This window comes from Melitaea cinxia, chromosome 5, assembly GCF_905220565.1.
Source record: "Melitaea cinxia chromosome 5, ilMelCinx1.1, whole genome shotgun sequence".
Classification (NCBI taxonomy): Eukaryota; Metazoa; Arthropoda; class Insecta; order Lepidoptera; family Nymphalidae; genus Melitaea; species Melitaea cinxia.
The window spans coordinates 3,040,244-3,184,422 of NC_059398.1; the positions used below are offsets into that span (position 1 = coordinate 3,040,244).

At 33.0% G+C, this 144,179-nt stretch overlaps 6 protein-coding genes, 3 long non-coding RNA genes and 1 pseudogene across 13 annotated transcripts; 4 read left to right on the forward strand and 6 right to left on the reverse strand.

Moving 5' to 3' along the window:
- Window positions 1-21,839: 21,839 nt before the first annotated feature.
- LOC123653949 lies at window positions 21,840-24,202 on the reverse strand. 2 transcript variants are annotated; one of them, XR_006743161.1, is made up of 3 exons: window positions 24,158-24,190; window positions 23,564-23,647; window positions 22,362-22,373 (listed from the first exon to the last, which is right to left on the reverse strand). It is a non-coding gene; the product is annotated as an uncharacterized LOC123653949 (long non-coding RNA). The 2 variants fall into 2 exon arrangements; XR_006743162.1 differs by lacking the exon at window positions 23,564-23,647 and having other exon boundaries at window positions 21,840-22,373; window positions 24,158-24,202.
- A 1,587-nt stretch (window positions 24,203-25,789) lies between these two features.
- LOC123653950 lies at window positions 25,790-26,666 on the reverse strand. Its single transcript, XR_006743163.1, has 3 exons — window positions 26,378-26,666; window positions 26,101-26,214; window positions 25,790-25,858 (listed from the first exon to the last, which is right to left on the reverse strand). It is a non-coding gene; the product is annotated as an uncharacterized LOC123653950 (long non-coding RNA).
- Window positions 26,667-29,219: 2,553 nt separating this feature from the next.
- Window positions 29,220-34,009, reverse strand: LOC123653400 (annotated as a pseudogene).
- A 2,472-nt stretch (window positions 34,010-36,481) lies between these two features.
- On the reverse strand, window positions 36,482-42,464 carry LOC123653401 (DNA-directed RNA polymerase III subunit RPC9). 4 transcript variants are annotated; one of them, XM_045589388.1, is made up of 5 exons: window positions 42,356-42,457; window positions 41,961-42,061; window positions 40,975-41,095; window positions 37,302-37,454; window positions 36,482-36,727 (listed from the first exon to the last, which is right to left on the reverse strand). In XM_045589388.1, exons 2-5 carry the CDS (start codon window positions 41,966-41,968, stop codon window positions 36,638-36,640), a joined length of 372 nt encoding a protein of 123 aa, XP_045445344.1. In that variant the 5' UTR covers window positions 41,969-42,061; window positions 42,356-42,457; the 3' UTR covers window positions 36,482-36,637. The 4 variants fall into 4 exon arrangements, with proteins under 4 accessions (XP_045445344.1, XP_045445343.1, XP_045445342.1 ...); XM_045589387.1 differs by having other exon boundaries at window positions 41,961-42,097; window positions 42,356-42,448; XM_045589386.1 differs by having other exon boundaries at window positions 41,961-42,464.
- A 666-nt stretch (window positions 42,465-43,130) lies between these two features.
- LOC123653693 (glutamine synthetase nodule isozyme-like) lies at window positions 43,131-44,318 on the forward strand. The gene has a single exon (XM_045589685.1). It carries the CDS (start codon window positions 43,131-43,133, stop codon window positions 44,316-44,318), a length of 1,188 nt encoding a protein of 395 aa, XP_045445641.1.
- A 249-nt stretch (window positions 44,319-44,567) lies between these two features.
- On the forward strand, window positions 44,568-45,773 carry LOC123653399 (glutamine synthetase 1, mitochondrial-like). The gene has a single exon (XM_045589385.1). It carries the CDS (start codon window positions 44,568-44,570, stop codon window positions 45,771-45,773), a length of 1,206 nt encoding a protein of 401 aa, XP_045445341.1.
- A 370-nt stretch (window positions 45,774-46,143) lies between these two features.
- On the forward strand, window positions 46,144-48,101 carry LOC123653403 (plasminogen activator inhibitor 1 RNA-binding protein-like). Its single transcript, XM_045589390.1, has one exon. It carries the CDS (start codon window positions 46,350-46,352, stop codon window positions 47,505-47,507), a length of 1,158 nt encoding a protein of 385 aa, XP_045445346.1. The 5' UTR covers window positions 46,144-46,349; the 3' UTR covers window positions 47,508-48,101.
- A 319-nt stretch (window positions 48,102-48,420) lies between these two features.
- Window positions 48,421-61,134, reverse strand: LOC123653404 (E3 ubiquitin-protein ligase HECW2). Its single transcript, XM_045589391.1, has 6 exons — window positions 60,956-61,134; window positions 60,199-60,465; window positions 55,847-56,012; window positions 54,022-54,234; window positions 53,315-53,481; window positions 48,421-49,899 (listed from the first exon to the last, which is right to left on the reverse strand). Exons 1-6 carry the CDS (start codon window positions 61,132-61,134, stop codon window positions 49,641-49,643), a joined length of 1,251 nt encoding a protein of 416 aa, XP_045445347.1. The 3' UTR covers window positions 48,421-49,640.
- Window positions 61,135-101,136: 40,002 nt separating this feature from the next.
- LOC123653405 lies at window positions 101,137-101,678 on the forward strand. Its single transcript, XR_006743091.1, has 2 exons — window positions 101,137-101,241; window positions 101,405-101,678. It is a non-coding gene; the product is annotated as an uncharacterized LOC123653405 (long non-coding RNA).
- Window positions 101,679-114,778: 13,100 nt separating this feature from the next.
- LOC123653699 lies at window positions 114,779-120,211 on the reverse strand. Its single transcript, XM_045589691.1, has 3 exons — window positions 120,163-120,211; window positions 117,191-117,292; window positions 114,779-117,078 (listed from the first exon to the last, which is right to left on the reverse strand). The coding sequence occupies exons 1-3, from the start codon at window positions 120,209-120,211 to the stop codon at window positions 114,920-114,922; spliced, it is 2,310 nt and encodes a 769-aa protein (XP_045445647.1). The 3' UTR covers window positions 114,779-114,919.
- Between the last annotated feature and the right edge of the window lie 23,968 nt (window positions 120,212-144,179).

A 144,179-nucleotide genomic window follows, 5' to 3' on the forward strand; every position in this document is an offset into this window, starting at 1 on the left:
CATCTGGGACCTAGCAGTTGCTTTTCTACAGCTTATTAGTTATTTAAAATACGAGTTTAATTATAAAAAAGATTTTAATTTACAATTAGTATGCCATGAAATTAAATCCCAATTCATGTTACGTATTTAATCAAGAACATGACCGAATTTCGTCCACTTCAGAAAAACCCAAAACTTACGTACGTAGTTATATCAGTTATGACATTGTGATTCATATCCAATTTGCGATACCGATTCTGTCATCAAACTCCGGGTCAGCTACTAATTATACAAGACTTGTTTTAATAAAAGAATAATTTTGTTTATCTGTAATAGTAGCTTTGCAGTTAAACGTATTCTTTAAATACTTCATAGACGACAAGTAAAGTTTCATTAACTTTGTGACTTTTGCTCGGATGCAAAGCGTAATATTTTATAACCAAAGAAAAATTAAATAAAATAAGAACATGCTTTTTAATTTTGATAGCAGATATAATGCATTCATAGAAATAAAGAGTCTTTAAACTACATATTTCTTTAATAATATTTTACAAAACTAAACGAATCATTTTGAATTAAAGATATCAAGTACGTATTATTATTTATATAAACTTTAATATGCTGTGAGATAAGTGATATCTTATATCAAAATGAAGAAATATATTTTAGCAAACGAAACTTAAAATATTATTTACACATGATACGATCGCGGTCAATAACTCAACACTGGTTCGGACAAGTGATAAAATCTCGCAAGAGCATACTTTGAAATTCAAGATATACGCTTATATAACGATAGATGCGATCACAACTAAGAGCAGATTTATACCTGAGTAAACACCTTAATCATATTTTACGGCAGTTCAAACATTACCAGTAATTTCTCGTTCGAAACAGAATTAAGTGTTCCATGAGGTATCTATTACCACCCATATCTAGGCGCCGAAGGTCGGCTAGACTTTCGCTACGGAGCTCGCTGTACCTACATTATGCGAGTGGCCCAACCCGCGACGGAAAATCTCGTCGGTCGCCTACGCGAACGAGACGCGAATAAGCGATGCAAGCGACCGTCGTATTATCATAGAGACAATCAAAAGTCAACACAGGAGCCATGTTGACATTGGCCTGCTGTTACACTCGGTTTTGTAACAGTATCAGAAGCCCGCATTCCGATGATCGTTAGACGAGGTGCGATTGTTCTCGATCAAGCCATCGCCCACGTGTCTCCGTCGCGACGGTTGCACAACTCGCCCTCATTTTCGCATTTTAATGCAGGTGAACATTCGCCCAACGAGTGGCCTTGGAAGCGAAGGGCACGACCGTCGTCCGATCAGGATACCCGCGGCGCGGAACGACTCCATTGAAAAAACACCGCCCTCAATATGTTATACAAAATGTAACCATAAATTAGATAACATCGCATAGTCAATCCTATCAAGTGGAGGCTGAGACTTAATGGAAAGGGCTTTTTCGAATCTTGTGTTTAATTTTAGCTTTTTTAAAACACATGTGTGAATGTAAAAGTTTTTGTTGTCGATTGTGGGATATTCAAAGTAAAAGAAATACTCGGACGCGTTGGCCTCGCTCGTGTTGCTACATACGTACGTATCGGGTTTCGTTCCGCAAAGTCGAGATAACTGCAGGCCAAGACCCGCTACATACTTGCACACTGACTTTGAAACTCGCCTAGCCTTATTGTGTCCTCTTTTAGCCGTCAACTTATTTAAATAGGAAATGCGAGGTCGGATATAGAACCGAAATGACGTGGAAGTTTCCTCATGCCGTTACGATTAGTCATCCGGCCAGGATTCTCGCGGGCCGGCGATCGGTGAGACTAAAAGCGGCGTTCTAATAATCGACATTATCTAAAATAGCCTCGTGACAAACGAAACCGAAAGTGATGCGTGATGCAACGTTCCCGAATTTAGCTGGTGCAGGCCAGGGCGGTGCATCGGCCGCGAGGCACGCTGGCCGGCGACGCGGCTGCCAAACCGCTGACATTTCGCACTAATGACACGAATAAGATATTAGCGCGGATAGTTGCCGCGGAATTCATCTTAGGTATTCGGGGCGCGAGGCGAATCAATATAAGCCACCGAGTTTACTATACGACGATAACTGACGCTCGAATAACCCAAAGACATTAGATGTGCTGCGGTGAGATTCAGCGTGACGACCGTAATGACAACTTCGACCATTATGATATATAGATACATCACATAGTGGCCATATTACGTATGCAAAGAATATAAAACGTAATTCTCCTTCCTAATATAGACGATATAAATAAATCTGCAATTTCCTCTACATTAAATGTATAGGCTTGAAGTGAAGGTTAAGTTTGGGGGATGTCGAGAGTGTGAAGGGCGCCGGTGACACGACAGACACGGGTCGGAGGTCCAGCCGCATTCCGCCGCCGCATGAAAGTGAAACCGCTCCGACTGACCAGCTATAGAAAGTCACCGATTACATCTGAGCAGTGGCGAGCAAAATCTGTTATCGATTCCCGGGAAAATAAACAGCTATGGGCGTTATTTATTGCTTTACTATCATTTAACTAATCTTTCAAAAATACAATTGAACTCCGCCTGTCTTGGCTATAAGTAGCGCTCTGCCAATCTATAAATTACACTATTATGAGACTAATCTATTTTGAGATCGTTGCCCAATATACTACTTCACTGATTACTGCACAATTGTTGTAAAGAATAGTTAACTTATAACGCCTACTCATTAAGCGCTTCCATTAAAACAAACACAACACACGCATTATATTTTAAAATGATATAATTAAAGGGAAACGTTTAAAAAAGTCCAATGACACTCGGCCTCATTAAAAAACAATTATGACGAAGATAAGCAGCGGACAGCGCTTATGAAAACAATACCGTACTTGACGCGTTACCTAGTCACTAATTGCTATCAGAGCAAAGATTTCCTGAAACGTCATCCGTGTTTACAATCTTAACGAGGTTAAATTTGAGTGATTTTTTACGTTACTCGCGACTACGAACCTTATATTTGGTTATTAATCACGATTTACTTAAACATTAACTTAAAATTTTGCGCTTCAGTCACACCATTTTAAGTCACCCACACAAAATAAACGTTGGGAAACACTCAGCAATTAATTTCAATCCGTTCGTGTGGAAACACGACAATTTAATATAAAATTTAATTAAAATATATTTAACAGAATAACGGAGCCGTGTCTCTACATAAAATATGTTTCGATTTCGTCGTGGGAAGCATTAGTATCAAATTATCGATAAACATATCGAAACAAGTTTTAAATTTAAGTGGAAACTAATGAATGAATTTTAATGAAACGACGTGGCGATTACTTTGATTTAGGGTCAAGTTTAGAACGGCTTTATCCTGAAAAAAGAAAGACGAGACATAACCACTATATAACATACAGGCGAAAATTGTTTTTTACACAAAGAAATACGCGTCGTTATGATAGACAATACAAAAACTTCAAGGAATTCCTGTATATAAGAACTTAATTAGTAAACTCATAAACGAATAAAAAAACAATATTTTCTACATAATCTAATCTTCTCTAAGAAAAGCAGATTTTATTTGATCGAACATTATTCTTTGAAATTCAAACCGATGAAAAAATAATCTTCACCAGATTAGCTGCATATTAAATTAGGTTATTAAAAATATTGTTTTGAATCATAGGAAAAGCAATTGTAAAATATAAGTAATTGCAACGCAGATGAAACCGCAGGGGAATGTTGTATAGCATAAATAGAAAACATATTACAAATTATGATTTAAAATAATACAATCACCTAATTTGATATCGCGTAATGACAAACAAACATGTCAATTACGTTGATTATAATTTGTCCCAAATTAGCTACTAATGATTCTATTGTTTGGTGTTTGGGACTGTTTACATGAATCACCTGTGTATTTAAGCATAATAAGTGGATAGACTTGACTAGCTTGACTAAGTTCTTAAGCGATAATAAAAATATATCTAAACACTAGCTGACCCGACAAACGATGTTTTGCCATATATGTTATTTAACCCCCTCAATCCCCCCCCCCTTATAACTTAGAGGTATGAGAAAAAGATGTTGGCCAATTCTCAGACCTATACCCAATATGCACATGAAATTTCATAAAAATCGGTCCAGTCGAACACGAGAATTATATACCTATATATAAGATAAGTATAATCAAAATCCCGCGTGTTGCTAATTAACAAACAAGAAATAAATTTGAAGATGACCGTGAATTTGGCATATTATTTACGTATGTAATATAGTAAAATAATAAAATAAAATCAAATAATTATATAGTAATATAAAATAAAATATTTTATTATTTTTTATTATAATCTATAATACACGCAGACTTGGGTCATGAATCGAACCGAAAAATCGAAATAGAAAGCATGGTTATCGCCAATTTATGCCGCCAACGGGTTCACATTAATTATAATATTATTTGATAACAAATTTAGATTACAATACGTCAATATATAGGTATTATACTAGTAGTATCAACAACACAATCGTAGTCAGATGTCGGTACGAGAGATAACATTGCTCGTCCTAATAACGGCCGGCCAACTAATCAATCTATCTAATACGTATCTCCGCTTACTACACTTTTGACACAATTCATATGGAGTTTACGTCACAATTCTATCTCTAGTAAACAAAATTAGCGATAGATAGATTAGTGAGGCCGGCCGTAATTCGAGTAAATCTATCCGGTTGAAAGAAATCTATTTGGGTCGTTGCATTACGTGATACTTTTGATATGTTTAAACTTTGTTTTTAGTGTTATTAAATCATTACATGAAAAGTAGAATAGTCTTAAAGATATATTCATAACTAGTATTATGTGAGTAAAAAATTAATAGGTAACGTACCACTTGGACCATAAAATTCGTCTTATGTAAATTGTGTATCAGCATGTAAATACTAAAAAAATATATTCAAATTTCATTCTAAGTTACCCAGCTATATAGGTTATCTTCATAATAGAAGCACATTTCCGATTTAGTTAGAACCAGGTCATTTGCGATTTATCGCGTAAACACATTCCTGCTCGGAGAAAAATTATCGAACATTATAAAATTCGTGTAAGTCTTAACTGGGGCGGGTTCCTAATTTATTGCTTCTCATTAAAGCTATATCACACTTTTACTATTGGTATTAATTTTAATTTAATTTAATTTACTCTTTATTGTACACATAAAAAAGGTTACAATTTACAAAACGATTCACAAAAAGAAATGTACAACAGGCGGTCTTATCGCTAAACAGCGATCTCTTCCAGACAACCAGCTTGGAGGAGATAATGTGAAAAAAAGCGGAAAGGGTGTACAGAATTAAAATTAATAGAACAGGAAGAAAACCAAATATACACACATACATGCATACATATACATACATACACATATTAAAAATATATTAACTATACAAAAAAAAAATACAGAACACATTACATAATAATATGTACACACACTACGCATATAAATACATGTCAACATAAGCACATATATACACACACATACATACATAATATTATACATAACTAAGTATTATTAAGTAACAGTCGTAGAACAAATAAGAATATATAAATATATACAAATATCAGTGACTAATGACGAACTGGACGACAGTATTTCAAAGTCTTAAGTAGTGTTTTTTAACCATCTTTTTAAAGGAATCCAGTGATGTAGCACGTCTAATATGCAATGGCAAAGCATTCCATAGTCGTGCAGCCTCAATGCTAAAAGACTTGCTGTAGAAGGCAGTAGAGTGATTACAGATCTTCAGAGTTAGATTTTCACTAGAACGAAGTGATCTATTGTGTGAGTCACAGAGAAATTCAAAGCGTTCTTTCAAATAAGAAGGAAGGAAGGGATTAAATAATATAGAATATAGGAGAGATAATATATGAGTATTCCTGCGCAAACGTATAGGAAGCCATTTGAGCTTCGCACGGAACTCAGAGACACGGTCATACTTGCGAAGACCAAATATGAACCGAATACAGAGGTTTTGGAGTCGCTCAAGTTTATTTAGTTGATCCTCCCTTAGGTCTAGATAGCAAGTGTCAGCGTAATCAAGGATAGGATGAAGAAGAGATTGGGCAAGAACAATTTTAGTAGGAGTAGGAAGAAAATTACGCAACCTTCTTAATGAACCGACAGACGCAAACATTTTTTTGCTAACTTCACAGATCTGTGGATCCCACGACATAAGTTTGTCAAACATTATACCCAGGTTTTTTACTTTTTCACTGAAAGGAATTACCACACCGGCAAAAGTTATTTGTGTCAAATTCGGCCAATCAATTCGTGAAATAAGCTGTTGGCTTCCGATAATTATAGCCTGCGATTTTGATGGGTTAACCTTCAGACCAAAGTCTTTGCTCCAGCCATTGATACGTTCGAGTTCCTGATTTAAAGCGTTAATCGTATTAGGTAGGTCTGTTAAGCTTGTGTGTAAGTAAATTTGGAGATCGTCAGCATACAGGTGGTAGGGAGAAAAAATATATTGAGTAATAGCATTTATGAAGATTGAAAAGAGGAGTGGAGACATCACGCCACCTTGCGGTACACCGGCATTGATATTAGCCCAGTCAGAAAAAGTGTCGTTAAGTCGCACACGTTGCCGGCGCCCATGCAAGTAAGAGTGAAACCAGTCAATCGCTATAGGAGATATGTTAAGAGAATTCAATATGGCAAGCAAAATGTCGAAGTCTACACTATTGAAAGCATTACTAAAATCAAGCAATGTCAAAACAGTGAGCTTTCGGTTATCTTTTGCCATGCGAATATCATCAGTGATTTTAACTAATGCAGTAGTCGTACTGTGGCCTGCGCGGAATCCTGATTGAAATGGGTTTAAAAGGTTGTATCTGCAGAGGAAAAGGTTAAATTGATTATAAGTAAGGCGCTCGAGAACTTTAGAAAGGAACGGTAGGATAGAAATAGGGCGAAGATCGGAGAAAGAGGTAGAATTGGGTTTTTTAGGCAATGGGATGATTATAGCATCTTTCCAATAAGATGGAAATGTACCGCTACTAATAGAAAAATTGAAAATATTTGTTATTATAGGAACTAAATAATCTATAATAGGAATTACCATTTGACGACTAATGCAATCAGAACCAACACTGTTAGATGATACCGCTAAAATATTCTTCTTAACATCACTATTCGTGAATTGACTAAATTGAAAAAAGGGAGTATCACGAGTTGGAGAAGCTGAAATTTGAGAAATTGTATTTAATTTTGTTATGTTATCAAATGTAACAGAAGATGAGAAATGCTGATTAAGTGAATTTAAATTTAAGTTCTGGGAGTTAATATCTCGTTGCTGCTTGCCAACTCCTAGTGATTTGAGGAAAATCCAAACTCGGGCTGAGTCATCTTCCTCTATGACAGACTTAAAGATGTAGCGTCGATGTTCATCCCTACACAACCTGTTACAGCGATTCCGAGCTTTCCTGTACTTCTCACGATTTGTTTCGTTGGGATCGACTCTGTATTTAGCTTTGGCTATATTCCTTATCTTTTGTAGGCGTTTAACTTCGTCAGTCAACCATGGGGCCGGTAGATGTTTTAATCGCACTGGTCGAATAGGGGCATGCTTGTCATAAAGTTGTGTTATAAGGGAATTAAAATAATTTAACTTCTCATCAATTGAAGAAGCATTAAGCACTCCGGACCAGTCAATCTTAGATACATCCTCGGCTAGACTATCAAAGTCAATTCCACTAAAATTGCGCCTCATAAGAATTTTTCGTTTAGCTTTAGGAGGTCTTAGTTTATAAGATAAGAAGAGAAGGTCGTGATAGGAAAAGGCAGTAGCTACACATTGACCAAATTTTTCGACATGAGTAGTAGAAGAGACAAGAATTAAATCGAGAAGAGAAGGTGAGCAGTTAGGAAATGCGTGAGTCGCAGATAATGGCAATATATTCAAATTAGCTGCCTTTACTATAGATGTAAAGCGTGAAGTTCGAGAGTCATTTTTAAGAAGGCAAGTATTAAAGTCACCCATAATAATTGTGTGTGAAAACAAAGGAGTAAACTTTTCAAGAAGATCTTCAAAAGACATAAAATAGTCAATGGTGAGGCTAGGATTATAAAAAACACCAAGAAGGAGCTTAGTGTTGAAGAATAGGACTTCGATAATAAATAATAATTGTGTTTGCTCGCAAACGAAAAAAAAACCGACTTCAATTACATCGACGAGTAATACAACGTAGATCGACGCAAAAATAGTCAAATAACTACGCGTTATCAAAGATTACTCAAAAAGTAGTTATCAGATCTCGATAAAATTTATATGTGACCACATGATAAACATCAGCTTTCGATTAAATCAAAAATTATCAAAATCGGTATACCCAGTAAAAAGTTATTGCGGATTTTCGAGAGTTTCCCTCGATTTCTCTGGGATCCCATCATCAGATCCTGGTTTCCTTATCATGGTACCAAACTAGGGATATCATCTTTCCAACAAAAAAAGAATTATCAAAATCGGTACATCTAGTAGAAAGTTATGCGGTATAATACAACGTAGGTCGACGAAAAAAGCGTCAAGTAAAAACGCATTATTAGATATAACTCGAAAAGTAGTTGTTAGATCTCAAATAAATTTAAATGGGACCAATTGGCACACACCACCTTTCGATTAAAACATAATTTGTCGAAATCGGTCCACCCGGTCAAAAGTTCTGATGTAACATACATAAAAAAAAAAAAAAAAAAAAAAAAAATACAGTCGAATTGAGAACCTCCTCCTTTTTTGGAAGTCGGTTAAAAAGGTATTCTGCTCCAGGACTATTATGTTGTTGCGAAAATTCTATAACAGTAAAAGGAATATGAGATCGTAAATAAATGGCAACACCTCCGCCAGGTCGTCCTAAACGGTCATTTCGAATCAAGTGAAAACCTGGTAAGCAGAATGATGACGAAGGGAGACATGGTTTCAACCAGGATTCTGAGACTAAAATAGCATGTAAGTTTTTATTTTGAAAGGAGGCCAACATGTCAGGAAAATGAGCGGGTATACTCTGGGCATTGATGTGAACCAGGTTAAAATGCCCTGACGCGTCACAAAAATGTGCATCTAAGTCATCACTGAGTGAGGGTATACTGAGAAAACTGTCATCGCTATCCGTTTCATTAGAAGATGAAATAGAATAAAAGGTGTCAGATGGATCGTCCTTGTTATGAATCATAGTCATCTAAAGATATTACAAAAATAAAATATATATATATATATATATATATATATACAATAAGATAATATATATAGTTACGATATATATATTTAAAAAAATATTTATAACAACAAAAATACTATGTAATAAAAAGAAATACAAATACTATTAAGCTCAATTCACATACTCACCAGCTACAGAAGGAGTTGTATTACGGCAACTAAGGCTTACAATGGAATAGTAGATAAGCAACAATAAAAAGAAAGAAAAAAAAAAAAACGTAAAAATAAAAGACAAAAATTCAAAACAATAATAACAGGCAAGAGAACATTTGCAAAATGAAATAATTTTAGTTACTTTTTATCTTTTAACTAGAGTTAAATTATTAAAATTAAACAATTAATAAATACCAATAGGCAAAAAAAAAGATTTTACTTCTAAGCCTACGAAAACGAATTATGATTAAAATTAATATTTTACAAAGTCTTAAAAGCCTTCCGTTCACAACAACAATTTGTTACAACATAGTTTATTATTATCTATATGTTAAGATAGTCTGTGGTAAAAAATGTTTTGTTATGGTTTTGTCATTCGCTTACACATTGAAACAGGGACAAAAAGAACAACAATAATAAATAAAAAAATATAAAAGTAAAGTTATAAAGTAACTACAACTAGATTTGTTTATTTGTATGAAATATAAAGTGAATATAAAAAACTATCAACACATTATAAGCTATATGTAGTATCTAATAAAGTGTGAGTTCTAAAAATACCCAATTATGATTATATATTAAATTAAAAATTTACTCAAATTAAAAGTGAACAACTACTTTTTAGCCACTCTTTTAGATCTTAGAGGTGGGGCCTTACTGTCCGACGTCTTACTGGTGGCTGCAACACTTTGAACTGGCGATTTTGTGTTCGATGACGCGATAATGTTGTCGAGATCCAACATTCTTTCGATCTTATGTCGTGATCCATCCGGAGCAATAACATGAATAACTCCATCACGCGTCCAGCATTTGTCAACTCCGAAATGCTGTCTCGCCGCTATAAACACACTGTGTCGGGATTTGGTCAAGAACTCGGACTGCGTAATGCCGGTACCTTTGAACTTGGTTTTTGCGAACCACACCCTATTCCGCACAAGAACATCTGCGAATTTCACAACAATCGGGCGAGGTTTCTTTTCAGTTCTACGACCCAGTCGATAAGATGTTTTGATAGCGGTTGTGGAAAACTGATCAATGTCGAGATGTTCCGCGACAAGGCTGGTTACTCGCGCCGAGGTGTCTTCCGATTTTTCTTCAGGCACACCATGAAGCAGCAACATCTTTCTACGAGAACGCAGTTCGAGTCGGTCAAATTCACAGGTAAATAGTTCTACCTGACGTTGGAGAGCATTTAAAGCTGTGATGACGAAGCTTTTAAAAGCAGCGAAGTCTGTAGCAATAGAGGACGCAGTGACCGGTGAATTCGCCTTTTGTAAATCTTGTTGGAAGTCCCTCATTGTCGTGTTAAATTGCTCAGACATAGAGGCCAGTAAATCTTTTATTGACTCCATTTCGAAAAGGGCCACAGAAGAAAAGAAAAGTTTCGAAAGTATTAGATGCCTGTTATGTTGTAAATTAACACAGGATAATATTTGCTGGGAAGTATTGTGAACTGTCAGTACATAATATTTACTTTTTGGGCACTGTAACTTATTTAATTAAATAAAAAATACTATTTCAAAACGGAGATGAAGTTATCGCTTTTCACACCTACCCGCCAAAAAAGGTATTACTGGATACTCGACTGATTAAAAAAATAATGCACTTGATTCTGACCTAGTTTATTGAGGTCGTTGCAAGTCATACTTTTTTAAACAATACAATAGCTTTTATTAGCTCGTTGACGTAGTTTGTAGTGGTTCCGCTTTCTGCTCCGCGGGTTGCGGGTTCGATTCCTGCCTGAGTCAGGGTGTAATATTTGTATATATAATAGACGACCGTGTGTGTATAAGTTTTTACCTTTTACATAATTAATAATAATTTGTTTATAGGGTAGACGAGCATTATTCCCTGTAAAGGGATATTTCCGTAATATTAATGATCTATGTTTGAGTTATAAACAACTATGTTTTTTCAATTTCGTTCATTACGCCCATCGCCTCACCATTTTATCCTACCCATGGACCCCAACCCAGTTTAATCCTTGCTCCCAGCAGACCTCACGACCTTGCGTGCCGACCGGCTATACCGTGAATATATCCGGCGATCCATCAAGACGCTTATCGACACTTATAAACCGACATCAGGTTTTAAGAAATTCTTCCATTAATTCTAAACATGTCAATGTCGAATTTCGCAAAGGTTCGCATCGATTCAAACGATTTATGTTACAATAAAAATATCAATTAAGTTCCACGCAATCGTTTTAATTGGTACCTTGTGTTGCCTTTGTTTATATAATTTTATATACTTAACAGATTGATAATCACTTTCACGAAGTCTTATTTGGTTACATTGTTACACTTATAATAGTATTAATATTTGTTGTATATATAAGTTTAAAAACGATCTGCGTGTTACACGCAAGTAAAACTATAAAAACTTTTATTATATTAAAAATTATTGCATCAGATAGGTAAAGATAATATCGTGATAAAACGTTTTATGTGTTAGTAACAATATAAATTATATGTTGCTAATAATTTGAATGGTAAATAATTTGAATTATTTACCATTTAGGTATTTAATATAACCAGACGTATCGACTTAAGATGAAAACAGTAAACAATAAAACCTAAGTAACATCCAAGTCTAATTTACCAAAAACGTTTATCAAAATATCGATTAAAAATACAACGCACTGGATCGTTATCGAGTTGTCTGATAATGTTATTAACCTGTAAATTTAATCCTTTTAAAAATATATTTCAGTAAAATAAACATTATACGTTTAACTAGTATTTTATTATAATTATGAAACGTTAATGATCACTAACAATAGAATTATAAATGTGCCGATATTTTGGCACTGTTGCAAGACCCATAATCACGATAAGAATCTTAGAGTGAAAAATATGGTAAATATTTGTATCGTTTTGGGTCTTAGCAATATTGGTAGATTTTTTTTTGCTTCGTGTACCTTGGTCTGTGTCATGGTATCAACAGTTCCCATATAAATGGGAGAATCCCTAAAAAAATATTATTAGTGATAAGATTATTTTTATATTTTTAATGTTATTAATGTGCAAAATAAGTATTAAATACTAATTTATTTATTTATTTATGTAAATAAATACTTTATTATTATTATATTAATAAAGGAAAGCCACATTTATTGGCATCAAGCAGAACAGTTCTAGAAACTGGATATTATTGTTTCCTATTGGATAGATCTACAATCGATTATTCGATATAATCGAGCAACGGCTCTATTTCAAGATTTATCATTCGGTTTCACTTTCGCTTCGTACAAAAGTATTCGTATAAATCAACCAGATTCAATTAAAACCTCAGTGTATTAGCACTCTCGTTCAGAAGCCTCGACGATTCTATCGACTTATCAACTTCAGTAAGATTTTAATTCACACTTACAGTTACTTCTAAAGATAATTAACGTCATAAAAACAATAATAATTTAATTATTAATAGTATTTATTTTTTTTCTTTAAGTTTTATTATATGTATTTATTTTGTAGAATAGTTAACTAAACGAATAATTTTACTTTACATCTAAAGAAATCAAATTCCGGTGTGTACATAATAATGTAATAAATCTAGTTCTTCTCTGCAGTCACGCACGCAAATAACAACTTCTTTACCAATGATTCACGAAACATCCTATAATATTAAAAACATCTTTAAAATATAATAAGAAGAAAACGTTTCCTTTAATTATTTGTTCGTTTAAAATCGATTGCATAAAGTCATTGGCATCTGACCTTAGCGTCGCACTAGGAGCAATCGAGAAATACGTATATAATCAGACTAACGCTGATTAATCATACATTGTTGTAGGTTCAAACAAGTCCATTGGAAATAAACACTCACACTACACGGTAACTTATCAACTAGAAATATATCTCACTATTATATTGTATATATGTGTGTAAAAATATATCTATACAAGCATTTTTTTAATGTTTACGATAAACGGCTTCGTCTATAATCTTAAAATAATTCATATAAAGTTCCAGGACAAAAAAAGTCTTAAAACTTCGCAAAAAAGTCAACTAATTACGTAAATATTCATCAAAGTGTTATAATTGTTAAGCAGATTTTGAATTAATCGTTTCCTTAAATTATTATTCGTTAAATGTAAAATAATAAACTAAATTTCATTCAAACATTATATTAATATAATATGACAAACGATTTTTTTAAAGAATATTTCAATATCTGTTAAACAAAATATCCGCGTACGAACGAACACAAGCAATAATTACGTAAATTATGTGCCGTATCACTTACAAACATTAAAACTTGTTCAGCGAACATACTTTTCACAAATAATGTCCTATCCTAAGTTCACGGTTATAGACTATAGAGCAATATTTGGTAAACTTTTCGTAACAAAATCGGCCGTGCTAGGGGGAAGAGCGGATAAAAGCGGCGCGAAAGTTAGCCCTCTTCTGAATATCAGTTCCTTGTATATTTTTTTTAGCTCTTTCGCGATACTTAGCGATTTATTTCGTGACCCAGCCTACGAAACGACATACGATGTCCGACGCTGTTCATACGTAGCTTATTATATTAGTACGGGTATATAGATTTATATACCGCATCGTAAGTTCAGCATTGAGGGGAAAAGTAGTTAGACATGTCTCCGTCAAGTACGCGTCACACACACACGGCGAATACCGGCATACTTTTGCGTATCATACACAATAACCTATATTTGAATGTAATAAATAATTCTGTGCCTGTTGTGAAAATTGATACAAGTCCAAAATCATCATTTTACAAGAGAGCAAAAACAAGGTTCTTGTTCGTAAGCTAAGTCCAAAATCATCATTTTACAAGAGAGCAAAAACAAGGTTCTTGTTCGTAAGCTAAGTGGGCTAGTTTAAATTGGTGTATCTTATAAAACATCCTCTTTCAATATACAATTTAAGTTTTTTTTTTGTAAATATTTAATTTATGTATTTTTTTTTTTCACTATTATTAAGCATTGTAGCAAGTGATACTTATACGGTTAAATCACTACACCTATAAATTTGCTTAATTAACTAGATTTTTTACAGATTACGAAAGTTTTAGGTTCAAAAGGATATAACTCTAGATATCTCTACAAAAAATGTACTGAAAATTAATTGCTAAATTCAATAGAATCGCAATGAAATCAAAGCACAAAAAATAGTGTCAAATACTTTCAGTAATTCATTGACAAAGGGCTATAACTTGACAAATATTTATTATCATGAATATTCTTAAGTTATATCATCTTCATCACTCATCATCACTACAGCCTATTGCAGTCCACAGCTGGACATAAGCTTCCACAAGCTCACGCCAAAAATGGCGTGTACTCATGTGTGTTGCCCATAGTCACCATGCTGGGCAGGCGGGTTGGTGACCCCAGTGCCTGGCTTTGTCGCACCGAAGACGTTGCTGCCCGTCTTCGGCCTGTGTATTTCAAAGTCAGCAGTTGGATGGCTATCCCGCCATCGGTCAGCCTTATAAGTTCCAAGGTGATAGTGGAACTGTGTTATCCCTTAGTCGCCTCATATGACACCCACGGGAAGAGAGGGGGTGGCTATATTCTTTAATTCCATAGCCACACAGCTATATATCATCTTAGAATCAAAAATTATCATACTTTAGCAGATAGAAGAATGTGAATTAGACCAAAACGTTCGTTATTTTTTTCTCTGATAATAACTCGACTTACATCACTCTTCACAGGAGCAGAAAATTTTTTAATATACAAAATATAACATAAGACGAAATTAAAAAATAAATTCATTAATGTTACTGATGTACAAATATATAAGAAGGAAAAAAAAACAATGTCATAAAAATAAAGGCCAGTAAATATAATGAAAAATAACAACAAAACATATCTTCAAGTAATTATCTTACTAAGCATCTATTAAAAAAATAATCGATAAAAAAACAAATTATAAAAAGATAGCATATAAAAGATAATCAATTTTATTTTATTTGTTTATTAAGTGAGACAACAATATAAATTATTAAATGTTGAATGTTGATAGATTTTTACTACACAAGTAGAGCTATGTAAACTACTATACAAAATAGAAGTAGTTTAGAATTATCAATACCTAAAACATCAAATTTAAAAAAAAAAAAAAAAAAAAAAAAAAACTGGCAGATAAATCTTGAAAGAAATTACTTTTACTTACTACTTTTGAAATATTTTTTCCCTAGTAAGTAAAAATTATATATAATTATGACAGATACTAGTAAATATAGCAAAACACAAAGTTACAATATCAAATTTTCAAGAAAACAGATTTATTTTTAAATGTTACAATAATACAAGAATTTTAAACTGCTAATATGTAATTTAAAATTATAATCAAACTGGATTATACCAAATTACGTATTATTACTAAGATTAAGTTTTTTCAATTATAAAAAATTATAGCATCTCGATTTTGTATATATTACACGCTTCAAGTATTTCACCAAGTCTTTAGACTGTGGCAAATATAGGTGTTATCTCGTATTATCAAGGTAGTCAGCACTCATCAGTCATTTTTATCAGGAATGCAGAGATAAACATTATGGCGAGTTTATTTCACAATGACATTGTAAATTATACTTAAAACAATCACATATCTATCATGTTTATGTGTGAAGTGCTAACACACACACACTGATAGGCGACAGATTATGTTCTATCAGCGTTGGCCATGAATTGTGTCATAGTCTACGGAGGTATTTTAATTTTTTGAGTGTTTATTAATGTATGTACCCTTAAAATAAATCTACAAATTGAAACAAATCAAATAAAAAAATTAGATTTATCAGATAAAGGCCATAAGCAAACGACTACTATAATTAAAAACTTCATTCAGAAGAGCTATTAGAGACAGAAGTAAGAATTTAGTTTATAATAATTTAATATTTAGTATGTTTACCTAAAATTGACAAAAGTTCTACACGTTACTCAAACTTACCTTGCGAACGGTGTCTGCTCGACGTGGTAGATGTCCGTGATGGGCTCCGTCCGCATGATGCTACGGATATGCTCTTCAGAGAGCTCCAGTAGTCCATCACTGGCAGTTTTGAAGTCAGACTTGGTTAAAGCACTCAAAACACTCATTTTAACGTGTTGCGACTAACGACGCTTCAGCAACGAAAATATGCTCCCAAGTGTCACAAAACGAAACACAGTAGTACTTATACTCAATTAATACACTTATACGTTATAAAAGCATCAATTAGACCATAAGAAACATTTTTAATGCCTCCGATTTCTCAAAAGGTAACTGAATGCTCTCCCTTGTCATTGCGAGAAACGGTTACTATATCGAAGGCTCCAGCTCCACTATTCGACACGCTAAATAAACAAACGTTTGTTTCACTTCATTTTCAATACGAAAAGTAATAAGACAATTTGTTTGTTTACACACGCGTTTCGAGAAAAACTTAAATTTGACAAACGCGGCAAGACAGCTGCGTATCGACGAGTCGACCGCACTTCGCCGTACACGTTTCTGTTACTAGTGCTCGCTGCGGACTCTCGGCTCTCAGCGGCCGATACTATTCAAATTCCGCTTCTAGCGAATGTCACTATTCCGTGGTTTCAAGTTCGAAAGTTGCACATTGTACGTCATCTAGGGTCATAAAGTTTCACAGACTATTGCTAGATGTCACTAGTGCTAAATACAATATATTGCCATAAGCAAAAATTAAATGTCATTGTAAAATTTATTATTGAGAGAAAAAAAACGAATTTTTATTAAACAATACTTTTACACCCAGTTATTTAGTCTGAAAGATTTTATTTTGATTATCGCATTGTTTTATGCGCCATCTCTTGACATACCAGACCAGGCCGTGCGTCAAAAAGTTCGTGTCATTCCCCATCTCTTTGTTTCCCATTCTTGCGATAGATGGCACTTTGTACTATTAACTATATGCTTTTTTCTTTTTTTTAAGAGCTGTAATTCAATCACTATAATACGTTTATTATTATATTCTTTGTCAACCACGGACTTTTACATAATTATATATGACTGTGAATTCATTTTATTATGAACTATGTGGATTTTTAAAACTCTCAGGCATGTGGCTTGCCAAAGGCTGCCGAAACAGATTTACAGTCATTATATATTGTATTACAGCATGGAGTGCTGCTTCGAAAAGTCATTAAATTGTGTTGGAGAGAACATAACGAGCACTTTTGAAGGTTATTTTTTTTTAAATAACGCCAATATTCGACTACTAGCCTTTACACAACATCGGAGGTATTATCAGTCAGAAAACTTTACATTTAGCATACAGTTATAAGAAAGCATACTTCCTCAGATTACAATATAGTACATTTTAAGAAGGGAAGAAAGGATAATGTTTTTAGCACTAAACGTACTCACTCACAATTCGCCCAGTGTTAGGATATATGTCTTCATTTTTATATATGTAATAATATCAATAAAGGAGGCGGGCGAACGTCCATAGAAAGTTGGGCCTGAACGTTACATTGATGATTTTAGTGTTATTCTATAGAAACTATAGTCCTTTATCAAATACAGAACATTTTGCATAAATCCTTCATGGGAGAAAAAAGTTACAAGATGACTTTGTTTAGTAAAAAAATAACCTCAAATCGTTATATTCACTCAGTACTTGTGTTATTTAAAGTACAATTACACGATTTTGGACACCTACGGTTCAATGATAAAGCATGTTTATTACAATTGAATCTATGTGTTTGTTATTTTTCATTTGTCAATAATAAAGGGATAGTTAAATAAAAAATGGTTAATTATTTTAACATTTATTTATTCATCATCATAAATTATTAGAACGTTATCAAAAAATTGTGCAGGTGGTATCAGATTTTCTTGATGTCTTGCCCAGCCTAGATACCATATTACGGACATTAATGGCAACAGCAACCTACTGTTCGTCTACCTAAGACACAATTACAATAATAAACTCGGATGGCGTTCCTTCCTCTTCGAGCATTGTCAACTAATATGTAAAAAACGTCGTTGTGTGTTGTTGTTGTGCTGTTGTTTTTAAACGTAGCGAAAGTCGTGAAAGAAAACCAAAAGATCAAACGAAATGCACAAAACACAAAAATATTCACTGCCGCAAGCTGAGAACAAAACGAGTGAATGGCTTTGACAAAGAGTATATAAGTAAAGAGGTGTCACTCCATAGACACAGTCGAGCTCCGGGTTCAAGGTTTTGCTATACTTCAAGTACCAACTTTGTGGTTGAGCTCTATTTTTTTCGTTAAATTGGTAATAATGAAGCATAGTGTTGTTAGTTATCCTACCGGAAATCGATAATAGTGTGAAAAAAGGTCGATAAATTAGTCGATAAAATTATCGATACTTTTTGAGCACAGGGTTCTTAATTTTATAAATTTTATTTAAAATAAAAGGTTTTTTGTATATATATAATGTATATTTAAAACTTCTTGGTATTTACTACATTACTACTAAATTTCTTGGTACTACTACACTTAACCAGCGAAAAAAAATCTACATTTTAAACAAAAATGAAGGTAATTGTTACAATTAAACATTACAAACATAATTATTATTTTGCCCTGATCACTAGTGTCTCGGTAGACATCACCTATCTATTATGTCATTGGCTTTATAAAATAAATATTACAACAAATTATTTAACCTAATGTTCCTAGTGTAGGCCGAGAGGAAAAAAAGCCGGACAAAACTCTCGGTAGTCTTTTCAAATTAAAAGTTGTTATACAAAAAAGTTACATTATTGAAGGCATGTCGATCACAACAGCTAACAAACAAATTTTATATTTTCGTAAACATACTGCAATACATCCCACAGCTCTCAGCACATTCTAGGCCTCTTTCTTCAAGTAGGAGAAGGATCAGAGCTTAATCCACCATTACAAAACAAATTAAATAGTAATTATCAAACAATAACAAACACTTTTACAAAAGAAATTAAATAATAACAACTATTAATTATCAAACAATAACAAACAAAATGATTTAAAACATAAAAAACTTGTTAACAAAACAAATTCTTAATTATTAAGATATTAATTAATATTTAATTATAACATAGATGATTTACAAACATAACATAATAGTAGTTTATGCAACTGTCATATAATGAAGGGTATTAAAACACGAGTGTGAGTTTATGAAACGAGCGCAGCGAGTTTCATAATAGTAACGAGTGTTTTAATACCCGTGTTATATGCAGTTGCATACACTACTTTATCTCCACTAATGCAATTAATCAAACAACAAGAGTAAAAGCTGACAATAGTTTATTTATAATAATTGTTCAAATTTTGGATGGTACAATTTTGAAAGTTAATGTTAATTATTGATCCAGCAGCTGTAGCGGTCGCGAGGCAAGCAGTAGAGCTCGTAGACGGAGTCGGAATAAGTTATTATATTCTTTTTCATATAATTTTCTAGATTTTTCTGGCAAAAGATTGTGAGTTAATTTTGTTGCCAATTCTAGAATATCCGGAGGCGTACAAATATCATCGTCGCTATCCATTTTTAACTTTTAATTTATTAAATTAAATTTACGCGTACGTGTATTGTCACAGTGATTTTGCCGCCATTAAAATCTAACCAATGAGAGTGCAGCTGCGCGCATGCGCGCGATGTTATAATGAGATTTTACGATATCGATGTGGATATTATACCATCATGTGAAATTGCTTAAATTGAGTGTTTTGTTGTCTGCGCTATAACAGTAGTAATTATAAGTCAAGTATTGGAAACATAAGTAGAATGTTACAACATTAGTGTAGATAAACTTCTTTATAAATCAAATTAAAATAAATAAATATAAATATCTTATAACATAGATGATTTACAAGCATAAACTTATTTACAAAACAAATTAAAATAAATAAATATAATATCTTATAACATAGATGATTTACAAGCATAACATAAACTTATTTATAAAACAAATTAAAATCAATAAATATAATATCTTATAACATAGATGATTTACAAGCATAAACTTATTTACAAAACAAATTAAAATAAATAAATATAATATCTTATAACATAGATGATTTACAAGCATAACATAAACTTATTTATAAAACAAATTAAAATCAATAAATATGAATAAATATAATATAAATCTTATAACATAGATGATTTACAAACATAACATAAACTTCTTTATAAAACAAATTAAAATAAATAAATATATATATTTTTTTTCTTTTTCTTTGATATGTATTATTTCTGTTTTTGGTGTACAATAAAGTGTATTATTATTATTATTATCTTATAACATACACACAGTCATATATTCCTATGTTAAGCAACTTAATGCTTGTGTTACAGGTAACAACTGACTGTACATTTTTTGAAATAAATAAACAGAAATAATATATATATATATAAATACACGTAGTACATTCAATCTCAGGCGGGAATCGAACCTGCAACCCGTGGAACAGTAAGTAACAATAACAAAAAAGATGATTTAAAAGCATAACAAACATTTACAAAACAAATTAAATAGTTTCTAATAGTAATTGTCAGCCAATAACAAAAAAGATGATTTTAAAGCATAAAAAAAAATATTAACAAAACAACTTAAATAGTAACAAATAGTAATTATCAAAAATTAACAAACAACATGATTTAACACTTAACGTAGCATAGTCACAAAAAAATCAACTCTTAAAAAGTGATACAAATGAAATGATCTCGCAAAACAGTAATTATCAATCAATAACAACCAAGACGATGAATTTGACCCATAACATATTCACAAAAATCTAAAATTTTTAAACGTTACATATGTAACGATCCGATATACAGTAAATAACAAACAAACATAACATATATATATACAGATATTATCTAGGTAAAAACAATTCTGAAAAGCGTTATATAATGATCCTAGGCATACAGATAAAAAACATAATGATTTACAAACATAATAAGAACATATTTAGAGTAATCTTCTAAATTCTTATTTTTGTATTATTAAATGTTTGTAGTAGGTAATTCCATAAAGTACTACCGATTTTAAAAATTCTTTCACGGGATGCTACAATTCCATGTACGCCATTTAATGGTATGTGGATAAACGAACAGCGGATTATGGGAGAAAACGAAATAGCGAAAATCGCGTAATCTATGTGGGCGAAGCCACAGCGGAAATTTTTTTTTTTTTGTTTCTAAGCTAAAATATACACATTTAAAAACTTGGAAAACAAAAAACATTGCAAAGACATTAGATGTCAAGAAGAACTGCCAATATGTATGTTTTCTACAAACATTGTTTTATAGTACTGACAATATAAATATAAATATTCAACAAGAATCTTAAAAATTGTTATCTAAGCTTTGTCTTGATCACATTATTCTAATTGTATATTTTCGTCTTTACATGATTTTCTAATGAATAATAAACAAAGATTATGAATTAATTGATTTGTTTTTTTCTATAAAATGCTCATCATTTAATTGCAAACTAGTCTACTGCTTTATATTTTTAATTTGTAAGTCCTGAGATATAATAGCTTTGAAATGAATTTGGCTCTTGTTTACAAAATGACATAAAGGTTTAGAAGGAAAGCACAATGAGCTCGAATCTTTCCACCATTCTTTAAAACTAATATAATTGTTTAAGTTGTCTACTGGTTTATCAACTTTTAACGAATCTTTACATTTCTGACATTTCATTCTATCTAATAATTTTGCAGCTAAATAACCACTAACATATACTACTGGCTGCTCCAAAAAGTTACATAAATCATTTTCATATAAAAAGAAATCGATTTCATTGGGCAAAGACAAAACAGGATAAACTATCTCATCAACAACTTGAATGTCATCATTATTATTTCTATTAGGCATGTCAGTGCGGACCCTGCTAATATCGTTATAAGCTACAAACAATTTATTTGTGTCTTCCTCACAGTTCGCATTTCGACTGCCAAACGCTTTAAGCTTAATTTAGTTTGAGTCAAATGACTCAGCAGGATCTTCTCACGTTCAGTTAATGTAGAATCTGAAATTAAAAAAAAATCCTGCTATTATATATACATTTTTTTGTTGAAAGTATACAATATTATGTATAATGTGATCTATTCCTTTAATTTCATAAATTTTTACTTAAATATAATATTATAAAATAATTTATTGCTTTTATTATATTAAGATACATTTATTATTTTTATTTCAATATTAAACAACGCTAATATTGATATATTTTATTAGTGATCGTTACAGTTTAATATGTATTTAGTTTTGCTTTAAATAATAACACAAGTATACGACAAAGGAATGCCCATTGCATGGTACAATTGGAATCATTGAATGTAATTATTATTTTTTTCCCTTTTTCTTCAATTTACTTGAAATATTATAACAATAATATATACATATTTGATTACTAAGGAAAGAGCTATATCTAAATAAATTATTTTGTCATTCTATTTTTTAAAATATACTATACTTTAATAGTATTATATCGAATATATATAAATGTATAAAATATAGATAAATGAAACTATGTTAAACATTAATGTTAATGCATATTTAACAAAACTAAGCAAACTTTAAATTTATAAAATGTAAATTATTGAAGCAGTATAATTAAAAATTGATTTGACTCTCATATGCTTGATATTAGTCAAATGTGTACCGGGCTATTCATAGGTATAATGAAATAAATAATTTTCCCATAGAAAGAGTGTGTGCTTCTATTAATAACTGGCCTCAACTTTTAAGTGTATTGCAGCCAATGGAGACCACTTCGGATTAGCTTTATTTTCATAGAATTATATTAATGTATTAATACATTTAATACTAACACACTGTAATAGTAATAAATGTTATGTGCAACAGAATAAATGTTTTTTTTTTCTTTATAACAATATTCAGGACATATATACATATATATTGGCATTATATATTGGCCTGCAGTGTATATATATATATATATATATATATATATATATATATATATATATATATATATATATATATATATATTATGGATAGATACTAACTACTACTATTTACATAGTCTACCACATAACTACATTAATAACTACCACAACTTAATCCCTTGTAGTTGAAGTTGTAAATTATGATTTGAAAATAATTTCAATAAAAATAATTTAAAAAGGAGTAGGCTACAAAGAACTATACTGAATTACGTCCTTTGCTACATTAAAAGATTGTTGAAAATTATACTTCTATTTCTATTAGGTTTTCCCACAATTCTTTCATAGTTGCGAACAGGAACTTTAACATTTTCTACTGATTCATTCTGGGAAACTGTAATTACATTGATAAAAGTGAACAATAATAAATAAATATCTTTAACACATACACACGGTTGTCTTTTCCTAAGGTAAGCAACTTAACACTTGTTTTATAGACAACAACCAACATGCATATATATGTATATATATATTATATATATAAATTATAACATAATTATGTATAGTAATACACCCAGACTCAGGCAGGAATCGAACCTACAACCCCCGGAGCAGAAAATAGAACCAGCACAACTGGAATAACAGGCTACTTATCTAAATGTATAAAATTCAATTTTGAGACAAATAAACATTTAAAAAAAAATTAATACATAAAAATGTTTTAGTTGCTTATAATTATCTATGTAGTAACATAATTATTATACAGTTAGAGAAATATTTTATATAATAAAGTGAACTTGTGTCATAAAATTAAATGCTAATTAGCTATATGCTTATAGTAGACATGTTACTTGTTAATGTTTTATGTAATCAAAAATGTGAAATTTTCATTTGTTATTCTTACCTAGTGTTTTTTCAAAAGTAAGTCCTTGTGGTGGCTGCGAAGTAAAGGGCAAAGGGAGAAAGCTGTATTCAGCATCTGAAAAATAGTAGTACAATATCTAAATATATCTAGTATCTATTACTTGTTAATTTTTTTTTTACATTTTCCATTATTTACTCACACTTAAATTATCTGAATTTTATTTTCTACTAGCTTCTACCCGCAACTTTGTCCACGTGGAATAGTTACTTTGGGCTAGCTGGGGAAGGTCTCAGAAGGAAAAAATCCGATTTTGAAACATTCTTCATTGGTGGTCCACTCTTATTGGTCTTTGCGTGATAATATATAGCCTATAGCCCTAGCCTTCCTTGATAAATGGGCTATCAAATACTGAAAAAAAATTCAAATTGGTCCAGTAAGTCCAGAGATTAGCGCGTTCAAGAAAACAAACTCTTCAGCTTTATACTAATAGTATAGATTTAATATGAAATTATTTTTATTTTAAAATTAAAGTTAATGATTACTTATCTTGTTATATAGAAGATGAAAATGATTATTTTCCGAAGGTGTTATTCATAATCATTTTATAGAAAAATAAGACTAAAAATCTTATACTGCATTGGATCATTTGTATCATATGTTGTGAATCGTTGCATATATGTGTTAAAAGATATTAAAGATTCTCAGAAAGTGTTTTACATATATCTCTCATTTTATCAGCGATATGTATATCAATCAGCCTTAGATATCTGATATCTAAGGGCCAATATTATCTAGGTAAATGTATAAATAATAAATTAAATATATGTCAGATGATTTTTTAGAACATTGACTAACAATAATCTATTATATGATATTTATTACAACTGAGATTGTACTGCCATTATTAGTACAAAATATATTTAAAAATTATCTTTTTCTATACAGTACAATTGTGAACATTTGTACGACTTTTATATAATTTCATCTTTATTTTTTTTTTTAATTTCCAGTACATACTTAGTAAGACAGAGTTTTTGAAACAACAAGACATTGTTTTCAAGAAAACTTTTTGTCACTTATTAAAAATGTATAAGACTTGCAACAGCAAGTTATTAAAATTATAAGTAAGTTCATTTAATTAACAATAAAAATCTTAATTTTATCCATCATTAAAAATATATTACATAACCAAACATGAACTAACAAGATGCTGTACCTCTTAAAAACACTTGTTACTTCTAACAACATAACATAAATAAATATAATATAATAAAGTAGTTTACTCACTTTTAGATAAAATATTTTCATTCCATTGCACATTCTCTGAATTTGTTATATCTTGAAAACTAGAAAATAAAAAAGAATTTATCATAAACATCAATTAGCATATTATGAACCAGAAATAAGGCTAGACAAATAGCTAAACAAGAACACCGAGAAAATATAATTGTAATGTAATTTATAATTATCATAAACATATAAAAAAAAATTTGCACCTTTCAAGACTTGAGATTTTTCTTTTTCTTCACCATATAAAGGAAAATGTACCAAAAGACTAGAAGACATCCAATGGTTGTGGCAAATTTAATGTTGGAATAGCATTTTTAATTAATCTATTGTCCTTTGTATTAAAATACTTTTTTTCAAAGTGATATCCACACAAATATTTAATTTCATGCAATTTTTTAACGGGTATGTAAGCAGTCTTCATTCCCAACTGCTTTGACCCAAGAATGACACCTGAGAGTAGAATTTTAATCGTCAATTTAAATTAAGTTTAAATTTTACATAGTCTACAACTAGTTTTCTAGTAAGTTCTATAAGTATCTAAGTATAAGTTTCTATAAGTATGTATAATACTTTAATTTTACTTTATTACTACAGTTAGCTATTTACTGTTATAAAGATTTTAAGTAGAATTTATTTAAATATTGTATTGTTCTATTGTTAACACCACAGAGGATAGTAATATTTACACTAACCGATCTGGATCAAGTGGAAACTTCTTCAAAAATACATTGGCTCCAGTCCAGGGGTCCTCTTTAGACCACAAATAGTACATTTTTGATATCTCACATTACGTTTCACTGTATTTTCTAAAGGAATGAAAACAGAAAAATATAGTATAAGTAATAAAAATATAGGTATAACTATAAAATACTATTATTTTCTGTTGATATAGATATTAAGAACTTATTTTCAAAAGCAAAATTACTTCGTTCGACCAAAAAGACCAATGATTCAGGTTCAAATACAAACCCATAGTAAATCCCGAGAAGCGACGAATAATATTCTCACAATAAAGTATTAGGGCTCAGAAAATATATATGCAGAAAAAACTAAAAATCCAAAATTCCGGGCGTGGTTACTCGGTGGTTGCAATATAATATGGCGGTTAGGAAATAATTGTTCGAGTCAAAATTTGACAATTACGACGTTTCCGACGTTTAAATTTTTTCATTTTGACGTACAATTTTGCCAATTTATATAAAAATTCAAGTTTGGTATACAAAGTATAGCAAAAAAAGTGTCGCCCTACTGGGCTTTGACACTTGACTTACACCTGACTTAATGTTTTTACACCTTTGATTGCCACCTTAAAAAATAAAGGTAGTCGTTTTTTATACTAATCTCTTTTTTTAGATAAAACCATTATAACCATTGCAAATCACGATAGCATTGCATACTCTTATTATGCAACATAAGTACATAATAAAAAACCTTAAAAATTAAGACAAATGAAACGAATCAGCAATCCAATAATTCGTTTTTCTCAGCTAGCAACATTTGAAGTGTCTCTATAGAACAGAAAAATATACTAGGACACAGGAAAACAAAAGTGTTTCAATTTATTAATCAATTTACTATCCCATGGTAAAATAACGAATCGTTTCGCCATTGGTAATGAAAAAACTTGAAACGAATATTGATAAATATTTCAATGATGTAAAGGACAGTAAAGTTTAGGCCCATTTTCGCCCGTGGCCTTTCTGGATAATCATCCGTTGATACTTCGTAAATGAAGACATAATTTATCGACTTGGCTTAAAACCTTAGATTACTTTATACGATTATTAATTAGGCTGAACCATTTACACGCACACGCATACCGTCAATTACGCGCACGCACACGCACGACCGCCCGCCCGCCCGACCGCCCGCACGCTCGTACGTACACACGCACGCACGCACACGTTTATTTATGTATGAATATTTAAGAACTTTTTTTAAGTGCTTTCTGCACCTAATTGAGGGAGTCAATCACAATGTGTACAATAACTCGATGGTACTGAAATAAATATATATTTTTTTTCATTTTCATTTATCTTTACATAAATTTACTTTATTTTTATACAACTAGGTTGGCAAACAATCATACGTACAAAAGCATCACCAGTGCGTTGCCGAACTTACCCCAATCTCCTCAAAAGCTCTGGTCACCTTACTCATCACAGGAATACAACACTGCTTGAGAGCAGTATTATTGTTGTGATCTAATGTAAGGTCGAGGTACTTCCCCAGTCGGGCTGCTCCAGATTTTGTGCCGGATATTTCTTACTGTGTCCTACCTCAGTTGAAATAGTTTCTTTTTATCTCGAATTTCCTGTGTATATTCTGATTATTGTTCAAACTTCAATATAAAACTATCTTTTATTTATGAGGCACTAAGTTAATAAAAATAATAATTAAAAAAGAAAACAAAAAACCCGCCTGCGTGAAGAACAACTAATAGAAAATCAACTGAAAAAGCTGGAACAAGATAAAAACTCAATATGCACACAAAGTTAGCGAAATAAATAGAAACAATATCAAACATTTTGTGCTGTACATTTAAAATATATTAATACGGTAGTCCTTCGGAACTTTATGCAACGTCGTACATAACATGCAGTCGGAGACATGCACAAAGAGAGAATGATTTGACTTATCCTTCAATTTCATGCCTCCGACTGCATATTATCTACGACGTTGCATAAAGTTTCGAAGGACTACCGTATTAATATATTTTAAATGTACAGCACAAAATGTTTGATATTGTTTCTATTTATTTCGCTGACTTTGTGTGCATATTGAGTTTTTATCTTGTTCCAGCTTTTTCAGTTGATTTTCTATTAGTTGTTCTTCACGCAGGCGGGTTTTTAGTTTTCTTTTTTAATTATTATTTTATTTATGTCTCTTTAGTCAGACAAATTACGTAATCGGTTCAATTCATTATAACAGTTTACATCATGTGGTTGATTAAGTAATTTTTAGGGTCAAGAGAACTGATAGCAAGCCCGGAGAAAGATTTCACTCTGCTCAAAGCAACGTAAGCCTGACCTTTAGCAAATAGGTGACTGCTTAAGTCAACAACTATTAGTTTTAATATAATGAAATTATTATTAAAATTATTTGTTTGTATTTGGTATTATGTATTTGTTATTGTTTTTATTAATGTAATTGTAAATTGGTGTGACATTTATTAATTTTTATTTGTAATTTTAATTGTATGTTTTTTTTTAAACATTGTATTTTATTAGAAAGGCTACACCCCGAAGTTGATCGTCGCCTAGGAGGTGAGTTTGGCATGGCATAGGCGTGGGAAAGAGCAAAGTCCACATTTTTTAAACTTTAATATTGTATTTCTTTATTAGTATTACGATTATAATAATCATAATATACCTTTTTAAAATCCTTTTATTGTGCCCTTTAATTTGATACCCATATTGTAGTATTCGAAAAAAAATTTTTTTTTTCATTAACTACAATGGCTTCGCGCAGCAGCCATGTTTGATTTTTTTTTAATGTCACCTATCTAAGAACACTTGGGCAGCTAAGACGAACCTAACGATACCTCAATTGTGTAAATCCGTTCAGTAGTTCTGGAAATATGAGGTAGTAAAGAATATTACATACAAATATACATACATACATACAAGATACGCGCGAAAAACATAACCCTTCCTTGGCAGTCGGGTAATAAAAAAATATTACATATTGGAATTCTACTATTGTGACGATAGAAAGGTTCTTTTGTAATTTTTTATACATTCATTTTAGACAAAAAATAAAACAATTATTATATTTTTATTATTTTTTTATTTAGGTAAAAACAATTTTGTTTTACAACATAAACCCTTAAGGCTATAAATAAATGAAAAATTACACTGAAAAAAAGCGGGAAATTATACAAAGCTTCATGTGGTTTCTGAATTATTGCTGTGCCTACTAAAAACTGTAGAAGTGGGTAGTTATTATACCAATATGTCATGTTTAATATTTTTTTTCTTAAATTTAGTCATACAACTAGTGGTTTTTCTTCTTTGAGCTACTAATTCTCAATATTATTTATTAAAAATTCATTTGAATTAAGTAGTACTTTAATATTAATGTGCGCTGTAACAGATTCTTTAATTGACCCTCGTGTTATTGATCTAACCTTGCCATGTTAAAATTTTCGTATATATATATCAGAAGCAGGTATCGTGTGTAAAATTCACCTTGTCAATTCTTTTTATACTTCTCCCAGAACATATGCAACAATTTGGTAAATTTTGCAACACCTGGGGTGTTAATTTTCTGGAAAAATTCTTCGCTTTTAAGTAATGCTAACCATTCTATGCATCTTGGATATCTGTAAATAGAAGATAACATTATAATATACTTTGTTTTTGTTTTACAACTACTGTGAATAAAAATATTATAAATAAGATTTATGCTCTCTGTAATGTCAACAAAACAAGTCTTTGACGAAATTGAAATTATAAGGAAGTTTAGGCTTCTCCTATTCTTTAAAAAAAAAATAAGGTGCTACATTAAAAAAAATATATAACCAAAAGCTAAATAAATGTTCAATAATCATACTAAATTACTGACAAGTCACATTTAGTGTCTTCTATGCTTTTAAAAAATAACTTCATTCTAAAATTCGTTTTGTTTAAAAATTACAGTAAGTACTTTAGCAGGTAGACTGAAATTTTCATTGCTGCATCATCCACCTCACTTGTTCTATAACTTCAGATCACAAATTTATAAAATTTTAGTTCCTTAACAAACTAAATAGAAACAATATCCTAGCATTTAAAAATATGAAAACTGCATCCAGCCAAAATACAGTTTATAAGTGATTCTCAAAAATTCTATTTCATTTCTAAAACAGTAATTAAAACAACATCTATTTTATTTAATTTTTTGTTTATTTACATACAACATACTGGCTATATTATTTTAGGTTTATTTTGATCACTTTGTTCGTTTTTTTTTTTTTTTTTTCATATGAAATCTTTTAATAAAAATTACCTTTTTTCATCCATCTTGTGTACAACTTGCATAGCAGTAGTGGTCGTTCCTAGCGATAGGTCAGCAATCGTCAAGTGGTTGGTAGCTATGTACTTGTTATTCTGTAAGTACGCCTCTAAGACTGAATAGGCTTCATCGATGTCGTCGAGTTGTGCTTGCGTTGGTTTGTCGAAACCGCCTATTAATGTTGGCAACTGGAATTATAATAATAAACATTTTCTACTTTAAATTAATTTTTAATGCCTAATTTTTCTACATATTGAATTGTTCATTGTACCAATATGCTTATTTCTCTTACAGATCTCATAGCACTTATAAAAGGAAGGTACTCACATTTTTTTCGTGTTTGTGTTATTTACACATACGATCATCCTACTGAGAGCCATTGGAAGTAAAACATTATTGATTAAAAAAAATATAATAGAAAAATAAAGAGATTTTAGCATGCAGCCATATAAAAACTCTCATATGTTATAAAAGTACAATATCAAGAGATGCATAGTACCCACCGCGACGACCCTCAGCCGGTTGAAGTACACGCCCGCGCGTAGAACAGGCACTGGTCCACGATCGCTCGCTGGCGCACGTCGCGCGGGTACAGGCGCTCGTGGCTCTCGTCCCCGTACTTGCCCAGCAAGTACTTCATTATTGCGTGGCTTGAATAGATATTTTCGAAATATAGAATACAATATATAATAATGATGATTTTCTAATTATGTGATATTTATAATAATTGTGTTTGCTCGCAAACGAAAAAAAAACCGACTTCAATTACATCGACGAGTAATACAACGTAGATCGACGAAAAATTGTCAAGTAACAACGCCTTATCAAAGATTACTCAAAAAGTAGTTATCAGATCTCGATGAAATTTAAATGTGACCACATGATAAACTTCGACTTTCGATTAAATTAAAAATCATTTAAATCGGTACACCTAATAAAAAGTTATTGCGGATTTTCAAGAAGTTCCCTCGATTTCTCTGGGATCTTATCATCAGATCCTGGTTTCCCTATCATGGTACTAAACTAGGGATATCTTCTTTCCAACAAAAAAAGAATTATCAAAATCGGTACACCTAGTAAAAAGTTATTGCGAAATTTCAAGAGTTTCCCTCGATTTCTCTAGGATCCCATCATCAGATCCTGGTTTCCTTATCATGGTACTAAACTAGGGATATCCCCTTTCCAACAAAAAAAGAATTATCAAAATCCGTACATCCAGTAGAAGGTTATGCGGTATAATACAACGTAGGTCGACGAAAAAAGCGTCAAGTAAAAACGCATTATTAGATATAGCTCGAAAAGTAGTTGTTAGATCTCAAATAAATTTAAATGGGACCAATTGGCACACACCACCTTTCGATTAAAAGAAAATTTGTCGAAATCGCTCCACCGAGTCAAAAGTTCTGATGTAACATACATAAAAAAAAAAAAAATACAGTTGAATTGAGAACCTCCTCCTTTTTTGGAAGTCGGTTAAAAAATATTATATAGGTACTGTTTGTTTCCATGAAAATAAATAAATAAAATAAAAATAAATATACAATTACATTATTCCAGCAGGATATAATAAAAAATGAATAAATAATGTAATTAAAGTAATTAATAATGTTTATTATTACTGTGTGATTGCTTTTTAACTTATTTTCAATATTGGCTTCTGATTAAATAGTTTGATATGTTATACCTTTCAGAAACAATGAAATCTCCATCTTGAAGCACTGGTATTGTTCCCATTGGATTAATCTGTAATTTAAATATTTATTGTTATACAAGAAAAAAAATCTTTGTATACCACATGAATGATTATAACTTTTTTATAAATCATTATTATCAATATAACATATACCTAATAAAGATTCTTTATAATAATAATGTAAGTAACTAATTAACTATATGAATATTACTTTGATTTCATTATTATTTTTAGAACACAAGTTGGACACATTCTTAAATTTTGATTTTTAAACAGTTTTAATACATATCAATTTCTGTTAACCTTTTTAAATTCTGGTGATTTGTGTTCGAGTTTAAGAAGGGCCGGCTCTTTGTAGTCGAACTTGAGCCCAATTATTTCTCCGAGCATAATAACAGCATTTGATGGAGGGCTGGCAGTCTGCTTGTACAACAACAGACGAGGCAGCTTCAAAGCTTTAAGAAGAATATCGATAATAATTGCATTAGTTTTTTAGAAATCAATTATCAACTTTGTAAAAAAAAATCCAAATAAAAAAATTATGTCTTTAAAAAAGTATAAAAGAAGTATTTATAAACATAGACTATTTTATTTTCTTGTTTCAGTAAGTATAAGATCAATGAAACATTTTGTTGAAAAGTTATATTACTCAAAAAAAAAAAAAGTTAGGTACCTTCTTTAGCCATTGCAGATTAAAGTTTGTTGTTTACTTTTCTGAAGATATTCTGGGACCACTTTAATCACTGAAATGAAAAAATTTAAGACTAATATCTTATTACGAGAGTTAAATTTTTTTTTTCTCATCTAATATATAAAATTCTCGTGTCACAGTTTTCGTTGCCATACTCCTCCGAAACGGCTTGACCGATTTTGATGAAATTTTTTGTGCTTATCCGGTATCTATGAGAATCGGCCAACATCTATTTTTCATCCCCCTAAATGTTAGCGGTAGTCCGAACCTATTTTTTTTTTTTTTAGACAAAATTTTTAATTTCTATTTTTTTATGATACAACATTAAAAAATACATACAACCCTAAATTTTCACCCTTCTACCACCAACCCCTATTTTAAAATAGCGTTTAGCGGCAAGACAACGTTTGCCGGGTCAGCTAGTTTTTAATAAAATTGTTAACTATAATCATCTGTAGTAATTAAAAAAAAGAGGGATTTGTCGTTTGTAGGATAAAATTAGATAGCTACATTGCATAGGTAGTATATTTTATATTAGTACTTATGTTACTTACACCATATCTTACTGATTGTTGTCAAATTTTAAATTATTTTTTAAATTATATTATGAGCTTACTCCTGACCCCAGTCTAGCTCTAGAGCAGAGACAAGGTCGAAGTGGAGCGAGCTTGCCCAGAAGAAGCCTGTTCACTAGCGCTTTTAATCATTTAAAAATAACATAAAACAATCCACCTTTAGTATCACTTACATAATTTAACATAATATTCTACTATAAGTTTTATTCTACTATTAATTTACAAATAATTAAATAGTTGACAAACTTATACACCTTCAACCTTACAATTGGAACAGAATTGTATAACGAAACATTGCCTCGTTTTATATTAGTCCTTATCACAATCTATTTATAAAGTTATATGTATCTTTACATAGATAATTGTAACACTATGCTTTTATCAAAAAAGATAAGCGCTCAATTGTTATATAACTATTATAATTAATATATTTAAAAAACTGTTTCTTTCAAAATATTACAATGACAATGTTAATTTTATTTCAGTATGAAAATTTGTTTATAACCAACATTGATTTATAAAAAACCCTAGATGCACAGTCTCATACAAAATACAACTGTCGCCAAATATGCTCCAAATAAACATAAGGGCTTATGGTCATGATAATTATAGACTTACTTTTTTAGAAATTCAACCTCACGCACGCAACTTATACGCACGTTGTATTTACAAAGCAGTGTACAAAAAGCAACATGACCGAAGTTTGGCGATAGGACAAGGCATGAAGTGGAGTCGAATATATTTTTACTATATCTTTTAACTAAATTCGTTGTTACCATTAGCAATCGTTCTATGAAGAGTTCCGGTGCCTATGTATCGATACTATAATAAATACAAAAATGAACAAAACCGAATAAACATATTCAACTTTTAATGTTTTCTGTCTGCTTCTCATTGGACGGTTATGCAGAAGTACCTTGCCAGAGTAGCTCGTATATTAAGACAGTAAAATTTAAAAAAGAGCTAGTTAGGAGTAATCGCCAAAATCTATGTTTGTACGCGCATAACTTCCAAAGTACTGCACACAATTCGATATTTCTTTTTAACCGACTTCCAAAAAAGGAGGAGGTTCTCAATTCGACTGTATTTTTTTTTTGTATGTTACATCAGAACTTTTGACTGGGTGGAGCGATTTCGACAAATTTTCTTTTAATCGAAAGGTGGTGTGTGCCAATTGGTCCCATTTAAATTTATTTGAGATCTAACAACTACTTTTCGAGCTATATCTAATAATGCGTTTTTACTTGACGCTTTTTTCGTCGACCTACGTTGTATTATACCGCATAACTTTCTACTAGATGTACCGATTTTGATAATTACTTTTTTGTTGGAAAGGAGATATCCAAAGTTTAGTACCATGATAAGGAATCCAGGATCTGATGATGGGATCCCAGAGAAATTGATGGAAATTCTTGAAAATCCGCAATAACTTTTTACTGGGTGTACCGATTTTGATAATTTTTAATTTAATCAAAAGCTGATGTTTCTCATGTGGTCACATATAATTTTATTGAGATCTGATAACTACTTTTTGAGTAATCCTTGATAACGCGTAGTTACTTGACTATTTTTTCGTCGATCTACGTTGTATTACTCGTCGATGTAATTGAAGTCTGTTTTTTTTTCGTTTGCGAGCAAACACAATTATTTTTCTGTTTGTCATTCTGAGCAGAGTTTGTGTAAAATAAGAAATTGTTATATTCACTAATAACAATTATGGTGGTATAATTTTGTACCGCCGAGTTTGGAATATATTTCATAAATATTTTATATCATTGAGTATCTTCAACAGTTGCTATGAATTTATTGGCATGTGATATAATTTTCATTTAGCACTTGTTATGTGAAGGCTGGATGAGGATTGCAGAAAACCAGGATGTCTGAACTGGGGAAGACCTATGCCAGCTGTGGACTGTAATAGGCTGAACTCATGAGTAACTGACTGACTGCCTTATTATTTCTATTAGTGGGTAAGGATATTGGTCAAATTCATTATTAGCAAAATTTTACTACACACACACACACACACACTTCAGCCTATCGCAGTCCACTGCTGGACATAGGCCTCCCCAATTTCGCGCCAGACATCCCGGTCTTCCGCAATCCTCATCGAGCCTACACCGGCAATCTTACGTAGATCGTCGGTCCAACGGGCCGGAGGACGTCCCACACTGCGTTTGCCAAGACGCGGTCTCCACTCCAGGACCCGTCTACTCCAACGGCCATCGGTCTTGCGACACAGATGACCAGCCCACTGCCACTTCAACTTGCTAATTCGTTTGGTAGACTCCGTCGAGTCTTCACTTCGAAGATTCCGCAATGCTTGAAGACAAAAGTTTTCGAGCAATGCGTCCTGCCTGTGTTAACATACGGAGCCGAGACGTGGACACTGACCAAGGGACTGGTCCACAAGTTTAAAGTCGCTCAACGTGCAATGGAACGGGCTATGCTTGGGGTCTCTCTCAAAGATATGATTAGAAATTTTACTAATCATTAAATTAATAACATGTCTTTTTATCATATCACATTCAAAGTTTTAAAATTACATTCCCACAATTATTTACATACAATAAAAAAATCATAGAAGTTTTTTTTTTCTTAGTTACACTCAGGACAAGGTTTTAATAAATGAAAGTTCAAAGTTTGGCATGACAGCTAGTTTGGTATAGAATCTATTTCGCAAATCTACAGCAAATCTCAGAGCTATGACATTACATAATTTGCAACAGCTGGAAATATCCTGCTCAAAATCCGATGTAGCCCGACTGGGGAAGTAACGCAACATTACAGAATATCTCAGCTAAATAATGCTACTTTTAAAGTAGTGTTGTATCCCTGTGGCGAGTAAGGAGACACAGAGCTCTAGGAGGGATTAGGGCTAGAGTCGGAAACGCGCTTGCGATGCTTTCGGTGTTGCAGACGTCTATAAACTATGGTAATTGCTTGCCATCAGATGAGCCATACGCTTGTTTGTTGAATTAAAAAAAAACTGTCCATAATGTATGGTGGGTATAAATTAGTCAAATACGTATCTGCAAACTCAGATGTCTGTGAGGGTAAACGGCAACTGTAGTAAAATAGACAAAACCATAGCCACAGGTAAAGTAACTCAACGGTTGTAACATTAGATAAATATATATTTTTGAATTGTCTTAAAGTGTAGATGTCTTTACCATTACATAATACTTTTCTTAATAAAAGAAATATTCTGTTAAATAAGGTCTTATATTGTTTTTAATCTAATTATAATTATATAAAAATGTAACGGAATACAATCACGAAGAAGGCGGAAAAAAAATATTTGAAATGTCAATGATTTTGTTGACATCTTCTTCAGACAATCTTTCTTCACTTTCTTGAACAATCTGAAAACAGACATAACTGTTTTAACATACTACCTATATCTACACTAATATTACAGAGCTGGTGAATTTGTTTGGTTGAACCCAGTTATCTTAGAAACTTCTGGTTTTATTTGAAAAACTCTAGTGTCAGTTATCCTATTCATTGAGGAAGGCTGTGTAACATCAGACTTAAAAAAAAAAATGAGTACAGCAGCACTGTTTGCCACTAGAAAACACTAGATGAAGGAAAAACGCTGTATAAACACATTTCTAGTAATAAAAATACATACACAATAGACAATTATCAGTAATTAAGTAGCTCACAAACAATACAAAACTGTATGGGATGCTCTGGGCATGAAACTCAAAAAATTATACAAGTAGGTTATTTAAATGCAATCAAATTGTAAGATGAACTAGTATGATTACAATTGGTCTTCACTAAAAAGTCTAAAAAAAAATATTACAGGTGTAAAAAGTGTAGCTAAAATACATAGCAGGAGAAAGCATGATGGCTACTGGTCTGATAGGTATGAAAACTCGTTGTGGGTAAAGCCAAGTGTGCTATCTATCTAGTTCAATATAAAATTCTTACCAATTGTATATCCAGCTCAGCTCTAGGCGGTGTGTTTACCATCATTAACTTCTCAGCTTTTGTCAATTTGAAACATTTCATAGCTTCTAAAAACTTTTGTATAGTTTCTGCACTTTGATTTTTACATTCTGTATCTTGCAAATAATGTACAGTCTGTGAAAAAATTAAATAATCTGCTTAATTACTATAACATTATTTTATCAATTTATACGATACTAGTTTTCTGGAGTTATTTTTTATTATGACCATTTTGTTTTTTCCCATTAAAATGGGACTTATGTCAGTGGAAGTAATTTACAAAATAGGTCCAGTAGTTTTGGGATGATCCATTACAGGTAAACAAAAAATCTAATCTTTCCTCTTATTATATAGATAAGTCAAAAAGTCCTGATGCCTGAGTCTTGCTGGGAGCCTGAACAGGACTAACAAAACTATAAAAGTAATATTATAAGATATCTATTATATTCTAGTACTAGCTGCTGCCCGCGACGTCGTCTGCGTGAACGCTATACAACACCAAAAATACCTACGATTATACCTTTTAAAATAGTATTCATTTACCCGTTTCTTCTTTACATTTCATATCTACAGAAAAATCTCATAGATGACGATGGCGCTGCTTTAAAATTGTCTTGTCTACTTATATTCATTTAATTATGTTTATCGGCTTAGTTACTTATATTGCGTGATTTTTATAGTGTGAAGCTAGCTTATATAGCATGGTTATTAACATAATAACAACAACATTCAAATATGCGTCGTTAGATTACACGTTGTTACAGAATGCGTTGAGGAAATAAAGGTTCACTGCTCGTTCCCGGTAGGTGATAGCGTGATAATATGTAGGCTATATGTTGACCCGACTTCTTAATAATATTCGTGCCAAATTTGAAGTAAATCGATGCGGTACTTTTTGAATTTATCCCGGACATACATACAAACGAACAGACAAAAATTCTAAAAACTATATTTTTTGGCATCGGTATTGACTGTAGATCACACCCCAAGTATTCTTTTAAAAAAATATTCAATGTACAGTTTTGACTTTCCTACCATTTTATTATTTTTATTATTAAATAAGGTAATATAAAGTTATTTTAATTAAATCATAGCAACATTGCATAATCGTATATATTTTTGTGGGTTTATCATATTTTCAAAATAATATAATGAAATGTATAACACTGTGATGTTGTAAGTTCAATGTATTCACAAATATCCCATGGAACAAGTACGACATATTAACCTTTCTTTATAGACACTTTTTTTTTGATATCGCAGGGTAACCCATTTACGGGTGATATCCAGGATGCCCGGGTAGGCATTCCTAGACCGTATGTCGGCTTAGCACTTGGGGGTGCACTACCGACCAAAACCCCTGCGGGAGCCTTCAGCCGCTTTAATTGGAGGGTCCCGGATCTGCAGGCAACAGGATCCCTCCAGCGACAGGCTGGCCTCGGCGAAAAGACCAGACTTCTCCTCCATGGGACTGTCCGGCTCACCTCTGAACAATCCCGACGACACCATGTCTAGCAGGACCGGGTTCCCATCCCGACCCGACATGGGCACAGGGGCGTTACTAGAAACGCATTAAGTAGCGCCTCCTACGCACCCCCGTTCGTCGCCTGCGGACGGAGGCCTCGTCGGCGGCCCCCTCTCTCATCCGCTCGTCGTTCTCCTTCTGGGACATTACTGACTCGCAGAAGGAGACCATCGCCTTCCAGGACTCGTCGTCACCGAGCATCGCGGTGATAACGCACGGCAGTGACAAGTCCCTTCCGAGGACTGTCGTCAGATCGCGACGTAGCGCCGCCCATCTCGGGCACACCTCGAGGGTGTGCTGGGCAGAGTCCACCGCCGCGCCACAATCGTGACATTCAGTCGTCGGCTTCCTTTGGGCCGTCCGAAACAAGTATTCACCAAAGCAGCCGTGCCCGGTGAGAACCTGCGTCAGACGGAAGGTGAGGGGTTTGCGCTTACGGCGCATCCACCGCTCAAGGACCGGGCGCAAGGCAGCCGTTACGCGTGTGCCATACGGCTGCTCCGTCAGGTCCTCCCCCACCTCCGCATTAATGCTTCTTGCCCCATCAGGCGCACCCGTAGGATCCCGTCCAACGTGGGGTTCTCACCGAGAGCCCTCCTACCCGAGACGTATGAGTAGGTCCCGGCAAGGACCTCCGCCACGAGCTCCCACGGGGGGTCGCCAGCAAGAGCAGTAGCTGCAGCCCACGATACCGTACGATACCCCCGAATCACCCTCACCGCTATGATCTTCTGCGCCGACCGCAGTGCGGCCTTATTCCTCGCAGTGAGGCGATCCGCCCAAACCGGGGCACCGTACGTCGCCATACTCCGGCAGACTCCGGAATATAGCTGCCTGCAGGCGGCGCTGGGTCCTCCGAGGTTCGGGAGGAGTCTGCCCAGTGCACTCGCCACCTTCACGACCTTCGGTCCCACCATAGTTCTTTATAGACACACATCAGCCTATCGCAGTCCACTGCTGGACATTGGCCACCACAAGTTCGCACCAAAAATACTGCGAACTCATATGTTTTATTTATTTATCTAATAAATAAATAAATAAATAAATAAATAGTCACCACGCTGGGCAGGCGTGTTGGCGACCGCAGGCCTGGCTTTGTCGCACCGAAGACGCTGCTGCCCGTCTTCGGTCTGTGTATTTCAAAGCCAGCAGTTGGATGGTTATCCCGCCATCGGTCGGCTTCTTAAGTTCCAAGGTGGTAGTGGAACTTTGTTATCCCTTAGTCATCTCTTACGACACCCACGGGAAGAGAGGGGGTGGCTATATTCTTTGCTGCCGTAACCACACAGCCTAGCCTTTTCTCTATAGAACAAGTACATTATTGTAATGTACTACATACAAATTAAGATCAGAAGTTTTTTTAAAGTTCAGTCATTAATTCAGATTAATAGCTTCCAACAGTGCCAAGTATCACAGATGATTTCAAAGTTACACATTCAGTAGTATGATTGATACCAATAACTATATACTACAGTTTAAAAATGAAGTAAAACAATATTGCAATTACAAACTGTTATATTAAACCTACTTGTCAATGTAACAAAAATAAATAAATACAAAGTATTTTTGAAACCAAAATTAGGTTTATGTTACTAAGCTGAATGATAAATTTTACATGTGGCATAACCTTAAATTAGCAAAGCACCTGCGATTTTTGCGAAAATTTGTCGTCCCTACCAATTAATTTTATTTTGTCAAATTCCATTATGTTCGTTAACCAACTTCAATAAAGGAGGTCAATCTTAATTTTACTGTATTTTTTATATGTGTTACATTGCGGACATGATTTGGATTTATTTTTTTGTCAATGAAAATTTTGCCCTTTGCCACATTATAAACATACATAGTCCCTGTGAAACTGAACATTACTGTAGTAAAATTAGATATAGCAAACTTTGGCCTTTAGTACAAAAATATAGGCAGTTGAAAAAACTATTGTTCTCACAGGAGACCATAACAAGCTCTATTTTTGGCTTCCAAAAGTCCATATGGAATTGAGAGTACTGAGATTAACTAAAGTGACATGAGTGACATAATATTCATATCTGTTATAAATAAATACATACACAAATAATACTAGCTCAATTGTGTAGAAAATATTTAATTATTTATTAAAACAAAGTTGCGTACCTCATATGTAACAGTAGCCAATGATCCTTCCCGTTTCTGCTGCTTGTGTGTGTTATCTTTCAACTGCTGTAAAACCTGCATAACTTCATAATTGGTTAAAAACGCGGCATACGGCTTTATACTGAAAAATTTAAAGAATATTATTTATAAAATATGTTTACATTAGTTTTATAAGTCTTGAAACAGAACTGTATTTAAATTTAGAACTGATAGTTACTAATAATTTGACAAAACAACTGATTTGAAGTATAATGTATATAAAAAATTGTGCTGTGTGGCTACGGCACTAAAGCCTAATAATAATAACTAAAGCCAATTTAGCCACCCCCTCTCTTCCCGTGGGTGTCGTAAGAGGCGACTAAGGGATAACAAGGTTCCACAACCACCTTGGAACTTAAGAAGCCGACCGATGGCGGGATAACCATCCAACTGCTGGCTTTGAAATACACAGGCCGAAGACGGGCAGCAGCGTCTTCGGTGCGACAAAACCAGTACTGCGGTCACCAACCCGCCTGCCCAGCGTGGTGACTATGGGCAAAATACACGAGTTCACGTTATTTTTGGCGTAAACTTGTGGAGGCCTATGTCCAGCAGTGGACTGTATAGGCTGTAATGATGTATATTAAAAACTATGAGTACATTTACATTTTATAAATACATGTTTGATTAGCTTATGCGTAAAAATATATATTCTTTATTTCACCTAAAAGTACATACAAAAATACTAGTATAATGGCAGTTGGCAAGGGCGAACTTATCTCTAAAAGAGATCTCTACCGATTTATCCATAAATATACTAAATATACTTAATTTTTAATACAAAAAATATATTTTCTCTTGTTATATGACGCTCATTATTATATTAATATTAATAAATTATAAATTGGTATAAATAATTAAATATTAATAATTAAATGGTATATTAATAACATTGCTACAGTATTATATATATTCAATATATTATTTTATAAATAGAATTAACTTACGTTTCCATTTTTATTGTTTTCCTTATAAATAACCAATAACGTCAAATCTTTTGCTATTGGTGCTGTTTCTTTGTTTGTACTTCGTTTACTACTACGACTATCTATTTATAAAAAGTATACATTATGACAGTAAAAACCTGGTAAAAATTAATAATAACAACGTCAATTTGATTAATTATTCCATCACTTAGTAACTTTTAGGTTTTTTATTAATGTACGATACCATACGTGCACTATGTATTATACTTTTTTAATGTCACGTGGAAAACAGATTTTTAATTTCGGATTCCGAATATTTTATTAGTACTTCTTCTTCTTTTACTTTGGCTCTCTGAAGGATTTGCCAATATCTTATTTTATTAGTAAATAGAAATTGACATTGACTTATTATATACCTAAAAAGTCAACATTGAGGTGAGAAATGAAGTAGGTAAACTTATCGACATAAACAATGAACAAGACGGCTAAAACAAAGAACAATACTTTCCTGTCAATAGACAAGAAGATTTGATTTAAGCCATTCACGGATATGTCAGTTTGAAAAATTATAGTATTTACTATATAGCAATTACTATTTAACTGTGCTCGCGACGTCGTCCGCGTGGAATAGTGACTACATGCTCAACGTGATTTTTTAATTAGCATAACTTTTTTATTTATGAACCGATTGACATAAAACAAATACTAAATGTTAACCTAAGATTGCCACAATATATTAATAAAGACCACATCTAAATCGGATAAGCCGTTTCTGTGATTAGAGTGCACAAACGCACAGACAAACAAACAAAAATTCTGAAAATCATTGTTTTAGGTGCTATTAGCGTTTATAATGGTCGAAATTATTTTTTTTCGTATATATCTTAAATGTACAAACAGCGACCCGTTACATTTTTATTATATGTATACATTGATTAAAATGACGTCAGTCCTTTTAAAATAAGACGTTATAAATATCGCCTAGTAAACTCAGACAAATTATTAGCTTTAAATCAAAGAGTATAAGATGTAAGTGGTTTAGGATGACAATTGACAATGGATAAATATTCAAGTTTAGTAAAAAAATTAGCTAAAGTTCTATGCTAATGTTACTAGATCTTTAATAACATTGCCAACTAGATTATATTTTCGAGAAATTTAATTTTGATGTAAAATAAATTTTATAGAAAAATGTCGATTGCGAAATTCGTTTTAGGTAACAGAAAAATTCTAAAAGCTTTTTCTGTAATTCGAACGCAACTACGTAATATTGCCCACGAACATTTTACATCAGGAGTATCAAAATTAAAAAGTCCTCTAGACGCATATTATAGCCATTTTATTAATTTGCCTTTACCAAGAGACAAAGTGTTCGCAACATATATCTGGATCGATGGAACTGGTATAAATTTGCGTTCAAAAGATCGTATTATTGATAAAGTACCATGTGACCTGCAAATGGTGCCAAAATGGTCTTATGATGGAAGTTCAACTGGACAAGCTAAAATAAAAGACTCGGACACTATTTTAGTGCCTTGTGGTATATATAGAGACCCTTTTCGTTCGAGCCCACATATTTTAGTTCTTTGTGAGACATTTCACGGCGATGGGACGCCAACAGCGACAAATCACAGGGTACATTGTGCAAAATTACTTAGTGAAATGTCAGAGCAGGAACCTTTATTTGGTATAGAACAAGAATATACAATTTTTGATTCAGATCTATGGCCTTTGGGATGGCCAAAATGTCGTGGTTTTCCTGTTGTTAAAACAAAATTATCATATTGTGGAAATGGAGAACATGTTGCCGGTAGAGAAATTGTAGAATGTCATGCCAGGGCATGTGTTTATTCTGGCATGGATTATAAAGGTAATAACGCAGAGGTAATGAAAGGATCTTGGGAATTCCAAGTAGGAACAACTCTTGGCATTAAGGCTGCAGATGATTTATGGATTGGGCGATATTTATTAGTGAGAATAGCAGAAATTTTTGGTAACATTATTAGTTACCACCCCAAGCCGATGGGTAAAGATCAACCGGGTATAGGTTGTCATCATAACTTTAGTACTAAGAAAATGAGAGAAAATGGTGGAATTACCGAAATTGAAAGAATATGTAAAGTTTTATGTGATAAACATGATACATATGTAAAAAATTATGGCCTTGGAGATGGAGATGAAAATCGAAAAAGGTTAACTGGAAAACATGAAACCGCTCCATTTGATACTTGTAAATGGGCTGTTGCAGACAGAGGAGCCTCTATCAGAATACAAAAGAGCGTTAAATCCAAAGGAAAAGGATTTCTGGAAGACAGAAGGCCGGCTGGTGATTGCGACCCTTACAGAGTTTGTAAACTTCTAGCGCAAAGTTGCCTTTAATGTTTTGATTTTGATTTTTGTTCCTGTCATCATCAAGAAGTTTACTTAAGTTTCTTTACTGGCTGACAATATTGGCTGAAAATATTTGTTCTTTTGTAGTAAATATAATATTATTTCAATTGTGTCATTTCATTTTAAAATAAGTATGTTTGATGATAGAATATCAGCATAATTTTTTTTTTCAAGAAAAAAATATTCTTTTATATTGTAAATTTATAGTTTTTAAAATAATCTTAAAGTACTATAAAAATGGAAAGTCTACTCAAGTGTTTGTCTTTGCTACAAAAGCATACTAATTTGATTTCCATACCGAAGAGATATATGCTTAAGGAATCCATTAACCATATATTGAATAAAAAGGTTATGGATAGATATATAAGATTACCTGTTCCGTGTAACAAAGTTTTGGCCACTTACTGTTGGATTGATGGATCAGGTATAAATATGAGATGTAAAGATAGAATACTGAATTGTACTCCTCATAGTGCTGATGCAGCTCCCGGCTGGGCATTTGATGGTAGTTCTACAGGTCAAGCTACTACTGCTAACTCTGATACTTCTTTGAAGCCTTGTGCAGTGTATAAAGATCCATTTAGACTAGAACCTCACGTTCTTGTTCTATGTGAAGTATATATGGGAGATGGCTCACCAGCTGCTACGAATCACAGAAAATTCTGCAATGATCTTTGTGAATTTCATAGAGCAGAAGAACCATGGTTTGGTCTAGAACAGGAGTATACTATGTTAGATGTTGACGGTTGGGGCCTGGGGTGGCCGAAAGGTGGAGGTTTTCCAGCTGTTAATTATGAATTTTCCTACTGCGGTATAGGAGCAAAGTATATTGCGGGGAGGGATATTTGCGAAGCTCATACCAAATGTTGCTTATACGCTGGATGTGACTTTGAGGGTACGAACGCTGAGGTTATGTTTGCTTGCTGGGAATGGCAAATAGGAACAACAATCGGTATTAAAGCTCCAGACGATATGTGGATGTCACGATATATAATGTCTCGAGTTTCTGAAGATTATGGAGTCGTAGTAACATACCACCCTAAACCCATGGGACCAAAACATCCAGGAGTAGGCATGCATCACAATTTCAGTACAAAGAGAATGCGTTCAGATGGTGGTTATAAGTTTATTGAAGAGTGTATTAAAAGACTAGAAAAAAATCACATGAAACATATGAAGAATTACGGTAATGACGAACAAACCAACAGAATGCGTTTGTCTGGAAAATTTGAAACTGCCCCATTTGACAAATTCTCATGGGGTATTGCTAACAGAAAATCCTCTATTCGTCTACAAAGAAATATTAAAGAAAAAGGCAAAGGTTTCATGGAAGACAGACGACCAGCTGGAGACTGCGACCCTTATCTTGTTTGTGGTTTATTAATGGATACGTGCTTAGGTTCAGCTGGCGGAAGTAGTGGTAGAGGCGGTAAATGCAAATGAGCAAGCCTAGCGTCGAATGTGATTGAAATTTTAAAAACTTGTTTTAAAAATGCATGTGTATAAATCATATTTAAAATTTTCGTGTAAATTATTAATATTTTCAACTTTTTTATCTAATTTTTTAAATAATATTTGTAATGATTTTGTATTGTTATTAAAGTCTTCTGAAATAATTAACTGTGTTGTCTATTAGAAGAGAATAAATAAAAAATAAAAAATGCGCTCCTCAACAATGTAGTTATAGCATTTATATTGAAAAACGAAGTTATTATTATTATATTTTATTACAGCTTTATGATATATATATAATTTATTATTAGTAACTATCAAAAATCATTATATATTTTTTGTTAAAAAAAAAGATAGGTTTATGGTATGATACCATAGACATTAAAACTTAGATTGCGGCCATTTTCATTCTTTTCTCTATTCTTGTCATATGGCTTATTGCTTTGATCAGGTTGACGCCATATTAAAATAATCAATAAAATAAGACAAAATGTCTCCTTACTAAGTGAGTAAAGTTAATCCATTAACATCTAGTTTTTGTGTGATTATAACATCAAGAGGGTTACAATGGAGAATTCCTACGGTGTGGGAATTGATAATAGATACGCTCTTTTCTTGGACGATGAGTCCGATCCTCTTGATGCGTTAAAAGCTCGAGAGCAAGCTAAAGAGCTAAAAAAAAAAACCAAAGAGGCAGAGAAAGAGAATAAAGGTAGTAAGCCTGAAGCCAAACCTAAAGGCACCAGTGTTGTCACGCGTAAGGGTATAAAGGAGACCCAAAATGTCAAGTCTCACGAAAACAAAAATGGTGAACAACCGAAACCCAAGGGTCCACCTCGGACCAACGATAGAAATGGTGATAGGCCCCCGCCGAGACGTCGCGAGGAGCGCCCACAAAATGGAGCTGTCGAAGGCAAGGAGGGCGCTCGCCCCCCTCGCCGCGATGTCGGTGAACGAAGGCCTAATTTCGAGCGTCGTAACTTCAGTGATAATCCAGAAGGTGGCGAACGTCGTGGACCTCGGCCCCCACGTGAACCACGTGACGGGCAACGTGGGCCGAGACCGGGCTACGACGGCCGCGGAAAACGTGAGTTTGACAGGAGATCCGGTTCGGACAAAACGGGCGTGAAACCCGTCGACAAACGTGAAGGGGCAGGACCCCATAACTGGGGCACGATCAAGGACGACCTCGACGAATTAAACAAGACCGGATCCGAGGGCGAAGTCGCCGAGGAGAAGCCGGCGGACGCGGCGGCCGCTGGGGACGGGCAGCAGCCCGAACCGGAGCGTGCGCCACCCGCCGAGGAAGAGCCCCGTGAGCTCACCCTTGACGAGTACAAAGCGCTGCGCAACGCACAGCGTACCGCGCCGCAGTACAACCTGCGCAAGGCCGGCGAGGGCGAAGACTTGAGCCAGTGGAAGAACCTCGTCATGCTCGAGAAGAAGAAAGAGGGCGGGGAAGACGATGAGACAGATGAGGAGTATGACATCGCAGATTACCCTCAGCGTGTGGGGCGGCAGAAGCGCGTGTTGGGCATCGAGTTTACATTCAATGACAACTCGCGGCGCGGAGGCACGGGCGGGCGCGGGCGCGGGCGAGGCCGCGGGCGCGGAGGCCGAGTGCCGCGCGAGGAGCCCCCGCCGGTCGAGGAGCGCCCGGCGCCGCGCGGCCAGGTCGCGCCCCCTAAGGTGGACGATAGCAAGGATTTCCCCTCTCTAAGTTAGACTCGCAGTGAGTCACCGTTCTTCTCCTCTTTCGAAAGTATAGAGATACATAATAAAATTGTATGTACCGTTATTTTTGAAGTAAATATACAAAATATTTACAGAGATGTGTATTATATTGCATTGAGTTTTAGTCATTTTTGACGTACAGTTGTAGAGCCTGCCTGTGGTGTGCAGAGTTTTAACAGTTTTAAAAGAAACCAAATTCTCTATCAAGTTTCTGGTGATGCTCAGGTGTAAAGGGAGGGGGAGGACGATCATTTTAATTTTGCAAACACATAGCGACAGTAATGCATATAAGAATCTATAACAGTAGCTTGTATTGTAATCACATCTGCTTATAACTGATGAGTTATTATATACGATAAGTATAAAAACTGGCAGACTGTGACAATAATGGATTAACTCTGTCACAATTTAGCTTAGATATTTGTGAACAAAATAACCCATTGCATTTTGTATCATGAGTTTGTGTTGACAGATGCAGACTTCAAACTGTAAATAGTTATAAATGGTTAAAGATAAGGTCTTTAATAACAAGGTTGATTTTTGTTGTTACACAAATTCTTGAAATAAACATTTTGTATGTGTGAATTTTGCTTCATTGTTATTATTTTCAAATTTATTTGCATATTTTTTTCTTTATTATCAAGTTAAACTGTTAAAATATTTATCTGCCTCCCCCTTATAAGAACTGTTTTTCTTTATGTAATTTTTAAAATAATTTGACATTTTTTTGCAGTTAAAGGGCTTATTAGTATTTGTGTAAACAAATATTTTCTTAAGGGGTATACATACATATTTATTTCTTTTAGTATTTGCGTTTAATTAAAATTAATGACTTTTTTCTTTGTTTTTGAGATAGTACAGACCACCCACCTTCTTATTTATAAGTATAAATCAAACCACATTGTTATGTAAGTAATATTGTATATTGACACATCTGATCACTTTCACACAAAACAAGTTACTTAGAATATACTCATGATAAAACAATGTTCTACATTAGTTAAATATCCAACATAATAGAACTATTACTTACAGAAATAAACATGAACTTACACATTGTAATTTACACAAAAACGCAATAAATAATGTATTTACATTACATATGGAATCAAAATTAAACGTTAAACCTGCTTCATTACATGACAATTAATACTTTATAATAATAATTTTGAGCATGTAACTCTTCATATTAAGCTAATAAAATTTAAGTTTATATAAATAACTGAGGAACATCAATATTAGCAAATCAACTCACGACATCAACATATGTCAATTATTATATTAATTACATAAATAGGTTAGAGTAACTACAGGGATAAACAAGCAATATTTATTTTTATTTCTGTTGTAGTTTTTTTTACTATAAGTATATATTTATATAAGCTGACTAGGTAGCGCTATTCATTAATTTTAATAGCTTCTGTTTTAGCCAAATAAAAGAGCATTTAGAGACGATAACTTCTTTTATCTATTTGAATAATTAATCTGAAATATCGTCACGTCTATCACTCAAAAATAACCGATAGGACAGATGTCTGAGCCAGGAAATTAAAAAAAATTATAAATTAGTGACAAAAGCATAATAACTAAATATGGGGCTTAAGCCCCGATTCACAGCCACAATATACTTCTTACAATAAAAGCGTTTACAAAGTACAAACCTCGATAGATACGTGGCTAGCATTATTGTTACAAGTCTGGCACACCTACACGCTACATACATCATTTAGCAATAGGTAAGACTGCTCCTCGACTATACAATCAATTGACTACTATTTACATTTACAAGTCACTGATAATTTACAGTTGCTATTACAGTCGACATCGACATTAACATACTAAGGGACTGTTTCACTGGTCGTGGATAAAGTTTATCCTACAGATACGTCTCGAATAGACAAACAGTAGGAGTTACAACAGGTTAGTTTTTACGGGTTACTGCTTTATTAATAACAACTTAGATTCATATTTGCAAATAGAAACATAAATAAAATTTTGATTTGTAAAATGTTTTCGAAGCCTATTTGAATATTTTATTTTATTTTGATTTTGTTGTAATTTATATAAAAAAAAATCTGTTGGATATTGTTATCCGTCCGGTTGGAACTCGTCGGGTGGGTCCGCTCACTCGATGCCGAAGGTGTTGGTCTCCTCGACGGCGAGCAGCAGCTTCTCGTGCAGCAGCTGCAGCGAGGGGTAGGGCGGCAGGTCGAGGCGGTTGAAGCACGTGTGCGCGCGCGGCAGCGACTCGATGCGGCCCCAGCGCTCGATGCAGAAGCGCCGCGGGCCCGTGGAGCCGCGCAGCGCCGAGAACCCCTCGTACGGGATGGACGACGTCCCCGTCACGAACTGGACGAGGCGGAGGCGCTGCTCGTTCGTGAATCTGGAACGGAATTTATAATTAATAATTTATATTAATTTGACTAGCCCGTTGGCGCAGTTTGTAGTGACCCTGATTTCTGCTCCGAGGGTTGTGGGTTCGATTCCCACCCCGAGTCTGGGTGTAATATAAATATTTATTTATATATTTATATATGTATTATTTATAAGTATGTTTATCGGAAAAAAAATATGTAGCTGTATACCAGTCGGTTGTTACCTATAACACAAGCATTAAGTTGCTTACTTTAGGAACAGACGACCGTGTGTGTATTGTGTAAATATTTATTATTATTATTATTAATTATTATTTGAAAGAATAAATTAAAAGAAAAAAACCGAGTGTGGGCTGAAGTAAAACTTCTTTAGCAATAGGCCTGCACAGTGTCTTAGATATACGAGACGTGACTGGCTATGAGGGAGAGAAAATGTGTGCTCGCACCTCTTTTGCTCAGTTCGCCACGCCCGATCACACTTTTTGTAACGCCCTCGTCACGCATTCACCAGCTTACTCCCCAAGTCGAGCGTCCGTAAATTTTACTTCAACAATATTTATTAAAAAAAAAACCATTAGAAGAAAAAAAATTGAAACTGTGTAGTTCAATTATGGAAGTATTCTCACGATATTTTACGCAGTACTTTTCAATAATTTTTATCTACTCAACTGTAGCCACATCCTTACTGTTATCGTTGTTTATAAATAGTTATGGACCTGTTTATTGTTACGTATTTGGTACATTGGTATTGCTTGCAGCGTGTTATATTTCAAAAATAACGCAACAAAAATATCTATTCTAAAACGTAGATTAGGAGGCGTATCGGCCATGTTAGGTTCTCAGTCGTTAGTTGTCACGCATGAGAGATAAGAATATCGTTAAGTGGTATCACCGACGATCGTGTTCCTCCGACGTAGGATTCTTACCCTCTTCGAACTATTTTAGCTACAATTGACTAGGGCATGTATCAGTGTACTACCCCATTTGGACAAAGTTTCAGTAAAAGTATTAGGAAATTGGCTATTATTAATGCGTAGATTACCTGCCTGATACCAAGATAGCACAAAGGATAAAAGACGATGGGTACCATATTTATTTTTACAGCTAATCTTGACTTGTACCTTATTTTTATATATCAAATAAAAACTAAATTGATATTCACAGCGCTAGTAAAATACATTATTTCGTTAAAAAAAGAAAAAAAACAATAGAATAATTAAGCAATGTAACTTTAGTTTGTTACTTGTTCTTATTATTTAATTCATTTTTTCAATTGTTTTCATACTTTAAAATGAAACTGATCATTTTTGCTTTCTTGGAGTTAAAAATTCTGTCAGGCTAAAGATATATGTATTTTTATCTCGTGGCATTGCACAATACAACTAGTAAAAATATAGGTCGCTTTAATACAATTAGGAAACTAACTAGGAAATAATGATCAAAGCAATTTAATTGTAATCGTGACCACATAGGTATTTATTACAAAAATATTTTGTTTTTCTTAAAATAGTTCCTAGTTTTCACAACCTATTATAAGCAAAAACGAAAATATTAAATTGATATTTTATCTTTGTTTTCGAATGAAATTCAAGGTTGAATTTTTTCTTGCTATATTTGGATACATTTGTAGTTATTAAATTTAGTTAAAAATAAATGTAATCGTTGCCAATTACAATATTTTTACAAAAGATATCCAAAATTATTATTTTACAGTATGTTTATGACATTTGTATTGGCCATACAGGTGTTTGCCGTGGTCTGGGTGTTTGTGCAGTCCTTGTGGGTCTCTCCACCGTGCCTCGGAGAGCACGTTAAGCTGTCGGTCCCGGTTGTTATCATGTACATCTGATAGCGATCGTTACTCATAGTAGGAAATATATCCGCCAACCCGCATTGGAGCAGCGTGGTGGATTAAGCTCTGATCCTTCTCCTACATGGGGAAAGAGGCCTATGCCCAGTAGTGGGATATTACAGGCTGAAGCGAAGCGATGTTTATGATTTTATCTTGTTTTTAAATTCAAATAAAGTAATTTTAAAATACCAAAAGCTTGTGAAGGATATCTGTTTGTTAAATTTTGGTACTTTCTCGAAATAAGGAGTAAACTACTCAGTTATGACTACGAGCAAACAATCGTATCTTTCTTTATCTTTGTTGTAAATGATATAAATAGATAATTGAAATTTATTTATTTGATTTCAAAATTTTTTTTAAACAAATTAAATGAACACTAACTACACTCTTTCATACGGGTTCGTCTGTTTAATATTAATTTCAGCCGTGTAATCGACATAATACATATATATTTATTTATTTATTGAAGTTCGTTTAATCCTTGTATAGTCAGTCATATTAGGAGTAAATTTCCGTCAATTAAAAAATGAAATAAGTAGAATATTAGAATTTTTAATATGTAACATTGGTCCGTTTAATAGTATTTACGGAAATATTTCTATTAAAGTTTAATTATGTTTTGGGTCATTGCAACGACTGCGAACTCGACGATAATTTATATACGCGAAGGTTATCGGCTACTTTCGATAACGTTATAACCGAAGTCAGCGCCAAGTAAATGACTAACCAGTCGCAACAAACACAGACTGATAAAAATCATTTGTAAATAAGAACAAAGCTAAGGAAACTGCGGATTAATAATTTTTTTAGAAAATTATGAATATTACATTTTTATGTAATGTGGGTGTCGTAAGAGGCGACTAAGGGATAACAAGGTTCCACAACCATCTTGGAACTTAAGAAGCCGACCGATGGCGGGATAACCATCCAACTGCTGGCTTTGAAATACACAGGCCGAAGACGGGCAGCAGCGTCTTTGGTGCGACAAAGCCAGTACTGCGGTCACCAACCCGCCTGCCCAGCGTGGTGACTATGGGCAAAACACATGAGTTCACGTTATTTTTGACGCAAACTTGTGGAGGCCTATGTCCACCAGTGGACTGTATAGGCTGTAATGATGATGATGACATTTTTATAAAACGTAAACGTATATAAATCAATACTTTTATTCTTTAGTAGGTATTGATTGATACAAAGAAAAAATAAAAGTTAGGTAATGTTATGAAATTATTTAGTTGTGCTAATAAAATTATGGTCTCGATTTTGTTATTATATAACATAAAAATAAACATGGTCTTCATATTGTGATATTAGTTTATAGTTCTTTCCGCGTACATGCAAACTGTGGAATTACCTCCTCCTGAGATTTTCCCTGAGCGCTATAATTTGGGGGTTTTCAAGCGCCGAGTGTATAGACACCTTTTCCCTAAAAGCCAGCAACGCACCCGCAACTCCTCTATGTTGCATGTCTATGCGACGGTAGCCGTTTAATATCAGATGGCTTCGTCTGCGGGTTTGCCCCCCCCCCCCTGTTATAAGAAAAAGAGAAAAAAAAATGGAGGGCGCCGTACCTGTCGATGGCCTGCCAGAAGCTGGTGATGACGGGGTGCGCGTCGTGGTAGCCGCCGCGGTACTCCGTGTTGGCGCGCCAGTCCGCCACGTCCAGCTCGGGCGCGCCCGCGATCACCAGCTCCAGCTCCCGGGCGTCGAAGGCCCCCACCAGCCGAGGGTCCACCACCTGGGTGCCGCGACTCGTTATCGTTAAGATCATAAGATGGTCTCATCAAAGCTACTTTTTAACAGAGACCCCGTTACACGAATAAATCGAAATCGAAAATAACTTTATTCAAATAGGCGTCAAAGCACCTTCAGCGCACCCGAATCGTCAAGTTACGAATTAAAATTTAACTATCGATTAAAATTTTACTATATACTAACTAGTACAGAAGAAAGGTAAATAGTAAAAAAAAGCTTTCTACATAAGATTGCCCCTATTAATCTAGTTTTATATTAGTCTGTCTTACAAATCAGTGATATTTACCTACTGGATAATAGATGGCGCTATCAGTTAAAGACTCCAAAATTACATGATAATAACCTTCCTAAACTAAGCTTTTCCTAATTTAATTCCTACTTTGCATTGCATTATTATTTTTATTTTTTATATTACTAGATCGGCAAACAAGCTCCCGCTGTGCCCTGCCATAGATAATTTTAAGTTAGCATTATTACTCCTTACATGTCCGATACAAACTTTATATATAAAATCAAGCCTCACCTCATGGAATCCCCTCACGAGCCACTCGCTCTGCTCCGCGACCCCTCTCTCCACTCGCCATCGGACAAGGCGTTCGAGGTACTCTTTCTTATTTCTTTCTGTTACTGGAACATCCCTTCCGCCTGGTTTCAGTTCCCTTTCTAGTACCCGACCGTCTGCCAAACGTTCTGATACTGCGAACGTTAGCTCCAGTGATGATACGCAGCGAGCCGTCTGGATAAGCAAAATAATAATTAGAATAAAAGGTCTTATAATTAGAAAAAGTCTGTGATGAATTAGCTCATTTCGATTTAGCTTACAGATAAGATTTGAAGTCCAAAAATAAGGGAGGAATTAATTTCTTTTTTTTTATCTATGGACAAGATTATTAACTTTATGGCATTCACAATTAATTTTATTGAACTAGCTATTTTTGTACCTAGAGTTTAGACTCTATTGATTTATTTATCTTCTATCGTAGTTTATTAAACCTGTCTTAATTATGTTTAAAGTAAGTTCTATGTATTTGAAAAATACCCCATTTAAATTTAATTAATGGTAAGTCAATATTTTATTACGAGATTTAAAACTTTAAGAGGCTCCCCCTTCTCAATGACCTTGAGCATTTGGACTTTGCCACACCCCACCCACCCGCACTTCACCTGATCAGTATTACGTAAAGGTTATTAAACTCGGCCATCTACCGGCTCTAGCTTGTACTACTAGGACATGCGATTAATCCGTTTCCTAGACCAAGAGCTTGCGTACAAGTTGTGATCATTCATAATTATTATTTAATTTTCTTCTTGTCGTGTCGATCATTTAGGCTATAACATAATATTAATTACTAGTTGTTACTTGTTGTTCAGTTCGCAGTTATAAAATAAATAAATTTCTAAAATAAAAGTAGCCTAAGTTACTCCTTACTCTATCAGCTATCTGCCAGTGAAAGTCCCGTCTGAATCGGTCTAGCCGTTTCAGAGATTAGGCGGAACAAACAGACATACAGACAGACAAAAATTCTCAAAATGCTATTTTTGTGTATGTATCGTGTATACATCCATATGAATTTAGTAAAAAGCGGTTATTTTAATATTAAAAACAGCCGCTCCAATTTTATTTGTATAGATATACTAAATTTATATTTTATTCTATTATCGGCTCGGTGAAGATCGACTTTAGGTTCGGATCTTAGACCACAAACTAAGCAGCTTTACATTTACACAGCTCAAAATTAATAATTTAAATTATTTTTTTATTTGAAGTAAATACAATTGCAAAATTCAACAGTAAGTCTATCTGCCTGTTACATTTTGATGCCTATCTTGGATTAAAAAAAGTAAATAGATTTGCGCGTAAGCAAGAGCAGCGTGCGATGACGAGCGACACAAGTTCCCCGTACAAAGGCCTCTGGCCGTCTGCCGCGGGCCGCCTGTCGCCCGGCAAATAACCAGAAATTATATTTTTACGATTTTCTAATAAAATACTGCACTTAATAAAAAACCCTTCTGTAGAAATATTAAGTACAGGATTCTTAATTAATAAAAAAAATATTCACTATTGTAAGTAGTAAAATTAGAAAGCCTATACGATTTTTGTACGCGAAAGAAGGTCCAGGTAAACAATTATTTCTCTTTATTTAGAGAATTTTATACATTTATCTTACAGTCACATTAATAAACTGAATCCGAGTTACAACATATATTTATTTGATATTTTTAACGTAACTTTAACGTATACTTTATAGCACATGAAAACGGCCGAATTTGTCTGGGATCCCCTTAATGTAAAATTTTAGAAATAAATTTAAAAATATATCGATATTTGAATATTATTATTATCTTACCTGTAACCACCTCAGTGAAGCGGCGAACTGCGCATCAAGCGCGTCCACATCTTCTAGAGCGGGAGGTAATCTCAGTAGAGCGCGATACAGCGCACGTGTGAACCAAGCTTCAAGCAAGTAGCCGTGGACTAGCGCTAGCCCTAAGACGCGTCCGGAAAATCTGAACCTGTCACATGACAATAGCATAAGAACTATAATATTATATTATACCACAATATTTAAAAGCGGAAATACTTGTTTCTTTGTTATTAAATTGTTCATGCAATTCCTAAATTATTCGAGGCTATTTCTATAATTCTTTTCATCACATCATCATCACTTTAGGCTATCGCAGTCTACTGCTGGACATAGGCCTCCACAAGTTCGCGCCAAAAATGGCGCGAACTCACGTGTGTTGCTTATAGTCACCACGCTGGGCAGGCATAATTCTTTTAGTAGTAAAGAAAGTAATATTATGTACCTAGAACATTTTACATTACGTAAACTAGTAGGCAAAGAACACTACTACAACACGCAGAAGATAAAGGAGAATAAAACCACGGAACCGCCCGGGACAAGTTAGATAGGAAATGGTTGTTATTATAATTTATAAAGCTACGTTTTTATGTTAAATTTATTAGACGAATGGCTTTAATAATAAATTTTTCATAACAAAGAAAAAACTACAACCTATTGTTTATTTTTTTTCTTGCAAATTGCGAAAAAGTCTTACGAAACGGTTAGAAGTAAAGACGCCATTTTAATTATCGAGAACAATAGATGACAAGATGGCGTCACAATTGAATCAAACGACATCCCAGATTTGGTTTCACGTAAATCTCAAGCTTGACAGGTGAGCCAAAAAAAGTTCAAACCACCTGTGATTCGGTGAGTACTTATTTATTCTGTTTGTAACTAAATATTTGGTGTAACGTGAGATTTTTGAGACATTCGATAAAAACGAACACACTACACTTGGTTTATGAAGAATTAATGTTCCAAGGTCATGAACGTAAATTTGAGTATCGTAACAGTTTTAATTGTTAAAAATTTCAGTGTTTAGTGTTTAAGAAATTCAACGGGCTAATTTGAATTATCACTTGTACAGATAAAAAAACACCTCAGATAACTAAAGTTCACGTCGATGACTTCATATAGGAACTAGGTACTTGAGAAAAACATTTTGAAATGTAATTTTAGAATGAAATAAAACTACATTGTAACGTTTTACTGAACATCTTTAACGACAATTTTAAATTAGATATTTAAAATTATTGTTAGAAAACTTATTTTCTCATTATTCTACAAAAAGCTAACCATTTTGTTTCCAAATAAAAAAATAACAATGAAATACAAGGCTTTTTATTGTAACATTACAATTATTGGCAGTATCGATTAATAATTATAATTTTACAACTTTAATAAAGATGTACTACAGCCTTAACCAACGAAATAATAATACGATAAAGACACTGATACCACACCTCCCTCATGTTGAACAGAACAATGAACGGAAGTCCATAGTTTGTGGATAACAATTAAAACGCACCATAATTGATTAAAAAAGTGCAGTGACCCGCTTGTCGTAATGTAACGTACATCACAACAAGCGGGTCATTGCAGTATACGCCATACGCGTAGTCTAGAGGTGATAAATATGCGTATCTATGCATAATGAAATTTTAGTTGCGCAATCCAGACCTTATTTGATCTTACTTGATTGCCATAATTTTCAATTTTTATTTCAAAAGGAAATGTCTACGCTTACGGCTCTATGGCTTTAAAAAACATAATTATCATAGTGTTTTTTTAAATTTCGGTATGAAATTTGTTTCAGTTAACAATTTAGTAACATTTTGTTATTTATAAATACTGCAAATTGGAAGGACATTTTTCTTTATTATAAGCTTTGTCCTTACGAAGACTACGTTTTATTGTTACTATACTTCTTTATGGAGTTTATTGGTAGCATTTTGTAGTTAGAAAATTTCAATATTCGAAATAGTGTCGCAAAATGCTTTGAGGTATTAACGTGCATCTAATGTATTGTTACTTGAACACATAAAGATAGTACAAACTGTAAGGAAAACTGAACGTTCTTATAAGACCTATTCGAGAACTTTCGATCCGTAATATAGTTTATTCCCGTAACTTATCGTTGACCAATTAAATAGAAAAGTTTATTGGAAACGCCATGTTCAAATTGACCAGTTGAAAAAATTTATTATACACTTTATGTGTCCCGCGATTTACTAAAATATTATATAGCCTATAACCTTTCTCAATAGATGGGCTATCTAACACTGTATTTTTTTTCAAATCAGACTAGTAGTTCCTGAGGTGCAAGCAACCAAACAAACAAACTCTTCAGCTTTATAATATTAGAATAGATATTTACAATTTACAAAATAAGAACTAATATTAGGTTTTTATTTGTTAAAAGCTGTGATACAAGATTTTCATAACCCGAATAGTCGGACAATGACTAACTATGAACGTAATATAATAAAAAGCATTCAACTTTGTCAATAAGTCTGCGTACACTCAACATTTTATTTGCGATTAAATTATATTGTGTCACTTCAATTACGTTTTATTTGCTAAAGTTAAGTCTTTTGCGTTTTTATACTATATTTACTGCCAGTTACTATAGCAGTGTAATTAAATATTAATTTAATTTTCAACCGACTTCCAAAAAAGGAGGAGGTTCTCAATTCGACTGTATTTTTTTTTTATTTTTTTTTATGTAGTTACATCAGAACTTTTGACCGGGTGGACCGATTTCGACAAATTTTTTTTTAATCGAAAGGTGGTGTGTGTCAATTGGTCCCATTTAAATTTATTTGAGATCTAACAACTACTTTTCGAGTTATATCTAATAATGCGTTTTTACTTGACGCTTTTTTCGTCGACCTACGTTATATTATACCGTATAACTTTCTACTAGATGTACCGATTTCGATAGTTCTTTTTTTGTTGGAAAGGGGATATCCCTAGTTTAGTACCATGATAAGGAAACTAGGATCTGATGATGGGATACCAGAGAAATCGAGGGAAACTCTCGAAAATCTGCAATAACTTTCTACTGGATGTACCGATTTTGATAATTCTTTTTTTGTTGGAAAGGGGATATCCCTAGTTTGGTACCATGATAAGGAAACCAAGATCTAATGATGGGATCCCACAGAAATTGATGGAAACTCTCGAAAATCCGCTATAACTTTTTACTGGGTGTACCGATTTTGATAATTTTTAATTTAATCGAAAGCTGATGTTTATCGTTACATATAAATTTTATCGAGATCTGATAACTACTTTTAGATAATAGTAATAGTAGTAGTAGAGTAATCTTTGATAACGCGTAGTTACTTGACTATTTTTTCGTCGATCTACGTTGTATTACTCGTCGATGTAATTGAAGTCGGTTTTTTTTCGTTTGCGAGCAAACACAATTATGTCAAAGTTTGTTCCATCGCATATATTTACGTTTGAAGCTACCATGATAATGAAACTTGGAATTTCTACCTTCATTTGTAACGTACTTACAACAAGAGCATTTTATAATATCAAACGTGATATGTAATTCTAAATATGTAAAACCTCACGCTATCAAACGAAACAAAAGAACTAATCTTTATTATCACGTCGTAGATATGAGGTGTGTAAAATAAGGCGTGTAGGATAAATTTAATCTGATAACGTGGCGACCTTGACTTATTGACTTACATACCGACTTAAAATCAACTTATATTATGATTACAAAATCACGGTGTTTTACTTTTTGTTTTATAGCCGAAATTTGAAAAATTAATTTTTTTTTTGGTTTTTTTTTTTAATTAACAACGTTACGATGCCACAATTTTTCGCGGTTGCCGATCCGGATAACTGCGAAGCTGTATAACAAAGTTCCGGAAAAACGAGTTTACTGCAAGTAAAAATGACAAAAAAAAACTTCTTTTTATACCAACATCACTTATATGCAGGACAATGGCATCTAATCTTATTATTATACTGATTGTCAGCCATTATCTTATTTATAATAAATATTTATTTATTTATTATCTAAAATGGCTTTGATTATGTAGGTACTAAGTGTACCTTACTAGGTACTACCAACGCAGTTAGAATTGTCTCTGAAGTATATAAAGTATTCAAGCGCCTATCGACTTTTGACCGCTTTTAGCATATCGTCACTTTTGCGTTTAAGATAGTGATTGTGTTTTAACACATACATCTGCTTGAACATAATAATCATGTCCTAGTAGGATAAACAAAATTTTTAAGAAGACTATCAAGAACATTTTCTAATCTTGGAGGAATTTTTGGCCAATGTTTTTTGGCTTACTTGCTAGTTCAATACGAAACCAACTTACCATTCGTGATGATTATCCACGAAGGCCGACATCGGAGACACGTGCACCGTATATGTATCATTGGCGGAGTACTCGAATAGACCATAGTAAGGGTTGAAGAGCTCCCTTGAGAGGAGGAAGAAAAACTCTCTGCTCGGTCCTCCGTAGTCCAATCCCTCTTCTCCATCCCAAAGTACGCAAAGTTTGCCCTTTTGCAGCTCTTTCTTACTGCAGGACATGATGCGTCTAAATGCATCTTCCAGCAGATGGTCTCGACGTATGTGTAATCTGTAAATATACATTTATATGCTATCATGACCAAGAAGAGTTAATTGTTTGCTGCGGTTAAATTTAAGCTAACTTTGTCAGACCAAGTAACTATTACTTTCCATATAAAAAGTTTCATTATATATTATTTTCCTATCTTTCACTAATATATGAAAATCAACTTTTTTGCAGATTTAAATTTTTTAACATACTTGAAAAAAAGAGGAGATTCTCAATTCAACTGTATTTTTTACCTCATAGCTTTTTACTAGGTGTCGCACTTGTGATTATTCAAGAACTAGTGGTTGTCATGGGACCACCCATTTAGCGAGATCGGACGAGTACATTTTAAATTATACACAATAATACGTACTTATTAAATTTTTCGACTACCCCCGTTACATTGTACTTGTCGATGTAAATTGAAGTCGACTTTTTTCACTTGTAAGCAAACAATTGTTTTCAAAGCAATTCTCTCATATATGTAATTTGAATTACAATTAATACTTACTTTAATTTCCCCGGGCCCTGTCCGTAGCCCTTGCTCTCAAGCTTCCTGTAGAAAGCTCGTAACTTGGCCTCGAAGTCCCGCCGCTGGGGCGCAGGCGCCCGGGTGCTCCGCGCAGCGGCCGGCGACGCCACGGGCGAAGGCTCCGCGGTCGCGCACCCTGACGCCGGCACGTAGCTCATGATCTCCTGTTCGAAGAGGCTGTGGAAGAAGGTCATACTTTAGTTGACTAATTTATTCGCAACATGCCTTTTTCTCTCTCTCTCTCTTTTCAGCCCATAGAAGTGGTGGACATAAGCTTCCCTATGTTCGCCTCAAACATCCCGGTTTTTCGCAATCCTCATCCATTCTCTATCACTCTCTACTTAGATCACGCATCACGTAAAATATTTAATTATCTATAAATTTGCTGATATTTCCAGAATATTGATGTATCTATCACTTAAAAGTTTTCTTTCTAAAGGTAAAATACCTTAAAGAAATTTTTATGTACTTTTTTCATAACATTTTAAATCAACCTTTTTGTATATTGGACATTTATTGAATTTTTTCTTGTATGTTTTTTTTAAAGTGATACTTCATTTTAATCATAAACTCACTTTCGTCCGACATCCGTAAAAATGGCAACGCTTTATTGTTTCACTTTTAATTTCGCACATCGCCTCTCACATAACCTTAACCGAAATGGGCACCAGCCATAAACAATACCAAGCAGGTAACTTTGTTCCTTAAGATGTGTGTGATAGAGACTAAGTTAGAAAAAAAAGGATTATAGTGCGGATGCGCTTTTTATCCTACTGAGTTTAGTAGAGCGAGGAGTGTTAATATTATAATCACTTGAATGTTGGCGAAATCTTCGTTTGTGTTAATGAGTTGTTAATAAATTTCCGGACTAACATGTGATGGTGATAACTCTGTTTTGATAACTTTATAATGAAAATATTCAAAATGTTCAAAAAGTTATGCTTATCTATAATATAACTAATAAAATTCTAAATTTGCTATCTCCACACAATTGTGGGGGACAATTGAGCTCTTACGTTAATGGAAGTATGGAAAATGAAACACTTGCTTAGACATAGACTAGTTGCGACAATATTAGACTAACAATCGACTCCATAACTTATTTAGGATACCGAAAAAGGCCCATGCTTATTGTAGGAATAGAAACTTGAGTTTGAATACGGTTTTCTTGGCTTCATTATTTTTACGAAAAGATTTATTCATACATAATATTTTTTTTACAAAATTTATACCCCCATTTAATATTATACATTTATACCCCCATTTAATATTATATATTGAAAATGTTTGTAGAAAAAAAGATGATATGACAAAAAAAGGTAGGATACATGGTAGATATTTATAACATAATGAAGAGTCCGCGCAGTTTTATTATTCCAAGAAATTTGGCTTTCAAATTATTTTTATTGGACCCATGGTTCAAGCCGCGGGCAAAGATAGTCCTAACTAATGTCCACAAAGTACGATGAACCGTACAACGTGCTCAAAACGAAAGGAAAGTCTATAATAGACAGAGACAAAGCGAGATCTACGCTAACCTATAATCGATTTGGGTAAGATTTAATGTCGCTCCGCCCTGTCAGTGTTCAACATGCCGTAATTAGAATAATGTTAACTGTATAAGTTATACATAAAAGATAGATTGCTTATCTGGCCACGTGTGTTTCGTAAACCCTATCAACGAGATCTAAAACAAACCCGGAATTCAAATTTTATTCAGCCATCCTGAATTTTAATGAATGAACCTTTATGTTAATCATCAAATGTCATTGGACTTTTTGATTTTTCTGATTTAATTCGATTAGAAAAATGATTCAAATTGATTCAAAATGTCGTCTTCTACTATTCGAATTTATGTTTATGCAAATTTCTTTTGGTGCAAATGGAATTTGTTTTGCCTTATTAATTTTATTGAAAGGCGAGTTAGCTGATCTGATAAATAGCAATGTGATCCAGAAATCATATTTATCGTTACTCAAGTCTTGGCGTGCACCCAACAGATGTGTTAACTGCCTCCGCATAAATACTTGTGGTAAATGGTTTTTCTTCCTATACGGTTATGTAGAGCGAGTAGCAGCAAATTTGACTTCAATTTTTAATTTAGATTTATATTCTTATTCACACCTTCAATTACGAGTAACATCAAAATTTTTAATAAAGGTTGCTGGCATCAGCTCGTTGTTTTGGTTGTTTAAAAATTAATATTGTGAAACGGCTTCTAGGTCTCACCTTTAGCGAAATTAAAATTTAGAAAGGTTAAACGTTAAGTTTAACAAAATATATAGGTCAAAGGTGTATCTGAATTCTAAATCAACGTTTTTCGTCCAAGTGTTACGTAACGTAGCAACGAAGGTAGACAAAACAAAACGAACACAGAACACGTAACTCAAACATTTCGACGAATTAATATCGTATGATTTATTATTGTTCTTCTTATAAAGGCTATGGGTTCACCATAAAACTACGTATTACGTGATCCGTTTTCATATATTTTAATCGTAATCCATAATTTTGATATGTTGAGCTTTAATTGAATATTTATAACACAGGTCAAGCAAAGCAATACTACAAAAATTACCATAGCATCTAAATCGCGTTCTGTAAAATTGGTAAAAAGCTAAAGTCAAAACAGGTTCAGGTTTTTACTGCCACTGGAGTAAAACTCTTGGGTCATAATGTAAGCTTTTATAGCCTATAACTTTCGTCAATAAACAATCTTCCAAAACGCAAAATATTGAGATATTTTGAAATGGATCGGTACATTCTGATAAAGTGATAAATTTGTGAGTGAAAAAAATCATAACTCCATAAAATTAGCATTAGTATATTCCTATTACTATCAACTAAGTAAATGATCAAAAGAATCATGACCGAACATGTGGTATTCCTATACTACTACGTATTTAGTTAACATTTCAAACTTACATAAAACTACAACGAGCATCAAACTTTCGTAAGCGCGTGCGTTTCCGACGCAAGGCCGACTCCCGACACCGATGGATGGGAATGACCTAAAATTGCCTCGCTCAGATACATATTACTCGGCAGTCGTTAGAAACGAGGTGCTGCGTTTGTTGAAACACACTAACAAGCAAGATATAGATACATTCCGTTTCCTATGCAATTGTAATTATTCATTTCTTTTTTAATGCACTTGTAGTCATATTTTTTATTTTACTAGTCAAGTTTTTACGCTAACTTAACAAAAATCAATTTAACATCACGAGCGTGAACCGAACTTTAAAAAAACACTGTGTTCATAATAATACTTCTTCGTAGTCATTACATAAGCATCCGGCACATCCCAAACATATATCATTGTGATGCCACCAATCTCCAAAAGTTAATGACTATTGGAGGCATTCCCCTGTGGCCGAGAGCACGCGCGCCGCGTCCGAGCCTAAGGCCGTCCTAAACCTTCACTCCACGCTAAAAACTTACTTATCAACTGTTAATTAAAGGTTAAATTTCCTCGAAAATGTAATATTACAAAGAACAGGTGTCCAAACGGGCCGCGGGCAGGATCGGTGATAGTTTTAGAGATAACATTTCGCCTGATGCGAGAAGCTGACGTCTTGATTCTTCGCTCGACCGTACGTGACGCTGAGTTTTCTTCTATTGTGCTAGTAATTTAATTAAGTGCAACGAGTTTCGACGATCAATGGAGCCGACAGATTGATATTTTTGTGACGCTATTTCGATTTTTGGTCTCTATTTCTTTGATCGATAAAACAACTCGTATCGTTCGAAGAATCGAAACTACGTAACCTCAAGTTTCTTTCTTTGCTTGCAATTAACAATTAACAACAGTCAAGGATTTTTTAAAAAAGAGTATTGAATAAGAAATAGAAATAAAACTCACTATTGTAATTATTCTAGACGTCAAAAAGTTTGTAGGAGTAAATAAAGTTTTTGTTAAATACGACCCACTATTTAAAAAAATCTAACGTATTCGCACAAGCGGTAATAAAACGATACGGGTGTACAAATTAACGTAAACACTAAAACGGTTTACCGCAAAACTGGTGCGCAAGAAGGATGTTCTGTCACAAAGGATACCAATAAAACAGCTGCGTAACGTATAACGCCCTAATTACCAACACAAGACACGTAACGTTATAAAACTTCTGCTACAATTGGATTTGTGTATTTTTTAATAATGATACCAATAACAAATCTGACGTGAGACGAGACACAACACGACTTCCTTCTACGTCTCATAAATCAAAATGTACACATGTTTTAAATGCTTAAAGTATTTTACGCCTCATCTTTTCTGGGTTCTGTAACTTATAAAGTATACTCTCAACTAGTCAAAAGATATGTAGGTCAGTAGTTAAAGTACAGCACAAAGTTTTTCGTTATTCCTTAAACTTTATTACCTTACCTTAAGGATTTGAAGATAGTTTTTATAAGAATATAGATGAAAGTATTTTTCAAGTTTAAGTATTTTTGGTATAACATCGTGTAGGTAAAGCGATAATTAGGGTCGGCTCTATTACCAGTAATACTGTAGCCCCGAGCCCCCAACGCCTAGTAAAGTTTCATCAATGAGTCCAGACGTTATTTAGTACTACCTAGCCTGCGGACCTTTTCGTAATTACTACACCATAAACATCGTATACCTTTGACATAACTTTAGCATAACTTCTAATAAGCCAAGAAAATAAAACAACAAAGGGTTTAAATATTCTAGAAAATATTCCAAATAATTTAAATATAGACAAAACGTATTATTTCCAAGATCACGTTGAATAATAAGTAACCAATCTAATTTTCCAACGTAGCCTCCAGTTAGTTATTTAAAATAAAAACATTAGTATTTGAACAGCTATTAAAATTGAAGCGTTGACATTGCCGCGACCTCACCACAGAATGGAAGCCGATACGTGCTCAATATTCAGCTAAATTACTTCCTAAGACCATTCCTAACAAGAAAACAAAAGGGGTATTGTTGTACAAACACTCAAATGGGAGCCTTGAAGCCACCTGTCGATTTACTCTGAAATTTTCAATGACGGTTGTATAATTCGTTCAAATTACCCACATAGGTAATAAGTTTTTCAACGTAAATAAACTAAAAATATTATCTTACTAGCAGTTGCCTCCAACATTTCTTGCATCGATGTAAAACCAATACATTTAAATAATAAATTTGAGTCGATTTGGTCCAATGGATAGAATCAGTAATAGATGATTGATATACGATTAAAATTCGATAACAAGGGAATTATCAACCATCTATTTAGAAATTCTCTCATAATGTTTTTAAATAAAAAAAAAAAATACTTTTATAAGTTAATCTTATAAACCAAGTTATTATAAATTTACCTTTGATCAACTTTCACAGTTAGGTTTTCCAAGTCTTTCTTTCGTGAGTGCTTAAATCAGAAATAACCTTTCATATGCCTGGCTCATTTCATGCTTCATTTTACGCACAGCGATGCTAAACTAGCACATGTTATTAATAACTATATATTTACTAATTATTTGTTATCAATAAAATAAATACAAAAAAATAAAAAACAATTGACTAAAATAATTACCAAGACCTGCTTACTATAAATGTTAATCGATACAAAAATGTTAAGTAAAATCGATACAAAAATGTTAAGTAAAAAACTTAGACTAAATTTTAAGATAATTACATAGGAATTAACAGTAGACGAAGTCAAATTTACATTTTAATGTATCCGTTGAAGCGTATTAGTGGAAGATTCGAGAAACTTATCGTTAGGAAACTCATAAAAGGGACATTAATCTAGGTAATGTTTGCTTTCAGGTAAGCTTAAATTTGTATAAAACTTTAGTTGCTTCGGTTGATAATACAAGTCAGGTCATGTGATAGCCATCGTTGATCCATAATTTTTAAATATAAAAAATGAATTTTACGGTTTCCGGTACAATCCGTCAGCAGTTAAGCATAATGTTAATTCGTTTAATAAAAAAAAAGGATTATCATTATATATTATTCAAACGAATAAAAAAAAATTGTAGCTCCATCCGCCTATCTGTCACCAATTTTGAAATGGTTGATCAGTTTCACAAAAATATGTATTACTTGACCGCTACGATGACCAACAGAAAACTACAATTAAGTTTGAAATATCGAAGAAAACTATTTACTTGGTGTTATATCTTAAATAAAGAAGAGTAATATGAGAATGATGTATGGCGTTCGGGAACTTCCATATGCCTGACTCGCATTTATTTCGTAACGAAAAAAGTTAAAAAAAAAACAAATTATGTATAGTTTTATAACAAATCGAGACTGCTTTAAAAATAAATATTTAAAACCGAATAGTAACAACGAGTAGGTTTTATGAAAAAAAAAACAAGTGAAATAATAGAAGTAAACTAATTTTGACTTAAATAATATAACGTTTTTTGGGTAATGAGGTTTTATTGACAATTTGTAAGTTTTATTAACATTATTTTAGGTAAAAGTAACGTTACAAGTCCTAAGACCTAGGACTATAAATAAAAATGTAATTAAGCTGTCTGTACGTATGGGGGTCAGGGTTGAGCGATCCCATGTCCCTCCTACACCATTGTGTCCGCTTCCTGCCGACATGCAACATATGTACGGTAATGACTCATATATTGTATAATTTTTATTCTTATTTAATATTCAACCTTAGGGTATTGTTTAAAAATATTTTTTTATTTACACTGCAAAACCAACAGTAATTGATAAATTGATAGTTTAAAAATGCAGAGTCAGAAATTATTTACAACTTAATTAGCACAAAAAAAAACTTAATGTACTTTTTTTAAACTATCATTAGCCAGGCATAACATATAATTGTATATATTTGACCTTTTCATTACGGCCGTGAATATGTAATATAAAAAACAATTTATTTATTGTGTTAACAAAGACATAGAGATTATCAGCAAAAACAACGTTCAAAATATTTTTATTGAGCCACGCGAGCATTGTTGTGTAAATGAGTTGCATATATACATAATTAGACGTGTTGTCCGTCCGTTGCTGTAGAGACGGGTGTCGCGTGAATCTACCTACATTTAATTCTTCATTATACTGTCGGAAATATATTCACAAATTTTATCTTTCATACATATGCAATGACGATTGTATCTTTTAATTTAAAATTTCAAATTGTATGTATTTTTTAATGTTGTATTTTCAAAGTTGCGATGAAATGTAACAAATACTCAATGACGAAATTAATGTAATATTTTTATAAATAGGACAGTTTGTAAGTTTAGTCGTGCAATATAATGGATTAAATACGTTGACGTATGTTACTCGGATGCAAAATTTTCTGTTCGAATGCCAATGTAAATTGGTAGCAATATACTTTATTTATTTAAAATTTGCTGACCCGACAAACTTCAGAACTTTTCTTGAATATATTTTAATTCTTTTTAATTTTCTTTTATACAAAAAAATATAAATATTCAGACAATAACAAACACAAAAAAATATCTTTCAATTTGTTGCATTTGTTTGGAAGTAATGCGCATTTCGGCAAATATTTTTTATTGATATAAAAGATAAGTCGCCCTCTTTCTTTTAATAATTAAGTAATAACGACTTTGTTATTGCACTAGCAATCGATAATTCGCCAAAACCTTGGCATTTAACATTGTTTACTGTAAAGACTACCTATCTGTACCTAATATTTTAGAGAGTAAGGAATTCTTTTTCTTTTGGTTTTTTTTGTTCGATTACAAGGGATAAACTCAAAAACAGAATGATTTTGAAAATTATTTTACCTAGACAATGTTATCACTATTACAGAGTCACACGAGCTATATTCCAACGTGAGAAAATGGTAAAATTTACGTTACAGTATAATTTACGGTAAAAAAAGAATTAGTAAGTTTCGTATAACTTTAAAAGGAGATACTTTCCTTGCAATTATATATTTTACACTAACTTGAATAACGTAATAAATAAAATGTTACAAAATAGCCTTACATAAAACTTTGTTATGTAATGGTTACGTAAACTCTAATAGGCAAAGGGCTTGTCCAGCGTCAATTATAAGGACATAATATTGATCCTAATCTTGTATTCTGCGGAATATTTGAACCATTCTGGTGACGCTAACAATGGGATTTAACTTCACACAACACATAAATATTATTAACAGTAAGACGGCGGATTGACACCGTTGTCATAACATTAGTTATTGCGCTGGCAGTCACAAATTCGATGTCCACCTATGATAATTCTTATTCAGGTTTCTTTTCAGACCGTTGATACAGGATTACATTTTAACTGGACCGATAAGTGGAGATTTTTTATTATTTACTTAATTATTACTATACAATTCATTAATCATCATCATCATATCAGTACCATCCGGTAATTTAACAATAGGTCAAATACCACGAGACCGAAAATTACTTCAAACTAATTATTAAATAACTAGCGACCTCTATCCATCCATATTTTTTTATACGATAAGTAATCACCAACATAGCATATACTAAAACCCTCTGAAACACGCTACATCTTATGGTATCAGTATTATTCCGATCGGTTCAGTAGTTTTCGCAGTATGACCCAACAAAAAAACCGGCTCAATTATTTATTAGTATATAGATATAGATAGACAGATAGAAATTACTCAATAAAACACCTTTAGTAATTTTAAAACATGCGCAAAAATGTACAACACCCGTAAAAGATAAAAAAAAACGCACACCTAACAACTTAATGCAGCATAAAAATTATTTACGTCACAGACCTATCATTATTTCATAAAAAGGATCCTCCTCAGATTTTTCAATTTACGAAAATCGGCCAAAGATAATTAGTAGGAAGAAAAAGATTGATGACGAGCAAAAACTGATTCAAATGACGCCTGAATGAAATAACCTTTAATAGCAGACAACAGGCTTTATATCCATATTTATATACGAGATATATTATTAACATATATGTCAGTGCAAAAATAAACAATAGTTTAAACGCGAAAGTTTATATATGGGTAACCTTTCACGCTAAAGCTACCGAACCGATAATAATTGGTATATAAATATATATATTTACTAATATTGTACAACTGCATTCTGTTTGTTTAACGCGGTTATCTCAGGAACTACTGGCTCGAATTGGAAATTTCTTTTTGTGCTGGATATAGGCTATTTTTTCTTTCCATTAACGCGTGTGAAGCCGCGTGACACAGCTAGTTTATAATACTTGTAGACCTCGAAAAGCACATGAAACATTCGTGTGTACAAAAATCATTAAAACAACTAGTAAGCATGGGACTGAGACAAAATTGAGGGACTTATCATTAAGTTTCGTTGAATAATTTAGTAAAGAATCTTATATCGATGTTTATTTACGATGCTGTCTTTAGTAGTTAATTGAGGTAGGGCTGGAGCAGCCCGACTGGGGACGTACCTTGACCTTACAGAAGATCACAGTTATACAATATTGCTTTCAAGAAGTTTTGTGTTCCTGGGCTGAGTAAGGTGACCAGAGCTCCTGGGGCGGATTGGGGTTAAGGTCGGCAACGCGCTTGCGATGATTCTGGTGTTGTAGGCGTCTATGAGTGAGCCGTACGCTTGTTTGTCGACTCAGTTATGAAAATTACGTATCGACAACTATGTTAGAGTTGTTGGTATTACAGAAATTAGCACTGCAAAAATAATTAAAATATTAAGTTCAATATTTGAACAAAAATTAATAAAATAAAAATAAAAATACTTTATATATTTTTTTTTTTATATACAATATATTTTCTACGTCGTTTAAACTTTACTATCGTTGTATCTTTTTATCATTACCATCGTTGTCCTATCCCACCCATTTCTGATTCACTCGATCTTCAAGCATAGAAAGCCCCTTTTATCATTAAGTAAAATATTATTTTATAAGGTCAACGACCGATTGACGCACCACTCCCGCAAATGGCTTCTTACATGTATTCTGTGACTAATGTCAATGCGAGTAACTCTATCTAAATACACTCCGATACATAAGGCGGAATGTTATTAAACACGATAATGGAAGGTATAGTTTAGAAGCCTTGAAAATAAAATATATTTACTTTTGTATAGATAACCAATATAAACTTTTTTATAAACATTCGTCTACAGGTACATAGATACATACATATTGAAGTTATTTTATTTTTGAGACTTGTATACTTTATTATTCGTCTTTGTTTCTGCAAGAAAAAAACTAGTTCAAGAAATTAATCACTGTTTCAGTTGACTCCTAAGACCTATATATATATTTGTATCGAAATCATTAAAAAGAAGAAATTAAATTAAACCTACATCTAATATCGAATTCCATTAGTATTAATTAGATCCTACCGTTGGACTCAAGATACTAGAACCTTTACCAACCACAGCCATCTAACAGCAACATTATGAAACAACCATGTTCCCATTAATTATAGAATAACCTGTTTCTACAATTTCTATAATATACAGTAACTTGGCTTTAGTATGCTAGATTGAATGTCAAGTCCTACAATGCAGTCAGCCTTGGTACATCTGGACGCACAGGTCGACACAGACGCCGCAGACATACCTGACATGCGACGTCTCTCTATCCCGTTTATTTATAGTATAATTAACACATTTTTATCACTTTTATCCGTCATATATTTTTCTGTATTTTATAACTTTAGTCTTTACTAAACCTTTATGGATTGTTTAGGGTATTTTTATTGCTATTAAATTTTAAGCTGCATAACATTTGAAAATAAACAAAACGATTGATTTATTATTGTTTAATTTATTTTTAATCACAACAGTTAACAAATTTAAATTAATTTGACGTGTTTCAAGCGTCGGTTGTACTAATTTTTCCTAAATATAAGGAACGCTTCCGTAACTCCCTCTATTGTTGCAGACGTGAATGAGCGACAGTAACCATTTAACATCAAGTAGGTAGTGCTATCTGCTGGTCATCTGTTTGTTTTGTTTATATTAAAAAAAAACAATGCCGAGACTATACAGGTAAAATTAAATCATTAAAATATTACGACTTATGTTACAAATACGAAAGACAAATCAAGAGTATCTAGCGTGAAACTTTTCACGTTTAATAAAAAACAACGAGCATACGAAACAACGATTCTCCACACGATACGTAATCCGTGACACGATGTTTGTCTAAAGCCGAACTTTAATACTAATAGAAAAAAATAAAATAAAACCACACTTCATACTGTACCTTAAGATTAGAAGAAAAAAGATGACGGTGGTATAACAATTAGAGGTGATAGGATCGCTTATCGATAGCAGATCGATCTGATCGACAATAGTCGTTCCCATATCGAACAAGTGGATTACCGTCAAGATGGAACCATTACACTTTACGAGGTTTTGATTGGACCGCGACTAACGATATGGGGGCACGAAAGGCTTCGATTTACGACCCATATAAAACCTCAGTCGTGTCGTATGAAGCGTTATTTAGAACCGACGGCGTTTGTAAATCACACCTTTACAAACGTTTAGTTTGTTCTGTCGTTAATGGACTCATTTAGGTAATTTTATCATCGCTTGCTCTCCTTGATAACATCAAAGTTGAATAAAAGTAAAGTTTTTCATTTCATCAATTTTTTAACTATCAAATGTAAATCTAATATAAAAAAAAATATTTTAAATTTTGCTTAATTTTAAATTGTTCAATTATTTAAAAAAAAAACACCAATGTTAATATTTTTGTTATTGTTATTTTTATTTGTTATTAATGATTTTGAATCAATCTACTCAACTAATACAGTACAATAGAATTATATTTTACTATGCCTGGTGAATATATTCTGTTTGTTACAATTACAAAAATGTTAAATAAATAATGGCTATCGATTTTTACAATATTTTAGGATTGATAGCTAATGGGTTCTTTCTATACAACGTACGATAAGAATAATTAACAAGTAAATATGATTCCTCGTATTTAGTTTCTAAAATTTTCTTTACGACTAAATATGTAAGATAAAGTAATAAGTAAAACGAATATTTTAAAATAAGTCCATTGATTTTTTTTTTTAATTTAAAAAAAGTTTTTTTTTTTATTTTCTTTTATGACATTAAATTGTAAAAGGACAACCGATAGAGGTAGTACGACGTACTATGTTGTGATCGATGTCGTTTAATAATAAATACATTTTCAGGGCTATTTACACTACCGTACAATTTTTAATTTTAATTTTTTTTTTTTCAATTTTTACACATTACTTTATTCAAGATTTAGAAACCAACGTATGTTTTACACAAATATTTTTTCATTGATGTAATATAACTCAATAAATTTTACGCGAATCATAAAATTATATAGGTACGTAAAATACCAAATAAATGTAGGAGAGTAAAACAAAGTATAACCGCAATTTTAATTATAAAATTCAAAACAGACAGAACGGAAGTGGTACTCTTTTTGGATAGGATTTTTTTTTTCGCGGCCCAAAAGTTGATTTCAATTGTTTTATTTTCCGAGCCGCTGGTTTAGCAGGCCAACGATAAAAGTGAGTCCGGATACAACAAAGATTATATCTAATAAGTGAGAACGAAGTAACGAAAAGTAAGTTAAACTAGCTTAGTAACAGCACATTTAATGGTTAACCGTCTTCCTTGAAGCACAAAAATTAAATTTTGTGCTAGTAGTAGGAATGAAGTTTGTGCAAATTTTTACAAGTAACGAATGGCGATAATAAACAAAATCTTGAAATGAATGTCTGCTATTTTATTTTTTTGTATGTTCCTTAAGGTTCACGGACGGTTTTGATACTAAAAAAAAAACCTAATTGTTACGATTAACTTTTGACGAAACGAAGTCTGTATGGGAAGCTAGTATAAAATATAAACCACAAAATAAAACTATACCAACTACCTACAACATATAGCTCGAAGTGATTTATAGTCTTGTAAACAAAAACAATATTTTAGCGATAAATAGCAATAACACAGTCAATAAAAATACCTAATACGCGGTTACATTATCTACAAAATAAATTCAACTCATAATACAATTTGAGAACAATAGCAATTATCTTAGTTTAAAATTATTGCAACCAAGGCTTTGCTGGCCCACTAGCATTGTATTAAGTGCGTTTGATTTAAAATTGTTTTCTATTAATAATACTAAATAACACTAACAGTAAATGAACTTTTTCGTTGTTTATAGTAATAATATTTAACAGTTAACATGTTACAAATCTCAATTATATTTCATTTTTGAAATTTCGTACTATAAATATACGCTTCAGCCTCTAATAACCCACAGCTCCAGTAGTAACCAGTAGCTCTTGATATTAGCGCGTTTAAACAAACAAACAAACTTTTAAGTTTTATAATATTAGTAAAGATAATGTTGAGTATTATTAGTTTCATGTCTAACTCAGATTTAGATTTGAATATTTATTTTACACTATACCTACTTGTAAACACACTGACAGTTGATAATGTTTAGTCTATATAAGTTTTGTTTTAATGTTAAAAATTCTAAATAACAATAATGTTATTAAATAATGTGGTAACATACGTATGCTAATATAGGATATATTAGAACCTATTCAAAATGTATCTAATTAACTATTAAATTAACGTAGCAGCATTTAATTTAAAAAAACGATTAAATTCTACTTTCTTCTCTAAGTTTAAAACATTTGCTGGGAGCAGATAGAATTCCCAGAGATTCTAGCTATGCCTAATAAGATTTTAACTCTATTTTGCAAGAACAGTGGCGACACAACGTAATTTAAGAAGTTCCATTACTATCAACTAGAATTAAAATCTAATTAAAAACTAACAGGTCCAGTGGTTTTTTTTTTCATGAAAACATTGATTTTATAATTATTTTTTTAACCAACCTTGTTTTGAAAATAACATACACAAAAAAGGATTATCCAAATGCATTCCGGTCGGAAGTTACCCGCGGTCGCGTAAATACTTTGAAACAGTTCGTTTTTTAGTTATAGAAAGATAACTAAATTTTTACTTATTTATGCTATGGTAGGTTTTTCTATACAACTATTATCACTAAAAAAATTTTAAGTTTTAAATCAATAAACCCGATGTGTAATTTTAATTTTAATTAATTTAACATTTTTGTTTTGTTAATTAAGTTACAAATGATTGAAATTTTAAAAAAAGAACCAATATTTTTTAATATATTTTTTTGAGAAACAAGACGTACTCGTATGTGCATACTAATTTCAAGAAATAAGGTTATATGTATTGATTTTTAATTTTCATATATTATGTCTAGTTTTCCAATACATCACTCAATTACAGCAAAATCTCACAGCGGATGTTTCTAATGAGATAATAAGGGTTGCACTAGCGTGGATCGCGGAGATATTCTGATCGAGAGAAATGGGTTAATACGTACATGTGATTATAATCTATTTTAATTCAATGTGTAATTTTCTTTATGTAATTTTGATTAATGGTATATTTGATGAAATTATGTTTTCCAAACGTCTTGTTTCATTGATATTTTTAAAATGATTTGATATTTTTAAAATGATATGTATCTTTTATGTCATTATAATGATTTTTAATTATGTTAATGAATTAAAAAAAATTACAAATAAAAAAATACTTTCATGATTAAAAATGATTTTAAAAATTACTTAATATTAAATCGCTTTAAAGTAAGTATTTCTTTTGATATATGAAAACGTTAAAACAAAAGAGTTTTAAAATTGAGCAACATTATTCATTATTTGTACACAACGATTTATTTAGATACCTTATCACGTTCAACACAACTGCACGACCTAGTTTTAACGTGTAAAAAAAATTAAAACAATGATACATGCAATCAATGAAAAAAATATATTTAAACAATAGAACATGCAAAATATACATAATATATATTAAAAATTAATTACAATCGCATGACCCGTTTAAGGTACAGACATATAATAATGGCGAAATAAGCTTCCGCTACACGAAACTGTGCGAATAAAACTTTAATTGTTAAAAAAAAAAAAAAAAAAAAACAATAACCGAAATGATTCTCTCGTAATTATTGTATAACAATCGAGTGTGAGAGTGTGGGATGCATCGTAGGGCCATTGGGTTAGCGAGGCGAAAGCGCTTTATACGTGCGAATAGACGCTCTTGCGCAACCGGTAGGCTTTTATTACGCTTCGTACTTCAGCGATCTAAAGCGATAAATTGCTGTGATATGTTCCACATAGTACGCTTGCTGCGTATAAAGTAGACAAATAAACGTTTTGAATGAAAGCTTTTAATCTAAATGTTCAAATATCATCTTTAGTGAGTATTAAAAATGTTTATAAGTTATAAGTAATATATTTTTGAAATATGTATAGACAATTATTAATTAATTATGTACTATATAGAGGGATATTTCATAAATATATAGAACCTTTATAAACAGTTTAAAAAAAAAACTATTTAGCAATTTTTTGTTAACTTGAATCAAATGCAGAGTTTTTTGTTATTGAGATCAGTTACATGTTGAAGTTATGTAATAAGCTTAAACAATACTATAACTAATATCTTATTACTATAATTATATGACATACAAATAAGTACAATACAAATAATGTACAGTATAATTACCGTATAATAAATATAAACGAGGAAATAAAAAAAAATTATCAAATTAAAATTTAGGTAAAACTTTCATATCGGTAAAGTAATCAAAAAACTTACAGACTGAAAACGACGCCGAACGTCTTTGATATAACCCCCATCGTCTTTTTCCAGCCCTTAATGAACTGGCGGCGGCGCGTCCCTCGGGACGACACCGCACGCGCACCTAATTCCGTGTACGAGCTAATTTTGACGTTTAGCGATCACAAGCACACAAGCCTTCATCACAGTTTCAGGTCACTTTACAATCGAACTGTCAAGGGTTTCACTTTCCATAATCCGACGTACACAGTCCACTGACGACAGAGATCCTCTACCTGCTAATAACGCTCATTACAATACAATCCCCCATTCAATAATATTTTTCGGAAGGCGGTCGCATAGTCACGAGACGAGTTAGGGAGAGCTATCGAGTGTGCGGGACACGTGCACTCGCCGGCGTGGAGCGAGCGTTACTGCCGTAGAATCTACGTTGAGCCGCTACGTTGCTACAGGGGTAGGTAAAATAAGCTCTGCGAATCACAACCTCGCTGTTTGTCTCCATTGTCTACAATTAAGTTGCTCTGAATGACGAATGCACGCCTGCGAGCCATGAGTTTGCACGCGACGTTCCACGCGATATCTGTTGATTTGTATCGTTGTTCGCCCGAAGCCGTCGCGTGGCTACCCGCTTGTAAACCTCGAGATCATTGTGCCGAGCCTTGATTACATCAATTATTCTATTATCTACCTGACTTAAGAATCGGTATGAGTTTCTGTGTAAATATAAAAAAATATATTTATAAGATAAATCTTGAATAATAACATCAATATAATATAGTAATTAATTTTATTTCGCACGTTTTTGTTACAGGTTTGTTTTGAGAATTAAGAAAAACTTAATTTGACTACTAAACACGTAATTAGTTCATCACAGCATCATCACAGCAGCCTTTCGCAGTCCACTACTGGACACAGGCCTCCACAAGCTCACGACAAAAATGGCGTGAACTCATGTGTTTTGCCCATAGTCACCACGCTGGGCAGGCGGATTGGTGACCGCAGAGCTGGCTTTGTCGCACCGAAGACGCTGCTGCCCGTCCTCGGCCTGTGTGTGCATTTTAAAGCCAGCAGTTGGATGGTTATTCCGCCATCGGTCGGCTTTTTAAGTTCCAAGGTAGTAGTGGAACTGTGTTATCCCTTAGTCGCCTCTTACGACACCCACGGGAAGAGAGGGGGTGGCTATATTCTTTGATGCCGTAACTACACAGCATATTAGTTATAATTATGTAGTAATTAAATAATAGCGCTAATGATTTTACTTAAGTGGAAGTGTCGCCGTCGTAAGCAAGGTGCTGACGTAGTAGACGCAAGGACTAATATCCTTTTATGCTAAATACTAACACATAGAAACGTGATAAATATCTCTTTACTACACAAAAAGTGGAGTGGAATTCTTCGCTAATTATTAACGATATTAATGATTCCGTAGACTAACTTTTTTGTATTTTTAAATGAATGAAATAAATAATAATCTGGTTATAATCGTATTCCATGATATTTGGAATGAAACTTATTTCGACTGGCAATGAAAATTTTAATAACGTCGAAGTCTGTAGATAAAAAAAATCCGCAGAAGAGAGGGAATCAATTCTCTCTGAGCGTATATAAGATTACATATTTATGTAAAATATATGTTTTAAGTCTGAATATTTTCTGCGTATTTTCCAAGTACCTCAGAAGTAATCAAATATATATATATATATATATATATAAGCTAATATAACATTTATTGGTAATTCGACAGCCGTCAGATCTAATTTTTTCCTGTATAGAAAAGGAGACCTTTCCTCAAAAGTCGGACACAGGCTTTATTTTAGTCTAGTGTTTATTAAACTTAGAAAACCTAAAACAACAACCTTGATATACAATATCTTAAACCTCGTGTTATAATAAAATGTGTTAACATTATTTATTGAAATTGCAATACGCACGTTTTTGTATATTACATGGAGTAATGATGCGGTCATTACAGTGATATCATAGACTGAGTCAGAGTTACAGATTTATCAATGCAACATTTAAAAATTGTTTTCATATTACGATAATAATATTCCTTATTGTACAGCAAAAGTATCGATAAATACATTAATACATTTAAAAAAAACAAAAGTGATCTTATCACTAAAGAAGCTATTTATTTAAGACAAAGTTTAGTCAGAGGAGTCAGTAATAAGATTAAGAAGTTTACAAATATGTATGTACTTGTCAATCAATAGTTACTTATAGTCAAGATACCTAGTGTTAAATGTCGCATATTTACTTCTGAGGTGTCTTCATATATACGTCTATAAACCATAAAGCACCGCCGTATTGATATCATGCTACAATATCATAGATCAATACATTAGATTGTCGTATCAAAAATATTAACATATTTGTTTACAAAAGCATACATACAAGCGTACGGCTCACCTAAAGGTAAGCAATCACCGTAGCTTATAGACGCCTGCAAAACCAGAAGCATCGCAAGCGTGTTGCCGACCTACGTGTACCTAATCCCCCCGAGCTCTGGTTACCTTACCACAGGAAAACAACACTGCTTGAAAGCAGCTTTATTTAGCTGTGATCTTCTGTAAGGTTGAGGTACAATACCAGTCAGGCTGTTCAAGATTTTGAACAGAATATTTCCTGCTATGCTCTACCTCAGTTAATTTTAACGGGTAAACAAATTTGAATAAAATTAAAATTGGAATAGCGCTCGGATTTTATTCTGGAAAATGGTGGAATTTCGACGTGAACGAAATCACGGACAATAATTAATTTATCAATAAAATTTAACTATCAATCAGTACTCAAATTTACATTGCTTACATTTGAATTTTTTGTATTAATATGACATTTAATAAGTAAATTTGCTCGATTGATGTACCTTCATGGTTTGATTGATAAAAAAAAAACTGGAATTAATTTTTAATGTCAAATTAAGATACAGATAAGATACTACTTGTAGTTTCCCCAACTTGACAATGACACGGATTACTCAGTTTATATAAATTTATGATAATTATATTAATATATACCATTAATTAATAAGAAAAATGTGAATTTTTTTTAAAAAGTTCTTTAGTCTTAATTAGTAGTAAGTAGTACTTAGTCGACAATACATTACTTACATTTTTCAGCCAGTAAGAGTATTTATTAACAGATAAGTTATAGAAACCTTCACATATTTTCTGTCATGAAGTTTTTATTTAAAAGTATAGTATATACAAAAAAAAAATGACTATATTGTAAAAAAGTATTTTAAAAATAGTAAATTATTCTTAATGATGTTTAATAACAGGAATTTTATCTATATTATACAGTAGTAATACATGACAAATACCATGTACCTATTAGATAATGGTAATAATTACAGCTTCAAGGTAAACTATAGTCCGTTTTTTTTTTTAACAAACGAGTACTGAGTATGCACATTTCCGATATTGACGAAGTGAGATGGTCATTGTTAGGGGTGGGGCCAACGCCTTCTTGTTTTGAAATTGTAAAATCCCGTTCATATTGAATATTCTAAAATTTATTATAGAGGTTTTTTTTTATATAAATTATTTCATAAATAAATAAAAATAAAAAAATATTTCATATAGTATATTATGCACAAGAAGTTACAAATAAAATAACTATTATATAATTCCTGTAATCTTAGAAACTATTATTATCACTTCCATCTGATGAACTTTCTGCGAAGACACGTGAATAATAAACTGCTATTTTCTACATAATTATTGACTTCGTACATTTTTGTTTCTATCTTGGTTATCACATGATTGACACATGACGACCATTTTTCGCTATCCATTTTCGCTACTCCTTGTAATAAAAGAGTTCTAATGTCATCAATTTTATAACAAATTTATTTTTTTATTTGTTGCTAACGTAGTCCTTCACTTGAGCCCAAACAAGCGCAATGGGTTTGAGCTTACAGTGATACGGTAGCAAATGTACGATACACTACAACTATGTTGAATACATGTACTAATAACAACACAGTCAAAATTTACGGTACTCGTTTGTAAAAAAAACAGACTATACTTGTTTTAAAATATGTCAATTACCATATCAAAAAAAAAAAAAAAAATACTAAATCCTTTTTGACGACGCGCAGTGGTCACAGTAAGGGGCTGATGCGCTAGCGATTATAGGTTCGATCCTCGCACATGAAAAACGTCAGTAGGCTTATACCATGTAGATGCTTGCCATCGTCTGGACTAGTTTGCTTGTGTATTGCGTGTTTATGAACTCCCACACACATGATTAAATCCTAGTGGGTGCCGTTGAGTGTGAAAATTTTATTGTGACTATTTATTATTTTTTGTAGTGATTATTTAAAAAACTTAATTCATTTTTAAAATATATTTGGCAAACATATACTATGTCCGATTATACCACCTTCCTTTTCTTCCTTCACATTTGATTTTTTTTTTTCAGTTTAGTATCGATGTTAAGGTATGTAAATTTCATTTAAAATTCTTTTATACAACGTAGCGAGTAGCGAATAATTGCAATAATAGCGTCACCTTGCATGTCGATAATTCTGTTTGCCAATTTGATTTATTGTCCTGTAAAAAGGACAGTTTGATTTATACACACGAATTATACAATAATCATCTTTGATTCTCTGTTAATAATCTTTAATATTATGTATATTACGTGTTCATTATGTATGAAGTAGCGTGGTGAATTTAACTCTTATCAGTCTCTTAATATGAGAAAAGAGAAGATGCGTTTGTCCAGAAGAGAGATTTTTATGCTCGTTTTTGAGGATAAGTTTGAACAGCTTAACAATACAGACTTTAATTTCATATAGGGTTAACACGACAGAGTTAAACAATAAATTATTATACCATAATATAAATAATAAAAAAAAAATAGTAAAAAATAAATAAATAAATAAAAAACAACACAAAAAATTAAGTTATCTACCTACTATTTTTTAAATAAAATTAACCTAAAATTTTAAGATTTTCCGATATTGACTAATTGAAGTAGTTTCTTTAAAACTATAACGTTGACTTTTATCTTTGAAATTTAATCGTTACAACTTTATCTCTAAGTTCCTTATTCCAAATAAAACAATCTGCATTTTTAAATAAAATAAAAAATCCTTCGTATTGTTCGGTTACAGTCGCGTAATTTATTTTTAAATCTGACAGCGGCTCTATTCTACTAACTTAATCATATTCCAAACGTTATTTATCGATGTTTACCATGCAATTATTTTTCATAATTTTATTTTATTTTACAAGGACGCTTTTTCTACAGTGGAATACCAAGTATGTCAAAATTAATAATTATGAAATTTTCGATCGACCAATGATTAAATATTGTGAAACGATTGTTATAGTAAAATCGCGACCTATTTGTCTCCGCGATAACGTCGTTCATATAGAGGTTCCGAAACTGAATTGAGGTGAGTTGATAAAATATACTTAGAATAAAAATATTATTACTGTCTTCGTGCTTCAGGATAGTGATAATAAAAATAATTAAAACGAAACATCTCGGACAAGGTCGGTTCGACACAGACGGACAAAATGTATCCTTATATTCTAAATGTTAATACAATTTTGTACACAGTGTATATAGATGATAGAAGATATTATTTTAGCTACTAAACTTAACCTAATTATATTAGTGGAGTGTAAATCAGAAACCAAAACAAAATTATGAAAATCGGAGAAGTATTTTTAAACTTGTCAATTACAACCAAACAAATTCGTTCTATCTGCAGCTCTAAAAACGCACTATTGCAGGTTTTTTTTTAATATTCAAGTACAGGGCTCAATATGATTCATTGTTTGCGTCTAACACGTGCTCGCGTTACAACGTGTAGGTCGATGTACATCTCATCTAGAGGGGACCCCTATGAGTTTTAACCCATTTACGTTCTTTTGTATCAAATTCGCGTGATGTTGAAATCGTATACGTTTGGTTAAGTTTATATTGAATTTATAAGTTCTTAGAATCTTAAACAAGTCCCGAGTTTCGTGAGAGTAAGCTCTACACTTCGAATCAGTGCTCTACTTTACACGAAGTTTTATGTTTAATATGAAGTGTATTTTGATTTGTATGAAAAATCTATTAAATTGTATAACGGTTACCGCATAACAAGGAATGAAATGTCAATGACCATTTATTATTTATCTTACTTAGAAAATATTTTATGTACATATTTATAAGGACGGTTCTTCGGCTACACTGAAAAAAAAAATGTGTTAGGTCGATTTTCATTTAGTTTGGTGTCCCTTTTTCCCACTTCCTTTTCTTAAACTAACAGTCATAAACTGTACACAGTACATAAATTATAAAGAAAAGTGTTAAAGAAAAACCTTGTTTTATTTTTGTTTGTTACAATCAGAAAATATTTCGACAATATTCGGAATTATCGCATTGCCAACGATATTGTGTTCGTTGTTGTGAAGACAGTTACGAAAGCAGGAAATGATCGAGTACTGTACGAAGTGCTACATTATAAGTTAAAGTAAAGATGTTAGGGTCGTAAAACAAGAAATGCATAATAAACTACGTCATTGCGGAAATGAACATAACATAAATCTGAACATTTTAGACATGTACAAGTTTTTATGGTTTTGCCACTTGAAAAAGTTCTGAAAGTCGATCGTTTATCGAAAACTATATGCGATTGGAGAGATTTTCCATTCTTATTGTTTTGTGACGACCCACCAGGGCTTCGCACGGGTGCAATGCTAATATATCTAATATATGCGCAAAAAAATGTGTTTATATACGACATCACATTAGAAATCTCTAAAACTATCAGTGTTACTCTATTATATTATGCATGTATTATATATATAAACCTTACTCTGGAATCACTATTTACTAAAGAAAACCGCATCAAAATCCGTTGCGTAGTTTTACAGATCTAAGCATACAGACACCGGGAAGCGACTTTGTTTTATACCATGTAGTGATAATGCAAGATGTTAATAATTTAATTTTACTTTTTATATAAAGGCAACATTTTCATAAAATTCTAAAAAATTTACTGCATGTTGACGTTTTTGTCCGATCTTCTTAGCAAAAACTAAATTCCTAACCCCAGAGATAGCTCAAGATTTCCTATTCTTAAAAAACTACTAGAATAAAGTAAATTTTGACTATGATTTTATAATAGGTCTATCGATAACTATTGCTTGCCCAGCTTATCGGTTGGACATAGGCCTCCCCAAGTTCGCGCTAAATTTCCTTGCTCTCAGCGGTCCTCATCCAGCCCCCGCCGGTGACCTTAAGTAGATCGTCGGACTAGATATAAACTCTACAAGGCCTATACATTTTATTGATAAGTTGTTGGTTGCGCAAAAACAATTATATATTATGAAGCTCGTTAAATTTTATTACAGAAATTCAGTTTTTTTTAATATTTTTTAATTTATAATGAATGATGACAGTTGCATTAAAAAGGTCACCTAAATATAAATTTTATATTTTTTATTGTGCTTTTTCATCCTATTAATATTACAAATATACTTGAGTTATAGTTTTAAACAAAAAAAAAATCTTTATACAAAATCTTACTGAGTAAGAACCTAAATATCCATAATAATATCAGTTTATAAAGGTAGGACGCAGCATGAAATATCCTGTTCTAAATCAGAACCTTCGAAACTGGATAAGTATCTTAACTTTGCAGAAGATGACAGCTGCATAATGCGACCCTCAAGTAGTGTTCTGTTACTGTTTTAAGAAAGGTAGCCAGAGTTTCTGAGAGTAGGTCATACTGGCAGCGGGAAGGTCAACAAAGCGCTTGTGATGCTTCCATAGGCTAAAGTGAGCGCTTACCATCAAGCAGAACAGAATTCTTTATCATCACCTTAGTGGTATAAAAAAAGAACTTGTCTCTGGATTGGGGATCAAGTAAAACCGCGAATATCAACTAGTATTTCATGAAAATAATACGCAGTTAGGTACGAGAACAAAATACAATCTACGTTATTCATAAAAATTTTACACAATATTAGTCATAATTACATAATTACTACATAAATAAAATTATGTTTGTGAACATTATTGTGATTATAAATTATTTACAATTAATTGGTCAATTAAATTATACGCATAATAAATCTCGAATAGACGCGCTTGTTAACATATTTATTACATAAAACACTTTGGAATATTATGGAACTGGATCTCGATAGCGTTTTACTTTGGAAACCATATTTCAATGTGTGAACGTGATACATCTATGGAGAATTTTAGAGGCCTACATTAAAAACTCACACCGTTTCACATAAGCAATTAATGAAACCGTAACCGATAAATTAGTACTCTATTATACACACACATTGGCGACAACATCAACGCCAGTTTTGCACTGATGAAAGCGATGAATTTCAACGAATTAATGCATAAATTAGTGATTACAATTTACTAAAAAAAATACACCAAAAAGCTCCCAAATTGAAATTGAAAAAATCCAAGTACCTACATAGTAATATTCGCAGGCGCAATCGATATTTAGTATTATTGCTTAGAACGATTTGACAGTTACAATTCACGGCCTGTTAGTATTAGATTCAATATTTAAGGACCGTACGCTTCGTTATAATTATACATGGAACATCACGCATGCGCCGTTGCCTATTTATTATCACATGCAATTAAAACTTAGCATTTATCTCGCTCTTACATACCATTAATATAAGTCCATTTCTTTCATATTTGATGTTTTTAAATATACCCGCTTTTTATGAAACGATCAAAATTTAAAACAATAAACAAATTCTATTCACCCCCTTCATTTTAAATTGTTACAATTTGATGTTACATTTGTCGTTGTTTAAATTACTGTAGATATATAGATATATTACTGTAGATTAATCTGCTGATTAAAAACAAAATTATCATTTAAAAATAATATGTATAGAGACAGGCAATGACTAACAATGTGCTAATAAATAATTTCCATTTAAGCGCGAGCCACGTCACATATGGGCTTATAATCTCGTATGCGTCCACTCATCCAGGAATGCATTATTTGTTTACGTGAATAATTAATTTAATTTATTACAATTGTTTACTTTTAAATAAACGCATTGATTTATTTTCCATTGAATATGAAAATCAAACGATACATAGGTTATATTATATAGAAAAATCTTGATATAATTTGAAGTATTCAGAGCAGACCATACATAACAATTGGCTGTATTGTGTTGTGCTAGTTGATGTTGCAGTTTTTATTCTCACTGCAGACGATTATTTGCACAGGTCATATGTTTATAAATCCAAATCCCCGTAACAGGGTTTCATCCTATTAGGATCCGTTAAGTCCGAGCCATTAATTCATTTAATTATATTTACATTGTTGACGCTATAAGACTTACGTTTGTTTCCTCAACAAGTTTATGTTTGGATACGTTACATTCATCTTAAGCTTAATTCAATCAAAAAAGGTCGTATATAACATATATCACTAGACTAGCACGAAAGCATTTAAGTCCAGTAAACATAAATAATCGTGAAACCATCGGCATACCACCATAACCATCTATCCATCATATGCTTACAAACCGTTTCAAACGTATCAGCATCACATCAACAAACAATCGCTGCTCGATTACTTAGTTAATCTTCGTTATTCATAATCGGAGCATCGGTGATAATTGAGCCTTTAATTGCTAGCGCCTGACCTACTGCAAGGTACGATTAGAACAATTGTCGATGTCAGGCGATTATAACACCTATCTTATACTGTATCTACTCACATACAGGATGTAGCAAACAACAGCAATAATGGTTTTATATCATCTCTATTGTTCTCTTAACAACACACCACAAACAATAATTGTAACAAATAAATATGCACAAAAGGTACTTCCAGGAAGCTTTGGGTATAGAACTTATGAATTAGTTGGTATATGTGAAGGGATGTCTGTTAGTCAATTACATAACAAATTCTGATTATATTAAATTTTGTACAAATATAGGTTATAATCTGTAATAGTACAAGACTACTTTTTGTATTGATGTACAGTTCCAGCTGGTCCAAGGTTTAAAGAATTCTAAGGAATTGGAGGAAGTAATACATAAGAAATATTTTCCTTACTAACAGACTATATATAACTCATACAGTTATAGCTAATAATATCTAATATTAATTAATATAACATCATCATTACATCATCATTACAGCCTATACAGTCCACTGCTGAACATAGGCCTCCACAAGTTTACGCCAAAAATAACGTGAACTCATGTGTTTTTCCTAATTGCGCTGCTTTACGTATTCGTAAAGCAGCGCAATTAGAACAATCGTTCAGCGGAAAGAAATTGACAAAGTTCTTTTGTCAACAATTCCAGTAGTATGTAAAATAGTTAAATATAAGATCACCTGATAGTTTACACTGATATTCCTTTTATCAAACGAAACCATCAATAGTTTTATCTGCACTTTCAAAATATAGCAAAACCGATAACCTTTTTTTCAAAATAGATTAGAAAGATATGAGTACAAAAAATATATTATAATAATAAAACAAACCCTACAATTTACCTACATTTAAATGTCAACGAACGATTATCATTATGAAAAACCGGTCAAGTACGAATCTATATTACTGCAGTACTGAACAACAGCTATATGTAAGTAAATAAAAATATTGAAAATCACGTTTCTTGTCGAAGACCTACTCTATCTTATTTTTACTGGCTGTTACTCACGACTTTGTTTGCATCTTTGCATTTTCATTATAAGTGCGAATCACAGTTCTTTAAGATCAAGTTGCAATCGTTTATACAGTAATGATTCCAATTCAAGACAAAATCTGCAACCGATTTAAAATTTGCCTTCAAGGATCACAACAGTGAAAACCAAACCTAGTTTAGTACAGAAGAAAAACATATACCATTTGAGGGCACAGCAGGAAATTTCCTGCTAAAAATATGGAGCAGCCCGACTGAGGTAGTACCTCGACCTTACAGAAGATCACAACTAAATGACACTGTTTTCAAGCAGTGGTGTGTTCCTGTTGGTAAGTGAGGTTACCAGACCTCCTGGAGGAAACTGGAGATGGGGTCAGCAACGCGCTTGCGATGCTTCTGGTGCTGCAGAAGTCTATAAGCTACGGTAATAACTTACCACCAGATGAGCCGTATGCTTGTTTGCCGATCTAATTACATTTAAAAAAAACCGCCGAAACAAAACTCGAAAATAATTGAGTTTAATTCATTAAGCCTTAATGTCTGTGATGCACAGAAATCGTTTAGTTACAATTTTATTATATAAAAAGATTATATGTGGAAGAGTTTTAGTAATAAATTTTGTTAGTACATTTTGGATGCGGAACCCAAAAAATATAACAAAATAATGTATTGCTTCGTCACTGAAAAGGTCAATAAACTCTTTCGCGGTTAATAATCGTATATCCGTGTACATCGCTCTATTTGTATATAACATATTTTTTTCTTAAATGCTCCAACTGATACTGCCGGTAGATAAAACATTACTTACTATAAACGAAGATTATACGTGGGACAAAATTAAAATATATTTTCAAATTAAATAATTATAACACCGAAATATGTTTTGCTATTTTATAAAATATTTTCACCATTTTTACGAGTACGACATTATTGGACTCAAAATTAATAACATTTTAAAAACGTTTTTCACATAGAATTTCCTAGATTCTTACGCAGTACTTGACCTAGTTAAGGGTGCAATTCATCGCCCCCGTTCTTAGATCACCGCTGTTACGTCATAGCCTAGAGTCTAGAGAATGACGTCAGCAGTATTCCGTTACATTTTTCTATAATACGCCTACAAATATATAGAGCAGCTGTTTAGATTTTTATTTTTACTATCTGTTTATTTAATAATGTATCTAGAATTCATACTGAATGAAATACTGAAATATTTTTTTGTTATTTAAAGGTTAAACAAAATATCTTTTCTATTGTGTACCAAATCGTACGTTTTTTTTTCTTCTCTAAAAACTGGTCCAGGATGTCATTAATGTAGGAATAACAGTTTTCTTCTATAAAAGAAAAACTAGGAAGAGAATTTAATCCAATTATCTTTTAAAAAGAAACAGTAAAAGTCTAAGAGCTCATTGAGTAAGGCACCATCTTATTTCCAGTACTCCTGGTTCATAAAGTAATTTAAGTAAAATAAACTTTATGTCGACACAAACCTGGATTCACTATTTTATTTACCATTTATGTTTCCCTTAAACATATTTCTAGAAAATTTAGAAAAAACTTTATGGCTACCCTGCGGTATGAGGAAATTTTTATAAAAAGAAAAAAATATATATAAAAATTGCTCAGCACTAATTACATAAGGCGGCATTTATCGTGACATCAAAGACGTTGGACTCCTGGTTGGACATCACAACTATGATATAATTATGACATCAACTGGCCACTGTTGTGTTCTATTAATTACAGGAAAGCAACCTCGTAGTTATAACAAACGCATCCTTATTAAACGCGGTGTAGTCAGTCGTTTGTTCATTTGTTTTTATTTATCTTATTATTTCGTAACGAGCTCGTTTCGTACGAATTGCGGGGTTCACAGTTTATCTTTTGTACTCTATTTTATAATTAACTAGACGATCGTGCGATTTCACTCGCGTGTATGTATGATGCTCGAGCCTTATAAGTCAAACCGTGATGTTTTGTATCGAATTACGATTAGGAAAAATAAGTTATCTAATTTCAAATTTGTAAAATCCTTATACTGAATATAAAATAAATATTTGCAATCTAAGCGCAAAAAAATGTGTTTATTTACGACATCACATTAGAAACCTCTAAAACTATCAGTGTTTCTCTACTATATTATACATGTATTATACATATAAACCTTCCTCTGGAATCACTCTATTTACTAAAGAAAACCGCATCAAAATCCGTTGCGTAGTTTTATAGATCTAAGCATACACAGACAGCGCGATACGACTTTATTTTATACTCTGTAGCGATCGATATATAAAGTACGTAAAATACCATCCGTATTTACTGAGATTAGTGCATTTCAATTATCAAGAAAAACTTCTTCGATTTTAACTGTATTGCATATGGTATAACTGTTTAGTATTAAATTTTACAAAAAGTAGGCAAAAAGGATTTATTTTGTTTTTTGTTTCAAATAGATGTCAAGAAAACATAAAATTGAAGTACAACAAGTGTTGATGTTTAAAAAAAATACAAAACAAATTAGTCATAACAAAAATTCAAAAACATTTACGCTCTAAATATAAATATATCTGGTATCGGGTACAACTAGGGTTGCCAGATGGCCGGGAAATCCGGGATTGTCCCGGAATTATAGTTGATTGTCCCAGATTTTGAATACTACTAGTTTTCTAGCGATTTACAAAAAATATTATTAATTTTCGTATATTTTTCAACCGACCGAATTCGTAATCCTCGAATTGTGTGTTGTAGGTACAACGCAAATGTCCCAAACCGAGACTAGATCACGGCTAACAACATTATGAAACTAGATTTTAGAAGTACTTTTTTGAAAATAAAATATTTTTTACTTCCTGTACTCCTGACCACGTCCCACTGTAATTACTTTTAGGATGAAAAGCTCTCAGTCCCCTAGGTAGTAAATGAAACTCAAATCATATTGAGTTTCATTTAAATCAATTTAATACTATCGAAGATTCTGACTGACATTACACATCTAGCCTGTTACTACTAAACCGACTACCAAAAAAGGAGAAGGTTCTCAATTCGACTGTATTTTTTTAGTGTGTATTTTATTTTTAATCGAAAGGAGGTGCGTGTCACGTTGTTCCATTTAAATTTAATCGAGATCTGACAAGTACTTTTTGATTAATCTCTAATTATGTGTTCAAATTTCTCTAATAATGTGTAAAATTTTTCGTCGACCGTCGTTGTTGTATTACACCTCATAATTTTTTATTAGGAGGACCGATTTCGATAATCTTTTTTCAATTGATAGCTGGTGCTTGTGACATAGTCTCATTTAAATATGATTGAGATTTGATGAGTACTTTCTGAGTAATCTCGGATTACGCATATTTACTTAACAATTTTTTGTTTACCTACGTTATATTACTTGTCGATATAACTGAAGCCGGTTTTTTTTACACAAGTTTAGCTATGAAAGTAAAATTTATTATGTGTGATAAAAATTGTTTTTATGCCATAAATAAACATTATATTTTAGTATTAAAAAAAAATTTCAAAACGACCGAAGCACTTTTTACTTTTTTAATTTTTTTTTTATTTAAACAGTTGTTTTAACACGTAACAATGATAATAAACAATGCGACGATTACTACGGTCAGATTTAAAAAGATCCAATAACGGTCAACACGTTTTGTTTGGAGCTTTGAGTTTTTATTAGCTTCCTTCGAAACTTTTACTTTCGTCTCTAAAGGAATGTCTTGTAGTTTAACACTTAATTAAAGAACTATTGTCAACTACGAAAAGGTAGATTATAAACGGTTTTCATTGCTCTCATTCTCGAAATAACTATTAGTTAACTGTTATTGAGTATTATTTTCTTGACGTTCACTTTCATTGTTGCAAAAAAAACTAAACAAAACATTTAAAAACAACATAAACAATACGTATATAAAATTATGTATAAACAGCTCTAAATAACATTTTAAACGCATTCATCTAGTATATTGTTCGTACGCAACAGCGACGTTATCCTGACAGCGGGTGCGCAGCCGCGTCTACCTGCGTATGATCAACCGTACAGCGTACCGTTACGTCCAAAAAAGGTTAAGAGTAAAGGGATGAAGGTTCCGTCTCTTTTGATGGTATAAAAACAAGATCCTTTTTAATATGTTATACTTAAAAATACTCAAAAACTTCATGAGTATTTGTAGTAGCGATATTTATAAAGTTAATTTATTATTTAATCTATCAACTGTATTTCATAATTTGACGAAAGAATCGTTTTAAACATTTTTAATTTTTTATTTATATATAATACTACTTACTTTGAAGTTAAGACGAGAGATGTCACCAAAATTACAAATAAATAAAAATAAAATATAAACCGACTGCGTAAAAAATAAATTTAAATAAATACCGAAGAAAAAATTTGGGTTTTGCGTATGTATGTATGTAATGGAATCATTGAGCATAATTTTTACCAATGTCCACAAGTACTGCAAGGGTATCGCCAGGATTAATAAATTGTTTCGTGAATCCTCTGTAAGGAAGTAAGAGAGATTAAACTAGCGCGGGATCTGCGCATGCCTGCAGTTTTGGACTTACTCTTTCGCTCGGGTACTCGGCAAAGCACAACGGAGGCAGATACTTTTTCAGGCTAGTTGCATTTTTATACCTTGTTTATTCATTACTAGGTGTTTCCCGCCCGCTTCGCGTGGCGTAAGTTCGTGACTTCGTTGCGCACGGAATAGTTATTCTTTTATTGTTTATATTAATAATGGAAAACTATCACATGTCCGCAAATAAAAGGTGCTTGATATATTAAATGTAACAACTATTCTACTTGCAACTATCTACGTGCGGACAGTTATAAAAACATAGTAAAAAGTTTTGAAAATATAGTAATATGCACCCCACGTTTTTTACTCTGAATTGAATTATTCTCTTAATAACTTAAATTTTATTATAATTTTATTTTGAAGTAATTAATTATGATTGATTGTTTGATCTTCTACTACTGTAATATAAACTCTTTGCAATTAAAAATTATATTCTACTTTTTAGTTCGATTATCTATAAAAGTGTGGTTTTTTAGTTTTTTTTAAACTATAATTTATTTTTTAAATATAGTCAACATGTACTGTTTTTTTAAAATTCTATAGAATACATTACAGTATCCAGATTATTTTATTTTATTTACTTTAATCTATATCATCTCGCCTACCTACACCTATATAAAGATCACTTATTATGAAGACGAATCTAATCTATCTTACGCGCGAAAGACATAACCCTTCATGACATTCGGATAAAATAATTCAAACAAACATTGAACCTCTTTTCACGAAGTCTGTTAAAAATGACCCGAATCGACGGAACCCAGTTCTCATTTTATAATCGCGCGTCTCACCTGGTAAACTTCACGACATACCATCACAGATTTATAATAAAACCAATTTGAAACCTATTTGTTAGTAAAGGGTGAGATTGCCCACTGACCTATTACGTGCTGGAAATAACGGTACATAAACCATAGCTGATCTATGTGATGCGTTTTCCACCATTATTGCTATTTAAATAAGGGTTATTGTTGTATGAATTGTTATGTTTCATCCAGGCCTTATACGGGATATTAAATGTGAAATCGCAACAGATGTTTCTTTAAATATATATTTGGAGCATTCGATCGCGCTTTGTAATTTATTATACATATGTTGTATTGAATATTAAAGCTGCTCTTAGTCATATTGGAAAACAAAGGGTAGACATTCATTATTTTTGTTTGTCAAATAACCTTGTCTCTTTAGGAATACAAGATACTACTACTCGTATTAATAGTAAAGTAAAATAATACTTGTTAAAGATTAATGTTTTAATATAAACTTTTTTAAACCAACTAGTTTTTATTCAGGGTTGTCAAACCAAACAACATACTCACGTTATAATAATTTATATGACATTTAAATTTATTTTATATTAATATATCACCAATTTTTACAAACTAGATTCTGGTACATTTTTTATTTTTTTTGAAGAATGAAGATTTTAACAAAAAAGCACGGCTGATTTTGTAATACTCTAAGTAACTGTTATTCTATACTTTACTTCCAAATCCAAGAAAAAACACATAATAAATATATTCTCTTACTAAAGACCAGCCTCTTATCAATTAACAATAGAATTCGACAATTATATAGAATATATTCCAGATGCACAATTGGTAGCAGCTGAAAATAAACACGATTTCTTGCATTCTATTTTCACCTTAATTACAACCCAGTAAGTGTGATTATAGCCTATATGTTTAGAATTACGAAGCTGTTGTTAAGGATATGTAATGCACCTGCGCTTGTCCTCACAATAAGTACGTTTTGCGGTGAATCCTTTATTTATAGTGTGGGAAATATTCTCGCGAATGTAATTTTTTGTTAGGAGACGGGTTAGTGATGTGACATAATATGGGATCAACAGCCGAGACGACTCTGCATTACATGCATACCTTTGATGAGATGCATATATTGTCTTATCGTATTTTTTTTAAAGAAGTGACTACAGAGTTTCTTGCCTATTCGTCTCAGCAGAATCTACATTCCGTAACGAGGGTAGCATCACTTTTAACTATAATCAATTAACTTACTTACAAATCTATATGAATAAAAATGAATGTTGCTTAGAGCATAACTCGAGAATGGCTCAAACAATTCGACTAATTTATTTTTTGTATGTTCTTTAAGGCGCACGGTTTTATTGCCTAAAAAATAAACTAAAAAAAATAGTTTTTCATAATAACTTATGACAGAACGATGTCTGCCTGGGCAGCAAGATAAAAAAAAATATTTTTTTAAGATGTCGATTCAAAATTGATTTTGAATCCAACTTGAATAAAGTAGATTTTGATTTAAGAAGGATATTTCTTACGCAATTACACAGAAATCGGCTGTAGGCCTAATAGAATCGCACGGATGTGATGAAAGTGAGACGAAATAATACAAAGATATTTTTTTATTAAAAAAAAATACCGTTGTCGTCATTTACGTTTTCCCGTTTACGTTTGGGACAAATGTGTTAACGTTATTGTTTTGCAAACAATTTTACTTAAAAAAAAAAAACAATGTCTAGTATCAACAATGTCTAGTATCTTAAAGAAAAGGAAACCAACTTTTATCTATTATGACTGTTTTTGCACGCAAACGAAAAAAAAACCAACTTCGATTACATGGACCAGTAATACAACGCAGGTAGACAAAAAAAAAATAGTAATGCAAATGCGCGTTATATAACTCAAAAAAGCAGGTTTCGATTAAAAATAAATAATCACGAATCGGTACACCAATTAAAAAGTTAGTTAGTTCGACGAAAAAATAGTCAAGTAAATAAGCATTATTAGAGATAATCCAAAAAGTACTTGTTAAAGTTATATTCACAAATACACTTCAAAATATCCACACAAACGAAGTCGCAGGCAGCATTTGTGAAAAATACGTAAAACCTGGTCACTCTTATTCCAGAATGACACATCAGTGTCAAATGTCAAAAAAGTCAGTGATAGGTTGGAATGTGTTCTGGATTGAGGGATGAAAAAAAATTCTTAATGTTCTACGTGACATTGGTGAAATCATCTGGCACTGGCATTGGTGAATCATTTGGCACTGTTGGAAGCCAATAATCTGAATGAACGAATGAAAAAATCTTAACATAGATATCAATCATGAATTTCATTGAATCTAAAAATAGTCAAGTAATTAAAATCAAATCGATTGTGAAACTTCAGAGTTACTTAGAAAGATTTGTAGCTAAAAAAGTGATAAAATTTATCCATAAAAATGTTACTTTAAACAATTCCATTCTATCGATGTAAAATTAAATACAATAACACATTGTTAATAGAATTTATTGCTAGCGACACCTACAAAAAATCAATTAAAAATGTCAGCATATTACTATCACTAATTTTATATCTTGAAATAGATACTAAAAATATAAACATTAAGATAGACGTGGCTCTCTCTTTACATAAAAGGAAATCTTTCTAGGGAATAATTTTCTTTCTATTAAAATATGTAACACTAGTGACCCGGCCCGACTTCGCACGAGTGCAGTGCTGATACTACAAACCTCTAAAACTATCAGTGTTCCTCTACTATATTATGCATGCATTATACATATAAACCTTACTCTGGAATCACTTTATTTACTAAAGAAAACCGCACTAAAATCCGTTTCGTAGTTTTAAATATCAAAGCATACAGAAAGCGGGAAACGACTTTGTTTTAAACTATGTAGTGATGAGTAAAAATATTTCCCTCCATCTTACTACTTCAAAAGTAAAACATTTCATCTCCACTATTAATGCATTATAATGTTTTTACACTAACATTGTAAACTATTGGCTAACAGAATTTAGCCTATTTTTTTTTTAAAGTTACTTTTGCGGACGTCTATTCAAGTAAAGGATTGTAAAACCACATAGATTAACAATTATAATTAAAAGAAATAGATAACTAGAACAGAACTCCAGCTGAGTGAAGGTACAGGCGACGCGGAACAGGCGATCAAAGGATTGTCTAATTGTGTTCAGTTCAGTTCTTTGCTTAATGTCTTTTAGTTGTGTTTGTCTAATTGTGAATATCAATCCAACGTCAGTTTCATTATAATCGGTGTCAAATGCTGTAATAGAACTTGAAAAATGTCAATGGTTGAGATAGACAGCGATAAATTAGTTTCATCCATTTCAAAATTTTGGGAAATATCATTTTAAAAGTTTCGAAACTTAAAACATCGCTGAAAATATAAATAAATTTTCAGCATCTCGCCTTACTTTTTATAAACAACAATAGGATATAAAAAGTTAAAAAAGAATAACTATTTTTTTTTATTATTATAAGAAATAAAGTAGTTTCAATTAAAAATGACAGATTAAATTATATATGTACATTCTTAGTCGTAAAATATTATTAAACAAATAAAATCTTGACTACTAAATATTGTCTTAAGCTTTGAAAGGAAACATTTGGCAAGCTTCCTCCGAGAATTGAACAGAGATCCAGGAAAGGTGTTTTCTGTTTACTTCGTAAAACGGGAAGGATTGTACGAAACGAAAATAGTCGAGGCGAGTTCGCGAAAATAGCTGCCAACTCGCAGCAAGCGCATCGCATTGTGGTACACCAAACTAAAATATTTCCTTATAATTATGTTTGCTCGAAAACGAAAAAAAATCCGACTTCAATTACATCGAAAAGTAAGACAACGTAGGTACACGAAAAAATAATCAAGTAAATACGCGTTATCAAATATTACTCAAAAAGTCTCATCAATCCAGACTTCGATCAAATTTAAATGAGACTACAAGACAAGCATCAGCTTTCGATTAAAACAAAAATCATCAAAATCGGTATATCCAGTAAAAAGTTATGCGGTATAAATACACCGTAGGTCAACGAGAAAATAGTCAAGTAAATACGCATTATTAGTTATAACTCAAAAAGTACTAATTAGATCTCGAATTAAAATAAACCACCCACCCCTTTCGATTAAAAAAAATAATAATCGAAATCGGTCTACCCAATCCAATGTTCTGATATAACATTCATAAAAAAATATTATTTTTTGGAAGTCGGTTAAAAACACAACGTTTACATGTGTAACATATTCTGCTTAACGCATAATTTCAAGGTTCAGTTTACAATACAAAGCTTTTGATTGATTGACTTGTTTACGTATGTTTCATTTTTGTTATCAAACTGCGCTTTATCTTAAGATATTCCATTTTGGCATCTGTGAATTCAAAAGTTACAGATTATTACTTGAGATGAAAACAGCTTTACCTGTGTTACTTTTTGCTGATAAAGCTTCTCAGGAACATATTATGTGGCTTATATACTATACCAGCGACCGACGAAATATGGTCTAATTATGTAATAATTGATAATGGTCAATCTAAGTCTAACCATTATGATAGAGTGTAAAAAAGTTATGCGTTTGTTTTGTACAAGGCATTACTGCGTAGTGTGCTGGGACAATTAAGACATTTTTTTTTCAATGTCAAATATATAATTATGTTAAAATTAAAACAAAACTACTGCATGATGATACAATATACGAAATTCGTATTTTTAAATAATCAAAAATGCTACCACACACTTGATTGGCAAACGTCTGTAAATATGTACTTATATAAATAAATAAAAATAAATAAATATCTACACAATACACACGGTCATCTGTTCCTAAAGTAAGCAACTTGCTTGTGTTATAGGTAACAGCCGACTACTAGATGTTTTTTTTCGATAAATATACTTATAAATAATACATATATAATAAATAAATAAATATATATATATTACACCCAGACTCGGGGTGGGAATCGAACCCACAATCCTCGGAGCAGAAAGCAAGGTGCTTTCTGCTCCGAACAAACTGCGACAACGGGCTTGTCAATATCCCAATTCAAAATTTCGTTTAAAATGGGAGAATAGATTTTACATTTATTTTTTAGTTTATAATAAATAATATTTCTACTTATAGATATTTGTACTTACAGATTCTATTACAAGTCCTTGACAAACTAAGAGCGATTTTTTACTATAACAGTTTAAGTGGTTTTTTTTTTTACTTTACTTTTGTCACAATTGTTCAGTCAAAGTAAAAAAAAAAGAAAACCAAGGGCTTTAAAACTTATCGTCTTTTACAAGCTACGTATGTACTCGTAAGTAACGACAACCGTAATACATTACATAACACGTAGTCCACTTGTTAATAATGCTAGTAAGATCTTCTAATTCCTGTTCGCGCTCAGTTTTTCACGGTCAGCTAATCGACCGTTAAATGAAAATGTTTCGGTTTTCCATTATATAAATAATACGTAGATATTTATAGTTGTTACAAACAAAACTCATACAAGTAGTTGAACTACCAATAGTCACCGGTCTATTAAGTTTGTTTTTGAGTCTGACCTTGTTTACTAAACACAAGATGGTACGAAATTTTCATGCGTTTCAACGTTCACAATGATTTTTTTTATTCAATTGTGCTCGTCTCTGAAATATTACTGAACAAATTTAGTGTCTTTTACATTTTGCTATTTATTAAAAATTAAAAACTTATCGATGAAGAATTTGATTATATGTTTGGACGCGCTAATGTTAGGGACTATTGGTTCGAATTGAAAAATTCTGCTTGTGTTGGATAGGCCATTTACCGAAGAAGGCTATAAGGCTATTTAAAATTGTTGTAAGCTTTTCCTAATATTTGTGCAGTCAAAACTAGTTAAATAGTAGATAGAGTTCAATAGTAGAGTGAGCTAGTTAAATAGTAGATAGAGTTAATACTAGAGTAGAAATATTATGAACTAAACTAAATATTGAATAACAACAAGATTTCACATGCTTGTACGTTAAAGTATATTTATCGACTTGACGACAATACAATAATAAGTTCGAATTTAGTAGCAGGCCTGTCTAATGAATACAATTTAAAAAATAGTTTATACGATTTGTTTCAAGTGTTAGTTGATTAAGTGGAATCGGAAAGAGAAGTTATGAGAAACTTCGATGCGTTAAAACGATAAACATCATACCGTCGTCAATACCTCAACAAGCACTTCTAAAGGTTCAGATACACTTAATAATAACACTAGTTCGTAGAATTGTAATTGATTTTTCAAGAGAGTAAATAAATTAATGTACATTTTAAAGTGCATATAATTCTTTTGGTAATAAACTTTGTTGAATCATATACTATGAACAGACACAATATACTAATTATAAATATGATAAAACAAAAGCAAATTGCTGTCATGAACATTTTTTTGTTCAGCAAGTTGAGGTTAAATAATAAGGTTTGATACGAAAATATTCCTGTAAGTATGTATATAGACTATTATCATAACTATCTATTATAAGGGAACTGACATATGAGTTGCTAGGAGTAAATACGAATGCAAACCTTGCATCAAGTGGTGAGGAAGATCTCAAAATAAAATATTTCCCTTTCAATCCAATTTCCATTAAATTTATTGCAATGTTAGTGCCAAGTGGGTCAATACATCGAGTCGTGTCAGTGCCCGCATGTTCGCCCCTATAGCACCCAATCAGATTAATTGCGAAACCCTTCTGTGCATCAATTAGATAAACTGAAACCTTACTTTAGCAACATTGTTTAGAGATATGGTTACGACGTTACATTTTTTATTGTTGGGACTGCATTGCATACGTAAATACAAGCGAGAGATATTAAACTAAGCCCCATACAGTTGTTACAATTTTGGTATATACAAAAAATTAGTCAAATAAAGGCAATAGTTTAATTTTTTGCGTTCTATGCTTCTATTTGACTATTTTTTTTTCTTTTACGAAATAATATGTAGTATGTATGTATACGTTGTTTAAATAAACGCCTATATATTTCTCTTACGGTTACTGTTTCATATTTTCTAACTAATAATAACGTGTTTTTTCATAAATTAACTTAACAAACTATTGTACTGTGTGGCTACGGTACTAAAGAATTTAGCCACCCCCTCTCTTCCCGTGGGTGTCGTAAGAGGCGACTAAGGGATATCACAGTTTCGCTACCACCTTGGAACTTAAAAAGCCGACCGGTGGCGGGATAACCATCCAACTGCTGGCTTTGAAATGCACAGGCCGAAGACGGGCAGCAGCGTCTTCGGTGCGACAAAGCCAGTACTGCGGTCACCAACCCGCCTGCCCAGCGTGGTGACTATGGGCAAAACACATGAGTTCACGTTATTTTTGGCGTAAACTTGTGGAGGCCTATGTCCAGCAGTGGACTGTATAGGCTGTAATGATGACGATAATGATGAACTTAACAAACAGGCTTATTAAGTCCTCAGCTATTGGATTCAGAAAATTATGACGAAAACACGCTGGAATCAACAACTACTAATGCTATTAGGTATATGAAACACATACCGATAGAGTAATTGTAATTGCTCGACACTCATTTCAAACATGTATTTACAAAAACGTATCTCTCAAAATTGCACGTGCTAAAGAGTGTTGCACCAGTATCGAAATGTTCGATCGCAAATTATCGACGTCGTAAGTGGTAGTCAATGACGTGCGAAAATCATTGAACGTTGCTAATATTTTTAGTATCGCGTTGTTTTTACTTCGTAGATCGCATGAACTCATTTTGGATGTTACAGGCTGAATCGCATTTATGGTACAAAAAATCGTAAAAAGATCCGCGAAAACTTTGCATTGTTTTATGAATATCTTCAAAAACTTATAAACAATTTCCAATCTTTATAAATATTTATATTTAATGATTATGTACTCTAATCTCAAGACATTACCATTGAGAGTGAACGCATAATCATTTTTTAGTTCAATTTATTCAAATTTATACAATTACTAAACTAAGGTAACTAAGTAGGGTAGAAGATGCTGGATGATTCGCGTCTATCATCTCGCACGCGACTATTGTTCAGGACGGTGTGGGGTCAAGCGGAACGGAGCGGTGAAGCGGGAAATTACACTGGAATTAGGATCTGTTATTTGCAACTTGACATTCTTATTTTGTACTTGTTAAGTGTTGATGTGTTATGCTCTGATATGTTAATTGATTTTCTCAAAATTCGAATCTAAAAACGTCCTTCGTTTTAAAGTAAATCAAAGAAGGTCTTCGTTGAGAGTGTATTTAATGGCTATGTTTAAGTAATTTTTAATCTGTTTTTTTTTTTGTATGAATTGACAATACCTCAAAATAAAAAAGGGAAAAAAAATCATATCAATAGTTATACGGGGTACACCCATTCCAAGTTCATTCACCATTTCCAATTTAATATATAGTAGGTATATTACACCAAATTCGTTGAAGTACTATGAAAGTCAGAGAAGTGACTAAGATCGACTTCCGTTCGTAAATGTATAATTTTCCATAACATTATTCAAGTAATTGCTATACTCTGTGGTATTGTAATTGGATGACGTGACCGTTTGACAATACAATTATGTCTCGACGCAATATTTTTTGCAATGTCTCTTACCTTTGAAGTAAGTATACCTTACATTTTTTTTTTAATGAAGTCACTATAATGGAATATTTTTAAAACAGTGTTTTTCGCATTCCTGAAAATTCCTTAGACTACAAAAGAGTTTTGTGATTTACCTATTTAAATATAAACTTATGTCAACCATCATTTCACATATATTTCAGAACGATCCCTACATGAACAATTTTACAGTAATAAAAATATACCTATAAAACAACTAATTATATTTTTAATTATTTACTATTTATCATTGTCACGAAGTCAACCTTCAGAATATAATGAAGAAAAATTGATTTTATAACAAGGAAAATGAAACTGAACGAACGATAATATTTATGTAACTTATTTTTTACTATCTCACGTACCTACTATGTATATTAGATTGTATTGACTTTTTACTTTACTTCACTAATACCTTCATTACTAGCTTTAAATCTAGATCACATGTTTTTATTTATTTCACCCTTCCTTTTGTCTCGTTTGCACTCGTTTTGACCTGTGCTTGACGCACTATTCAGACTAAACTACTTTATTTAATTTCATTGTTATCCAATTCACTGGCTTAACGATAAAAATGTATCATAAAAGAGATCTATTAACATTATAAGTTCGGATTGAAAACCAGGAGATCAAAACAAAAAAAAAATCAAATCTCATAAAGTAACTGTAACGGGAAAAAAACGTAATTTCCGATCATACACTAGTGTTTTTGGGCAATCTAAGGACCGCTGGTGTAAAGTGCCGCTATATAAAAAAACGCATGCGGTTATGCAAAAAATTGAATAATGTACGATAACGGTCACTGGCAACTAAGAAAATCAAAGTAATAAAAAAAAAAAAAACAATAAAAATTAATAAAAAAAAAGTTCAGTAATTTGTAAAGTTCCATTACAATGTAGCAGTAATACTTAATGAGATGAATCACAATTGTACATCAATGGAAAGTCCTCGTCCGAATCGTCCGCGCAAAGCTCTTATAAGCTTCGATGTATTTTTCCGCAAAGGTTTCCGCTCATTCATGGCTTTTACGTATAACTTATAGTAATCTTAGTAATTATGTATGTTGCAAACAACGTCATCAAGTTTTTCATATTCATTCGGAGTTTTTCGAACTAATCATACACAAATATTAATCAATGCAGACTATTATTATGCCTAGTTAATGTTTTAAGTATTTAAAGTATTAACACTAAATTATTCAAAACTTTAAACTGTGAGATTACAAATTATTGCGAATTTTATGTTTATGCCACACATCCGCGACAAGAATAAAGAACCGCTGTTAACTGAAGACAAACAAAATGTAAACGTTATCATTATCGTTGCGAACTAGTTTAACATAAAATTTTATTATTTTAAACGAACTCATGTAAGTACTATTTCTTAAAATCACTAGTGCTAAGATAGTACAGATAGATAATTTTTTTAATGTCGCATAGAAAGTAAGACGTGAAGGAGTTTTACCGGTGATGTATGATGATCATCGTTTATGTAACTTTAAGATAATAAGGTCATTTTGAAATTGGTTTTCAAAGAAAATCAATGGAGGTATTGCGGTAGGGTATAGGAGGAAATTATTTGCTCAAAATTTATAGCAGTCTGACTGGGGAAATATCTCATCCTTGCAACAGATCACAGCTAAATAACACTACTTTCAAATAGTGCATGTAACTATGATGAATAAGGAAGCCAGGACCTCCGGGAGAGGGTCGCGGTTAGATTCGGCAACGCGTTACAAACGCGTAATTCCTCTTAGTGATCCAGGCGTCTATTAGGTTACGTTATCCGCTCACAACCAGGTGATCAGTACGCTTGTTTACCACTTTTATAGTATAAATAAATCAATATTTCTAAATAAACATGACCTAATACACTAAAAATACTCCAAATAGGGACTGATCCTCTTTGTTCGATTCCGCAACAAATCGCTTGTTGAAGTTCGAATATGTGGCGCAAAACATTTCTAAGAACCAACGATAATCACGATTCACCGAAACTGGTAACGTATATTAGCGACGATATTTTCTATAAGCTGCCAAAACATCCATTAATTATAAATATAACAGTGTATAGAAAACGTGAGGATCTGTCGTAATAAAATACGATTTACTGTTTTAATGTTCTCCACAATAATAAAAATAAAAGTGTTTCTGTCTGGATTCGCCGGACACATGTTATGTAATCTTTATATCTTTAAAGATCATTACATATTTGTAGATTAAAATTAAAATCGTCAGAATTTGAGCAATTCTTTCACATATTTTATTGTTTCACATATTATAAATATATATATTATATATAACTAGGTCGGCAAACAAGCGTACGGCTCACCTGATGGTAAGCAATTGCCGTAGCTTATAGACGCCGGCAACACCAGAAGCATCGCAAGCGCGTCGCCGGCCCTATCCCTAATTCCACAACACTGCTTGAAAGCAGTATAGTACATTATATTATTACACAATTGTAATCAAATTCTCACAAACGAGACTAACAACAATGATAATAAATTCCTATATAAACAAAAAGCATTATTTGTGAGAAAAATAAAAGAAAAACTATTTTTCCCATTTTCACTTTATCAGAGCTTTTTATTAACCGCCTAACCCCCTCTATCTCGGTTTTACTTGCCCTGGTACTAACATGTTTCCAAATGATGAAATCAATGATCAATAAGTTAACTTGATTGCTACCGTCTTTGGTTTTATTTATGTCATAACAAGTTCACAAGCAACAGACGTTTAACAATCCGTCATGGGAATGAAATATTCACGAAAGCACGTAATTAGAGGAAGATATATCGGTCAAACTGAAACGTGTTTACACGCAAATGAGATACGACTCCGCTGACCCCATTATCGGTTTAGATTTACCTAAATATATCTCACGGGATTACGTTACGATTGAGAAATTTATACTAAGAAGATAAATAAAAAATGAATTGCCGAAATGTACTCGTATGTACGTTTGTAATTTTTCAGCGACTACACCTCAGAATATTTTTAAAATTATACTTCTTTTGAGTAAATTTTACGATGCGCGCGCACACCGTCACAAAAAAAACGACACCCTGAAGTTAGCTAGTCAACGAAGAAGAAGTTACCAACGTTAAGTTAGCTAGTCAATGAAGTATAACTTCTTACGTGCGTACATAAGTAGGTACACGCACTTTTTTGTGTTTGGTATTACCAGGATGAGGTTTGTGTAAAGGAAATTATAATCAAATCAATAAATTCAAGAGTAAAAAAATTACGGTACGAAGTTCTATACGATCGTGTTGAAGACATAACAAATATATGTACCTATTTATATATTTTAAACCATCTCGCTTCAGCCTGTGATATCTTACTACTGGGCATAGGCCTCTTTCCCTACGTAGGAGAAGAATCAGAGCTTAATCCACCACGCTGCTCCAATGCGGGTTGGCGAATATATTCCCTACTATGAGTAACGATCGCTATCAGGTGTACATAATAACAACCGGGACCGATGGCTTAATATGCTCTCCGAGGCACAGTGGGGAGGTGGGGTGGGGAGGTTTTTAAATCATATATTTAATGATAAAGTCTATAAAAAATCATTCATTCTTACTGATTTCTTTATAAGAGATTTAAAAAAAAAAGGATTTAGTTTATATACTGTTTTTTACACATCAATTTATGTAAGTTATTGATCCTATTATACTGTTAGCTTATATAACTTCATATTACTACGTTTATTATACAATTATGTAAAACCTAGAACACGAAACTGAGTGAGATGAGATCTGCCCTTATTTTACCATATTTGTTATTATAAGCGCGTCGTAACCGATAGAAATCATAGGTTGAAATTATTCAGCAACACATGGACGTAAGTGTTTCAACGTTTATTATATACGTACTGAGAAACGCAGGTGCAAGCTTCGCATATAAAGATGCGATGGTCGAGAGATAAACGCAGGAGATGTTGTCGGTACATTTCTCCGTTATCTTCGTAACACATATAACAGTATAAAACGAGAAGTTTTCTTAAACTTCTATTTGCGTTTGTAAAATTCCGGTATAACTGTATTTAGCAACTACTTTTATAAATATAGTTTAAATAAAATAGAAACGAACGCCTCCCACTCAACAGCACCCACTAGGGTTTTCTCCTGTGTACGGAAACAGACTCAATACATAAGCAAAAACGCTCAAACCACGGAAACACTTGTATGACCAATACAAATGTTTGCCATAAACGGGGATCGAAACCGCGTCCGCCAGCGGCAACCAGCCAGTACTGATTGCTGTGCCTATATTCGTCGTGAAATATATCGTATTGTTTAAGAATGGGGAGTATTTTTATTTGAAGGTATTATTCTAAGTACAAAACATTTGGAGCTACAAAGTAACTATAAACCGCGTGAGGCAAATAATGCGTTAATAAAACGATAAATCAATTTAAGTTTAAACAGCGGTATTATCCAGTAGCCTATAAACAAATGCAGCCTTAATTGCTTATTTCCAGAAGCTATCAATTATCTTTAATACGTGTCTGCAATTAAACGTACACAAATTTAAAAGTCATAAAATATTGATACCTTTGATAAAATTTCAAAAAAAAAAACGACATATTTTTGTCTGAAAAAAAAAAAAAACAAAAGTTCATTAAAATTGAGTAAATTGAGTTATCAATCATAATTCGACAAATATTTTTTTAACGACATACATTTTTATGTTATTAGGTATTTATAAAAGTTATAGAAGGGAGTTCAAAGTGTATGACAAAATTATAGGCACAAGATAACTATGTATTAATAAACCGACAAATTACAAAGATACAAAATGTATTTTTTATGTATGTACTTTTGAGTATATTTCGAACAGGTAATTTAAAATAATTACGTCGATTTTGCTTGATTAGTTAATTTTCTATTTTAAGTTTAATTACAGATGTATCCGCTGTTTGAACGTTTAGTCGTGATTACGATTACCAACAGTAATTAGAACGTTGATTTGAAAATACATTGTCACTACTGTAAAACTCGTGCCAAGGGCTAAAAATAAGTTGAGACTTAAAATTTTGTTGATTATAAAAAAAACCGGCCAAGTGCGAGTCAGGCTTCCGTACAAATAAAATTATTAAAATTATTTTTATTATCTGATGTAAATAAAAATTTATGTTTTTCGTACTTTTCCTTTATCTGTGCTATAAGACGTTGCTACAAAATTCAAGATTCTGAGTTCACGGGAAGTACCCTGTGGGTTTTGATTCCCTTGCGAGTGTCGAAAATTTGCAGCATAAACGGCTGTATCTTTTGATTGCGTTGGCTTAGAAGTTTGATTTTTTAACAGCTTCGAGGGACAGTAGACCTTTGTATTTGATATAAATTTCAGCTTGATACCTCAACGCGGTCTTGAGAAAAAAACTGTCTTGACAGACAGACGGACAACAAAGTGATCCTATAAGGGTTCCGTTTTTCCTTCTAAAGTACGGAACCCTAAAAAAAGCAGCAAACTGCTTTGATTATCTCCAAGAGTTGTTCTTACTATAATTAAACACGTTATATTCAAGTCTGCAATTACTATTGTTAAAAATGGTCTTTCAATAATTACAAATTGGGTCCAATATTTTAATAGTATTTTTTACATATAATTCGCTGGTTCGTTTCGTTTATCGGTAACATTTTCAGGATATCGGTAACTCAGAGGGATTAAAGATTTTAAGATTTTTAAAAGATGTTTTTATATTCCATTTTACGTCAGTTTTATTGAAAATGAAAGTTTGAAAATTTAACTGATTTCAATCAAAATAATCTATATTTGTACCAGTTGTAGCGTCTCAGTAAACGGATAAGAGCATTAATTACACAAATCAATTTGTAGAAGCATCATAAGAATAGCACTTGAACTCCTTTATTTATTTTTAAATGCACGAAACTACAACAAAAAACGGTAACAATGTCACTTAACTACATCAACGTTTAAATTAATTTGCGATTATTAACTTCGACCGGGTTAAACCGGTTTGCACTAGTTATTCCGATGGGAATACGTTTTTTCACTTATCTGTATATCGGGTTATTGTTTTCTTAAAACAGTTGAGTTGTGTGTGACTTCGTTTGAAAATATAATTGTTAAAATATTATTATCAAATTCAATACTAAACTCACTCAACTCTTAACAACTCATTCATTATTCAAAGTTTTTTTTTACATTTTATTTAAATTCCTAAATAACCTCCAAAGTCAAAATTTTGATAAAGAAGTTAAAGTTTGACAGATAAAAACTCAATTAAGTATTTACTTTATTATAATTTTGCGTTTGAAATTTGGCTAGAATTACAAATACGCTTATGATTTCATCAAAAAAATACACAAATGAAGAGTAAATGATCATAAAAATTTCGAACATTAAATAAAAATGCAATAAGCAATAATTGATAATTAAAAAAAAAACAACGATTTTTATACAGACACAGTATCAAACAGTTTTACTATATACATGATAAGAAGTAAGGTTTAATAAAACACTTTTTTCGGATTTTATCGCGGTTTATTGTTAACTTTTGATTCCCGACGTTTCGGATACTTTACAGCAACCATGGTCACGGGAGGTCCTCCCGTGACCATGATGATGAAAAAAGTGTTTTATTAAATGAGTAAAATTCGCGTAAACATTAGAAAACAAGAAGTAAGGTTGTTTTTTACCTACGACAGGTATGATCAAACAAATGTGGAATAACGTTAAGTTTATAAAATATATTTTTATAGAGAAATATACTCTACAAAGTAGTTTAAAACGGTTTCTTTTTAATGGTTTTGTAAACATTATTTTCTTAAAGATTTGTATGTAAAACGATAAGTATTTTACTGGCAATACTACCAAAAAAAAAAAAAAACATCAGGATCTCAAAATTACAAACGATCGGTATATTTTAATAAATATATATATGAAATTATGTTTTTGACCAACAAAAAACTTGCTAGGTATTTATTATACACCGATTTATTATAAAACGATTTTAAAATTAAAGCAAATGAAAAAAAAAAATTATAAATTTCATAAATTTGGGTTATGTTAGTAATAAGCTAGTCATCACTTCAGCCTATCGCAGTCTACTGTTGGACATAGGCTTCCACAAGTTCGCGCCAAAAAATGGCGTGAACTCATGTGTGTTGCTCATAGTCACCACGCTGAGCAGGCGGGTTGGTGAGCATGATGGTGACTAGTCATTACATAGATAATTTCATGCTCCAAAACTTTATTTGACAATACGATAAGACCGTTAATCAAATAACGAAAACGGGTCGTGTGAACCATTTTAGTACGTTCAAAACAATTAAGAGCTTCATTAGGTCGTGACGAAACAACGTTATCGTTTTCATATCGTTGAAGTATCGTATCATGTGTGAATAAATTACACTTAACGATATATTGTCATCGTGTTTGTCCAGATATCTTTTTGAATCATAAAGGATCCCAATAATGACAGCTATATTTGAAATCTGTCTAAATATTTGATATGAAGTCGGTTTTTAGAAAGAGCGGCGCTAAGATTTTTTTCTTTTGTTTTTAAATTATAGACATTAAAACGGTCGTATATGCTACATAATTAAATGTTAACATTATTTATGCATTTTCCGCAAGGTGGTGTTATGTTTTAGTAAAATATTAATTATTTCAATTTTTGACTTCAATGCAAAAAAAAAACTCATACGGGTTTTACTTAGGGTTACCACTCATAGGGTTTTTTATAGCCATATCAAATAATTATTTCAATAACATTATAGTATACTAATTGCTATTTATCACGGTTTATTTGTCACTATTACTATAACTATTTACTATTTTTCATAATTAAAAAAATAACAGAAAAGCAGAACAAAAATCCAAACACCGTGACATTTTAATGTTTTCTTTTTCTCTCGTAGATACTCTTGCATCGAGTTCTTAAAACTATTTTCCGTTAGTTTGCATGAAGTGTTGAACCATAAAGCCAGTCACTTTAGCCTACAACTGAGCTGTAGATAATCTAGAACGCCCTCTACATGGACGGTGTTTACTTTGTTCCTTAAAGATGTATACGTAACGTACGTAAAACTCAAATATCTAATTATGGTCTCACAGATACTCTCCTACGGAGTTCTAATAAGAATATTTCCACTTGTATCCATCGAGTGTTGAACTATAAAGGCTGACCTCAGCATACGAGTAAGCTACACGTCGTTCTGGCACGGCATTCACTTTGTCCCGTAGCTACGTGAATACATACATTACGTAAAACAACTCAAGTATCTCAGCTTGACTGGTTTCATAGACGCTATTTCAAGGAATTTTAATAACAATATTCATATAAACATTTCAAGGTCTCTCATACGCAGTATTTCATTTATATCCCCCAAGTGTTAAACTATAAAATCACTTACCTCAGCATACAAGTAAGTTGTACGTCGTTCTGGAACCGAGCGAGTGCCGACGATCCCTCTACACGTACGGCGTTAACTTTGTCTCGCAGAGATGTACCGCAGCCTCCGCACCGCTCCTTCAGGATCGACAGGATGTTCGGCTGACGGAGGAACGCTACGACCTGCGATATTAAGATCTATATTACTTATTTATTTATATATTGTTTTAAATTTCCATGGTTCTTAACATTATTTGAATTCGTTTTTTCGGGATTTATACCATGTACCTTTTTATCTTTGAGGCTCCGATATTTCGGCGCAGTTGCATGCGCCATGGTCACGGAAGAACTGTTTGATTATTGCGGGTAGATGTTATGGGCAGACATATCGGTCTACCCTCCGTCTCAGTCTTCTATTACGCTCGATACCGGTACCACTGTCTGCAAACTCACTACTCACTCTAACCTGTTCTCGACACACGACACTCACTGTATCCAATCGCGAAACGGCACTTTTACGTTTTCCGTTGTCCCGACACAAACGAACCACTGGACTCCAGACACTCGACAGTTTAAACCCATCCTCACGATTGAAATTTTTGTGTTTGGTAATTTCAATCGCTTCCCTGACCATCCTCGGTATGTAGTGGCGTTCTGTTGAGATAATCTGAGGATTATGCAACTCGATCCAGTGATTTGTGCCCGATTGTATCAAGTGTTCAGCGATGGCCGATTTTTGCGTATCGTTGTTTTTGACTGCTTTTATGTGCTCCTTTATACGGCATGCTATTGTGCGCTTTGTTTGGCCGATATATGGACTACCACAACTGCAGTCGATTTTATAAACACCAGGTTTTTCCAACGGAAAACTTTCTTAGGGCGATCGTAGACATTGTGATGACATGACATGACAGACATGAATTCAAATTATTTATTTATACTAGTAATCGTCCCATGGTCGAAATTCGACCATAATTAATTTAAATTATAAGTTGGAACATTATTAAGGTTCTGTTGTCGAAAACTATACTTCTATAATAATAAACAAAAGAGTATATAAGCGTGTGTGTGTGTCAAATACATACATTCTGCACTCCTTCTTTATATAAACTATAAGTGTGCGAAATTTCATACTCCTCCGTCCGCGCAATTTTCGTAAAAAGGGTACAAAGTTTTTGCTACACTTAATAATATATGGATTTAATCACACAAAATTCCTTTAATACAACAGATAGGGCAGAATAAGATATATCTTGCTAAAATTCGGGGCAGCCCGTCTGTGGGAATCCCTCAGAAGATCACAGCTCAGTAATACTGCTATCAAGTAATGTTGTGTTCCTGTGGCCAGAGCTCTTGGGGAGGGTCGGGGGCAGGGTAAGCAACGCACTAGCGGTGCTTGTAGTAATGCAGGCGTCTATAATATAATGGCGTCTGTTAAGGTAAGCGCTTACCATCAAGTGGGCCATACGCTTGTAGCCGACCTAGTCGTAAAAAAATAGCTGAGCACTATTGTTTTATCTATCTTGGCACTACATATCACTCTGATAAGATGACATTAAATAACGAAAATTTTCATATAATACCTAAAATTAAATTTTTCAAATAAAAATTTGTAAAAAATATATATTGATACATTTTTTTAAATTATTACCGACAGTCAAGATACCAATTTTCATACTCCTAAATCCATTTGGTATTGACTTTACATGACGAAATGAACAATTCACATTAATTCTATATTACAATTTACTACAAAAATAAAATAAATTATCAACAAGCGCAATATTTTAAGACCACTAGCGCCATCTAGTGGTATAACGGAAAACTTAAGACTAGAAAGATCTGATTACAACATATTATGTTAAAAATATATTTCCACGTACATTTATACATACGAGTATAGCTTCTGAGGAACTTTAATGAATATTTAAAAAAAAAATCGATTTTATATATCAGTTACCATAATTTTATTATTTATATTAAAGTTTTAAAAGTGTTCAAAAACAATCTTATAAAAGTATGAGTTACAGCGCCATCTTTGATCTCATTAAGGACGTCGTTTTGTTTTAGGAACTATTAAACGTGTGAAATTTTAATATAATTATAATAATAGGTCGAGCTGTTTCAAAGGAGTGCGACCATAAACACTGACATGCAATTTTTAAGTATTAACTATGTTTTAAATAATAATAATAATGACAAATAATAAAATTCTTTACCTTATCGTTATAGGCAACTGGTATCTCCTGCTGCGTGTGGTGAGGATACACATCAGACGAGGATACGGGAGGTCTCGGCGGAGGTGTCGGCGCCTGCGGGTAAATCATAATTATTAAACAGTTATACGTTACTTTATTACTTCGATAAGCAAACAAAAATAAAACAAACTAAATCATGGCATCAAATCTGAATTATGAGTGATGAAATATAATAAAATTTTCTTTTATTTACTTTAAGCTCCCAAAAATATTGTTCTATTATTTTTAGTTGTTAGATGATATTATAAAAATTGTTTTCAAGGGCAAAATACTAATATTAAAACGTAATTAGAAATAACACAAATATATAACTTTATAATAGATATCAAATAATTTAATGCTAACATAGAAAACGTTTCTGAGAAAAAAAATGTGATAGAAAAAACTTTCTCTACTCTCCGCTAGGAGCGCTGTACATAAGCTTGTAATTCAAAATGTACAATTTGATTTGACTGTAATCGGTTACGAAAAAAATAATAAATAATAAACTTCAAATAACCAAATATTGACACAGCGGAATATAATATTAAATCAAATACGCCAACAAAATGTCCAACAAGCTATAAGAACGTGCAAAACAAAATAAACATTACACGACACAACACATAGATAGACCAACGTGCAAATAAGACAAACGTAAAAAATCCATGCTTTGGCAAACGGGTAACCTTGGGCTATCTCAAACAAACTATTTTTTTTTTCTTTGCATTAATATCAACTTTACTTTATTTTAAAGAAAAAGCACAATCTTATTGCAATAACAAATATTTTTTCTCATATCACAATATCATTCGATATTCAAATTGACATAGCGCCAAAAATAAAAACATAGTTTTAAGTTATCTGTCACTTTCATTTTTGACCATAGTGACCTTTTTTTTTATAATTTAGCTATCATTTCTTGCGTTTTTGACATTGTTTTTTTTTTTAAAGATAGCCCAAGGCTCAACACTCATCTACAACCCGCTACCGGACCTGGTCGGGCATTATGGGCCGTCGGCGCGGCGGCAGGAGCGGTGAGAACGGACCCGCCTGCGGGGCGCGCGGCAGGCGGGGGTCGATGAACGTCGTACGACGCATCACGTGGTCCACAAAGAAACGCTGTTGGACATTGGCCGTCGAGAGATCGGTTGCTTTTTTATGGATTAATGCGAATGTTTTTAACACTGTGTTTGAAGATCAAACTCGAGATGGAAATTTGAACAAAAATGGAATTAGAACTTTATTACATATCTACCTAACAGTTAAACAAAACTCAGGAGCTAACTGTTGGTTGGTGTAGGTAGCTTTAAACGCAAATCAAGTTGATATTACTTCATTTACCGTGTCAATGTAATACCGATGGAATTGGGTTGCCCTCAAATATTACAATCTTTTTATAGCTTAATCTTTTATATAACAATATAGATTATCTTAACATCACAGGTATATTTACCTTTCCATTTCGGTCCAGCTTCGAGTCCCATCCCAAAGGTAGGTCTCGATCCGTCTCGCTAAACATGTTCACGAGTGCGACCAAATCACGGTTGTGTTGATAACGTTCGAAGGACGACGTGTCACGGCGGATCTTCGATATCATATGTTTTAGAGTTGAATTGCAGTTGTAAAGTGATGACGCTTCCTGGAAATAAAGGAATTGTAATATTTAATAATTTGTATCTACTGTAAATTATTACCTACATTTAGATTCCTTATTTATAAAATCAGAATCTAAAATACAATCTATTGAAGTCTGAGGAGGAATAATAAAATTTCTAATAATTCTCACAAGTATAATTAATATTCTATTTTAACTTTCGTCAAGAGGTGGCAGCACAGAGCACATGCCACCATTTTTTCATCCATTCATCACCAAATGGCAGCATGAGGGAGTTTATTAATTTTTATAATGCAGAATAATATTGTTATAATCACGACCTGCAAGATTTTTTTAACAACTTAGTTATTATTTTACTGCTTTTTGGTTATCATGACCTTGTTATATAATGTTGTAAAAAATAATGAGAAATTATTATTTGCTATGAATGATATTAGAAAGTATTATTATATATAGAAAGTATATTATAAAGAAAAAATTATTAAGAAAAAAAAAAAACATTTTAAAAATCTAGTTTTAAATCTGGGAATACTAACCAAGTTCATATGCAAGATGGAGTAGAAGTCAGGTCTCGCGAGGAACTCTGCAGCGGGGTGGGGAGCGTGGGGCGCTTGTGATTGCGACTCGGGCGGGCGAGACGTACTGGCCGGTGGTGGCGAACTCGCCCCGCCCTCTTCCTCGCCCAGCTGAGTTCGAGTCATCGTGCGCCGGATGGATTGGTATCTGATGAAGCGATTGTAATAGTCTCAGATCCAGGTTAAGAAATATATACCCTCATACGTTTCATGATAATGATCCAATATATATAATATAATAATACACATATCGACATATATATTTATGATTGTAAAACATAGCATATATACATATATCCACATTCGAGGTGGGAATCGAACCCGCAACCCGCTCGAGTTGGTCTCGCCGAACGGTCTCTCCAAATTAATATAGTATCTATTTGATTCGGTAAGCATTCAAAAGGTGTTTAATTAATATTTGGAAAATATTTGCTTCTTTGGATCATTAGGTGATTTTAAAACTTTTACATGTAACTCAAATACTTGGTAAAAGATGTCTCTATAAGTAAAGACCAGTAACAAATTCACTATTGAATGTTTTATTAAAATTAATTCTATAGTTTATGAGTTTCCCTTAGAATACAAAAGAAAGAATTTAATTATCAGAATACTTATTTATAATAAAGCAGTCAACAGTATTATTTACAAACACAAAGTCTATTTTGGAAAAAAATGACATTACACTTCTAAAGGTCAAATTGTTTCTTAACAATCACCTTCTATCTAGTTGTCTTCTTTGCACTTCTGGAGCGGGTGACCTCGGTGCACTTCCGTTAGCAGCGGGACGTTGCCAAGTCGTCGTTCTATTGATGTGGTCGATATAGAACACGCGACCGTGACTGTCCATACGTGCTTCCCAACCTGAGTGAAAAATATATTTTATTAGCTTTTTATTGTTATTCCTTTTCTCGTATTAATTATTGTGTCCTTACCAGGTGGCAAAGGCTCCTCGCATTCGATTATTCCCCCAATCATATTGGCAGGAAAATCTCCAGTCAGAGCCATTTGTCTCGATGCCCTCTCCGGTATTGAAGGTAATCTTATGCCTGCCATATGTCTTAAGGGCGTAGGTGAGGCGACAGCATTCTCGCTATCATCACCGTCATCTACTGGCGGCCTCCGTAATACAACATCATTGGGTGGCCCAGCATGAACTATCGTAAAATGATTACTATTCACGAATTCAAGATTCGGAGATCTTATCTCTGTGGTTCTCAATTCATTTGTAAATTCCACCATTTCGAAGTTTTCGTGCACTCTGTTTTCTGAATTCTGTATGGGTGGAGGGTGCAAGTCTGGAGGAGGTAATGGTCTCGGCCTTCTTGCATGATGTGTTGGCGTTGGCGGACATTGCGGAACTGGTGACCCAGCTAAGGCCGCAACCCGTGTCAGTACTCTTGGATGCGGTCTCATAGGACTATCTGGTGTGTCTTTTGAAAAGTTTGTTTTATTAGGTGAATGTTTAGGAGTACTTTCGCACCCCAGATTCTTTAGAAGGTGTCGAGGCAGACTCGAGTGTCTAGGTGTCGAACTATCACAGGAGTATTTTCGATTCATTATCATAGTGCCAACGCTTGGGATCTTGTTACTTTCATCGACAGGAGATGTTGAATGGGAAGAATTGCAGGAACTAGGATCGTTAGGACTAGTGTTTCCGTCTCTTTCCCCAACCCTGCTGGGCCCTTCAATATGAGAAGAATTTAAAAATGCAGTCATCATAGTTGGTGTAGCTCGACCCGAACTTTGTCTAGTTAGAGGTTTATGTCCTTTCAAAACTGTTATTTCTTTCTCTTCAACTTGATTCCTATTATCGTCCTCAAAATCCTGATGGTTACTTATATCATTGAGGAATGTATGTTGAGCCTTTTCTTCTGATTTTGCATGATTTGGCGTTGAATGGATGCTGTCCGTTGCATTTTTATCTTTCCTTGCGAAAGTTGTCGTTATATAATTATCTGGACCTATATCTTTTATAAACATTATACTATTCTTACTTACGCTTTGCGCACTATCAGGTACATCGTTTGTTTTCTTATCATCAACTAATTTAGATACCTTCATAGAGACTGTAGATTCACATAAGCTGCCATCTGTCTCTGGAGTCGCCAAGGGCGCGACATTTTGACATTCTCGTAAAAAGCTAGTAGTCGAAGATATAGGTGCTTGTGCACCATTATAAAACTCTCCGGGCTTAAAGTCATTAATGTTTCCTTGCAGCACAGCGGAGTTGGCAATATTATTATCAGTAAAAAATTGTTCATCAGTATCTATAAGTTCAAAAGTAAAAGCGTCCTCAGGCTTTGTCAATTTTTTTGGCTTTCGGTGCCTCTGAACAATCGGAGGTAAGGCGTGCATTCTTTCTAAAGGTTTATGTGATTGTCTAGGCGGCAGTGGCGGTACTGGAGATTTTTGAGCATCATTTGGCACATTAGCACCTTCGACGTCATACACAAACTTCATTATTTTGCACGGATTCTGAGGCGACCAAATCTTATAATACTCCGTATCGGGAGACGTTGGAGATTCAAGGCCTATATTCATATTAGTTTTTTTCTTCACTCCGTTTAATGACTGCCCACCACCGGTATCCACGGGTGGAGGACATTTCTTTTTTACACCCGATGACGTCGGCTTACATTCCAACACGCTTCGAGATTCACTATTTACAAAATGAGATTCATTACTATTACTAACTAGAGATTTGATTGCATCACATTTTGTTTGTTCGAGATTCAAAGTCCCACTAGTTTCTAAAGCGCTAATTGAGCATTTATTGACGTTTTCGCTAAGATGCTTGATGTCCTGGCTGGTGCTGACAAGTTCGACTCGAGGCGTGTTCTCCGAGTTCATTTCAAAGCTCTCATTGTGATAAGAGAAGGGTGAGACCTGATCACCGCTTCTCTTCCTTGACATGCCCTCTTTAAGTCGCAAGGGCAGCTTTTTAAGGTCAACTTTAAACCGCGGCGCGAGCGACGACGACTCCGCCAGACATTCATCTTCTTCTCCATTGTAATAGCGAAAGCAGAGAAGTTGCTCACAATCTGGAAACACGAACGATAAATTTATTAGTAGGTACTATAAATTCATTAGAAGTATTAAATAGAAGTAACAACAATTTAAAAATAAGAAAACTTTTATCATCTGAATTATTACCTTCATAAGGTTGATTGGGCTCATCAAGCAGCCACATTATATGGCCAGTGTCGCATCCGGTCGCCGGCACGAGCCTGACGATGCCGGCGATGCTCGGGGTCTCTGTAAACATAATAAAATATTATTGTACTGCTATTTATTAGCGATCGTTAAAGTACATCGAGACGCAAAAACTTAAGAATAAATTAGTCGTAAAACAAGATCATTTCTTAATATATCACTAAAATAGCTTTGACCATTAAATGAGTTAATAAATTTACAAAGTATAAATTATATTACTTAGTAATAAATTTGCACTTCAGCGCATATTAATAACGTTAATAAAAATATAACATAAGTAAAACTTATTTAAAGCTAACCAACTCCAATAAGAAGAATGCAGGTGCAAAGAACTTAATACTAAAATAAAAATAAACGAACAACCCGGGACCAAGCAACATCGTTCGCGCAGAGACGAACCCTTATATTTTTTTATCTAACAAAAATCAATGTGTAGGACGCGCAGTTCGGCGCTGGCGCATCACAAATTATGCGCCAGACGTAATCACCGGATGCGGGAGTCGTCCGCACATTTAATGCGAAATAATCGAAGCCACCGTATTGCCAGTTAATTGGGAAAACATGGCCATAAATAGCGCGAAGACAAATTGATTCTGCTAAAGGACCGCTGGCCGGGACCGGGAATTACCATATTTTGATTGGACTAAAATATAAGCGGACTGTAAACATCTTCCTGCCGTTGATTAAGTGTTCGACACGATCGTAAATATTGACCGCGGTGGAAATGTTTACATCAAACACTCGACTTTATATTCGACCGTGGAGCCCGAGTATAGAGTGAAATATGCCAACAATATCGGCCGCGGAAATGAAAGAGGAACGTCTCTTTGGCCTGGGCTGCACGGGAGAGATATATCGCAGAAATATTGGGTCTGTTTCCGTTCAAAAGCTGCGCCAGAGTCGAATTGACTTTTCGTGATTAATGGTAGTCATTAAGTTTAATTTTTCGTTCCAACTTATCAGTAACAAGGTCTAATTTGTAGTTAAATGTACATCGTACGAGAAATGAAAATGGTGTAATGGCAGTCATTTCCTCAGTCGTTAAGTCAGGTTGCTTGTAAACGACGTTGAAGATTACTGATAATGGATTGGCAATATTTTACTAATATAATATACAATATAGAGAGGATGATGATTAAATTGAAACTATAATGAATATTTCATTTCATTCATCGGGCAAAACAATGACTACTCAAAAAAAATTATTATGTGATCAACAGCAGAACCGGAGCAACATGTTGACAATGACGCTGCTGGTGACGACACGCGTGACACAGAGGGCGTCTATTTCCGTCGATGACGCAACATCCGCACACTTCCGGCCGCAGGATACAGGAGGAGATACGACGCGTCGAGATCAACTAATGTACTTCCGCAAGATTTGCAATTAAAAAAATAAAATGGGGCATTTATGATAACATAGACAAGTAGGCAGTGTATATTATATACCTACTCGTAAATGAGAATTTTAATGAACTTTTAACTAAGCATATAATACAAAATATGCTTAGTTAAAAGGTTCTTATAAAAAGTCTTCATAAACTGTTTGCATACCTATAGACAGTTTTACTTTATACGACTCAAGAAAAGAAGGATGACATACTAGATTCATAGGAAAAAAAATCTTACTCACACCTAGCAACGCGCTAATGATTTCCGATACTTAATTGAGAAAAAAACGTATGACTAAACGACTTATCTGCTTTTTTTCAGAAGTATCACCAGCTACTTCGAAAAAAAATTTAACATCTGACAATATCTAAAGGAAACATATGTTAGTCGATTTTCCCCGAAGCGAAACTAAAGAATGTAGTTGAGATATTGTTCAAATATAGAATACTACGAAATTTAACGATTTATCCTTAGTCCATTTATAGTTAATATAAAGTATACGTAATATGTTGGCGTAAAAGAAAGTGTATAACAATAATAGTTACCCAATACTATTATTGTTCTAGATTACAATAAAACGTGTGTAGCCTTTTATGCAGGCCTGTAATTATGAGCGTACCATGACAATCGAACAATGTGTCATGCCAGCAGTCATTTGGCGGAAGTGCGTAGTTAAAACAAACTACGGTCATTTCGAGCCCCACTACTTAGTCAACGCCCACGACACTACTGTTTAAGCCACGTTTTTAAAAAAGTCTGATACGATTTTAAGTGGGCCCCTCGATGACGGTGATGTTACAAACGCTTTGTGTCTTCAACGAGATTGTAATTTGAATCCGTCAATGAGATGAGTTTTAAGACTATATAATAAGTTATTGTAATAATGTGGCGGTTACTGTATCATGTTACATAAGGGTATAGAAAAAAAAATTACACGTTTTTAATCTTATTAATGTAGTAATCAAACAAAGTTTGGACAAAATTTTGTAACGAAAAGAAAATCAAGTTTTTTTTTTTACTTCACAGGATAACTTTTTGAATTATTATTTTTTTCTAAACTTTATTTAATTTCTAGCAAAACTTTTTAAAGTAAATCAGTTGTAATTTTAATTCTTGTTTCAATTGTCAATCTTAGAAATAAATAGTACCTAATTTTATTCATGAAAATATTAAAAAAAAAACATTACTTTCTTTGGTTAATATTAAGAGACAAAGCTTCATTTAAAAGGCTAGTATGTTTAACTTAAAACAAGATATTCATTAACAATCAAAAACCATGCGGTTGGGTTAATAAGACTCAACTATGGGCCACCATAAATCGATTACTGACAAGTGGATTGATACTCATTTAGAATCCAAGTTAAATTTACTGTCACCGTCAGACATCTGGTGCGTACATACGGGAATGTCACGTTCCTATCCACAAAACGAGGTATTCTAAGCACTTAAGTATATCCGTCTCGAAATAACATTTGGACGACAGGAAACGCGAGTTTAAAGGGGTCGAGCCGATGACAGACCCCCATTAGCGACGTGACGATTTGACAGCTTCACGAGCCTGTTAGACATTGTTGACGTGCGACCGAATATCTTTACTGGGTTTCACACGATTAGGACGGTATCTCTGTACTAGCCACCCTCCCAATAGATGGTGACGAGGGATGAGCCACAGAAACAAGCTTTGAAAGAAAATATCGTCGTTAGCATTTGTTTTTTACTTCTGCAATCAGATTTTCAGATGAGATGCAGATAAGAACGTTTTTTAACCGACTTCAAAAAAAGGAGGAGGTTACTCAATTCGACCGTATATATATATATATTTTTTTATGTATGTTCGGAGATAACTTCTTCGTTTATGAACCGATTTTGATAATTCTTTTTTTGTTGGAAAGGAGATATTCATAGTTTGGTACCATGATAAGGAAACCAGGATCTGATGATGGGATCCCAGAGAAATCGAGGGAAACTTTCAAAAATCGTAAGGGTGACTAGTAAATTTAATCATGTTTTCATTAAGTACTATAAAGCACTACTATTTAATAAAGGTCTGGAGTCGATCTGATGATGGAGAAGAAAGATAGTCGAGGGAACTCTTCAACAATTTATAGCAATTACCTGCTTTTTGAACTTAATTCGTTTCTATTGATGAGAACTTTGCACCTGTATGAGTTATAAGTGCCCTTACAGTTTGACGATGAAGACAAAAGTTAGTCGAGGGAACTCTTTAACGATTTATAGCAATTACCTGCTGTTTGAACTTAATTCGTTTCTATTGATGAGAACTTTGCATATATATGAGTTATAAGTGCCATTTCAGTGTGATGATGGAGACGAAAGATATTCGAGGGTACTCTTCAACGACTTATAGCAATTACCTGCTGTTTGAACTTAATTCGTTTCTATTGATGAGAACTTTGCACCTATATGAGTTACAAGTGTCATTATAGTCTGATGATGGAGACGAAAGATAGTGGAGGGAACTTTTCAACGATTTATAGCAATTACCCGCTGTGTGATCATCTGTGTCGCAGGACCAGGTTTGATGATGGAGCCCATAAACACTCGAGGGAATTTCTCAACAATTTACAGCAGTTACCTTTTGTTGTTTGACGACCGCTTTGATAGAATGGTGCATGTGCCGTGTCAGCGGCGCCTAAACATCGACGGTCGCGGGTCCCGGTTGTTATTACGTACACCTGATAGCGAACTTTACTCATAGTATGTCGACGCGTTAGCGCAGCGGTCACAGCACCGTCTGTTGCGCTGGCGTTAGTGGGTCCATCTCCGCGCACGACAGATATTTGTATTGGCCATATAGATGTTTGTCATGATCTGGGTGTTTGTGCTTGTGTATTGTGTATGTTTCCGAACCCCCGACATAAGAGAAAAAGCATCCTTGTTAGGTCTACCCATCACTAAAAATTGTAAAATAAAATAATTTTTAACAAAAAAAAACCGACTTCAAAAAGGAAACTAAAAAGTGAAAAATAAATTTTCTTAGTACAAAGTAATTCGTATTTTGATTTAGTTAATCAGAAATGATTAAATAAATATTTTATAATTTTGAAGTTGGTGCCAAGTAAATACTACAACAACCTGGCTACAATAACAAATACAAACAACACACACACAACAAACAAGTACAAAAAATATTATTAGATATGTCAAAACAATAACAGAATAATAACAGTATTCAAACTAATAGTCAATGAAACAAATTATGAAAGAAAACTGAATACAACTTACGAGTAGATACTAGAGTAGTTATTGTTTTACTTGGCACCGACTTCAAAATTATAAAATATTTATTTAATCATTTCTGATTAACTAAATCAAAATACGAATTACTTTGTACTAAGAAAATTTATTTTTCACTTTTTAGTTTCCTTTTTGAAGTCGGTTTTTTTTTTTGTTAATTAAAGGATACCGTTATCTTTTTTTTGTTATCTATACCAATAATATAAAGAGAAAATATAGGTTTGTTCGTATTTAATAGCTTTTAAAACTACTAAACGAATAGTCAGATTTCTTTTACTATTTACAGCAAATTTCATTATACCAAAATAAATTAAAATATCAAGGGAAAAACTACTAGACAAAAGTACTAAACAATATAAATCGTATTAAATAAATGAAAAATCTGTGTCGGTTAAAACAACGCTATCTTATGACGATATTCATCATAAATTACTATTCAACAAATAAAAAAATAAAGTTATCATAATAAAAGGAAACTCATTATCGTAACTATAAAAATTAAGAACATTCTAATTAATAAAACCTGTTTTACATATTTTACAACATCCAAGAAAGAGTCAAGATGTGTATTAAATATGTTCCTTTAAAACTTGACAATGAAACAAATATATGCCTTCATTTCACACACAATTTTATTATTAAACCGTGGACCGAGTGCAGACACTTTTTAAAATTCTTCTCTATTCATTCCATATATGGCCCGGTTAATTTTACGAGTGTGGACCACTTAAAATTCCACGCTGCGGACACTAATCGCACCGGAAACTTAACTTGTAAAAAAAAAAACAATAAACATTTGCACCTTTGCATAATGTAGTATACAAATACACAAACGTATATATAATTGTATAAAAATCGTTTTTGTTTTATGGAACCCGCCTACTGTATCTCTAAAACTATCTATTATCCACGGGGCTATTTCAATGCATTCATCATTCATCATCGTATCACCCTATCGCAATCCACTGCTGGACATAGGCCTCCACAAGTTCACGCCATAAACTTTTAAAGCATACGATTTCCATCCTATCACTGATCTCTAATACTTTACATACAACCCAGCGTTTTTATTTTAATTCTATTATCAACTTTTCCTGTTTTCTTTTTTCCCGAAACTACCATATCATTGCCAACTAGATTTTCCGTCATAAACGTGTTATAAAAAGAAAATAATACTTTATGTTTATGCGAAATTGCCTCTTGTCCTGGGAAGGAAGACGGTTGGTGATTAATTTACCACGCTGCTGTAATGTTACGGCAGATATATTGTGAACGTTTCTCAGATTTTATTCTAAACCTTGTAGCTTTCTTTTCGTTTTTTTTTTCTTTAATCGTTGAGCATGTAAATTGAAGCATACGCTTTAGACATTAAAAAAATATCAACGCTGCAGTCTGGATTTGTATTCGCGGCCGTCTGGTATGCATTCTCGTATTCCATCCACTGATCCATGACAGCCAAGACCATCTGCTAGCTGTTAAAGACGTATGTAAAACTAAACAGACGTAGTACACTTCATTTAAATAAAGGAAAACACGTGTTAAGTTATTTAGCTGTAAGTTAATTAATTTATGTGTCCTTGGAATACTTAAGTTCTAAGTTTATCGACCCTCGCGGGCTACGACCCAGTTTATTATCCCCATTGATGTTTAAATTTCATTTTTTAGAGGCCTTCTTAGCGTATTCGATAAAAAATATAAATAATGGTCAGCTGTGGCAGACGAATCAACGAACAGACAGACAGCCGAGTTTTATCAATGGGTTATTCTTACAAAGACTCCGCATTACAAGTAAAATTTAAATCGTTCTATTCTGCTATCGTGCTTTGAAGAGAACATAAAGCTATCGGGTCCCGGTTGTTATCTTACGGCCGAACCCAATATTCAATCTATCTCTGGTTATGTCCTACTAGAGACAGAAATATCTATCTATCATTCATTTTACTGACCCAATAAACTTGTCGACGATAGGCAATCCTATCCTTCAAAGCTGTCTATCGACGAGAGGGAGGATAGCTTACCAGAGATAACAGTTCGTATGAAAATGACAGTGTAAGCGTCCCAATAATAATAGAGTTCTATCTGTCAGTAGCGTTGGTTATCTTTAGTAACAACAATATCCGATCTATAGTTTTCGGGGGATAACTAAGATTTATTAATTGAAAAAGTATTTTCTTTGTTTAAAATAAAATTAATTTCGAGTGAAAAATAATGGCAGACTCAAGTTCAAGTAGCAGTTCAAGTGATATTGCTCTTTTGCAACAATTATTTGAATAAAAATAATAAGTTTCTTGTGAAATAATACTTACTTTACTCATCTTGTGAATAAAACAAAAAATTTGGTGAATGATTGTATAATTTGCAATGATTTGTATAATTTGAATTTTGATTTGTAAAAAAAAAAAAATACAAACGAAACGACGATTCAATAAAGCGTAATGGCGTCGTAGCGTCTTTTCGTGTCGTGTTAAAACGTTCCGTTACTACATTTACCATGGATTCCATGTTAAAATAATATCATTTATTATAAATTAAAAAGTCTATGTAAAAATTAATTTGTCCATATTTTTATAAAACAAGATTACTTTAATATGAATAAAATTTGTATGACAAATTTAAATACTACAAAACATCTGTGTAACATAACTGAGGCCGTCTGTGACGCTGCGTATACTGGAATGTAAGGAAGAGCTCAGGTAGCCGGTCTATCTACAGCTAACTGGAGATAGTAGTCCCCTATGCGAATTATTGGGACAACTACAAAGGATAGATAGTTAGTTATTAGCAGTCGATGATAACTACCTATCTCTATCTTTAGATTGAATATTGGGTTCGGCCGTTAGACACCTGATAACGATCGTTACTCATAATTGGAAATATGTTGGCCACCCTGTAGTGAAGCAGGGCTGCTACTTAGTATAAGAGGCCTATGCCTAGCAGTAGGACGATACATGTTGGACCATACTCGTATATAATATATTCATATAGAATTGATTCTACGGAGGCTCATATATCCTAGTACCTCTTAAGATAACAAAATTACTATACAGAAGTGCTTATAAAACTCTACTTAGAATATAGATATATTTTTCTTTGAACCATTTAAGTTTCGCTTATAATGTCGTAATTCTATAGCCAATAGTGTCCTTACTACACCTTATTCATGAAGGTTCCTTACAAACATAGCAGAAGTCTTCTCGTGATGTCCATATCCGACGGACGGGTTTCCTTATAGAGACGACAAGGAGACGCCCGTTATCATCTTGTTTAGTCTATACTGATATGGCACGACAATAACTCAACCTATTATATAAAGGAGAAATCATAAATGACTTCATTCACGAATGCAACACCAAAGGAATAATATGTCGAAATAGTGTAACACGTATAATGCTTTTAGTGTGACATATTTTTGTAAGGTAATTACAAAAATGTGATTTAAAGACCTAATTAAATTGACCGTACTTTAAAATACCCAATTGTAACCTATTCTAGTAGTATTAAGTCAAAGAAAGTTTAAATAAATGTTTGCTCGCAAACAAAAAAAAACTGATTCCAATTACATCGACGAAACGCAAATTTATAGTCAAGTAAATACGCGTTATCAAAGATGACTCAAAAGTAGTCATCATCTCGATAAAACTTAAATGAGACCAGATTTCGATTAAAACAAGAATCATCAAATTCGGGCACCAGTAAAAAGTTCTGAGGTAACATACTTTAAAAAAAAATACAGTCGAATTAAGAACCGCCTCCTTTTGTGGAAGTCGGTATAAAAAATACTGTTTTCTTATTATTACGGCTACTTTCATTAACCTATCTATTACTTACTTTAACCTATATATTTTTTTATAGAGAGATAGAGGTTTTGACTACCAGCTATTTTTGACACAATTTGTAAGGAGTTAACGTCAAAACTTCTATGTCTAGTACGCAAATTCAGAAATATATGGAGTATTGAAGAGTCCACCACACTATCATTCTTGTGAATAAAAACAAACTATGATCTCGATTTGAGATGTATAGCAACTACACGTGGACGTGGACGGAGTGGCACAAGCGTACAATATAGTAGGGAGCCACTCAATTTACACATCGTCAAATAAAAAATTGTCTCGAATCGTAACAGAGTGACGGAAATAAAAGTATTTTAAATAACGTATTATCAAATATGTATGTAATATGTACTGTGTGGCTACGGTACTAAAGAATTTAGCCACCCCCTCTCTTCCCGTGGGTGTCGTAAGAGGCGACTAAGGGATATCACAGTTTCACTACCACCTTGGAACTTAAAAAGCCGACCGGTGGCGGGATAACCATCCAAGTGCTGGCTTTGAAATACACAGGCCGAAGACGGGCAGCAGCGTCTTCGGTGCGACAAAGCCAGTACTGCGGTCACCAACCCGCCTTCCCAGCGTGGTGACTATGGGCAAAACACATGAGTTCACGTTATTTTTGGCGTAAACTTGTGGAGGCCTATGTCCAGCAGTGGACTGTATAGGCTGTAATGATGATGATGATTATCAAATATAGACTTGTAAATTATGGTAATATTAAAAATTATAATGAAACAAGTTTTTTGGATTTTATCACGGTTTATTAAGTTTTATGATGCCCGACGTTCCGGATATTATACAGCAACCATGGTCACAGGACAACTAATAAGATGTTTCATTACAATGAGTAAAATTCACGTAAACATTAGAAAACAATACTAAAAATATTAATTTTTAGATTAAATACCAGGATTAATAATGGTTTTCTAGAAATAAGAAAATTATCTTGAGTAAATGCTACTACATTTTTAGAGCCAACTTCACTAGTTCCTGTTAAAGTTTTAGATAGTTTTCTAGCATATGACGGTATTGAACATATAAAGATTGATAAAGCTTTCTTTCAGTATTAAACACATCTTTTCTTTTCGTAGTCTGTAAAACCTAAAGTTATACTTTATCCCTTATATAAGATACTTATAGGCTATCATAGGCTTTACCAGAAGTAATTGTCGAAGGCCGTAAGTAATGTTTACAATGATGAAGCTGCCGGGTTATTTGGGAATACCTCCATTATTGACGGCAATTGAGAGCAATGATTGCAGTAATTAGCTGTTGTCTTAACGATAATTGACGCTTTGACAGGCAGGATATTGATACGGACGGATAGATATTATAATTGTTACCTTTGAAGTAGTAATTATAATTGAGTTCGTATTTCCGGACTCCCGCTGTTTACCTAATGGATATAAAACTTATTTTTTCCTAATTTCCAAGAATCGACAAATGATTTTTACACATATTTTTTAAAGTATTTTCCGTTTTTTTATCACATACCTACCTACATTTTATTATTTATTTTTTACAATAAGGTAAGTCTATCGATTTATGCAACAAAAGCTAGTAAACAACTGCTAACTGTCCACCACTCCTCCCGTGACCATGGTTGCTGTAAAGTATCGGAAACATACATACATGCACTAAGTGTAAAAACGTTAAACGAGGTAATAATTGTTTCGCGCAAACGATAAACTCAGAAACTCTTGAATCATTCATTATTCTATTTCACACTTAGAAAACCACAGCCTAGAAAAAAAAGTAGGTTATAAATATCACATTCTATGACGTAATATTAGCAGAGCAGCAATCATAAATATTGAAGATATAAAATCTCTAAAATCTATATGTAATTACTATGATAAAATTAAACGTTACTTAATACGTCGGTACTCATATTGGTTACGTTGATAACAAACAGTAATTACGTTAAAATAGGCGTAAGTGCCATTACTTTTCATGTTACAGAGCTAGTTTCCGAGTACGGTATTTAAATTAGCATTGTATCGATTACTACATGCGGCCTGGTGAATGAACGGCCACGTAGTGGGGGTCCATTGATCCATTCATATTGCGCGCGCACGTCAATCGCGACCTCGCCTGCGCCTGCGCCGACCGAACGACCGACACCACAGACTCTTGTGTCAGATTACGTGTCATAATCGTAAATTACACAATCTCGTCATCTGTCATGATGTCAACGAACTGAGAAGAATGCATCGATGCACATATATATCATTAATTCCTTTTTATATTTATGAAAGTTATTATTATATAATATGCCATTGTTAGGCGATGGTTATAAAAACTTAATATAAAAAATAGAAATAACTTGAAATAAACAAATTATATTCTATTTTATAAGAGTTTAATTATAGATATGAAGCTGCTTAATCAAGTCACTTTCCAGAAAAAAATATATGTAGATCAAAATCTATACATTACAGACAGATACATAGATACGTGAAATCGATAACACCCCCCTCTATTTGCGTGGGGGCTAAAAATGTCAATATAAATCTATACCCACGTTAGGTAATGAGATTTGAAGCGAAACATGTGACGAGTGTAATGCGGCTAAACAGGCGTGAAATACTCGTATAATGTTACAAGATGAACCTGCTAAATTTAGAATATTAACACTAGAAAAACAACATAAAAATAATGAACAAAGTAATTCATACTAAAATCACAAAATGCTTCATTTTTACTTACAAATAACAAGAAATAAATCATTATATACTTTGATTAAAAATTTTTAAACAACTTTGTCGAGAATCGGAAAACTTTGAGTAGATACTATATTATCCTATTGGTCCTATCATATAAAGATGTGTTAATGATTTACTGATTAATATAATGTTATTTAAAATTCTCTGATCCGGTGAACTTTGTACCAACATTTTTTTTTTGTGAAAATCTATCGATTACTTTCAATTTTTTCTCTTGTGCAATCCTAGCCCTGACAATAACGAAAACCGATTTAAAAAATATTCAATTTTATGTCGTCGTTCGTGAAAGTCATTCGCATACATGTATATAATGTATAATAATGTACTACATACATTTCAACATTTCATAATTTAAGTGTATGTATGTATTTTTTTTTAATGTATTTATAATTCTATTTATATTTATCTACTTTTGCACAATCCCGCACTTTGTTACTAATAATCTCCTTTTACCTGGGGTTGTCTGGAAGAGATTGCTTAAAGCAATAAGACCGCCTTTGCATGCTGTCATTGTAACTACCTTTTGTTTAATTTTATTTCTGTTCTATTGTTTTTTTTTTATTCTTTTTTTTTTTACTACGTAAAAGTGTTTGATTATATGTATGCAAGAAGTAATAAATAAATAAATAAATAAATAAATAATTTATATAGATTTAATCGGACGAAGACAGACAAGAAAACAATTGAAAAAAAATTATTCCAAGTTAAAAGATCTAACAATGAAACCCTTCTGATGTTTCTTTTAATCCTTAAATATGTTCATTTACTTCGATAAAATTTATTACGAATAGTTGAGTGAATTAGGTAAGTACTAATATTTGCGGACACCTACATCCGCCAACCTGTCGCATACCTACCAGTAACGACGCGGCTTTACAAGTCAATACGCTCCCACGGACAGACAAATAGAATATTTAAGAGGGTTTGAGAAAATCGTTGACCACGGTATTATAATAAACTGATTTAAATCTACCTCATTTATGCAGGAGATGTGTGTGTAGAAGACAGGAAACGCTTTAAAAGTGCTTTTTAAATAAATATAACAGACAAACAAATTCAACAAAATGGAATACATTTTAATGTATTTTAAAAGGACGATAGTCTTTTTAAATTAAAATATGTGGAAAGATATGTCAATATTTTCAAAGTTTACGGAATTTATCAGTAATATGAAATATGCACGTCAATTTAGTTCCGGACATGAGAACAGTTCCGCTTCATGCATTTGTGCAATATATAATTATCTATAGGTATTAGCATAAGCCATCGCCACGCTTCTAATGTAATTTACAAACGAGTGAAACAAAGGTCAAGGATTTATAGCTGAGCTGAAGGTACGGAAATAACTATAATAAGAATTAAATGTTTAATATTTAAATCAACACAGTTTAATCCAATATAAAACGTTAGCTCTCATAAATAAATGTCAACAAAAATATTATAATATGACCAAAAAAGTTTTAAAATCTCAAGTAAAGAATGACATAAATGTAAAACTTCCATGACATGCTTTACGATCTCTCTTTCACCTCGCCGTGTATTTGATGAGGTCATACAGCGAATGACATTTTGTCAGCACTTGAGACGGATTTAACGATTGGACGTCGTACTTTAATGCGTATTATGATTTAATTGGATCGTCTAATGCGTTATCTTTCGACAATACGTTCATAATTATGAAAGTCAATGTACAGCCGAAATGTTTACGTAGACAGCTCTAGACACGGAGATCAGCTCGATCGTCATGCGCTCCAAGCTCGCCGCCACGCTACTGCCATTATCGATTAAATGCCACATCATGATCGTTATGAGACGCTGCGAATAACTTGTCTTACGATTGTACCTAAAACAGTCGCTCACGTAATAAAATCACAGAGTACTAAAATATTTCCATAATAATGCCATTGTTCCCGCAAAACAGAATCCGTGAACAATTTTAGATTTATGAGAATCATCACACAGCTTATATAAATTCTAATAGCGTAGTGCTTTCAATGTGCTAATACTAGTACGCAGGTAGAATCGGGATTCCGTCAGCGGCATGCAAAAGCATAACTAGCATCAGACAAGAACCGGGACGAACGACCTCGATGTTCGCGGAATGAATATAAAAGATCCCAAACGTACGATCGATCCGCACCTCCAATATATAGAGCACAATTAAATCTAAAAACAAAATTATAACTGTTATCATTTCGGCCTGCTTATTCTACCGTTATTAATTGTCAAACGTAGCAAATTTAGCGTGTCGAAACTTTCGATCGTTCCAACTTCGAATCAATGTAAAGTACCACCGGTCGTGACAAATCGAATTCTCGCACGCACTTCCTGCATCGAAAACATCGACAAAGTACGTACTTAGTTATAAGTCAATAATGTTGGTACTTGACAGTAATAAAATAATTAATAACTTTCAACTGCGGGTTATGAAGCGCAAATGTCAAACGATCATCTTTAAGGATATCCGTTTCATTTTTATTTGTTTTTAAATTTGTGTCATTATAATGGAATGTCGTTCAGTCGTTCTTATAATAATTCGAAACTTTTAGATAATTAATGTTAGATAGGAATAACTGTATCCTTATCTGAGAAATAATTCCATAAAAAGAGACAATTCAAAAACGAGATTTCTTATTGTTAAACGTTATATTAGTTAAAATTAAACAAACATTTACACAAAAATTGCAAAATTAAAATTGCGAAAAATGGCACTTAGACATTGTCTATTGTAGATGATAAACAATACAACAAAGAGTGCACTGAGAACGAAACCGAGATAAGTTGATGAAATGTGTGTGAAATGATTCTATCTCTACAATTGTTTATAAGAGTAATTTCACAAGAGCACAAACGAGATCAGAATTCAGAACGAACACTAATATAAAAGAAGATCACGGTCGGATGAATTATTTAATCTACCTAAATATATTCTGACGAATTGGTATCTATTAGAAATATACGGCAATGTATACAGACTTTAAGCAAAAATTTTACAACATTATAAAGATGGATAGGTTGGATAAGATGGATGGATAGGTACGAATATTCGAATATTTATCGAGCTCGTAAGAAAATATTCAACATATTACGAATAACTGCAGAAAAATCCTAGATTAACCAGTGACAGTGTTTTAAAATAAATTTAATCTTGATAAGTGTCACTGCACAGTAATTAATTACTCATAAAGATTACAGTCAACAATCTCAAACGAATAATCGATCAACTCAATTAACTTGAAAGTAAATAAAGCAAGAAATATGTTTTATTGGTCAAAATGTTATAAATTAAAGCTGAAGCTCGGCGTCGCTGATATCGAGATAGGTGGGTGGCCAAATAATACAGGTAATTACAGTGAGCCTTCGGGTATTTTTTCGACAACGTTTATTTCTCGATTAAGCGCAAATTTTATGCAAAGCAACATATCTTTCATTTAGCTTCCCCGTTTAGGTAGTCGGCGATAAGAAGCGTAAATAAGTTAAACAGTTTCATATTCCGAGCGGCTCGGGTAACGGAATAAGCTGCACCGAGTAAGTGGAGCGTTGCATTCTCACATGATAAGTACCGCTGTTTGCGTTGTCTACGCAAGGGAACTGATTTATCTTTTTGCAATTCACTTCCGTTGTCAGTGTCTATCGTGAGAAAAACAAGCGCTATTATCAGTCGGTCATGTTAATTAGAGATAGCTTTCCCAGCATTTATTCAGTTTAGCGCAACGAATGCTAGCTCTAATTTGTTCTATTTTTCTGCTGTTAATGAACTTCATTGCAGTTACGAAGTCAGCCGTCCCCTCCTCTCATTAGACCACCATGCTACAAACGAGTACGATTAAATTTGATACAAACATTTAATATCTACTTCTATCATCTTAATATAATGTGTAATAAATTTCAATTGAACTTTTGTTTATTCATTTATGATTCGTGAGCCTATATTGGGACTGAGGACCGAATATTAAAGAATACAGTTATTTACAAACACGATATCGGAACGCAATTTGCTGTTGTAACATGATGATTGGACATGCGAAAGGTGGAGCACGCAATGTCCGTAAACCTATCAAGCTCGATCCTTCGTGTAACGGGCTCGGAGCAAGGACTCGGGTTACCAGCGTCGTGTTCTCCGATATCTTCGTAGGAAGTAAGTCATATGGCTGATATACTGCTGGAGAAGGACGTACATAAAAGATTATAAAGCAGAGCGTAGGATGTACCGAGTTGGACACATTTTACTACACGCAAAGCGGACGTTTTTGTTATGACAGCAACAGTATGACAAAAATATATCATTACTGTCAATACCCTGCTTTAATTGATACATTTTTAAATAGCAAAATGACACTGATATTTAACGTAAATGTTTGCGGGTCAATGCACGACGTAATATGATGTTATAATGTCTTTTATCGCTTTTGAGACGTGAAAATAAAACAAGCTATAAAAGTCACTTGAACATGAGTAACTTTTAATTTGATATCTGTCACGATCGCTGATTGATCGGTACTTAAGGTATGAGTCACGACTATGAAACCACATTTAAATTAATTTTGACCTTTAAACGGCTTACCATTAAAAATTTATACGTGGAGAATAAAATAAGACAATTTAACATGTCAATGGGTTTGAATCATTATTCCAATTCAATTCAGTAAAAAATAAAAATAAAAATACTGCAAAAGGTTTGCCAGCGCATATGCAGGTACGCTTTTATTCGTGTCGAGCGCTATGCGGGCGCTATTTATCAATCACTGACAAAACTTTAGAAACATGACCAGCGTTGAATTTGCAATTAAGCCAACAAATTCATTTTTACCTTAAAATGGAAATAGAAATTTGTTGAGAACTATAAACAGTTTATTAAAACGATGTTTAACTCACGTATTTACTATATTTGAGGTACCTATATGTCTTAGCTGTATAATAATAATAAATACCATCGATGGAAAATGAATATTAATTTGTTTTCCAAGACGTTCTACGACATCCATTACGGTTCGCGTGGCTGTTTATCGACGTGATTTAATTCCAAGGACGGTATTGGCATAGCGTACTCCAGCGAAGCACCAATTTACATAGTCAGCGGCCGGAAGCGAAGAAGTACGTCCAAGTGACACGTGTCTGAATTGTTACATGGACGTTTGTAGACCGACCTTGGCTGACCACCATCCATGGTTCAATCGCTACCATAAGTAGCCTCAGAATGTAATAATACCAGATTACTATTCAACATCTTAAACCGGATATCTTCTGTATCCTGTGTTTATACACTGATGTAATTGCCGAGCGACTACCAACATGAAATACATTCGAATTACTTAAAATACATTTGGATTATATTCCGGTTATGATTGTTTTTATTTTTCTATTTAGGTTATATCTAAAAATACGTCTTCAACAACAATTTTTGAATGCTTTAGAATTTACCTTTGTGGCACTAACAAAATTCTAGTGATCTAGACCAGACATCTAGGCACACATTCGACATATCGTCACATCCGGTCCGGTGACCGGTTGCGCAAGCAGAGGCTTTGGGCATTGTATGCAAAGTGTCCGTGTCCGCCGAATACTGACTCAACCGGGCTAACGGTAAGTGTAGGTTAGCTGTTCATGAACTTAAACAATTCGCGAAATTTGCTCAGAAAATACTTGCCATATTATTTTCTATACAAACTATTTAAAATGTACGGCCGTCCAAAAAATCGTTATTAATACAAAATATAATGACATAATAAAGATAACCTAAATAAATATGTTCTACACAGTTGAGAATATTTTGAGAAACAGCATTAATATTTAAACAAATATACAAACTAACAAATCTTTTTCGTCCATCCGGTTCGTATTTTGTATTGTCAAAATAGTTCGGCTTTCAACCGCTTTGTTACTTCCGGACGCACAACGTAATACGATTAAAGCCAACGTGTAGCAAAAACTATACAAAAGTTAAATCATACGAGAACTAACAAATGATGTTTATATAACAACGGACAAACACGGTAGCCCTTTGAAATGTACGCCGCTTAGCAATCTCGAATGGAATGAAAGATTTTTTGACATCCGTTATTTCTCTTTCCTGTCTCAAACCAATGCTTTAGTAAAATACTGTATAAACCTATTCCGTATTTACATCCATTACTCTATTTTTTTTTAACTTGACATATATGCATGACTGGCATAGACGATTGAATTTAAATTATTACAGCATTAAAAATACAATATTAACAAATTAATACGTCTTCATCTGCCGGCAGCTCGAGAAGCCGCCTCGTGTGAAACAAATCCTGACCGGCACCGGACATCCGTCTTTGTAGATATTCCCGTTCTACATCAAAGGGAGCTATTGAATTTAAACGATTTGCAACCTTAATGTGTGAGGTGAAGGGACTATGTTAGCGTCACCGATAATGCCAATCATTCGAATGCCCTAATACATCTTGCCACTAAAATATGCTTGAATTGCAGTACGCGCGGCGATATGATTGGCGAGTGCGGAAATATTCAGTTACAAGTGTTATAGTACCTAATAAGCAAATTATATAGAAGGAACCACAAGTTATACGAATAAAAAATAATAAAACTAAAAAAAATATTAACACTTTATACTTAATCCAAAATAAGATAAAATCCTATATTAAGGGTCCGAAAGCATTCACGAGAAGCGTAGAAACGCTCAGACTATGACAAACATCCATATGTTCTATATTATAAACATTTGTCATGAGCGAGGATCTAACCCCTGGCAACAAGTACAACAACAATTGCTATGAGTAGATGATTCGAAAACAAACTCGCCCAGAGCTTGTCATCTGGGCGAGATTGTTGTCGAATCGATATGTAAAATAAAAATATAATAATAATAAAGTGATTAACGATACTTGGACCTATCTGCTCGTTGAAGTGAATAAGAGAAGTCGTGACGGACTTAATGACCACCTTTACCTGAAACAAACAAAAGGATAAAGTCTGAATGTCAGGTCTACAGAAATAGACAATGCTATTAAATTTGTCACTCGGTATATTTGAGTGGTCACTAACGCAACCGTAAGCGTCGCCCACGTCCACTCTGTTTCCGCTGCGCACTTCGGAGAGATGTTTTCCCATGAAATACTTCCATCACATACTGACTTCTTTTAGCAGACTAATATATCATACTCGGCTTAATAAAATTTCGATTTATAATTCAATTTGTTGCAGTCGATTAGCTATAAGTAACACTGACCTTGGTCGAGGTCTCGCGGAGCGGACGTCAACGGTCGTAAAATAAAAACGACTCTCAGCCACAAAGACTAATAGACAGACGGTCATAATATACGGCGAAGCGTTCACACGATTGACGACCGATAGGTCCTCCGTCAGGGCACTGGCATCCGGTATTCAAGGTGACACGGCCCATCCTTGCAGATCCGGCCCGCGAAGGTATTATCAGTAAAACAATAGTCACGTTAAGACAGAAAGGGAAGTCGAAACATAACGTAACTGAGTCTACATTATTGCCTTTTGCCTCACTGTCAGATTCTAATACATATTATTAGCTCTTCAAAGAAATAAACGTGTATTCTTGCTATGTATACAAATTAGTGGTAAATTAATATTGAAAGGCAGTTTGGATTGACTCTAAAAAGAAAACGAGATCTTAAATCAAAATGCCTCAGATTTATTGGCCCGGTAGTTATTATTCATTGATTATAATAAATACCGCTTGGGCAACACATCGTTGACAGCGAATTGTTGTCCGTGTGCGGTAGAATGTCATTAAATCGAATTAGAGCGCACCACCGGCAGCGCCCGCGCAGTTCGTCGACCGATCGCCCACCACTCATTTTGCTTATTGATCTTATTCAATCGATCCTTCGTGATTGATAAACTATGGTGGGTGTGATAGCAGTGCAAACGCATTACCGCATTTAAGGAATTTGTCGCCAATGTGTAAAACGAATACACCTATTATGGCCTACGCTTATCCAATATTTTGTGACACCAGCCACGGGGTTTTTTCTTTGCGTAGGGTGGAGTATAAAGCACAGTGTAGGTTGTAAGGTGGAGGCGGTGATGGAACAGCATACATAACCGCTTATTTACAGTTACTTTTTGTCCTACACGAGTCCACCTTTACTAAAAATTAAATATAGTTTTACTAGAAAATGGTACACTTTTTACTTTCTTATGTTTTAAAACTGACTATATTAATGGTAATAGAACGTAATACTGAGTTTGCCTAATAGTAACGAGATATTGTTTTACGACTACATTTAAGTATCGTAAGTGCCATTAATGGCTTATTTCTAACTACCCTACTAATAAATAGCACGTTATAAATAGAACAGAGTAAAACGTTGTTATTATCAATAAAGCCAATACAAATATTTTATTGTGCACATTATTTTGGAAGTTTACTAGGTCAGGAGACTGTCATTTGATCGTTTCAATCAAGCGCAATAATTTACGTGACGTTAGAGTAAAAAAAAACGAGTATGCTTTAGTCCACACGACTGAAGTAAAACCTGCACTGTCTTAGATAAACTGACTTTGAAAGAAAGCGAGAAAGAAAATGTGTGCTCGCACCTCCCTCTCTCTTGCTCAGTTCGCCTCGCCCAATCACACTATCACACTTTTCGTAACGCTTTCGTCACGCATTCATCAGTTTACTCTCCAAGTCAAAGAAGATTTACTTCAAAAAAACGCAAAAATCATTTTAACTTCACGCGTTAGAGAGTTCGCAAGACAGGATAAAGTCAGTGGTCGGTCAGCTAGTTAATAAATAATCCGTTCATTAACAGCTTAACTAATAATTCAAATCTTCTCTAACTGGGAATATTTAAAATATCTATTTTCATTACGCAAAGATTAGGTATCCCATATTTTATATTGGTCAGAGCTGGAATGAACTTGAAGATATAATCTGTTTAATATATTTTTTTATAAATGTAATAGTTTAATTACGTAACCTAAATCAAAAATCATTAAAACTCAACACAAGTATAACTAAGCAATAGCACTTACATAATGCTCATGACTAAACGGGAAGTAAATAACGCTATGTCGAAGACTGAGTTTTACGTAAACTTATCATTCCCACTCACTATTGGTAATATAATCGTAACAATCAGTAATTGTACTACTATTGTTTTATAATTTATACACAGTCTAGATGTAAATTGTTATCATTTGTATGCGTTTGACCAATTGTTTTATACAGACTGACAGGTGACTTAATAACTAGTTAAATTTAGTGTCTTATTCATATTGTAATTGCGAAGTCTTGGGCGGATGTTTGTTACTTAATCTGACCTGACTGGACGGATCTGGGTGAAATTATGTTTTATCGTCATTATGACATGAATATGACAAATGAACCAAAGTAACACATTTTTTTTTATCCCGAAATTCAAAAGTTTAAGTAGTTTCTTATCTTTTTTGGAACACAAGTAAAATCGTGAGACTGACATAGCTCAGTATCCGTACTGAGGTTTAGATGTGACCCGATTTAAAGTAAATTAATTTTTATAAGTTGGTATTGAAGTAAAGTGTATTTGATATAAGTAAAGAATTAATGAAACAGTAAACGAGATAACTTTATTAATTGCTAAAAAAGCAAAAAGGCCTGCGAGCTATTTACTGGGCCTAAATCAGGCACAAGGCAAACGGAAACACTAACACCGACGCACTCGCCTTGTAGCGTACTCTGATGGTTTTATACCTATTTTTTATGAATTGGGTTATTTCAACCGGCTTTAGAGAAAGGAGGAGGTACTCATTCATAACATTTTGTGTATATACTGATTTTGATGACTCTTTTTTTAATCGAAAGCTGGTGTTTATCATGTGGTCCAATTTTTTGATCTGACTAAATTAAAAACAAATAACAAGATAAAACACGCAACTTTAACGGAATAAAATATTGATCTTTACAACTTAAAATGTTATTAATTTGTGTTAAATAATCTATCTTCTTCAAACGAATAGAAAAAAAAAAAAAAAACGTACGTTACGCAGAAACTGGTTTTGACAACAGGAAGAATTCTTACAACATATTTGTCAATGTCGTTCTGTAAGTACCTCGTAATCAGAATTATTAAATTTTGATGTGAATTCTTAAGATTCGGTTACGAAATGATAATAAATATTAATATCGCTAATTTCATGTTTTTGATTTATTGATTTACAATTCGTGTATTTTATTGCTTTAGATATATAACAACGTTTTTTTGACGTGCTAGCCTATTATAGTTTTTCAACTTTTCAAACGATCTCTTAGGGTATCTCTAAGGATTATCTGAGGGTAGTGTGAAAATCTTCAAATATTATGCACGTCAACGTTCGGAATTTAAAATTAAAAAACGACATTCGAGGGGAGTTTCGTAAGTAAAATTGATTAAATTACAGATATTGGATTTACGATTAATGAAAAATTCACCATTTCGAAAACATAGGATGGTTTTGGTTTGCTGAAAGTGTGTTTATAGCATCCGCTTTCCTGCCGTATACCGACGAAAATACCGTTACGCTCGCACAACTAAACTCCATTGATTTACATACGCAAATCATGACGAATTGCCCACAATGCATGTCCCAAATGTGCTGCTGCGTCTAAGTTTGATCGAAACGCAAGTTTCTTCTGACGTACTTACTTATACTAGAGTTGTTTAGGGGGTTCTCAAAACAAATTCTCTTAAGTAAGCGACATTTTTTGTCTCTAATATAAAAACACTTAGTTATATCAATTATTGATTCCGTTACATTATTTTATTGATTATAAATTAGTCACTTAGTTAGAAATATTGTAATTAAATTCAAAAGAATTTATTTTAATTACTTTATAACAGTAAAAGTACGAACAAAAAAGTAAAGATTTACAGTCGTTTTTTATACTATGATGGAAAACCATAAAAGCGAGGACTTAAAACTAATGGGAAGATTTAAAAAATTTAACACTCGTTAGCGCATCCGGTGAATTACGACGGCGTTCGATTCTTTTTGTTCAGAGTTCGATCGTAAAAAGAAACAAATCGAAAGTACAGCATAGGACACAGAAACGAAGAGTATCCTGTCGCCACGGGCGAGGGAAGGAGGCAGGCATCCATGAATGGCCCTAACGAACTCGCTGGCCTTGGTGGGACGGCCCGGTGACCCGCCTCGGACTCCGAGCCGCGAGGCAATGGATGCATATTATAAATGTCACGTAACGACTTCGATTCCCAAGCCGTTTCAAGTGTTAAAATGAAAAAAAAAACTTATAAACCTATTAGATCCACTTCAAATTTATAATACGACGTTTGTCGGGACGCTCTTGTAACTTCCGTTTCATGTCAAATTTCAATTTAATAATTTAGTAGAGATATTGAACTAGAGACAAGCTTCACCTATCTGCTTGATAGATGAAAATATTTTATATTTATTTTAGTATATTAGAAAAATAATCGCGAGTGTTGCCTGAAAAATCTTGGCTAAGCTATATTTAATAAAAAAAAAAAAAAACTAATGTACCTACGAGTTTAAAGAATAAATTTAAAACCTACCGACAGTACGAAGGCTGTAGAAAATGCAAAAGTGGTCACGTGGTGGTGGTTGTCTATTATTTTCCTAGCATAAGTACTGGGTGGCAAGTATAAACAATATAGGTACCTATATTAATATAATTATATTGTTATAATAACTTTTACCCAAATGTTTAATAAATAAATTATACATCCACATGAGAGATGTTTCATTGCGAATACGATGACATAGGGTTGCCTGCTAAAAGTCTGGTCTGAATAGCGGTTGCCGAATATAATATAGACTGACCAGGAATTTCCCAGTCAACTTTTTCGCGATTTATCTTTAACGTACCTAGTAAAGATAATTATTTAATTTTTATCCATTAAGCAGATGGATGAAGATCACGTTTAATTCGCCTCTTAGACTAATTGTAAACAGTTTTAATGAACAGCGAGAAAACCATGCCGTATAAAACTATGCAGCAGCACAACAGGAAACGTACAGCTCTTGCATTATACATAACTATAATCACATACGCGGTAAACATCTCATTCACAATCCTTTGATTGAGACTGAATGAGTGACGTGCTCTGTGTATACAATTCGCCGCGTAACAGGAAGTTAAACGAGTCCACCTATATCAAGGACGTTAATATTAAAACTGGATTTATAACGTTAATCACGGCGAGTATGTAAATGACAACATTTCTCCGTTGCAATATGACGTTAGAAAGTTCTCGTTTTTACTCGATCAAACTATAAATTGTTGGAAAATTTTATTAGAAATTTTAATAATTTCTTATCAACCAATTAACGAATTTAAAATCACCATTAATTGAACATAGTTTCGAGTTATCTATGTTAGCTTTTAGATCCACATTAAAGGTGTGTAAAAATAATTGCAGATTATTGTCTCTAAGATGGACAACAGAACGATTTATAAGTGTTCTCGACTCCGTGACCTCAACTTAGAATATGTGACCAAACGAGACGATGATACGACCTTGAAAGAATAACAACACGCTAACCCAATTTAAGACGTGCCTGCGCGTGCCTTCGAGATATTATGAACTGCTTGGTTTTAAAACATCTGGTTCTATAATAAGTCTATAAGTTGTTCCCATTTAATGTTCTACATAATACATATTAATATTTGTAATATACTTTAGACAAAGCGAGTAGGTTTTTACTATATGTGTCTATTTCATTTAGTTTGGTATTCGTATGTATATTTATTTGCTGTTATTAATGTTGTTTTGGAAAATAATAAATGTAGACGTAAAATAATAATGTAGTAATGTAAATAATAAAGTATTAAAAATTTAAAAATTCGAATTAATAAATATTATTATTTTGCATATCACTTTGGTCTATCGCAGTCCACTGCTAGACATAGGCCTCCACAAATTCGCGCCAAAATTTTTTGATGAAAAATTTATGTTTAATAACTGTATAATTTAAGTTGTGTAAAATAATAAGTTATTGTTAGTTGTTTTTACTGTCCATACAAAAAAAGCATGATTGTTAACGCGCGTAGGTACCTAGAATATTAATAATTTAATATATGTTTTGCTTTGAATTTTTATTCATTCTTATTGATACTGCTAGTTTATAGCTCAAAATATTCATCATTATCATCATCATCATTACAGCCTATCACAGTCCACTGCTGGACATGGGCCTCCAAAAGTTTACGCCAAAAATAGCGTAAGCTCGTGTGTTTTGCCCATAGTCACCACGCTGGGCAGGTGGGTTGGTGACCGCAGGGCTGGCTTTGTCGCACCGAATACGCTGCTGCCCGTCTTCGGCCTGTGTATTTCAAAATCAGCAGTTTGATGTTTATCCCGCCATCGGTCGGCTTTTTAAGTTCCAAGGTGTTATTCGAACTGTGTTATTCCTTAGTCGCCGCTTAAGACACCACATATACCTTATATTCGCATATACCTACATAATATTTATAATTTTCAATCATACAATATGTAATGACATTATTAGCTAAGACAGATTTTATAACGAGGATACTTTAAGATATGAATCGATTCTGCAATGTTTTTTGTATTTGCAAACATATAGTTTTCTACATTTATTAAATTAATAATAGACCTGAATTAATGATAGATCACAAATCTCAAGAACCATATTAATTACTTATCTGTTCATAAAAACTGCAAGACGCCTTCCCCGTTTGCTCATATGAATACGGCTTTCTACCTCTGTAACAGGTCCTCGTTCCATTAGCAAACAGTGCAATAACTGAGATTACCTCTACTTTCCGAGCTTTTAAATATATAAAAAAATCTTGTGCCATTAAACGCAAAAAAGAAAATTAAGTATATTTACGCGTATACAGACATTAATATTAAAAGTATTAAAACTAATTACATTACAGTAAGAGAATTTAATAGTTTTCTTATAATTGTATGAAGAAGCGATTCCATGGTTATATGGATTTAACATTTTCCCATAGGTAATTACGATTGAACTTTGAATTGCATCACGTACCGCCCTAATTTTAATTATAAAAATATATCATGTAATAAAATGCACTAAAACATTATTATATTACAAGAATTTCAAATCAATCAATAAATCTTCAAAAGAAGCGGCGGTGAAATTGATAGTAACAAACAATACACAGGAAAGGAAGCGGGGTCAACTCGTGATCTGTGATCGACGGTCGCTTTAAGCACGAAGTCTAAATTTTACTGCAACAGTGGAATACCAATGATATTACGGTTTCGTATCGGTTAATTTACGACCAGAGATCCGTGAAAGGACGTTGACCTGCTTTAGTAGAGATCTCGATACAGAACCAATGACCCTAAGGTTTGGCAATCTGATCACAGTAGGGATCTGCGTTCTGAAAACAGAATAAGATGTAGGGACTTGAATACTTCCTGACTCACGAACAATGCCTCATTATAGTGCTGTGTTACCAATAACTGAACTGAGGAAGTCGATATCTATTCGCAAGGCACAATAGGTGAGCGACATCCGAACCTCATTACTGGCACTCATTTCCGTTGGTGATTTACACTCATGGTACTTTACTGAGCTGACCACGCTTATTATGTAATGGGTAGCTTCAACTAATTGATCGGGTATTTAATTTAAAACAAAAATTTCTCATCTATTTTAAGTTTGGTCAAACAAAAATAGACATCAAAGGCCTGAGAGAGGGTCAAGAGTATATCGATACACTTTTTTATTATTATTTTAAGCTTTGACCTTTCTTAAAAAAAAACCATGTTATAATCATATTCTTCGTTTTTAGGTAAATTCAGTTTCAATTTCACTATACTCTCATTATTATCTATAGTTATATTATAAAGCAGAAGAGTGTGTTTGTTTGAACGCGCTTATCTCAGAAAGCACTAACTTGAATTGAAGAATTGTTTTGTCCGTTTACTGAGGAATGCTATGTAATATTTTAGTACGTTTTTTCCTCAAATTAATGCGGGTAAAACCGCGGGGCACAGCTAGTGAGTTTATAGCGTCGATATTTTTCCAACATTTGGTAGACATTAATGCAGCAGGCACGGGGCCTTTACTGTAAAAACGAAGCTTTGTGACACAAGCGTCGCGAGTTTGCAACATTAGCGCTGGGTTCAGGTCGATATAATATAATTTTAGCAGAAGGTGAAAGTTAAATAATACTTCTTTCACGTAGTGTTGTGTTCCTGAGGTAAGTAAGGAGATGCGATGTTTGCGATGCTTCTGGTGCTGCAGGCGTCTATAAGCTACGGTAATCGCTTACCATCGGGTGAGCCGTACGCTTGTTTGTCGACCCAGTTATATAATAAAAAATTTACGCGGTACGAAAGTTACATTTTACAGTTACAGCCCTAATCTAAAACTGCTTATTAAAGAGCGTGTAACTACAATCGTCATATAAACATAGCCGACCTTGACGGACAGTTGTTTACGGATGTTAAACGGTTTGGCAAATAAATTACAAAATTCATTATACGATTTTCATACGATAGAAAGTAAATATTAAAGAAACGTTTATTATATTGAAACGTTTATTATACTGAGTTCGTTGGATCGTCTTGATTATCATTATCATCATCATCATCATTACAGCCTATACAGTCCACTGCTGGACATAGGCCTCCACAAGTTTACGCCAAAAATAACGTGAACTCGTGTGTGTTGCCCATAGTCACCACGCTGGGCAGGCGGGTTGGTGACCGCAGTACTGGCTTTGTCGCACCGAAGACGCTGCTGCCCGTCTTCGGCCTG

Coding starts and splice junctions, on each gene's coding strand:
- LOC123653401 (XM_045589386.1), bottom strand. Junction 37,455..40,974: donor TGGCTACTGTTACATATGAG/GTACGCAACTTT, acceptor ATTTTTTCACAG/ACTGTACATTATTTGCAAGA. Junction 36,728..37,301: donor CTGAGCTGGATATACAATTG/GTAAGAATTTTA, acceptor GTCTGTTTTCAG/ATTGTTCAAGAAAGTGAAGA.
- LOC123653693 (XM_045589685.1), top strand. CDS start 43,131: ATGTCGATTGCGAAATTCGTTTTAGGTAACAGAAAAATTCTAAAAGCT.
- LOC123653399 (XM_045589385.1), top strand. CDS start 44,568: ATGGAAAGTCTACTCAAGTGTTTGTCTTTGCTACAAAAGCATACTAAT.
- LOC123653403 (XM_045589390.1), top strand. CDS start 46,350: ATGGAGAATTCCTACGGTGTGGGAATTGATAATAGATACGCTCTTTTC.
- LOC123653404 (XM_045589391.1), bottom strand. CDS start 61,134: ATGAGCTACGTGCCGGCGTCAGGGTGCGCGACCGCGGAGCCTTCGCCC. Junction 56,013..60,198: donor GTGGATAATCATCACGAATG/GTAAGTTGGTTT, acceptor GTCATGTGACAG/GTTCAGATTTTCCGGACGCG. Junction 53,482..54,021: donor TCGTGAGGGGATTCCATGAG/GTGAGGCTTGAT, acceptor CGCGGCACCCAG/GTGGTGGACCCTCGGCTGGT.
- LOC123653699 (XM_045589691.1), bottom strand. CDS start 120,211: ATGTCTAACAGGCTCGTGAAGCTGTCAAATCGTCACGTCGCTAATGGG. Junction 117,293..120,162: donor TCGTCACGTCGCTAATGGGG/GTCTGTCATCGG, acceptor TTATGTTTACAG/AGACCCCGAGCATCGCCGGC. Junction 117,079..117,190: donor GCCCAATCAACCTTATGAAG/GTAATAATTCAG, acceptor TCGTGTTTCCAG/ATTGTGAGCAACTTCTCTGC.